The sequence below is a fragment of the Anas platyrhynchos genome, chromosome 1 (genome assembly GCF_047663525.1).
Source record: "Anas platyrhynchos isolate ZD024472 breed Pekin duck chromosome 1, IASCAAS_PekinDuck_T2T, whole genome shotgun sequence".
NCBI classification, from domain to species: domain Eukaryota; kingdom Metazoa; phylum Chordata; class Aves; order Anseriformes; family Anatidae; genus Anas; species Anas platyrhynchos.
Window position 1 is genome coordinate 146511727 of NC_092587.1, and position 115527 is coordinate 146627253.

The following is a 115527-nucleotide window of genomic DNA, read 5'->3' on the forward strand; positions in this document are numbered from 1 at the left end:
AGCAATGAAATACATCCCCGCTTGCTTTTGTGTTGATGGTAAATAGAGTTCCCATCTCCCCGTTTCTCCCTTTCATGTAAAGGATGATTTTAGCAAACTGCATGAGCACATTCACACCAACACAGAATGACATGCATGTACTGTGTGTTGGAAAGAAAGCATTTCACAGAATTAGAAAGCCACCATCTGTACATTTGCATTTTCAGTACTTGCAGACTGTCTTATGGCTTTCTGCTTAAAGCCTCCAGCAAGACAGGTACCATTCTGAATGCTGGTTACAGCCCTGGAAAGGTTTCTCCTAGCTGGATGCTCACTTAACTACAATCACAGACCCAGATGCTCTTTAAATTTCTTTACAGTGAGTGTTTTCCAGTGCTGCTGTTTTAACTCAACTGTCTGTCACACTTACTAGTCACAGGCTTTATCTGTTTCCTCTCAGAGACCTCATAGTTCAGCTGCCATGGAACCAGAGACTCCTCACCCCTACAGAGATTCTTCAGCTGGCCCTTGCCCACAGATCCAAGCTTGTGAAAATTTGGGTGTTTTATTTTCTCACTTCTGCCACCTGTGAGACAAAGAGACACACAGGCTTTGCAGGCACTCCAAAAATCATTTCTTTTTGTTTTAACTGAAGAAATATTTGAAGAACCATGTAAAAGCTAAACACCAAGAGCTGTTCTTCAATCGTTATTTTCAGATGATGTGGCACAGATTCAAGAATGGATAAAGAAAGGATGAGGAGAAGCCCTCCCATGAATAAAGACACAAAATCAGTTCATAAACACAAAAACTGGACCATTTTCAAAAAAGTCAGGTGCACAGTAAGTGGAAGCTGTTCCGAGTCTCTCGCTTATACAGCAGCCAGCAGATGTTGTACATCCATGTCTGAGCAACCAGCTGTCTTCTCATCAGTAATAAGTGTTCAGCTGACATTAAAGGGACAGACAGCATTAAAACTGAGAGCTCAGAAACCTGAGCAGCTTTTCTGAAGTTCACCGTGCCTGTAAATTATTGCACACACTGCTATTTTCCTGGAAAAAAAAAAATAAATAAATATTGGTGAACATTTTAAAAATGAGAAGAATTGTGAGAAGACCAGACACAGACCCATGAACAACTCAGTAGAGACATATAAGTATTCTCAAGAAATAAATGGGGAAAACACATATGAAAACAACATCAGAACATTTTAAGAGGTTATTATAAGATACAGGAACTAGACAGAAGTGGCTGCCAAAGGCCTTTGAACACAATCCTATTACCTTCTTCCCCCTCTTGGATTTTCTGATCTGCTTTGTAAAATAGTTGCAGATTTGCATACCATGTCTGACAGCTCAAAAAATACAACCACCTTTACATAACAAACATAAGAAGAGGGTATTTGGTAGGATATGTCATAGATTAAGTTTTTGGTATAATTTGTCATAGATTAAAGAGCATCTGGATCCAGATACACACTCTTTCTATACCCTGATCATATACTAGGGGGAAGGCCAGGTGGTTGTGCTCTTTTTCCTCCCCAGAGTCTCTTTTCTATCCAAGGAAAATCTAGATACATGAGAATTGAGGGGGCAATGATGTAGGTCAACAGATCCCTCAATGTGCACAATCAGTGTCTAGCAACCCAGGATATACCTTGGAGTACACATGACCCACCATTTTGATATCAAGGTCAAGAAAAATTGAAGTCTTATCTTAAAGGACTTACAATCTGATCTTAGAAAATGTAAATGCCTATCTATTTTCAAGGGATGAAGTGAACCACTCTCTGGATTCAGTCATTCAGAGCTGAATGAGTAGATTGACTTTTAGATGAATATCTTTTAAATTACAAGAGTTAGCTGAAAGGAATTTCACTGTAAGTGATGTTTGTTTCAAAACTTACTTTATTCTATATTGGGGAGAGGGAGAATTTTGCAGTTGGAAAATGGTATCTCCAAAAATGATCCAACTGTTTCCAGTATTTCCTTTAGCAGAAAGATTCCAACCCTCAGGTTTTATTCTATTACAAAACAGGAAAAGTTCCAAGCTTGCAGAAATACCAAGAGCTCAGCAACTCCACTTCTAACCTGTGCTAAGGATAACAGAAATGATTCTCAGATGAGCAGACAAAAGTTATTGAGAAAGGCTGAGGTGAAGTGAGCAGCTTCAAAGGCAGATACCTTCCAGGGATAAAGGGCTATAGTGCAAGAGGTGCTGAGTTTCCTTCACTCTTCTGTCCTGATAGCAAAAATATAGCAACTATACTGATGACCTTGGTCATTAGGTGTACTTAAGGAAAATAATATATAGACAATTACTTTTCAGTGCAGTTTCCAAAATATTTACCTAACTTTACTTGCAAGACCTTTGTCACATTTACCTTATCCCACACTCCTCAAAATCACCTGTGCGGTCCCAGAGATAATCAGTGCACAAGCTAGAGAGCCAGAAATTTAGAGGCTTCCTCTCTTTCTTCCCCCAGTCTGCATCTTAGAGACTTGCTGAGCTAAAGGTTGCATCCTTACAACTTCTGTCCATCATTAGTTTCTTGTTTCCTCTCCATCAGCTTATATTTGAACCCCAATTTATTCTTTGCTCTTTTCTCTCATGAAATATATCCTTGTCTTCATTTTCAAGGACCTTCCTACCATGCTTGGTACTTCCTCCTATTCAGCCATCACATATGGGAGAAGAGTGCCATAAACATGTATACAGTGAACACACCTTGCTTTTCAAAGCTTTCAAGCAAAGATCTTAAAACAATTCTGCTACAGGTATGTTGTAAGTATTGTCACCCCCGTGCTGACCCATAAGGAATTATTGAGTCTCTGCATCTTCCTGTCTGCTTGTTGCCTGGTATACTTGGATTGAACATTTTTCTGGGATCCTGTCCTTTTTACACAGTTCTTAATACAACAGGGTCTTGATCAGTAAGTAGGGCTTCTAGCACACCAGTAATTACAGATAAGAATTCTGACCAAAAAATAAAATAAAAATAAATAAAAATAAAATCCAAAACCAAAAGCAGCAAGTTTTACTGTTTTTCTGGTATTGCAGTATCTGTCTTTAACAAGCTTTTTGCTCGAGTGAGCAGATAGGAAGGCTCACTTCCTCTCAACATTAGGCAAAAATTACCTGCAAGATTTAAGTGTAGTTTAGACAGAAGGAACTCAAAATGAAGTTCAACCTGGAGGTGATGCCCAAGTTATAAATCTGATCAACAGGCAGAAGAATTGCACTGTCAATAATGATTACAAAGGGCACAGGAGAAAGGAAATCTTTTGTTGAGTGAACAGCAGAGCACGGTGATATATGTGGGTTACAGGAGAGGAATCACTTCTCTTTCAGTAGTTCTTGGTTAAAAGAGAGAGCAAAGGAAGGAGAAGATTCATAGCACTGCCACTTCCTGGGCTGCTCAAAGTTTGCATTAACAGCGGGCTGTCTGTATGTGTCCAGGCCCAGAAAATTCATCTCCGGGGGGGGACTTGATGACAACTAATTGAACAGCGTGCTGCTGCGTGTTGAAGGTGATCCTGCAGTCCCTAAAATCCAGAACCGACAGCTACTGCTTTTGTGGAGAAAAGCTTCTGTGGCACGCTGCCAAAGGACAACGAGAGTCTTTCAGAAGCAGATTTTTGCCCAGAGCAGATGGAAGTAACAGCCTTTAGTTGCAAACAGAAGCCTAACAACAGCAAGGAAGGACATGACTGTGTAGAAACAGTGGCACAGACAAAGCTGATAATGTTTTTAAAGCCAATGCGCAGCAGGAACACCTTGGGAAGGGAATGGGCAATGACCAGCGGGGGACCAAAAGCTTCTTCATGAAGTGCAAGTCAGTTGTCTGTGTGTATATCCTCTTCTGCATGAACATACAGTATTTCCAGAAATGCTCTGTACTCCTCTTCTGCTGTGAAAATCCATTAGTAGTTAAATTCTTGTACTCCTTGTGCAATATATCACAGAGATTTGTAATCTGTTAGCAAAGGCAGCAAATGAATAGATAAGAATAAGCTGTGATAATGTCACTGTAGGTTTCTTTGGGCTGTTCGTTTGTTTGTTTGTTTGATTGAATGATTGTTTTTTACCTTTTAGGCTGAGCAGAGAGTAAGATAAAAGAGAAATACATGAGACTGCCCTTTCTCTTGTAAGAAGAGTGAGCTTATACATGTTAGTGCTGGAACTATGAAATTTGTTTCTACTCTCCCCTACCATATGTACTCCATACCTATATGGTGCCAGGGTTGTGTGCCACATCTTTTCAGTTAATATTGTTTACTGCAGATTAAAGTGGCTGCATATCTGGACACCCTTATCAAACAGCCCTGACTCCTACAGCTCCAGCCCAGAGCCACATCAGTCAGCCTGGCTGAGAGACTCTGAACAGAAGAAGCCCTTGAGCTTTCCAGGGGCAGCTGATGCCATGTTTACCCCTTCCTGTGTTTGCCATGTAAACCAAGCAAATAAACGAGCAGCTTTTGGGACATGCCCTTTTGGGACATTCAAGGAGGCCTGCGCTGAAGGATGCATTACACTCAGCTGTCCCAACCATCTGGCGTGCTCCTGTGTGGGCAAAAGGGTACATAATTTCCCCTTGCCAACACAGTTACCAGAGGGCTGCATGTGGCTCCTCTGGCTTCAGGGAGCCCAGAATATCCTCAGGTACCCTAGGTATCTGGGTAAGTGCCAAATAGACTTGACAAAGTTTAAGAAGTACCGTAGCAGCAGCAGGAGCGGATCTTTGACTGACTGGCCTGGAAGATGTCTAATTTAGGATGAGCTCAGTAGCTCTCCAGGCCCCAATAACTCTAAGGACTTGATCTCCATTCCTTGAAATGGAAGTTTAGGTATGTGGCTCACAGGCAGTTACCTACATTTAATAGCTAAATTTAGAGGTCTACAATCTGGAGCTGAATTACACTCCATATTTCCCGTCACAGCTCATGACCTGGCAAAAATACTCAGCCAGAAGCATCTTCTGAAACTATTTGACCTCCTTTATTTCCACTTTTTCCGCAACTCTGAAGCAGTCCTCACACACCTCCACAATTAGGTCATCCTTGTCACTTTGACCTCCAATTCTGAGTCTTTTTACTCACACTGAATAGGCTAAGAGGCTTTGTAACAGACTTTGGAAGCCCAGGAAAAAAAAAAGTCTGTATCTCCAGACTGTGCACACATGAGATGTTCATAGGCTAATGCATCAATAGGCATCCTTTGTATCTTTGAGATCACAGAATCACTGGAGAGTAGTTAACATTATTCTTATGGTGGGTAAAAGAGCCTGAGAGGCCTTCTGCCCTCAAGAAAATTACTGGTGAGTTCTGGCTCAACAGGACAGAAACCAGGAAGGGAGAAGGGCACAGAAACAGGGTACCTCTGAAGAGGGTTAGAGGAAGCACATGCAGAAAGCATGCACTCGGCAGAAGAACTAATAACCTCAAGCATCTGTTAAACCTGATAAACAGTATTTTTTCTCCCATCAAATATTTACCAGAATGATAATACTCTTCAGTGGTTTTTATCTGGAAATAACGTGATGCTTCTGAAAGGTGACTGTGTCACTTGTGTCATCACGATGAATTGCAACGGGTCAGCAGCTTTAATTAGCACAGGAATGGGAGGAAAGACCTGAGGTCTCAAACTTGACCCACAGGTATCAGGAGTGGAGTTAGGCCCAAACCGATGGCTCTCCTTTTTTCCTCAGTGAATTTGATAAAGCTGCTTCTGAACCTGATAACCACCGGGTGGATTAAGACTCTGTGTGCACAGCTGCAAATGAAAGGCATCAGATTTTATCTCAAAAGAATAGCATTCAGTTTGCTGATTTTCCTAACTGCAAACTCCCATCTGCTGTGAAGCATTACAAAAGACCTCTCACAGGAAACAAACAAACAAACAAAAAGCAAAACACAAGAGTGATTAATTTTTCTTTCCAGTGCTTTCCCTCCCCACTCCATAATTTCTTTGTAGAGACAGTTCTGAATGCCTGAGCAGAACGGGCAGCCTGTTAAAGTCCTTTTTAGGTTGTTGCAACCTTATAAAATCAGGCTGTTTCAGTTGCCAGAATAGATGCAGGACCAGTTACCAGAGGCTGCCGGGAGGTGACTTTTTGTCTGTGCAAGGGGAATCTTTCTGCTTCTTCTGACAGATGAACTGATAAGTGGCTGGATGGGGAATGCGAGCAGCAACGGTGGAAGGCATAAGCTTGCCATACCAATATATCTCAGAGACCAGATGGAATTTTTACTGAGAAAAATGTGTTTTTTATTGCTCCCTGGGAGTGGATCAAATAAGTTCAGCAATAATCTGCTTTCCGTATAATGGGAGGAAGCCTTCATGGCCACTTGGAAAGCAGTGCCTTAAAAGACTTTTTTTACAGCAGGTAACTCACCATCTGACAACTGGGACGAAGGCAGCTTGCAGACTATTTCTTTGGCCCTCTTCTGTGGCCTGCAGAAATGGCCCACCTGTGGCACATGCAGTGTATTGTATGAAAATGCACATCAGTCCTGTGAAAGTGTGTGAGCCTTGGCGCCCAGCCGCAGCGCCCGCTGCGCTGCAAGGTGTTCCCTCACATTCAGTGTAGTGCTGGGATCCACTTTCCAAAGGATATATAAATAAATAAATATATATATATATATATATCCAAAAGAAGTACAAATGCAGAGCAGGGAACAAACTGTGCACTGCAGTGAGGCAGCAATACTCAGCAGAAAAGAAGGAGGGTGGGGATGCAAAAGGTAGGGGCTCTAGACAGAGGAAGTGGGATGTGTAATTAAAGAAGGGAGAAGGTAAAAGGTCTTGGGGGCCTTATTTGCAGAGTGGAGGGAATTAAAAAGGGCTTTTAGCCCTCTTCCTTTTTAAGGAGGAGAGAGTGGGTTTGAAGAGATGTATTAAGTATGATAGGAGTTCACCTGACATTGCAGACAAGATGATAAATGATGGTATTGGCAATTATTTGAGCTCTGCATCCCTAGCTGAGATCTAGCTTCAGCATCCCAAGACATTCTGACCATTACCACCTGTTTTTTGCTGCGTGCACCCCATGTTTTCCTGCCATCAGGGTCCTGCCTGGGTGGATTTTGGTTAAGTGTGGGCTGTTTATGCTGTACTCCTTGCAGCTGGAGCCATTTCTTCCATGGGGAGTGTCTGAACAGAAGGTCAAAGTGGACAGCCTCAGTGTGTGGCAGGAGAAGCTGGAGCCAGCTGGCAGTATGGCCATTGAGGGAAAGGGCTGAGTGGGCAGGCACAGGGGGAGAGGAAAGGCTCTGGAGCTGGGCAACACCGTTGGGTGGCCTCAGGCAGCAAGTGTGGGCATGCAGAGACCTCTCTCCTTTACTTACTGAGAGCAAAAATAAAATTAATAATCTTATTTCAACCTGTGATCAAGGCCAATTTTGGTGGAAAGCATTGGAATACAGTGGGAAAGCACAATGCAGGGAGGGTAGTTGGTAAGGAGTGATGACCCTGGAATGGGGCAGGGGCTTTGTGAGCTGCCTGATCGCTTCTAATGTGAACCCAGAGGCAGCAGCAGCAGCTCACGGGCTGAGCAGCTACCCACCTCCCTTCCTCTCCAGCCATACATCAGCTTTCTGGACACCTGACGTTTGTCAGCCCTAGTTCTGGGGAACCATCTTTCAACACTCTCCTTCCCACATTTACACGCAAAATTCCTGCCCCCCCTGGTCTTTGCTGCGCCCTCATTAACTACTCTTTGTGCAAATGTACTAGCAGAAGAGCACTGTTCACTGACACAGTACACTTTCCTAGGAAAGGCGTTAATGATAGTGAAGGGCAGAAAATGGAAATGTGTTTTTGCAAAGTTGATTTTACTTCACAGGAAGGGATGTGCTTCTCCATGGAAAACCATCAGCCAAATGAAGTAATTTAAAATTTCCATGGGTTAATTGGGGCTCATCTGTCAGAAACAGGCACTGTTTTAATTATCATGATAGATCTAAAGTAATAAAATTCCCCTCCTATCCCAACTTCCTAATACAGCTATGGTTATATTTGTATGAAAGTGCTTTATGCTGGGATAGTTATTCCCATATAGCAAGGAAAATCATCGCTCTGATATGTTGTCTTTATAGCCACAGTTACATGCACCCTACAACTTTCGCCCTATTTTGGCTTTTATTTTTAAATGACCTTCCCTTCCCCCAGTAGGATTAATTATACCAATAAAACTCATAGAGCTGGCCTCAGCATTGAGAAAATGATTTTTTGCTAGCCATGCATTTATACAGCTGTGGCAACTAGAGAGTGAAATAATACACATCCATATATGCTAGGATGCTGTAATCAAATTCAGGTACACGTGTTAAATTATAATACTTGTATACTGAAGAGAAGACTTACTGAGGACTGGAGTATATTTTTCATGTATGAGATCTCAGGAATATGTAACCTGAAGAGCTCTTATAGGGAGAAAAGAGAACTGCAGCTTTTCCCTTTGAGCAACAAGATTATGCGGAGCTCTAGAAGCAGCTGGAGGCAAAGACATCAGCCATGGCATGCAGCAATCTGAGATTGACAACAAATGCAAGGTTTAGGGCATTATGCGGAAAGCTACTACAAAGTCTCCAGAAACACCTGGGGACACCACTAAATTTGATATACTGGATGTGTGAGATGACTAGCAATATATTACAGGGAAAAAAAATGGAAAGCGAGGTACGTGAAAGAGGAACCTTTCAGTGTTCAAATCCCTTTGTGGATATAGCTTGTAGTCTTCTTCTAGCAGTTATGTTCACTCTGTGTTTCCCGCGCTGAAGTGAAATGTGTCAGTTAAAGTAAAACCAATTTATACTTTACAAATCTGTCCATCATTTTGAGAATCTGTGTCTCTCTTAAAGGCGCAGAAAACTGTGTTTTGTGCAAGGGGTTTACTTTCATGTATGTACAATATTGAAGCTAAGCTATCAGGCTCAGTCTGAAGAAGAGATGTTAGGAGGAAATTCTTCACTCAGAGGGTGGTGAGGCACTGGCACAGGTTGCCCAAAGAAGCTGTGGATGCCCCATCCTTGGAGGTGTTGTTCAAAAGCAGGTTGGACAGACAAGGCCCTGAGCAATCTGATCTTAGTGGGAGGTGTCCTGGCCCATGGCAGGGGGGTTGGAACTGGGTGAGTTTTAAGGTCTCTTCCAACCCAAACCTACCCTCTTTTACTTTAAAACCATTCCCCCTTGTCCTATTGCTGCACTCCCTGAAAAAGAGTCCCTTCCCAGCTTTCCTGTAGTCCCCTTTAGGAACTGGAAGACCACTGTAAAGTCTTCCCGGAGCCTTCTCTTCTCCAGACTGAACAACCCCAACTCCTTCAGCCTATCTTCATAGGAGAGGTGCTCCAGGCCCTGATCATCTTCATGGCTCTCCTCTGGACTTGTTCTTACACTCCTGCGCTCTCCCTGTGCTGGGGGCCCCAGAGCTGAATGCAGGCGCCCAGGTGGGGTCTCACAAAAGAAAGGCAGGGGGGGGAGAATCACCTTCCTCAACCTGCTTGCTGGTCATGCTGCTTTTGATGCAGCCCAGATACAGTTGGCTTTCAGGGCTGCAGGTGCACATTGACAGCTCCTGCTGAGTCAGTTAACTGATCATAACACCTGCAGAATTGGCCCCTTATTTCTTTATCGTAACACCTACAGCACTGCTGCCTTCTCTATTACTACTGTCAATTCCAACCCCTAATTTAACAAGGTAAACATTCAGATGAAATAAAGACTTTTGACTTTTTCACCTTTTTCATGATGAAAAATGCTTTCACATTCCCATTCCAACAAAAAAAAAAATATCTTAGGTCATATTTTATGGGCAGCTCCAAGCTACTTACTACTTCTGAATTCTTCCATTCCCTCACTCCACACAATTAAACCTTCTGTTGCAATTATTAACATGGATATGCTTTTCTGACCTAAAGCGGTGATTGCAATACAGGTTGACATTTATTTGAATGGAGAATGCAATCAAAGGATGTTGCAAGCTCTGCTGTTGCCACCTGCTGTCCACGTTCACCTTGGATTGGCTTGGGTAGGCAGGATCACAGGATCCAAGTGAATGGCGAGGACTGAGTGGGCACAAAGTGACCTGAAAAAGAAAGCAGTTGTGAATGGAGATTCAGCAGGAGCCTGCAGATGAGAACAATGGTCCAGAGTGATCGCTATCTGGGGGTCTCTACATCTAGCTTACCGCCCATATTTCACCCCATCTCTGTATATACATTCTGTTCCCAGCAACCAACTGCTTTCAGCAACCACGGCCACCTACTACTAAGTAACACTTCCAATTGCTTGTCTGCTTTGGCAGGAGTAGGAAATTCTCAGGTAGGCCAATGATGTCCAGCTTTTCTTTGCAGTAATAATTTGCACTAATGAGAAAGCTATGTTGCGGTGACAGTGCAGCTACAAAAGGGATAAAATGCTGGAAATGAAAGCTGACATCAAGAGCTAGGGGCCAGCAACAGAGAAACCAGCAATGAAGCAAGAAGGATTTTAGTCCAAAGTATGAAAGGGAAGTTTGCACAGTCATTCCCTTCCTTCATGTGAGAGATGAACAAGCAGACAAATGGACAGACCTGTCAGAAAATGGAACTCAGTAAAAAAAAGCACAGTATTTACCCAAAGAAATCAGTGCCTTTTGCAGTTGCATTTTCTCTCTGTTGGGCATGTGAACTCTCACCTCATCTACCTTTTATCTTCTGTAGTTCTATAAATGGCTCTTTTTTCCTGCCTCATCCCCCAGTTAAGTAACAGTCCTGATGCTAGGCTCAGAGATGGCACTAGTAGTTGTGGATTCACACTGTACAATGTATGGAAATAGCAGCCAGTACAATACCAAAATAATGTAACTAGAGTTAGATGCAGAGTAATAGAGTGTTTGAAGAGTGGCAATGTGTTTTGCTCAACGGTTTTACACTCGTGTTTGCTAACATACAGTTAAGTATGGTGAGGCTGGATTAATTGATGTTAAGGGTTGTGTATAACAGCCTGAACAAGTTCGGCATACAGGAAGCACATAGTACAACATTTAGGTTTTCTTTTCCACTTTGAGAATTGGGTCCCAGAAACATCACTGATTCCAAAAAAAACTAGTGAGGGTTCTACAACATCAGAACTTACTCTGCTACAAAGGAAACCAGAGAAGCCAGTGAAGAACAACATTACAATTCTATCTTTCTCCTTTTCTCTTTTTTTTTTTTTTGGGCACAAAACATGTTTTTAGTGGAGCTAGAAATACTTGATGGGATCAAAAAAGACATCTGCATTGTTCGTTTCCCCCTCTTTCCCAGACATTAAATCAGTCCTGGTGTTACAGGAAATCTACTTTGTCTTCATCCTTCCAGTGGGAATCAAAATGTGTGTAAGAAATGTGGTGTTCAACAGTCTGGTAATTCTTTTGGGGGCTAGAATTCATGTGAAAGCTAAACGTGATCTGCCATTGAACCTACCTTTTAGGTCGTGGCACAGTCAAATAACCAAAGGATAAAAAGCATTACTTGTGCTGACTGAATACAAGGCAAGTTTCACTGGCCTGGTATTAGTTTTAAAATCATATCAGATACCAGGACCTATAGAAGAATAACTTTTCAGCAAACAAATTAAAACTTGACAGTGCACTTGTCAGGCATCCAAGTTTCTGCTTCGGTACCTGTGTTACTGTCCAATCTGGATTATTAAAAGCCCAGCTCGTCTGTCTTGCAATTTGCAGGCAGCATGGCTTTTTAAAATGATGCCTCCAAAGCTGAAGGGCACAAATCATTTGTTTGGGTTTGGTCCAGGCAAATATAGCAGATTGTTTGTCCACATCCTGTGTGTAAAGAAAAAAATATGTAAAAGACAATGTTGTCTGTCTTCATCCTAGCAAAATATTGATCGAGACGTTGACATCTTACTTCTAATTAGGCCAGAAGCTCTTCTGAGCTAACAACAGTCTTGCTGGGAATACCCAGAAGTGTAGGGCAGGAATTAGGACTATTTTGAGCTTTAAGGTTTCAGGTATCTTGTGCCTAAAAATTTCGTTTTTTCTTGTATTTTGATGTATTGCGCTGACTATGTAGGTGCTGTAGGACCAGAGATGAACACTAGTGGGTATTTCCACCGGCTTGGGCGCGTTTTAAAGAAAATCTTACAAGAACACTGCTCTAAGATGACGTGTCTGGGATATAGATAGCAACTCCGCCGCGTATCACGCTCCCAAATCGGAGGTTTCCCCGGAAAGCCGGGGGAGATGAGGGTGGCGAGGAGCTTCCCCAGGCTGGCGGCGATGAATAAAAACGGTAATTCCGCTGCGTTTTTCACCGCTGAGGAGACAACCCCGGGCAGCGCCCCGGCCGCCCGCCCTGAGGCAGCCGCCTGCCAGCGGGCCGCGGGCGGCCATTACCGGCGCGGCCACCGCCTCAGCGCGGCCCCGCGCCGCCATTGGCTGCCGCCGGCGGGGGGCAGGATGGCCGCGGGGCGCCGCGGGGAGGCGCGGAGCGGAGCCGGGCAGGGGCGGCCGCGGAGCCCGGCCCTGCCCTGCCCTGCCCGCTGCGGCTCGGCCCCGGCCCCGGCGCGGCGCGGAGGCGGAAGCCGAGCCCATGAGTTGGGTGCGCCGCCTGCCTGCGCGCTCGGCGGTGGGTGGCGGTGGTGGTGGCGGCCCCGCGCTGCGGCGAGGTAAGCGGGGAGCCCCCGGGGGGGGGCGCGGGGCTGCGGTGTCCCCGCAGCGGGTCGGAGCAGGAGGGCACCTGCTGGGATGGGATGGGGGGGGTAAAATGGGGGTGTGCGTGTGCCCGCGGGCAGCCCGGTGTGCAAGGTGTGCGAGGGGATGGCGTGTGCAAGGGTGGCCGTGCCCGTGCGGGCAGCCGCGCTCCGCTGCGGAGGGAGGGGGAGGAACGGGGGGAGGAGGAGGAGGAGGAAGGAGGAGGAGGAGGAGGAGGAGGAGGAGGGAGGCGCTGCCATGAGCCGGGCCTCCGAGTGCGGGCAGCGCCGCCGTCCTGCTGCTACTGCTGCTGCTGCTGCTGCTCCCGGAGGAGCCCGGGGCGGGGGAGCGGCGGCGCTGGGCTGAGCGGGGCGGCGGCGGAGCCTCCTTTCCTTTCTTCCCTCGTTGTTCTCGGCGGAGGGCGAGCGAGCGGCGGGGGAAGGGGGTTTTTATTTTATTTTTTTATTTTTGTACCCCCCCCCCCCCCATTATCCCACCCCCCTGGAACCCTCCCTGTTTGCAGGTGACCGCGGCGGCGGCGCCGGGAAAAGTTTGGCGTGCGGGCGGCGGCCCGGGCTGGGATGCGGGTCCCGGGGCTCGGCTCCCCGCCGCTTGCCGGGCCGGGGCTGGTGCAGGCGCCCCCTGGGCGAGCGGCGAGCGGGCGCTGAGCCCCCTCCCTCCTCCTCCTCCTCCTCCCCTCCGTCCCTCCCTCTCCCTGCCTTCCTCTCCCCGGCGCGCGGCCATTGCGGTGACCCCGGCCGGCCGAGGATGATCACCAACACGCGGGGCTTCCTCTGGTCGGACCTGGAGACGCGGGCGCTGCTGGAGATCTGGGGGGAGGCAGACGTGCAGTCGGCGCTGGACGGCAACTTTCGCAACAGCCATGTGTACCGGGACGTGGCGTGCCGCCTGGCCGAGCTGGGCTTCGAGCGCACCCCGGAGCAGTGCCGCATCCGCATCAAGGGCCTCAAGAGGCAGTACTACCAGGCCCGGGACGGGCTGAAGAAGAACGGGCACGCCCGCAAGATCTGCAAGTACTACGACGAGATGGACCGCATCCTCAGCTGCAGGGGGGGCCCCGACGGAGCCCCCGAGCCCCCCGCCGCCCCGCTGCCCGACGGCCCCCAGCCCCTGGGTCCCCTCGGCGGGCCGCCCACGCCGGGCACCCCGCACAACAGCCGCGAGGTCGACACGGAGCTGGACGAGGACGGCGAGCTGGAGTCCCCCCGCGACAACTTCACCGAGGACTCCGGCGAGTGCTCGTCCTACGCCGACCACCCCATCAAGGTGGAGTGTCCCCCCTTCGCCATCCCGGTGCCGCCGGGCGACGGTGAGTAGCGGGCGGCCTCCCCTCCGGCCGCTTCTGCCTCGCTCCCAAACCTGCCACCTCCTCCAGGCCTCCCAAGGGTGGTGCCCGGGAGGGGAGCAGGTGGGAGACGCCGCTGGGATGGAGGCCCCGAGGAGAGGAGGTTTGGCTGGGGTTGAGCAGGGGGAAGCCGACTGGCAGCGGAGGTGAGGCGAGGCGTCAGGGAGCGCCTCTCGCCGGAGGATTTTCCCCTTCCCTTCGGCTGACGTGCGGTCCCGCTAAGCGGCATTACGATGATGATGAAGATAATGCCCGGAAAAATCTGCTTATTGTGGCAGAAACGGGCCAGAGAGCTAGGGGTAGCTTTTACGTAATTAACGGCTTGGGTTGTTTCGGAAAGCCTGCCTCCAAGTTCAGCAGGGTGCTGGCAGACAGGAGAAGTCTTCAGATAAAGCCTGCCCCTTCCTCTCTCCTTCTTTCCCCCCGGCTCTGTGTGTGTGTTGTGGAGGTGGGGGGGCAGCGTTATTTGTTTGTTTTGAAGCTAGATTAGAGCCGTGTTTTTAATACAAACGTGAACCTGTCCTCAGCAGTTGACATCACTGAGGAATCAGCCAATTGGTTGACGTTTAACCAACCTTCTTTTTACACATAAACCCCATCAAAGGGTTGTTTACACTAATGTCCTTTTGAAATGCAAATCCAGAATGCCAACAGACTGAAACTCAATTTAGATTAATGTAATTACCTGCAATGCACAAATGAGCCTCTACTGTTTAATAGCCTTCACTTAAACCTTTTTACGAGATCAAAAAGACTCCCATTGTTGAAGTTTAGTACTACAACAATTAAAAGATGTCTGCGTGATTTTTGTGCTACCTTTGCGACTTTGTAGAAGCTTGAGGTTTTTTGCTTTGGTACTCTGAAATACAAATATCTGAAATAATTACAGTTCTCACTGGGGAAGAATAACAACTTAGTGACACGTTAGGTCCACATCTCGCAGGGAGGTTTTTTTAGCGCTTTCTTCTTAGTCCTCCAGAAAAATAATTCTTTCTCCTCTTGTTTTAGGCTTTAAAGAAATAAGTGCTCCTACTGTTACTCCACCTCTCAATCAGCCCAAAAGATCAAAAAAACGCCATGCAAATTTAACGTTGGATAAAATGATGGAAAAATTTCTGCAACAGAGCGTGGATACAGAAGAGAAATTTTACAGATATGAAGAGCAGAGGCTCAAAATTGAGGACAAGCGTCGTGAAGCTGAGCATGCTCGAGAGCTCCAGATGTTACAGATGTTGGGACAGATGTTGGCAGGAATTTCTTCTACGGTATCACAAAGGTCACAATCTATACCAGCGAGTCCACCTCAGAGGGCAAACCATCGCTCATATGGGGATAACTTTAATTATAATGCTGTGACAGCAGCACTTTCTCCACCGATAGGTACTTCCTTCTATAGCATAAATAAAAGCTGTGTTTTTTAAAAGGTTCAATGTGAAAGCCCTGTTAGTAAGCAGCTTTTCAAAATAAAAGGTAGTTGGAATTATTGAATACCGTGGTGAAGGTGTCTGTCTGATGTAAAGCGAAATTGTCACTTGCACCATTGTACTGATTATATAACATAGATGCGTTAGTTATAACAAACTCTAATGAGTGAAGTAACACTTCTAAAACCCTGTAAACATCGGGGAGTTCTTTCCACGTTCACGTGTCTGTAAAACAAAGTCAGGAGAAGTTTTATACATGAAAGACAAGTAGTATGTTTGTTGAAGACTATGTGGAAACATTAGGTACGTTGTAGCAGAAATTCTGCTGCTATTGAAATTAGCAGGCCTAACTCAGTGTGTGAAGTTAAGGATATGCATATGCTTTTCCAGGGTTGGGAAGAGACTTGAATTTTGCTTACGCTCAAGTAAGCCAAATGTTAAAGTCCAGCTTTAAAATAAATTTCTTTAAATATGTATTCTGAATCCTATCTTTTAATTAAACACCATATTACTGTAGTAGGCACAGTACAAGATGGAAATACTGGCATGTATTTTTATTCTATACCAGTTCATCTATAAACTCTTTGGGGGCCTGAATTTATTTTAGAGAAGGCAAAGCAAGAACTCTAGACTTGGTGTTTATGCAAAGACCTTTTCTTCTGTAAATTATGTGTGGGCCAGAAGCTGATAATCAGATATTAGCATTCATTAACAGACTTCTGAGCTCTGTGGTTCTGTGTCACTTATCTTTATCATAGTCTCTTTGTATGTGGAGGTAGACTTCATGGGCAGGAGGAAAACGGGTATTCTGGCAGTGCTGAAACCAGAGTCAGCTTGGGACTCAGTGGTTGTAGCCTGCTGTCTTGGAACAAGTCTTGTTCTGTTTTAATTCTGAAGTTCACACTGCTGGAAAGAGAAATTGTGGTTTGAAAAGAAAAAAAACCAACACCCAAATCCACAGTGTAGAATAATAATCCTGCACATCAGAACATAAAGGGCATGCTCTGATTCTTGAGAGGACCTTGAAACCTTTTCAGTTGTATATTAAATATTCTGGCATTTCCCTGTGAAATTGATCAGGAACTGTGTGTTCAGGCCTGTACAGGTTTAGGCTATGTGACTCAGTTGTGTTTCTTCTTGATCGGCTAGTTGATCAGTAGCAATACACTACGTCAAAAGACTTATTGATAAATTACAGCGTGTTTATGGATTTTGTGTTTCAAACACTGCTTTTACTTTTAAAGGAAAGGAAACCTAAAGTGCTTTAGAAAATCTCCAAGGAAGTCATTTGAGGTGTTCAGCTGGGGTGATGGTACCTACAAGGCTTTACCATTGCTTCTAAAATGCTTTTTTCTTGCCAAAAGTTGAAGGAGTTTTATCATTTGTATGGGATCAAACCTGCAGTCTAGTTTCTCCTGCTGGATTTCACCATACAAGTTGTACAGCTGTAATACACTGTGCAAAAATGCTTTGTGTATATTTAACCGTAGTAATGAGGAACTCAGGTTCCTAACCTTTCAAATGGTGAAGGTGAAAGAAAGTGTTTGTAATGTGAAAAATCACGCTTCAGGCAGCACATCTTTGAAGGAGTTAGGATTGCAGTTGTTGATAGCTAAATATGCCTTAGTGTTTATGTAGGTAAGTGGGGCTCCACAACGAATGTCTTTCAGCATGATTTCCTTTTCTTTTTGTTTATTACATAATCACTTTATATTTACAAACGAACAAAAATCAGCAGCAAAGGAACAGAGGAGTTTCTCAAGTCCTCCTAAGGTGTACGATATGTATGTTTAATGTGAAGTTGAAAACCAGTTAATGTACGAGGTGTGATTTAAAGAAATTAATCTGCCCTATTTCCAGAGGAGATGAGTGTTTTATTTTACTAGGGGTTGCTGCAATGCTACATTGGCCGTAATCCAACACGTGGATATATATGTGTATATATATATAAATATTTTTACCTCAGTGGAAGCAGAATGCCTGTATTATAGGAGGATTTTAGAAGCAAAAGATCAGCAAGGAGTATTTATTATTATTGAATACTAAAGCATTTTATTGCTGATGATTAGGTTTAGGTTTAGATTTTGTGAAGGATGGAGAAAAAGATGCTTTCTGCTGATAGCGTGCAGAGAGAGTTTTCTTGCTTATTACTTTTTTTTTCATTATTACGTCCAAATTTTCTGGCACATCTTTTTCTCTTCTTTCGCCTCCAGTTTTTGGGGTTGAGGGGTGGGATTACTAAATTTTGTACAAGTGGAAATCAGGACTATTGTGGGAGCTATTTTTTATGTAATTTTCTATAAATACGCAGCAGTTCCTTGAAATATTTTTGGAGATCTGTAAAAAAAAAAAAAAAAAAAAAAAAGAGGATAAAGTAAAGAAGTAAAATATAATGTTTAAATAAACCACTCTTCTCAACAAACTTGTACAGTAAATGAGTTTTGTTGAAATACAAGAGTTTATTCTTTATTTACTGCAATTTATAGTTAAACCGTCATTGATGTAAGTACTGGTCTTCTGTTTTGTCCCATGATAGGTAAACGTTAATTTGCTTTAGTTGTAATTGCTGATACACTTTTTTCTGCTAAATTTTCATAGTCTTTTGAAACAGTAATTTGAGCATACAGCGTTTGGAGGGTATAGCTGTTTTAATACATAGTGTCAAATGTAACCTTGCATCAGAGATCAGTAGTTGCGTTACAGCTCAAACTTGTTTGTGTTATTTTTGTAATGCTTGCTGCATCTAGTGCAATGGATTATAGTTTTGCAGAAAGACTTTGCATTATGCTTCGTAGCCACCTGCCAAAATGAGAGCAGTGAGTTAGGCCCCGATTCTGCTGAGGTGTGGAAGTCTTTAAGGGGAAGTGAAAATAAGGTAGGGTATAAATATAAAATGTGGTTTGAGCTGTTCTGTGCTTGCTCCGTGTCTGGATGTGCTTAGTCCTTACTGAGTGTACCTATTTCAGTTGAGCTTAATTATGGAAGTGATTTCAGATTGACGATAGTTCTGAGTTGCAAAATGTACATGTAACTATTCTGGGCTGTTGTTTCTCTCTGTACTCGAGCTCTAAGCTAGGACTGTGTGAGCAGTGAGAATGTTCGCCGCCTCAGACGCTAAATTCATTTTAAAAATGATCACCTTCCCTATTTACTTGGTGTTTTAAAGGCTTTGAGGTGCTAATGCTTTTGGTTTTTACAAGTACGTCCATTTGTATATCTTCAAGTGACTTTATTGGTGTTTGAGTACTTGAATGCTCATGTTAGTTTAAAAAAGAACATGTTTTACAGTAAGACTTTCTTTCTTTTTCAGTTATAGAAAGAACTTTTTCACTGCACCGAACACACACTCTGAAGGATATGGAGAATATTTTTCAGCTGGTGCGCAACGTTATCCCTCCTCTAACAGGGAAAAGGCATAAAGGTCAAGATGGACGGATAGGCATTGTTGGAGGATGTCAAGAGTAAGTTAAACAGAAATCTGAGCGTTGTCTTCGAGAGGTTGTGGATATCACTGCTGCTTCTGGAAGCCATTCAAGCTCACCTTAGGAGAGTTTTCTAGAGGGCTTTACTAATCCATCATTGTGACCGTGCATGCTTATGAAAGAGCACGTAGCCCTAAGGTTGTGATGCAAAACTTTGGCAGTGAATGTGGTTGAAACTTGTGTTGAAACTTGAGTGCAGTTGGTGTCTGTGTCTACCCTCTCAGTCTTTTTTGACTACCCTAACAGTCTTTACTTTCAGTATTAATGTTTTTTCCCATTGCATGATGAGGTTGTAGAAGTAAATAGACTAAGACAGTGGCACAGCTGATCTTTGTTGTATTTTGGTATCTTGGGAACTGGATCTCTTAAATGAGGAATAGAATGTTGTGTCACTGTGAGCTTTTTATTTTGATCAACTGTGGTGTTTACTAGATTCTATCAATACCCTGATTTATGATGTTTTGGAATGATAGAAATAGAATGTTTCAAAAAAAAAAAAATACAATGTATACCAGTTAAATGTTGTACTGACCAAGAAATAAAACCTCTGTTCAGTTTCTTGGTCACTTTCAATAATCTGCACAATACTTTGCACAAACCACTATACCTTCCTGTTTTCCATTTTCCCCTTTTGAAATAGAGGTGGCATCTTCTGTAAAAGAGATCTGCCATTAATAAACATTCTATAAAGAGCAAAAATGTGCTGTGTTATAGCTAGGTTGATTAGCCAGGAGTTAGTTTTCCTGTTGGTCTACTGGACTTAGGTTCTTTTCTCTTGGCAGAAGCAGACACCTCTGGAGGATGATTCTGCCCATATCCCTCTTTTCAGTCTTCATAAAGAGAATTCAGGACAACTGTAGTCCCAGTTTAGGTACTTCAGTTCAGCATCTAAAACCAGATGGGATTGATCTAGGTCAAGGATCCCAGACTTGGCTCGCAAACAGTTCTCAACTATTGTTTTGTTTGTCTGTCTCCAAACTTTTAAGATGATTGTCTGAGAGGAGTTTGCTTTTTTATGGCATAATCTTTATAAATATTTCTGTGGAAAGATCAGGTGTCCAAGGTGAAATCCTGGCTACTTTCAAATCAAAGCAAGGTTTGAGATTGGCTTCAGTATAGCAGGATTTTGTCTGTCTTTGACAGCAAACAAAAGAGAAAGCTTTTTTTTTTTTTTTTTTTTTTTTTTTTTAATTTGCCCTTGAATTTGAGATTTCATTATGGCAAAGTGATTTCCAGATTATCTAACCTCATGAATGTGCTTCCTAACCTAAATTGTATTTCATTCTAGATACACGGGAGCACCATATTTTGCTGCAATTACAGCTCTCAAAGCGGTACGTGTTCTACACCAATCCAAAGTGAACTTTTCATCAGTTATGTTGGCTTAGTGCCATTTTTAAAAAGCATTTGCTCTGTGATGTACTTGAAATTGGAGTTCTAAAAGGTCTTCTGTTTAACAAAGAAAATTCTTAGTTCTGGATTTGTAGAAATATTTTGTAAGTGTGTGTCACTTGCTGTTTCTTGCAAGTATTTCCTCTGTATAAGGTAAAGTTAGAGCTAAGTCAAAAAAAAATGAAGATTTTAGGGGAGAACTGTTTTATCAGAGGCTCAGATAGCAAATCTGAAAAGTTGCTGAAATAGTTTATCAAATATCTAAATATCTTTAGATTAGTGTTTAAAGTTACATTTTCAGTGTGGCAGTCAGAATTCTTCAGAATTTCTTTCCATACTTGCTAAGTGTGTTGAATGAAGTAACTTTCTTTCAAAACTTAGAGCTTTAGGCTAATAAAATTATTGGGTGCTGTAAGTCTGACCATAGTTGGTTAAATTTAATGTATTTTTTTAGTAGTACATTTTATTTACATTATAAGCTCTAGCAGAAGTATTTCCCAATGTTTTTTCTTCCTAGAAGTGATTTTAGGGACATATTAACTGGCTAAAAATATATTTACAGTACACTACCGAAATACATTTGTGATTATACAAATATAAACAAATCATGCGTACATAATGTATATCTACTTTTCACATACACGTATTCTATTTGTGTACCAGCACTTTCAGTACTTCCTTTTCGTCGCATATGTTTATTCCTTCTGAAGGCATGTTTCGATCTTTTCTTCCCTCTTTCCCCCCAAAAGATGCAGTCCCTCAAGGATTTAAAAAAATCCTAAAACTGAAATGTTATCATTTAATAATCTTATTATAAAATGCTAAAGCACTCAGCTTTCTGTTCACTAAGTGCAAATACAGTAGTACACCAGGAGGTCCTCAGCTGAAGTTGCGTGGCCGCAGATCATTACATCTGCATAGGAGGAACCATAGGATCAAATTTAAGAATTGCATAGAAACCTGAAATATTAAACGTGTAGAAGTAAAGCAGAGGAGACACTTCCTTAACCTTGTGAAATTGCAGCGTGGAAGACAAATAGCAGACAAGGCTTTCTGGTCACTGCTTACATAATTTTTAAGTGTACTTCGGATTTTTTGAGTTCATGGTGGAAGCTTGAGGCTAAACTTCTCAGCTTTATTTAACTGAAGGGAAGCTGTTGAAACTGTGCCAGCCTTTATCTGCTGTGGATTTGGCCTGTTGAGTAAAAATGGTAGGACTGGAATAGTACTTGTAGATTGTTACAGCTATATTTTGCAAGTATATTACAGTATTACTTTTCCTCTCTAGTGCAGCTTATCTCTTATTCAATTATGTTCTCCTGCCTTTTTTTCCTATTGTACATGTGCTGTTTTAGTCTTTGCTAATCTGAAATGAGAAACGATGCTCAAGTGAGTAAAAGTTCAAGATCTGTGGTTTTGGCCATCCTTTTGTTGAGAAACAGAAAAAAAAAAAAAAAACAAAAAAAACAAAAAAAAACATTTTGGAAGGTAGATGCAAAAAAATGGTATAAATTTTCTCCAAAACATTGCATGGTATGATAAGCCAAAATAGAAAAAATACAAAAAGTTTGCTTCAACCACCAAGAAGTAGGAATTTGATAGTAGGTGAACTGTTTACTGAGTGAGCTTTGGAATGACTAAGTTGTTATTAAGTACAGAATTGATGATTCTATTTGTGTTTTTTTTCTTTTTTAGGGCGCAGATTTATCCCACGTGTTTTGTACCAAAGATGCAGCAACAGTAATCAAATCATATAGTCCAGAGCTGATTGTTCATCCTGTCCTGTAAGTGACTTACCTTTTTTTTAATGAGCATATATATATATATATATATATATATATAAAATATATAATGAACAAGCCTAGATTACTAGTTTGAACATTTCAGTCTGACAGTTGATTAGTTTATGTCATTTCTTTTTCTTAGTTACAGTATGAGTGAGACGGAGAGTACAAAAAAACCCCTGTTTTTGTCCTTTCATTAAAAACAAATAGATATTTGTTGCAGAACAATCAGTTGAATCAGTTGTGAAGTTTTTCATTACTATCAGAGTACTATCAGTACTATAAAGTAGTATCCGATGTTGCTTTCCACTACTTGCTGACATGTGTTTTGTGATTGTAATGCATTTAAATGTGAGCAGTAGCAAAATCCAGAGCTAAGATACACTACAAGTCAGCATTTTAGAATCTGCATTTGAAAGACAAATAGAGCATGTTCTCCTGCTTCTTCTGTCCAAAAAATATTTAACAGTAGTGTATATTTTCTCTCACTATTTTGTCTATAGTCTTTTGCTTGACGTTACTGGGCAAGAGGGGCAGTTGTTTTCATGTTTCTTCGTAAGCAACTTGCATTAGATACACAGCTACTGCTGGGAATAAATGGATGTTCTTACCTAAAATAAAAGGTTTATTAATGCAAAGATGACAGGTTTGATAAGCGGCTGTCCTAATCGGGAAAATCAGTGTGCACTTCCCTGAATTCGTATTCTGAAATGTGCTACCAGTTGGTAAATTTTAACATGCTAGATTGTTTCAATGAGGTGTTGCAATGGTATACAGTGAACACTGTAAATGAGATTTAGGATGTGTGCCTTACCTTTATGGCCCTGAGCTTAGCTTGTGTGTGTTAAAGTCCATTGGTGTACATAGCAAAGCTAGAAAAAACATATTTAAAACCATATTTGCCAGATATTTCTGTCAGGAAAGGTTTATGACAGTAGCAATATTTTGGTGTGTGAGAAGTAGAATATCTCCGTTATGGGGGACACCTACAGTTGGAAGCTGTAGCAGTGAAAGAAGTATATTACAGTCTAAAGGTGGCTTTCTTTCCTGTCTGTAGAACAAGGTGCTTAGAAAGAGGTCAGTCAAACAGATGCCAAGGGTTGATTTTTATTTTTATTAGAAAACCTTTGACTTTGTGGATTTTGCAAGGGGCAGATAGCAGGGTAAGGTTTTTACAAGTCCAGCTGCTTTAGCCTCTAAAATCCAAAAGGCAGATCTTGAGTTGATGTTTTGTCTGATACTGTATCATAACAAATGGGATGGAAAATCTTAATGGCAGTATTAGCTTGTAACTTGGGCTGTCTTGGTGAGTGCCACTTGGGATACAGCGTACAGTTGCCTTCTATGGGAATGGTTGACCTTGCCTCGCAAGAAGCATTTTTAGTTTGAGCTATCTGTGGTAAGGGAAAAGTCTTACAGGAAAAACAGAAGCAGCATAATCAAAAATGGAAGTGACTGTGTAAACAGTAGCATTTCTGCTTGTCGGGACCAAACTGTGCCTGCTAAATATGTGGGTTTTTATATGCAGATTCTCAATCAGTGTCTTCTGTGCAATTCAGATCTCAATGAAAACCCTTATTCTTCTGTTTGCAAAAAGAACTTTTGAGTTTAAACTTAAGCTCTTCTATAAATTCCTGTACAAAGTGTGATGAATCTAAAAATTTTCATAGCCATATAGCATTAAGTCTGAAAATCAATGATAATGTCTAACACTTTTGTTATAACTGATTAATTTCACCCAGACAGCTGGCTAATTGCATGAATCAGTGGTTCTGTAAATATTGCTTATATGACATTCAAAATGAAAAAATGTGAATACCAGAATGTTCAAATTTTGTCAGTTAAATTTCTGTTATTTTTATCTCTTCTGTTTCATCTGAAGAAAGGAGAAAATAGCCTTTTTTAGCTAGAAAGGAAAGAATCCTGACTGACTGTCTTGGGCCCGTATTTAATTCAAATTTACACAAGCCGCCTATTTTTCTGGTGAAATCCTTTTGTCTTCCGTGTCACATTTCTCGTATGATCTTTTATAAGTTGAAGAGGAGTTGGAGTTGTGTCCGCATGGCTGGCTGCTCCTGATTCAGAGCCTGATCTCTTACACAGCCTTTGTACTTTCTCCCGGGCCACGCTTCATGCATGGGAGAAACTCCGGGTAAAAACCTCCCAGCTACGTCATTGTTGTCTTTTGTGTCCCTCCCTAAAACTTTGCTTTGTGATAATTTTTCCGTGACCCTTCAGAGTAACAAGGTAGCTGTTGTAGCACTCTCTTATTATGCTAATCATAATTATGGCCCTGTGGACTTCTCAATTCGCTGTTTGAGCAACTTGGCGCCTTGCCAGGGTTCAACTGCCATTTTGTACAGCCAGGAGTCTGACATTTTATCATCTCCTCGGTGACTTGGCTGCTGCTACCTCTCGGGGGTATCTGCCTTCGCCTCAGGGGGGATCACCCTAAGGAGAGAACACCTCTGAACGCAGGGGCTCCTTCGAGCTGCAGTGGCTGGTGTGTGACAACATGACTAGCAGAGGCGTGTGAGAGCTACAAGTTGTGCGGTTGTGTTTCAGGTCCTTGGCATACGTCTGTCACTTCAAGGATATGAAGAATGTTTTGTGAGGAGGACTGAGTAGGATTGCAGAAGGGTTATGAAAACGGGCATCCGACATTGCAGTGTTACCAGGGCAATTCTGTGTGGCTGCAGCCCCAGATCATTCTGAGATTCATTTGTAGTGTAACGTCCCATGCTAGGAACACCCATAATGCAAGTTTCTGTGTGATTTTTATCTCGTGACTTCATTCTCTGAAGGTAAGAGAGCCAGAACTGCATGTTGCAGCCTGGGATCTGGGAAGAGGAAGCTTTAACACCTGGCTCTGTGTCCTCACTGCCTGAGCTGAAAAATTATAGCTGTATTTCGTGGGACAATGAGTTGTCAATATTATCAATAGCAGCTTTTCCTTCTTAGTCAGGGGTTCTCTCAAAGGCATTGTTGTTCCTTCAGCAATGACGGTATTAATAAAAGCATTAATTAAAAATTAACCAGCTAGCCCGTTCAGTAAGTCTGCTGACTGACTTTTTGCTTTCCAGTGGAGAACTGAAAAGTACGTATTCAGAAGTCAGGGTCTTTCGAATAGTGGAGTATACTAAGGCTTGGTCATGGCTGCCTTGCTCCTGCCACCACCACCTGTGTTTTGTGCTACGTTTCTCCATTTTCTCTGTTAGCATGCTCCTACCATAACTTCTACACAAATACAGACAAGATAAAACTTACTGAAATGCAAAAGCCAAGGTTTTTTGGCAGTCATTTTCTGTGTGGATCTTTGCTGCAGATATGTACAGACTTTAATGCGTTAATTCTTGGAACTTTCTAGAAGACAGTTTTCAGGAGTGTGTTTATATTGCCTTTGTTAATTCCTTGGCTTGGGTCAGGTTGAGTAGCCTGCTTGGATACGTGTCTTGGGTTAGCTTATACTGTCTTGATAGGTCAGTGATCACAGAGTTAAATGAGCTATACGAACTGAGCTGGCTTTTTTTAAAAGGAGGTATGAGTAAATCTGTGCTGCTAGTTCACCTCTTACGAGGACTTTTTTTGTAATCTTACAGAGTTTTTCCTTCACAGGCCTGGAAAGAACAAGATACCTCTGAGTAACCCACTTCTAACCTTCTTGTCAAATTTATTTGTGAAGTCAATAGCTGTATATTCCTTGTTCCACAGAGTTTTATCAGAGAAGTTGTCTGAGGTGTCAGGTCATAAATTTCATGTGGTCCAGAAGAACTCATGCAGTTTTTCCGTTCTCAAAAAAAAAAAAAAAACTTCCTTAAACAAAATACAGATTTAGGACTAATACCTTTCTTCCAGCTGGTCATAGCTATGGGTCTATATGGACTGGGAAAGATTGACAGAATTACTGAAAGTCTTACAGTTAATTACGGAGTTCAACTCTTGCTTTGGATTTTGAAAAAGATTTTTTTTTTCTCACTTTGAAATAAAAATGATTGAGGATAAAACTCATGAGGCCAGTTACCATTAACGAAGAAGCTTAGCTTAGGCCGTGGTTGCTGGGGTGTATTTACTTGTTTTTACCTGATGTTGTCCATGATCTGATAATTGGAAAAAAACATGAAAGCTAATCATGGATAGTGAGCTCCTTATAGACTGAGTTTACTCAAAAAAGCTGCTGTTTCTTTGCTTTATGCTGCCAAGTGAATAAAAGAAAGGAGATGTGTTCGCCTCATGCTATAGCCCCTCTCCTCCCTGTTGTTGGCAGAGCTCCTTATCCCAGATGAAAACTTACAGATGTTTTATCACCTCAAAATGGAAGATGTAGTAAAACATTTTTGACTTCACTGTGGGGGGTCGCTCTGCTGTTGCTGTATCTTGATATGTCAGAAAAAGAAATATACATGTGTAGGTGCATTGTATTCAGGTTAGGTCCTGGTCAAATTCATCCTTCTTGCTAATTCTTCCTACTTGCTATGCTGCTATGATTTGACACTGGGGTTTGATTTCTTTGTTACGTAATTTTTCTTGAGTTTGAGTGAAGAAAGGCATGATGGTGTTTGCTTTTCTGTATTATTTGAAGCTGTTAGGATCTCATTCTTTTTTCCAGCTGACAATCACCAAAACATGTTTGGGCTGAGACTTGTTCTGTCTTTTCAGGTGTAGAGAGCTGACTTGAAGTACTCAAGCCTTCCAGGTACAGATTCAACTATCTGTACCTTAAGAGCAAAATGTAAACTGGAGAGTGATACCAATGTAATATAAACTTGTCACTTTGTTTATCAGCCAACATAGTAAAAGTAACATGCGTTAGTTTTTCTAGGGACATCTTAATTCTGCTTCCTTGAGAGGAAAGTTACATTGTCATCCCAGCTTCATTCTGACACTTAAAATCACAGGTTTGGGTTGATTGCAGTCTGTTTGGAAGGATTTTTGACAGATTCTACTTACCAAGTCAGTTATAGGGAGTATTAATAGGGCAGGACTGCTTCCATTAACTCTGAAATATGAAAACAGCTGAGTCAAGACATTTGGTTATCATGATACTTTTGGGGTGGATCGCTGCAACGCACGTTGGTGATGTGATGTAATGTTACATTGGTAATATGATTGAGATCGAAACGTACTAGAACTGCTTTGAAGGTTTGGATATATCTAAATGAAGGCCGTGAAATAATTGTGTTGGTACTTGTGGTGTCTTTACGAGGCTGGATGAGGTTGCCCTTGAGTGCTGTCGTCATGTCTGTGTGAGAAATCTCAGAAAATAGATTGAAGCGATAGCTGCTTCTCCTTTGGGGCTCTTTCTCACAGGATATGAGGCCCTGCTCTGCGTAAGAGAGGCGACCCCATTTGTGTAATGTATTTAGGTTTGTTATTAATGAAGCTGTGGTTGGCTCTGATGCCTGTAGTGTGTTGACAATGTACCTGCCCAGTGCCTGGTGAGACAGATATTGTGCCTGAAATGAGGGTCTTTGGTGTCTGTGTAGCAGCTGTGGAATATGTTTGGGGTTTTGTCATCATTATTACAATGTGAAAGGTATGCTAGGGTAACCAAGGCATTTTTTCCAAATACATACCTTGATAGGTAATCCACACTCACACTCTCTTGAAGGTGGAATACAGCAAGTGAAGACTGTGGTGTCTGCATATAAAGGGCAGTCTCTGGCCGTGAACCTGGAATACCACTGCTTCTCCTGGCTGCTGGCTTGCTGTTAATATTTGAATGAAGCCTATCACATATGCTTGCTTATTCAGTAGCAGAAAAGGAATAATTGGTTTTAATATTATTCAATCCCTCCCTCATTAGGGCCTTTGCTTTTCGTTTTTTGTCACTTTCCTCCCTGTCACTTTGTTTTAGGCGTTTTAATCTTAATTCTCTAAATACATCTTTTTGGTCTGTAATTGCATCCAACCAACTTTACACCACTCTCATCACTGAGATTGACTCTGCCTGGCGGAGGTGCTTGGATCCCATGAGTTGATTGTGGGATCAATGAGGTTTCCTAGAACAAGCTGTTATTTCCAGTTCTGTTCAAGGGGCTGAGAGATGCCACGTGAAAAGTTTGGGCTTCTGGAAGCTTGGAGTTAATTTACAGGAACAGTGATTTAAACATGGAGAAATACAGCTACTCTGGGAATATATGATTATTTTAATTTTATGCTCATTTTTTGCACTGTTTGGTTTTGCTTGTAATTCCTTCGACCTAACCTTTGGAGAATAATCTCTCTCCCTATCTTATTTGCCCATTTTCCAATAATGACTTCACCCGAGGTTTACCACAATAGTTAATAATTAGCTTTCTGAGATAACCACCTAAATTCTAGAGCTACACATTATGTCCCGTCTTTTGCTCTTTTGATGTACTCTATAATATGACAGGATCTAAATGTCAGCAGGTCTAGCATTTGATTCACGTTAATATAATTACCTGCAGTGCTTGGACAAACAAAACCAAAACTCTTTCATCCTCAGATCAGAGACTTTTTCTCATCTTTGAAGATAAGACTCCAGGTTGGCTTTTGAAACTGCCCACTTAAAATGTCTTTGTCTGCATTTACATAACAGACTTTTGCAACGATACATTTTAATGCATTTGGAGTTGGGCTCAATCATTCCCAGTGCGCACTGATAATAAGCAGAATTTAAAAAAATACCTTCTCCTGTGAGGAGCCGTGTGGTTGATCGGGTGACAGCAGTCGTGTCCCTTGACCTTCTCTAGCAGGAGGTCCCACTGGTTGGCATTTTACCAAGCCCAAACCGAAGATTACTCGGATTACCTAGGTGGTTCCACCTGCCTAAAACAAATGTGAAAAGCTGCTGTCTTGCTTCCTCCTGTACGTGCTGTCGTTTGTGGTTATCTACTATTTCCGTAGCTCCCAGTTATACCCATGCTGACTTTGCTTCAGTTTCTTGTTTCCGTGTAGAATTTGACAAGGCTGCAGCTTTTCATCGTTGTTCCTTTTCCCTCTTCTAGAAAGCAATGACAGTAACTGTCATTCACGGGGAAAGCTGCTGTGTTTAGACCTTTCTGTGATAATTTAAAGCTATTGCCTTGACAGCTTTTGATCACTGGGTGAAAGCCACCCTTTGAATAAGATACAGCATACAGCAAAATTCTTTTTGTTTTGGGGGGCAGGAGAGGGGAATTATGTTTCAGGCCCTAGCTGTCAAGTGTTCTCCAACTCTGGACAGTGACCAGCTCGAGTAGACTTTCAAGCAGATGGCGACTATCAAATATCTGTTACAAACTGCTCTGGAAGATGTTTAGAAACTGTGGGTGATCTTAGGGCAATAGTCACCATCTATTTTCAGGCTCTTTGTTTTTTTTGGAAAGGTTATTACAGCAAACTTTCACCAAGATAAAGATCTACAGAACTGTCTCATCATTTTTTTTTACTGTGTGATAGTGAAATACAGAAGAGTCCTGAAGAGCAAAAAGCTTAAAGTTTTTATTTTCCTTATTACCAGTTCAAAACCAAAAGATATAAAAGGCTGTGAGGCTGTGCATTTAGATAAGAGGCAACAATGAGACTTGGCAGTACTGAATCTAGCAATTACTGTCATAAGCACTGTAACGAAACCGGTGCTGTTCTTGTACGTAAAAACAATTTGAGTGGAAAGCCAAGAGGATGTTTTTTTCAGCATGTGCTGATTTTAGTTTGGTAGAAGTTATCTAAAGTTACCAGTAATTCACAAAAATTGTCCTCACCATTTCAGAGACTAGGTGGTGTTTAAATTTGAAGGGAAGCTATTATCTCTTTAGGACTTTCCATGAAAGTTACATTCTGAAGGCAGAAAAAAGAGCAAAAAGATAAACACACAAGATTCTGAACACCATGCCTTGGTCCTGTCTCCGGAGGGGGTTCAAGGAAGGCAAGTGATAAAGCTGTTGTGTCTCCCTTCCCAAGAGACTGCAGTCCTCTCCTCATGAACTGAGCAAGGCTTTGTCTCCTCAGCCTCTCACTAACAGCCAAGGGAAGATTGATCAGAGAAACACATATGGGATCCCTTTTTCACAGTGTGCCCCACTGTGAGACTGTAGGATTGCTTATTTATTTACCTCTGCTTCAACTAATGGACAATGTGTAAAGTTGATTGTTTGACAGGAGGCTATCTTTCTGATGCTTGACACTAGCTTTAGACTCTTCCTTGCCTACTGGCCTTCACAGGAATTAGATGGCTTATGCAAGCTTCTTCTGTTTGCCTGAAAAACAATAATTCTGTTGTCTTGCAGATGTTATTTTTGTGTTTATGCTGCAGTAAGTAGTCCTTTTCTGTACGCAGTCAGAGCTTTATCAGTTGTTCTCCAGACAAGCTAAGACTTTGCAAAGCCTTTGGGTTTTGGAAGGGTTTTGGTTAGTTGCTTGCTTGAACAACAGTGAGCTGTCATAATCTAGATTTCCTGCGAAATGGTATCTGACAACATTTCACATAATAGTGGTTAGCTGGAAATTAGGTAGCTCTTTAAAGATCTGTTCATTGCCTGCAAATCTGCAACTGTGATCTGTCACCAGAATGTTTTATTGCATGCATCTGCACAATGGTATTGTAGTTCTCTATCCATGTTTACTAGTGTTACGGCTTCAATTCAGCTTCCTAAATTATTCCCATTGTGTTAGATTATTTTGGGAAATAAAAGACAAGAGAAAATTGGGAAATAAACATGACAGGAGTCAATGGGCACAAACTGAAGCCCAAGAGGTTCCATCAAGACACCAGGCAGCACCTCTGTGCTGTGTGAGTAACAGAGCCCTGGCTCAGGCTGCCCAGGGAGGCTATAGGGTCTCCTCCTTGGAGGCCTTCAAAAGCCTTCTAGAGATGGTACTGGGTTCCTTTTGCTTGAGCAGAGGTTGAACCAGATATCCTCCACAGGTCCCATCCAACCTTGGCTAGTCTGTAGTTCTGTAAAAACACTAACTTTTGGTTAATCAGAGTCTTGATCAGGGAAGATAACAGCTTTTTCTCTCACTCTTTTCAGAAGTTCAGATGCTGTTGTCTTGGGGCCTCCCAATAGATCTTCTGACTTACTTTTATATTAGTATTAGCTCTGTTCCTCAGAGTAGGAGTACTGCATTTATGATTCTTATTCTGGAAAAAATCCATGATTCTTTATCTTATGGCTCTGTACCCCTGAAGACAATAATGATTCTTGTTTACTCGATCCCTCTCTATCTAAGCCTGAAGATTACATCTCTTTTGATCAGGGGGACATCATCTTCATACCTCATACCTTTATAGATACTTTAAAAAATGGTGCTAATCTAAGTTGTATGTGCATGTCTTTGGCCGTGGAGGTGATAATTAAATGGAGTGGTTTGAAATCAGGTTAGGAATCAGACAGAGCAATTGGCATGAAGGAACAAAGGAAGTAACAGTTATTTTTGTGAGTACAGCACCCAGCAAACAGCTGAGGATATGATTTGTGTTTTGTGCTGGTACTTCTGAAATATTCTGTGTTTGTTTTTTAATCCCCAGAGAAACAAGAATACATGTTGGCTTTGTCTGCAGTAGTAAACTAAACAGAGCCAAGGCATATTTATTCCCAGTTACCTGAGCATTATTATCCATACTGCCAAATGATCCTGGGCAAGGTTTTGGCCCACACCATGTAGCTTTTCCTAAGTGACTTCTCCCACTGCTGAGGAATTACTACAGTTCAGGGGCTGTGCCTGGTAGGCAGCTTGGTTGTTAACGCTGCTCTGAGGCCTTACAGTGGGCTCCTTCCAGGGGCTGGTTGACTTCTGCATCAGAAAACCAATCTGGGGATGTTTAAATATTGTGTGTAGGCTGTAGCTGTGTTAAGAGCTGAAAGTTTCTCTATGCTACATCCTGTGGTCAGGAAAGTTGGAGATGATACCCATTTATCATCTTCTTGAAGAAAGTTACACGGTGGTCATTCTTACTCTGTCAGCTTTAAAATATTACTGCTTTGATGTCTGTGTGTGGGACTAAGCCATAACCTGATGTGATAAGCCCTTCCACTTCCAGACAAGCAGAGCCAGGAGAGTTTATAAGGTGTCCTTAGGTGCGTAATTGCAGCTGTTGTGAGCATCCGGTACCTTGAAGTGAGGGTGGTGTGGTGCTACGAGGAGGCAGTATTCGTTCTGCTTCCTTTTATAAAGAATAAAATTCCATCAGATATTTTTTCAGCATGTTTTTAATAGCTGATTTTGCAGTGTAATAGTCATTATCACCATTCTGAATCTCTTGGCCCTTCATGTGCCTTGGGTTGCTTCTCGATGCGGAATTGCGAAGGAGTTATGTGAAACGTAATGTTTGTAAAATGCTTTGAAGATGAAAAGCTCTACAGTAGGTTTTTATTATTACCAGGGGCAAAGTGAGCAGGAGTGGCTTCGTGTTGGACTGCTCATTTCCCGAGAGATGGCTTTGTTTTGAAGAGCGTACATTATCAGTTGGGTTGGAGACCAAATTATCTTATTTGAAGTCTGAATATAAATAAAGTAGTAAACTTTCTACCTTGAGATTATTTGCATGAGAAAGTTTATTATTTGCGGAGGAAGTTTTGGTACAATCCTCGCTCTATTTAAAGTAACGTTTATTCTGTGTACTCGTCTTCCGCTATCCAAAGCTGGTTTGAATCCAGCCCTTTCAAACATCCTCATCAGGGAAGCAGGGCTTTGCTGTAGATCAGCTCTCCACGTCTTAAAGCTAAAACCAGTTTCTATGTTACATGTTAATATGTAAATAAAAGTGTGGCGGTTTGTGCAGCGGCCCTTGGTGGTGGCGAGGCCTTTGGGCCGCGGCCAGGCGCGAGCAGGCCGCCTCGCCTGCCGCAGCTGCACGAGCTGCTGGCTCCTGCCTGGCACTTGCAGAAATCGCTGTGGAATTTGCTGATTCTGCCAGAGCCGGGCTAAACACTTGTTCCCGAGTGGTGTGTCCCAGCGGTACAGCTGTCGGTTATGAAAAACATGCAGGGGCTTTTGTCCGCAGTCATAGAGCTCTGTCGAAGTATCGCAAGCTGAAAATATCCTGAGGAGTGCTGTCGTGTAGCAGCACCTCCTGGCTTAGCCTGCAGGGAGCTTTTGCCCCCCGTGTTTGGGTGAAAATGTTCATCTGTTATCAGCCACTTGTGCCGGAGGTGGAGAGGGAGGCTAAACTTCCCCTCCGTATTGACAGTGAGGATTTACTTGGCGTTGTCCAGCTGTGCTTTCAAAATGTTCTGACCTATTTACACAACAAAACCAATCAAAACAACATAAACGGTTCTGGTGAGCTGCTGGATGCTGGATTGCAGCGGTAGCATTTGGCAGTGGGTATTCTTGTCATTTTCCCAACGCAGGCAAAACCTAAACACTACAGAGATCTTACACGCTACGACCCCATGATACCCGTGGTGAACGGCTTGCTGCTTCTCTTGCCTTTTGGGAAAAGGGGACAGTTTGGCTGCAGTTCAGTTGGAACAAATGCTGGTGAAACAACAGACAATAAAAGCACACAAGTAAATTTATCATTTTGCCATATAGAATAATAAGTAATTGCGTAATTCCCAGCAAGCTGCAGTATACACCTATGAGATGGTGGATCTCTCTCCCAGGTGTAATCTCTACAGGGAAACATTAAATAGGGAACTGTGACAGACTGTAATAACTGTTGGTTCCCCGCCCTTTTCTTCTAATGTTTTTTTCTTTTAATATTTTGTAATAGCTTTGGGGGATACTTGTAATTATTTCCTCGTTTTTATGTGGTATCCCGTAAGGAATGAATTGAGAGAAATGTTTCATTTTAGCTATTTGGACAACCACGCCACATTTCCTGGGCTACAAATGTTTGGTAATTTGAAGGATAAAATTGCCTGACACTCAGGATATGAGAGAGCTCTTCATGTCTTGCACCTGGAACTCAGATTTTGAGAATACTAAAATGAAGCCTTTTTGAACATGCCTTTTTTTTTTTCCCCCCTAATTTTGTTTAGTGATAGCCCGAATGCTGTCTATGAGGTGGAGAAGTGGTTGCCACGACTGCACTCAGTTGTCATAGGACCTGGCTTAGGTAGAGATGAAGTTCTACTTGAGAACGCAAAGGTAATATGTTTCCTGCTATTTTATTCTATGTCTTCACGTTGAATTTTATTAACCAATTCCATATCTATGTGATCACACTGATGTTTCTGGTTAACAACTAACAGATTAAGTACAATTGTTGCAATATATTTCCATGATTGAAAGGGGGCTCTGTGATAAGAATGAACTACAGAAAGTATTTTACTTTTTTTAAGAAGACTTTATATTTGTTTTTTATGAGTGGTTAGTATTTATTGTAACAGCTATAATTTAAAGGGAAGAGTTTAATTGGATATTGTTGACAGAAAATTGCAGCTGTTAATTATGGTCTTCATTATTAAAATTAAGAGCGATGCTTTATGTTCAGGCACCCACATAGTTGTTTTGATTTGCTTCTGCTTTGATTGTGAAAGTTGCTCATTAAGAAATAGATGTTGGCACCTCTGAAGGGCTCTGTGTTTTCTTAGGTGCCGAGCACCTGTACTGTAAGAACCTAAATATGAATTTCAGTTTCTAATTTTAGGAGCTGTGTTTGACAGCTTGTGAAAGGAGAGGGACCAAAGAACAGAGACTGTGTCCCCTTGCAATGAGAAATAATAGTCTTAATTATAAAATGTTGCAGATTTCTACTCTGGATAAAGAAGTAATCCTATTTTCTGTCAAGTCTTAGTGGAAAGCTGAAAACAGGAGCTTAGATAGCTCTGTGCTCTAACTAACAGGCACTTACACAGTCTTCCAGATGATGTCTTGTATTACTACCGATAGATCTCTGCACGTTCAGAGTACATATTTCACTTTGCACAAAATTAGAGTGACACTAATGTAAGAAAGAATTCTGAGGACTGTTACTGAATTAATCAATGGTACTAACAAGTGCAATTAATAGAAATTACAGAAATGTTAACAGTTGCACAGTGAAATTACAAGTGAGGAGGCAAGAGACTGGAGACCACATGACATCCAAGACATTCAGAATACTTTGAGGTTGATAAGGGCATTTTTGCTAGGCTTTTGTTAGAGAAAGTTGCTGTTGTAGTTCTTCACTCCTTTAATTCTCCTTCTGCTTTCAAAAAGTGTTTGTTTTATGATGTAGAGATGCAAAACTAAAAAAAAAACACCAAAAACACATGGCTTTGGAGACTGGCAATAAAGAAAATTATTATAGCTGATGAAGAAATAAAATTTGATGATGAATGTAAACTTTCAGCGAAGGCGGTTTTTGAAAACTTTCCTTAGAATTCTTTTTGCAGAAAAAAAAAGATTTGAGTAACGATTTTTCCTTCTCGTTCTATTTTTACTTTTTTTTTTCCCCTAGAGGAAATTAACTTTAAACAAAAGAAAATAAGGCTTTGTTTAGAATATCTACAAGATCTAACATAAGCTTCTTCAGTCCGTCTGGGCTTTCTAAGTATCTGTCATGTACTTACCTGTAAGATAGTATGTGGAAGATTCCTTTATTTTTTTCTTCATTGCTAAAAATAATTTTTGCTTTCTTGGTGAATTACAATCATACTTTTACTTCAGCCTGGGTGTCCTGCGTGAGCTTTCATGAAGTTAAAGAAACAAACCCAGTCAGTGAAGACAAGCTGTTTGGGAGCTCTCCCATACTAGGGCCATGTTTATGCGAGCTGTAGATCTGACCTTGTTAATTTCGAGCCACGTTAAAGCTCAAGTTCTTTGTCTTCGCTATAATTATTTAAGTGTTCATTAGTTATTCAGTTGTGTTGTGTGTGTGTGTGTGTTGTGTTTTTTTTTTTAATCCAACAACCATAATCTTCTAAATTCTTCGTTCAACCAAAAGCTTTAAGAAGTGCATGTAATTGGGAAAAGTGAACTCTGGTTACCTGCTTGAGGAGAGCTGGTGTTTCTCTGTGCTGAAGAAAGTCTGAGCCTCCCTCTTGCTTCGACAGTGAATTTTAAGCTTTGTATCACTCTTCACCTTCCAAAAAACAAGCAAGTGATGATAGCATTGCTATTTTAAACTTTTCTAAGAGGCTGACTGGGTATATAATTTTCTCTCTTCTCTTTAAGCTAACCTCAGCATGCTGTCATTTGAACACAGGGCTGAGATGTAGATTAATGTCTGCTTTTGTTTCAGGGTTTTGTATCAGAGCGGCGGTGACAACGGGAGGAAGCTTCTCCTCTTCCTCATTCTGCCCCATTTAGGTGACGAGGCCTAGCCGTCTGTCACCTCTCTGACGCTGTTCTTGTTTGGGTCTTGTCCGAACTGTGCCAGCACATTGCCAGCAAATGTGCTTGTCCAAACAGTCAGGTGTTCGGGCTGCTTTTCTCCTCTGAGCATTGAGAACCCAAGGCACTAAGGCAGCAACCTGCAGTTCCTGGTATATGGCCAGAGTGATAGATCGTGGAATAGCCCTAGTACTTGCTGACCAGGTGGTGCATCTTCTCACTCAGGACCATTTGTTCTCTGTGTCCTTATGGTATCATCTGCCTCCTTCGTGCTTGATGTGCATGCATTGTGGCCTTTCAGGGCTTTCCAACAGTCTGATGGAAAAGAAGCGCTTTGTGATTGGTTTCCTCCTACTTCTTGAGTGGAGTGGTGCTCTGAATATGTCCTTGTAGGCTTCCTGTGATTGTCTGCTTTTGGCTGTAATTCCATCTGCAAGTCTTGTTGCAAGAAGCTACTCAACAAGTTTTATTCCCCCTCACATACTGTTCCTCAGTTGCCTGGATGAGGTCTGTTGCTCTGTCAGAGCTCCCTTGTTACAGGTTTGCAGGACCAGGAGCTGCAGGTTCAAAAAAATTTACCAAAGAAAGCTTCTGTTGGGTCCTTTTTTGTTTGGATCCCATGCAGGTGTGGCAGCTCTAGACTTGGCATGATTAGACCTTCCAACTCTGGAGCGAAGAAGCATTCCAGGCTATTCTCCAGAAAGAGAAAGCCACAGCCAGCTTCCTTGTAGGCAATACCAGGCCATCTGTTTTTCATTGTCTGTGATTGATCCTGGCTAGCAGTGACACTACCACTGCTTCTTTGTGTTCACCTCAGCTGGTGTGCAAGCTGCTGGTGGTTTAGACCCTGAGACAGTTCAGCTGTCTTGTGCAAACAAGGCCAAGGTTGCTGGGATTGACCTCTGTCAGTACTTAGAGGCAGCATATTTCCAAAGCTACTGTCTACTCGCCTTTTTATTTCACACAGAAGAGGTGTTGTGCCCATTTTATATGTCCCCACTGCAGAGCACTTCCTTCAGCCATTCAGGGATGATGATTGCACTTCTGGTCTTGGTCTGATCTGATTTTCTTGTAGCCTGAGTTCGGAACCAGGGGAATTCTCTCCTGTACCACCAACCAAGTTCCTGTCCTGCAGGATGATGAGTGCAGTTTCTTAGAAGAATTTGGAAAGGAGTACTGTATTCCTTGCAGAGCCTTTTGGGAGGGTAGATGATACTCCCTAATGCTTCAGGCTGTTCCTGTATTCTGCCTGCTGCCTGGCAATCAGGAAGTTATGGGCTTAGCTGTTCCTGTATCGGTTTCCAGCCTCTTGTCGTCTCCTTTCCCCTTCTCCTCCTGGCATGAATGTGATACTCCTGTCAAATTTTCTGGTTCTGAGTTTGGTGAATCTCCATGGGGTACATTACTGGCCCTGTGGTCAGATGGACCAGTACAGAATTGGAATTGTTGCGTAATGGTTAATATTGGAAGCAGGCAGAGAAAAGCATTCAGCCTTGTGAAGAGCCTTATCCTTAATCGAAGCATGACTTTGACGTTGAAATCATCTTTTGCTGTCACTGGGTTCATTGCCTCTCCCCCTGAACTGGTAGCAGTGACTCCTGCATTTGCCCACTCCGGTCTTTTTTTGTGTTTTGTCTTGCAGCAGCAAAGGTAGATGGCTGCTTTCAGCAGAGCGTGCTTGCTTTCCTCCTGCAGGAGAGGTAATGATTAATAGCAAGATCAACTGGGTTCTCAAAGCACATGCTTGTTCCTCTTACTCAATTCTCAATCTTTGTTTTAGCTCCAAGAAAATGTTCTGGATACCAGCCTGGGTTCTTCTTTTGACTGAGGCCCTGCCTAGCTCCCATTTCTGCCCATTGCTGTTGGTAGATAATACTGCTGTTCCAGAGAGTCCATTTTAGATGGATTCTCACCTCAAATGAGGTATCAGCCTTTGTGCCTTTGTTTTTTGTTGGTTTGGATTAATTTTCCCCTCTTCGGGCCTTCATGTCTTCAGGATTTACTCAACACTTCACAGCCTTAATAAATGGTAAGAAAGGGACCAGGTGCTTCAGTATGCTCTACCTGCACTGGTTTTTACAAGCTGAAAAGGACTGCAGAGTATGGAGCCACTTCTTGTCGTCAGAGCAGTCTGTTAAGGTAAATCTGCCTCCACGGGCTTTGAGAAGCGCTCTCCTCTTGCTATCTGAGCAGATACCTAAACGCACTGGGTTCTGCTTGTATTTATTAAAAGGCATCTGAGAAGCACCCCAGGCTAACGCTGTGGCTGTTAGATCAGCATTGTCTGCGATGCCTACCGCTGTGTGTGAGTGTGAGCAGCAGGATGCGTTCCTCTCTGGGAACACCGCTCGTGTGGACTCAAATTAGCAGAAAAATTATTTACTTAGTTTTTTACTTATTTACTTAGTTTTTTGCTACGTGTAACATGAGCATGTGCTTCCCACCCTGTTTATGTCATCTGCAAAATCCTCTGGAGATTCCTGCGGTGGGGATTCAGCAGTTCGTAGGGAACATGAGTAGCGCCGAGGATGTGCAGCTTTCTGTCGTCTGCCCTCAGCTAGGAGGAGGTGAGGTGGATGGAGTCTTATGCCTGTGGTACTGCTGAGACAAAAACCAGAGGGCATGTATGTGCATCCACTGTGAAAATACATCTGTAAATCGTTTTCTCAGCCCCCACACAGCCCCTAAGATGGATGCATATACTGCAGGTAGTACCCAGTGAGAAAATACTCTCTAACTAGCCAGGAGTCATTGCTTTCAGACAGCCTGATGAGAGTCAGAATCCATGGAGATCTTCACCTAAGGTGAGGCAGCTCCTGGGGTCTGACGCAGTTGTTTTTGGTGCAGATCAAGCTTGGGAACACCAGCTCTAAGCAGAAAAACGCTGTTGGTTACGCTACAAATTACAACTGCTTATGCTCAGAACTATTAGTATTCTGTGGCTTCCTCACAAATGTCTTGATTAGAAGAACAGTGTTTGAAAATATGCTAACGGGACCTTAAATACAGGTTTATGCAGCTTGCAAGCAGAATTTATTTTCTAATATATGTAATGGGTCTTGATGAAAGTCATTCACAGTGAAGTGGGATGTTTATTTGCCTTCTGTGTGCAGGCTTATATTGTTGTTTAACTTGATTTTGATTCTTAAAAGCATTTGTAAGCAAAATGCTGGCACTGAATACCTTTTCAACTTTCTGAGCGGTGTTCAGCTAAGAAGGCTAAAAAGAAATTGGCAGTGATAAATTCTGCAGTTTAACTTAAGTTTATTTGTTTCTTTTTAAGACAAAACGCCAACAGCTCACCATGAATATCCCAAGCCAAATTTAACATTAACATAACCAACCATAAATTGGAAACCGTAAAGAGTTTGCTGTGGGAGTGTGAATGTTCAGTGGATGAAACAGCATGTGGAAACAGTGCATTCATTTATTCTGATTTACAATTCTCACTTTGGATTGGAGTAAGCAGGATTATCGCTTAAACTGGGTTTGGATGGGTTTAGGGGTGGGAATACATAAATACAGCTTCCCAAGTGGTATCTAGTTGTGCATGAATTCGTAAAGGATAACTAAAAAGGAGCGCTCTGTCTTTGCGTAACTGGGATAGCACTTCAGAGGCTTTTGCTTTGTTTTCTTGTGTTTCTTCTTGTGTTCAGACGTGATGTTCAATTATGTCACTTCTTTTAAAATTTAACATATGATTGAGGCAGACATTAAGCTGCAGTTTTCTTCCAAGTCAGCAACTGATCTGCTTTGAATTCAAACAGAGAATCCAGAAGTGGATCACTCTTACCTTTTTTTTTTTTTTATGTGGAACAGAACCATTTTGATTAACCAACATCTTACAGCATTTTCAGCTTTGTTAGTTGCAACAACAGCTTTTAACATTTCCCGAGGTACTGGGGTACTCTACAGAGTTGGTTTCACCGTTGATTTCACCGGCTTAAAAGAAATACTTCCCTGCGCACCTCAAAATTGATTTTGGAAAAGGGGGCCTAGCCATATGATAGTACAGGTAAAAGGCAAAAGACACAGCTAAATTGAATTTAGCTTAAATGATGAGATAAAGATGCTATTTGTGTTGATGAAGGGATATTTGTCTCTGCTAAATGAGTCATTCAGGTGGTCTGAGTTGTGGTTAGTAGTTAATCGTTTTGTATGTGAGGTTTGAGAGCTTGGAATGATTAATGAGCCAGTGATAGTTACACATACGGAAACCTATTAAGTAAAACTGAAGCAATTAAGCTAACTAAAGATAATTTATATAGATCTTGGCTACAAAGTAAGATTCTGATTGATGCTGAATTTTGAAAGGAGGAGCAATTCCTGTTTAACTTTGTGGGTGACACAAAGGTAACAAAGGCAAAAGCAAGACCATTCAAAGTTACTGAAAAGGTGTCTCCAGTGCAAAGAGCCTCAAGCAGAGAAACTCCAGTTTTAACAATTTTCAAAACCTTCTGTATCAAATCTACTCTATTTAGGGAAGCTTCTTTCCCTGCCTCCCCCCCAGCAACCGTGGCTGTAGCCGGGAGCACAGCTTGGACCTGGAATCGGTGCCTACCCCTAGCTGTGCAAGATTACACGCTTGTGCTTGCCAAGCCCACTTTGCAAGCCTCTCTGCCACAGAGCTGCATCCTGACCTCTGTGCAGCCGAGGCCATGCTACCTCTGCATTATGCCAGGTTTGAAGCCAGGAACACAGAAATGTTTCCTCGGGTTTTTCGTGCCTCTCTGTAGGAGTTGGTGTGCAGTGTGCTGGGGCGGGACTTGTTTTTAACTCCCGGGCACCTTGGTGAGAGGTGGGGGCTGCGGAAACATTTCCAGCTGCAGTATTTAGAGGGAAATTTCTGCCTATTTCTTCCTTTGTACCTCTTTCTCCTGGAAGAAACTATGGATTTAGGCTTGGTGGATGAGAGTTGGGTCCATGTGGAAAACACAAGCAAACAGAGAAGGCACTTCAGCAGCACCTTCCGACCCTTGGAAGACGGTAGCAACTTTCAGTAGTGTTTTATATGTAAAGGGGGCTGCTATGCCTTTTTGATCATTTGTGGTTGTACAATACATACCCAGGGCAAGATTATGCCCTTTTGCATGTCCCTGCCACTCCAGAAGCTAGGAGTTGTTGCTGCCTCAAGTCCGACTGCTCCAGCTTAGTCAGACAGCCCGGTGTCAGGTCAGCAGCACGTACTGCTGGACTGCAGAACCAGTCACCTCAGTGTAACCAGTATTTCAGAAGTGGTATTTGAGCTTTTAGGGAATGGGCCTGCCATCTCTTAGAAATCTGGTTATTGACAAGTTGTGGGCCTGCAAGCTGTTGCTTAAAGGACCTCACCTGCTCAACAGCCCTCCTAATGCATTTTGTTTTGGTGAGCTGAGAGCAAGACTGTGCTGCTTACTGAAGTGTTTGGATGTCGTTGTGGTCAGTGCTATCCAGCATGCTGAGGCTTGAGCTGCTTTTTGAACGCGTGGGTAAGGAATTTTGCCAAGAGTGAGCTAAGATGTGACTCTTTAGCAGGGACCTAGGAAACGCAGTGTTCATTGCTGGTGTCGGTAAAGGAAGCCTTGCCCACAATCTCTCTCCTGTGCAAGGTAGAAAGATGGCTGTGATGTATCCTTAGCGAAAATTAATTACCGCTGTGGGACAGCTGTTGAGTCATATGTTGCTCTTGTGGTTTGCTGCTTATTTCATTAAAATTCAATCTTCTGTTAAAACCATTGGCTCCAATTTCCTGATTCTTCCCTTTGCAGATACCGAATGCCAAGGTTATTGTGTGGCTAAACCAGTTCATCAGGAAAGCCACAAGTTGCGATATGGCTAATAATACATCCAAAATCATTGCAGGCATTCTGCTGCCAATCCATGTCTAATTAAAAAGGCTGAAAAACATATTTATGTCAGGTGTAGGCAAAACAATGCATAATTGTCTTCTCCGAGGAGCCGTGGAGGGCCAGGTTGTATACTGCTGAACGCAGGCAGAGTAAACAGGATATGTATGTTGCTGCTGGTTTGGGGGCTTGCAGGGAGGTGTCCAAACTGCAGAGTTCTGCAGGAGGTTGTGGAGGCTCACTTGGACTGTGCTGCCTGCTGTCTGTTCCACGTGCAGCAGGACTTGAGCCTTGTGTTCTGTGACTTCCTTGGCTGATGTTTTTTTTATTGTACCCGGGAGCTCCAGAGCAATTTATTCCCCCCCCAAAAAATGTTCCCTCCACTCTCCTCTTAAGTTCGTGTTTCTTCAGGAAATAATAGTAACTAATAATCCATAATAATAAAAAATCCATAATAATAAAAGTAGTAAAACACTGAATTTTTTTGCCCTTACTCTGCAAATTTTCGTGATCGCAGTAGAGAGTTACCTTTACAGACAGAGCAGTGACTCCTACTATGGCACAACTTCTTTCTCAGTCCTTACTGCGTTTGCATCCAAGTCCCAGATGCCCAGTCACAGAACGAAGATTTCTCAGGGAACTACATATTTCAGCAGTGCAGTGGGAGTAGATTCAGGTAAAAAAAAAAAAAAAAAAAAAAAAGCTGAACCACTGCTGTTGCAGAATAATAGCTTCTGTGTAAGGAAGTGTAGTCCACTGGAACATCTTGGAGCTCGAATCTCCGAAATCTTAATGCTCAAAATGCCATTTGAGGGGAAGGGGCAATGTCTTGGTTTTGTCCTTGATACCTGTACGCGGTGCTGTTTACTTATGTGACTGGCGTTTGGAAACCTGCCTTAACTTGATACCAGGTGCATTCTTAGTAACATTTCTTAGTAGTTTTAATTAGCAATGTTCTCTTCCATATCCTTCTGCATATAAGTAATTGTTACACAGGATAAAAGTGAACAGATGGCTCCTGCTCATACAAAGAGTCCCATTAGAAACCATTAAATAGATTTTGGTGTGAAAGTAGCTAGTCTGAGCTGTATTAATTATACAATTAGCAGAGAAGATTTTTCTGTATGCCACAAGTATTAACACAGGAAAGTCCGTGCCAGATATGAAGAGACAGATTTGGCTGAAAATTCATTGTGCTTCCATAAATAAAATAGAAGAGGATGTAGCCATTATTGCTCTGTACCCCTCTTACTCAAATAATTACTGTATGCAGTATTTGCAGTAATAGAGTGTTTAAAAGCGGGGTTTGTCTCACCTAATTCTTGATGTCTAGAAACAGAGCAGTAAGTTTTCTCTCCTCTCTGCGATAACTGAGGAGGGACAGGTACGTCTGCTGGTGATGCATCCCACCCTAAATGCAGTGCCTAAGCCAATGGCATTCGTATGGTGAGACTTTTCACCCCTAAATGGCAGGAGGTGAGTCCTGTCCCCAGTCAATATGAAGCAGAGGTTCCCCAGTGATTGTGGTGCCCTTCAAAAGGTGGTTGTCTTATGGGGGCTTTCTCATCTCTGTTTTTATGGTTACCACGTTACTCCCTCTCTCCCTAAGGCTTTGTCTCTGAGGTTCCTTGTCTGTCTCCAAGCAGCTTCTGTCTGGGTTTAAGGAACAGGAGGAAAGGAGAACAATTACTTTCGGATTTGTGTTTTTGGAATAAAAAATGAGCTTTCTAAACAAGGCAAAGGACTTTGTATCCCCTGATTATTTGGAGAGAAAGAAAAAGCAAAGATCGCTTCAGTAAGTTAGATTAGAAATTGATACCTCAGAGACTCGGTACACAACAAAAGTTGCTTGGCCAGTAGATTTTACTTAACAAGATGAAATTTTTCTTCAGAGTAGAGGTCAGATGTCTCTCACAGACCGTGGAGGGCATGTTAGAGAAGTGAGAGCACAAAACATCATTAGGAAGAAATGCCTTATTTCTCCAGAAGGTACCAGTGACCTCACCTTCCAGAAGCTATTTACTTGTACATATACTTCTGTGCTTTGTGGCTTCCATTTTTTTTTTTTTTTTTTTTTAATCATGCATACAATCTTCAGGTAGAGAGTGGATCTTCAGAAGTCATTGATTTAGCCTATTGTTAGATATGTAGAGAAATTGCAACCACTAGGCAAAATGACAATTGTGAGAAAACATGAAAAGGGGCCAGACGATAACAGCAGCAGCCAAACCTTAATTGTTTCAGAAACAGAAAACATTTGGCCAAATTAATTCACTGGATTGATCATAATGAAGTTAGGAGAATCGTTTGGATGGGTATTGACTTCTGAGATCTGTGTCTTGCATCAGGCTTCATTAGGGGAAATCTTTTTTGGTTTTAAAGAACCCAACTGTCGTGGAAGATTGGCGTACTGAAACCGACACAGTGGAATAAACTGAGGATTCGTATTAATTGGAAATGGGACAGCAATCATTTAAGTGTACTGAAAGGGTTTGGGGAAGCTGCCAATGAGCAAAAATATTCCGTCTAATTAAAACTGGTTATAAAATAAGGTTGCAGTGAATGGCATTTGTGTCGCCAAAAATTCTGGGGGCTGATCTGGAAGCTTTCTTACAGAGTGTCTTGCTAACCTCTGGGGTTCGGTGCAGTGTGATATCTAATCAGAAGAGCCTAGGACAGTTCAAAAGTAATTGGGCTTCTGGATGTATAACATTCATTTATGCAGGAAAAAAAACAGGGTGCCATATCCACAGCCTTATTTTATATAACCAAATGAGTCAAATTAAGTGTAATTGTTAATGAACACAGTAGGGGCAAAGCGGTACAGGTTCTGTGAAGTAAAACTGAGCTGTGCACATCTGTGCTGATTAATATTAAAGAATAAAGAAATGACTCCATCTCATAAATTTCTTAGAATCTTTGAAAGGAAGGCTGCCTAGTTTTCAATATGCCACAACTAATTCTTAGGTATGTTCTAAGATTTCCTCCTTGCACAGCTGTTAAATATGCTTATTTGTAAATTTGAATAATTTAGTAGTAGTTTGATAGTATGAGTCGTGTAAAACTTGCTATTGCTTCAAAATTCTTTAAGTAGCTGAATATAAATGAAGACTTGTGGTGATCCCCTGGAGACCCAAGAAGGATGGACACCTGGTGGGCTGTGAAACATTGCCGAAGCTGAGACCTGTGCACGTGTGTGCATGTAATGGAAAGGATTATATTCTGTAGTGGCTTCCAGTTTAGCTGCAGCTGTGTTTTGAGAGATGTCCTCAGGCTTGTTGCGGTGGGTAGTGTTTCACTCTCACACTTAGGACATGAAAGCAAACAAAAGTAATGTTGGGTTAAAGCCTGCTGCTAGATTCTGGTCATCCATTTAAAAACAGAAGGTAAACGTTTCTACTGAAACTGAAGAGAAAAAAACAGTCAGGTAGGAGTGAGGATATGTAGATTCCATCATTAATAATGTACAGGAAGCAACATGGGCTGTGTTTTTGACCACAATACAAGAACAAAGGTACATTCAATACCTGGGAAGTTAATTAAATGCTTCTTCCTTCTTCCTTACCTAATTTCTTGATAACCCGTGGAGCTTGGTGCCATATGATAGCTGATCTGAAAAGCCTAATAATGTACAAAAACTGTCAGACTTCTGGATGGATACCACTCTCTGTTATCTTATACAAGGAAGAGATAAACTCTCCCGCTTTAACAACAGAAGTTGGTAATGACCACCATTCAAAAAAGCTCGATTATCACTCATTGCTCATTAAAAATCTTGAGTGTCAGTTGTTGCCACTGCTCTGTTAGGAGAGAAAACAAGGGCAAGCAGTCTGCTGGTACATATTGCTTGCTGAAAAACAGTTTTGCAAACAGTCTTTTCTCTTGACCTTTTCTGTTTTGTTTTGAAGGCATAAGACCTCTGGGGTCATGAGTGGAATGACATGTATGATGTACTGCTTGTCTCGGGGTGTTTGTTGTATGTGAACTTGAGTACTGCAACGAGGGCATCATCAGAAAGACAGCTAAGATTAGTACTAGAGTTATGGGTAGAATTTTATCATGACACTACTTATTTGGATTATTATTTTTTGTAATTTGGAAAGATATGTTTGCTATGTACGACTCCAGTTAGCATATAGCCTTCTAGATCAGGGAGAGTGAGTTGGATTGTTTTTTGTTTGTTTGTTTGCATGTCAACACCAGGGTGTCAGTTGTAGAAACCCTGTTGTCACTGCTTCAGACTGGGAGAGAGCAAAGCAGCTGTAAAATTACTAGTTGATATGAAAATGTCTTCTCTAACTTTGATGACCATAACTGAATATTTTATTTCACTCTGAAAAAGCAACTTATATGACCAGATTTATTGTACAGCACCTACCTTCTAGACAGGAAGAAAATGCAGAATTTATTTTGGATGTTACAAGCTTTAAATTAGCAAGCTTCTTAAAGTTATCTCCATTTTTTCTTGCAGGGTATTATAGAAAAATCGAAACTCAAAGGAATTCCTATCATTATTGATGCTGTAAGTATATTTTTGATTCATTCAGTGGCTTGACATTTAAGAATCTATTCAGAAAGTGTACTTCTTACTGTTTTTTGCAGGATGGACTGTGGCTTATTTCCCAGCAGCCTTCTATTATTCAAGGCTACCAGCGAGCTATTCTTACTCCAAACTATATGGAGTTTAGTAGACTGTATGAAGCTATGGTGAGTTATTTTCCTTTTTTCAATTAAAGTATGTGCAAGTTTAGTCTTGTAGTCTTTATATAAATGAACACATTATTACTGGACTAAACATTATGTGCTGTTCCTCGTATGCAAGATGAGCATTGTCTGGGTTTTTATTCCAGGGGATAATTGCCACGACAATGAATATTCTTAAACAGAACTCTTTTTTTTTTTTACAGAAGAAAAATACCTTTTTAAGGTATTTTTGGCACTGCAATGGGTATAGAATAAAAATACCTGGGAAGGCTGATGGTGATGCTTTTTCTTTTCCCTACACACGCTGAAGTGACGTGTTAGAATATTTTGTTCTAGTAATAAAATACGTACTGTGTATGGAATTCTTGTGTTGTAGCTTAGAGACCCCGTAGACAGTAGTGATCATCATGGATGTGTATTAAGACTCAGCCAAGCCATGGGGAATTTGACAGTTGTTCAAAAGGGAGAACGAGATCTTATTTCAGATGGAGATAAAGGTAAGTGAAACCTTTTGCTTTTAGCAATGTGATTTTTTTGTTTGCTTTCAGACATAGTCCAGTGGTTGGATTGTATAGTAACTGGTTGACTGTTCCCCTGATGATCGAAGGGGAGGGAAGGCTGTCTAAAAACCATAAAATATCAACCTTTCGATGCTTTATGTAAGTTGATATTTTAAAAGAGTGCAACTTACTTGCTGAAAAAGTTAATGATTTTATTTCTCATTTAAATGACTGTAATAATGTTTTACACTAAACACATACTGAGAATCTCACTTTTTATAAGCTGTTTAAAAATCCTTAGCTGAGCTGGTCTAAGTGCAGATGTCACTGCTAAACTAATGAAGAATAATAGTGGTGTTTCACCATATATTGGCAAGTCTGAAAAATGAAGATTTCTTGAGATTCATGGAGTGCTTATTGTCCACCGTGGGGTTGTAGATTAGTGTGTGTGTATATATGACTCATATGTTAGCCCTGACAATATTTTTTTTAATTTAGCTCTAGATTGCCATTACAACTTTTTAAAACAGTCACTTACTAATATGGTTAAAGTATACTTAATTAAATTTGCTGCCTATCTGATGCTAAGATCGTTTGCTGTGATAAGTATGAAATTAATTCATGAGTGCCTTCATCCCATTTTGACTACATGACATTACTTCACGTACATAACAAGCAGCAGCTCTGCCCCTAATTACTTGAAATGCTAATCTCTGATGAATGTTTATGCGTTTTCAGAATCTTTTTGTATTTGCAGTCAATTTTTCATTACTTGGAGCCATGGGAGTCTTTTATAAGAGAAAAAAATGCATGTAACATGACAGTTGGTTTGAGCAGAGCCACTTCCAGGTACCACTCCATTAGTACAGACACTGTAGCAGACTGTGAAGCACGCTGGGACTGGAAATGATGTAGTTATGCCTATGTGATGAAGGGCTTCGATAGGTCATGCAGTTCCCAAGTAGCTCTGCATAAAGTCTGCTGTCGTGTGTGCACCAATGGCAGGCTTGGTTTGTAACCTTGGACATCAGTCCGTGCTGAAGGGAGAATGAACTCTGCCAGAGGAGAAAATATCCTAGCTCCAGTTTACGTCAGCTAGAGAGCTTTAGAGCACTGTGGCATCTCTTCTTGCTGTGTTTTTGTGTCAACCGGGTTATTTTTATGCAGGTTTGTTGCTTTTGTAATGAATGTCAGGAAAATTGGTGACACCTTAGACCGAGCACATTTCCTAGTATCTCTCTGTTCTTTGGAGTTGCTATTCTTGAGATAAGTGTACCCCCACTGCTCGCAGGAGAAAGGCGACAGTATCCATTGTCTCTTGTCACGCAGGATTCAAAAAGGGGAAGCATCTGAAAGTCTTTGCAATTCCAATTTTGAACGGTCAGGCATGGCACAAATTTGGTGTATGCTTGGTGTGCTTTGGGGGCTTTTCATTGTTCCCCCTTCCCTCCTCCTCTTTGTCTTGTGTACTGATTTTTTTTCTCTCTTAGTTAAGTGGCTTTTTATTTGAAATAAAAAACAATTTTGTGGCTTTATAGCAATTGTTTGATATAGCTATAGGCTGTTTTTGTGTTCTTACACTGGCTCTGTGATTGATGCTTTCTCTCTCCTGGATTACAGACATTACAGGTAGTATTACTGAGCACTAAGAAAGCAGTTGTCAGGTTTAATGCATGTTACAGTGTCGACTACAAACACTGTTTTTAGCGTTTGTGTTGCTTGTAAGAAAGTTCCTGAGAATTCTGCAGAAATTAAAGACGTCAGCTTCCTTTTAAGAAGAATATTCTTTGGGTCTGGGAGTTACTGTTGGTCAATTTTTGAAAGGTTCGAATGAAAAATAACATGGAGAAAGGAGATCCTACTGTCTGCTCTGGGCTACAACGCAGAACATGTTGTCGTGCCACTGACCTTGAATTCTCTACCAGATTTTCCGCTCTTAACTTCTGCTTTTTCATCTGTCTGTTCTTTTGATCTGATGTCATTTTTTTTCAGCTGAGACAACACACATGATGATTCCAGTGTGAGGGAAATCCAGATCTTTGGATCAGGCCAATATCCTCTGAGCACAATGAAATATTATGAAAAGATCTATGTACTCCTCTTGCCTTTTATTTTTCATATCGTCACCTATCTATCGTGCTGAAGCCTTACCTATTTTCAGGCATTTTGTGTTTGAGCTCATGTGCTTAGCACGCTGATACTCCAGTTTCCAGATGTCACTTCTAAACTGTCTCCTTCGGGCGTATAATGCATGCATACTTCCTGAAAAATGAAGTCTGAATGCTCTCCAGAAAAAGCAAAACTTGCAAACCCAGCTATGTATCTTTGGTGTGCAGTGCTTGGCTGTTGTGGAAAGAAAACTTTCTGAGGATGCAGGGTTTGCAGCACGGAAAACCGTGTCTTGGTGAATACTTCTTGGCTTCGAGTGATTGTAGTGGCTATTGCCATAATACTTTTGTACATGTGTCTGTAGGAAATTGAGTGAGTAGAAGGTTTACTTCTGTTAGTTTAAGACCAGAAAGGTTATCAAGTGATTTGACAGTGGGCTGGAAGTAAAGGTGTTGGTGAAGGATTACTGTTAGCAAACAACTCTTTGGACTTGATGGACTTTTGGACTTGATGATCCTTAAGGGTCCCTTCCAACTCAGGATATTCTATGATTCTATGAACTCTAATCTGAGCAAACCGGCACAATAAACTCTGCCTGGAAGCTGAGGTATCAACAATTCAGATGACAAGTAAGGCATATTTTATTAAGAGTCAAAGAAATTAGCCTTAGAATAGCATAACTAGAACCTTGATAAATTCCCAAACTTTAAAAAAAAAAAAAAAAAAAAAAAAAAGGACACTTCTGAGATTGTTTTTTACAGATCACATTTTTTACAGGCTACATCCAAGTGGTTCTTTGTGGCCCTAAAATCAGAACCGAATCACATACATAGCCTCTGTGAAATCAGTAACAGCCCTCCACTACAAACGAGGCTTTTCTAAAATGTCTCACTTTCAGTAACGAGCTGCCAACTGCCCTGTAAACGTAATCAGCAAGATTTTAAATTAAGTTTTATATACTCTTTTTCTCTTTCCTTTTGCAATTTCACGTTATAGCTTGGTCTACACTTGTTGATTCCCTGCTCTACAAAGATGAGCTTCACCATGCTCTTGGTAGGTGATATCAGTGCCATCACTGACCAGGGTAGGAATGAGTACTCAGCCTGTGGGTAGAAGGTAAGTCAGCTTTTATTCACTACGGCACAGCGCTCTAAGGTTTTCTTTTTATTATTCATTGGAGAACTGGTCAATAATAAAGTGTGGTTATACCAGTCATAGTTCCTAGCATGTTTAAAATTTGGTTAGGTCCTTGAATTAGATCATTTGTTTTATTGGTTGTTTTCTCTTTCTCTTTTTTTATTTATTTTTTAACATTACAATAAGTTTTTTCCTCTACTTCCTGTGTTTGTCCTCACCTCCCGTCCAAAAGGCAGACCTCATGGGTAACCAACCAGTTGCTGCCTCTGACTACTTTTACCTGGAGCCAGTAGTCAGTGTTTCCCTCCTGTTGCCCAGCTGCAGCTATGGTCAAGAGAAGCAAAGAAACATGTGAGAGGGAGTATCGAGTACTGAGTATGGGGTAAAAAGCCATCTCTTGCACTAAATCCCCAAGCAGTACTTAAAATTTCTGCTGTTAATCTGCCATACAGCTGGAAATAAGGCTATTCAGTGCGTCAGTCCCTGGTTCCCTTAGCTAAAAGCTCTTACAGTGTCCAGCTGCCCTGCAGATTCTGCCTAGATTTTAGTACCTTGAGCTCCACTCCTGCTTCTGCAGACTGAACAAAACAGGGAGGTCTTGGTTCCTGTCCACTATCCCACCCTGTTTGTCACTGCATGTGTGGCCCAGCCTGTTGCCTCCCTGGCAGTACTCGTCTGTTATCACATCCATCCCCTGGCTCCTGCACCTATCCAAGGAGAGGAATATAAAATTCAGATTTTCTTTCAACCTAATTTGCCTGGTGTTTTGCACTCAAGGACCTAGCTAAGTTTTAAAAGTGTGATTAGGGAATACAAAAGTATAAGCACCCTTTATATAAAAGCCAACTTACATTTTCCACATCAGTTGAGTGAGGTTTCTCCAGTCCAGGTCATTAATATTGGTTGCCCTGTCTTTATGCAGTCTGGAACGTGTTTCTGGGAGTCTCCAGTCTCCAGCTCCGTAGCTTTGTGAACTAACTTGCAAAAGGAAAAAGATAAATTTCTTATTATTATGGTTTTCTTGGTAAAAGGTTTTACTAAAGATCTGGTAATGGTCTAAACCTGAATCTTGCATTTGGTGGAACAAAGTGGTTCTTGATAGCTGGCTACATTATGTTGCATATGTGGTGGCTTTACTTGGGCAGGCAGCCGAGCTCCACCACAGCCACTCTCACTCCCCCTCCTCAAAGGGAAAGGGGGATAAAATGTGATGGAAAGGCTCAAGGGGTGAGGTAAGGACAGGGAGATCACTCAACAATTATCATCATGGGCAAAACAGACTCAGCATAGGGAGATTAGAGAAATGTATTACCTATTGCTAACTAGCTAGAGCACGGAGAAATAACAAACTACAAACACCTCCCCCATCCACCCTCTTCTACCTCCTTCCCCTGAGCAGCACAGGGGAACAGGGAATGGGGGCTGCGGCTGGTCCCTAACGCTTCGTCTCTGCCACTCCTTCATGGTCACTCTGCCCCTGCTCCACGTGGAGTCCCTCCCACAGGCAGCAGCTCCTCAAGCACTGCTCCCACACGGCTCCGTCCCACGGGGTCCATCCATCCCCCAGGAGCAAACTGCTCCAGCACGGGTCCCCCACTGGTGGGTGGCAGCTCCCCCCAGACCCCCTGCTCCTGCGTGGGCTCCTCTCCACGGGCTGCAGCTCCGGCCCGGGGCCTGCTCCTGCGGGGGCTTTCCATGGGCCGCAGCCTCCTCCAGGCCACATCCACCTGCTCCACCGGGGGCTCCTCCACCCATGGGGGGGCTGCAGCGTGGAGATCTGCTCCATGTGGGACCCATGGGCTGCAGGGGGACAGCCTGCTCCACCAGGGGCCTCTCCACAGGCCGCAGGGGAACTGCTGCTGCGTGCCTGGAGCACCTCCTGCCCTCCTGCTGCACTCACCTGGGGGGCTGCAGGGCTGCTTCTCACTCCTCTCTCCCAGCTGCTGTTGTATAGTAAGGTTTCTTAAATCTGCTCTCACAGAGGTACAAACAACATTTGTTTGTTTGGCTCTGGCCAGTGGCAGGTCCCATTGGAGCCAGCTGAAACTGGCCCTTATCTGACAGGGGCAGCTTCTGGATTCTCACAGAGGCCACCCCTTCAGCCCCCCACTATCAAAACTTTGCCACCCAATACAGCATAGAAAGTAGAAACATAAAACATTCCAATTAAATGAGATTATTTGTTTTGTGAGGTAGCTGATGAGTCATAGAGGAGTCAGAATGGTTGTACCTTTCATTTGCACATCCTTAATTCGTTTAGGGTAAGTGCAATTCTCTTGCTTTGCAAGAGGAAAACAAATGCAGAGAACTTGTTCAGGATGTCCGAAAATCATGAATAAAATTTTAATCTCCAGGCTGTCTTTTGGTCTGCAGACTCAGTAAATGTGGTGCTTCACAGAGACTCTTTAGCCTTCGTTATCATCAGCAGCAATAAGTGTTGAGCCTTAACTAGCATTCCCATATTTCACAGTGTGTCCTAAACAAAAACATCAAAAATTATGTGCCTGTGTTTTTTTCTACTACCATGAATATTGTGAATCAAGAATATTGCAGACATAGGTTACTTTTTACACTGTACATGAGCCTTCAGTTTTCTAATTGCGACACATTTAGTAGCTAGTATAAATAGGGCTGCCTGTACAGAGCTGTGTCAAAATTCATGCTTTCCATTTAATTCACAGCCTTTGATCTCAGCTATTACATTCATTTATTTATTTTTTAACTCACAAGACAGCTATTTTCAGTTACATCACAGGCTGTTTTATTAATTAAATGTATAATAACCATAAATTTGTCATGCTTCTGGGGCTTGCTTTGCCAGTGCAGTTTGGGCTGTTAGCGCCTTTGGCTTAAAACTTGCTGGCAGCGGTGTAGGTAAGCAAGAGGCCATGATCTGAATGCTTGCCCAAATGCTAGTTTTTATCTTATCTTCAAGGTATGTTGAAAAGGGAGTGATGATAACTTATTCTATGTCCTGAAGTACGTTAGGTATATATAGAAGCTACTTAATAACTTGCCCATTGTTACCCCCAAAGTTTGGGGCTGAATTTTAATTTTTTTAGTATGTAAAACTCATAAATTTCTACTTTCCAGTATTCTGTCAGCATGACAGCCTTCATTTTTATTTTTTTTTTTGTTTCTGTGGCACTCATATTTCAGTACAAATTGTTTTAATGGACTTAGGCAAAGCAAGAAATCTGGGTGACTGTATGACCAGCATGTTGGGTTTGCTGCACACAGCTCTGGCAAGATTTATGTGCTGTTTAATCGCTGAGACTATGTTGAAACCGTTGAAATAGGGCTGTGGTTGTTCTGAGTTCAGCAGACCTCTCTTACCATATTTCATTCAGCGATTTCATCAAGTGATAACAATTTTATTTCAGATAGCCTTTTCGTACTACAGTCTGGATGCTCCATGGATAGGTGGTAGGGAGTTGTTGCTTTGTTGGTTGTGTTGTTTTTTTTTTTCAGGAAGTCGCTTGTCATAAATTGGTTTTCATTAAAATTCTACCTATTAGTTATATTGAGTTAGTTTTTCAATTTTTCACCCTTTGAAATAAAGCCTTCAGATTTGATTGCCAGGACCTATTAAGAAACAAAAGCAGACTCCCTGCCCCAGCAGCCGGTTTGGCTGGTGTTAGCTGCTTGTTCCTACTCTAAAGGCCTGTCAGTAGGACTATAGGTGAACCTCCCCGGTACTTTGATTGGGACTGATGTCAGACTACTTGACTTTAAGTAGCCCCGATTGCTGTCTTTCAGCATTGACAAGTAGTGGTGATTTCACTCTTCCCAGTGTCCCTGCTGTTCAACATTTGGTTGTCTTGGTCTCCTCAGCTCTTCCAGAATTAGATGAACCTTGCTTTCTAGGCCTTCTCATTTAGTGTTCATCACTAGCCTTACTGAGCAGTGGGCAGAAAAATGCTTCATCCTCATGCAAACACATCATTCTTCATCTCTCCAGGGAAGAGCTATCTGCCTTCCCTACATCACCACTGAACATCCCATCGTGTCCATCTAACAGATGTCTTGGAAGGCTGCCACTGGTGGTTGCTGCTCGGTGCAACACGTCAGGAGGTCACCCACGTGGTCGCTGAAGAAATGCTCAATCCAGTGGGCAATGGACATTTATTTGGTCAGGGATGTTGGATTGGTGCTGAGAGTGAGGAAGATAACAGTTAATTTTTATTGCTCGAGGAGAAAGTTGAGAAAAGCATCTCGAAGACTTTGTCCTTTGTGGGCTTGGCAGCACGCCACTCTGTCGTGACGGTAGTGCGGGATTCCTTCTTTTATTCTAAAAGCTCTCAGCAGTGACGATTGTTCAAAGGACTTTTTCATTCCTTTCCACACTGCCTGTCGTTCATCATGCTTTTATTTTGAGGTATTTTTTTGAGGAACTGAGCCTCTGTGCAAGAACTTGCCAGGCATTATACCTTTCCCCCTCATTCAAGTGAATTTCCTGTAATTCTGCTGCTTTGAAGCTATTGCGTGGATTTGTTTTCCAGCATCTCTGCGCGGAGTACAAAGGTCTGCCTTTGTTGCTGCCTGTGAGGTACTCTGCACATATTTGAGACTTACTTACATAAAAAAAAAAAAAGGGACACAAACAAAAGACCACTTTTTGTAGCAGGGTATTATAATTGGCCTAGTTTGAGGAGATTTTACTTTCCTACACAGCTCAAAACTGGCTGGAAGGTTGCGGGGCTACAGAATAGTGGCAGATGGTGACATACAGCTAATAAGCAGGGGCTTGTGCTCGGCTGTCAGTCAGAAGGCCTCAAAGCTTTTGAACAGAGGATTTCCATCCTGCCTCCTGCCAGGAGTTCAAGACCTCAAAGTGAAAATCCTGTGAGATACCATCTTCAAAGTAGCAGAATTAGAGGTAATTTCTCCAAAGCGCTGTATTAAAAAAAAAAAAAAAATCCACCTAAAAGGGCATACCTTTTTTTCAGATACCTCACTCCGAAGTGTATTACACTTGTGAAATTTGACATTAACTACTGCTCACCGAGGAACACAGCCAGCATCTTAATTTGGGACAGGGGGAGGGGAGAGGAGAGGAGTGATTGGGAAAATTAGCTGCGGGGAACGCTGCCGCGGTGTCTGCGGTGTGCGGGGTGACTGATGGCTTTTTGCCCTCCCAGTGGCAGCAGAAATGCACAGCTGCCTGGCGTTGTGAGCCCAGCAATTCCCGCTGGAAGAACGGGTAGGAAATGGAAGCAAAGCACAATTCTCCATGGCACTGTGTAACAGCAAGCAGAAATGAGCTATGCAGATCAACTGGAAAGGGCTTGCTTGTGCTGAGCAGTTTTCTAATGTCTCTCTATTTAAGAAGGCTTTACCTGCAAGGGCTTCAGGTTTGTCCCATTATCTCAGAGAAATGTTCCCTCTACAAATATGAATAGCATTCCCTCTAAGACGCTTGTGCTGCTCTCTTCATACGTCTTGGAGAAACCCAGCCCAGGTGACTGCAGGAAACTGGGGTAAAGGCTGTTGTCCCAGCACTGTCTTGCTTGAAGTACTTGCTTGTGTACATAGCTTGCCCAGGAATGCACAATCCATGATGTGCAGAGCCCATAGCTCCTTAGTACCTGCCTGGAGATCCTAAACATTGCTACATGGCCACCAGTGATATTATCAGCTCTTCTGTCCTCTTAGGAGAGGAAAATGAAGTTCTCTTTTTTCCTTTTTTTTTCTTCCAGAGCCTAGCAAGGAGAGCTAAGGGCAGGCACATACCCACAAGAGAGATTGGAGAAGGGTAGCAGAGTTGGTGGTGGTCTCTTTTTCCATGCCTTACGGATCCTCCAGGCTTCTTCCTTGGGCTTGCTAGGAGTGGAGAGCACATTCAGTGACAATAGTTGCATGTTCTTTGTAGTTAAAGCTCCGCAGAGATCAGTTTGACAAAGGACCTTTGTATATTTAACACAGAAACGGAACATCTGATACTCTGACAGAGCCTGTCCGCGGTGACACTGCTGACAGAAATGCATGGGCTCTCAGGGTGCTGTTGGTTGGCAGAAAAAGAGATCCCTTTTTGGCTGTATTCTTACAAAGCCTCAGGAAAAGACTGCTTTGAGTGGTGTCTTTCTGATGGACATGGAAGGAGGCTTCAGAATGTAGCTCTGTTGAGTTCAGAGAGCGTTTGCTCTTTGTGAAACACCTTGCCTTAACATTTGGAAACACTGGAGGTCAGAGGCTCTGGAGAGCTGCGTCTGTGCAGTGGCTGGTGGAGGGATGTGGTCCAGCTCGGGTTGTGTGCATATTGTGGCAGCATCAGTAGTGTACATCAACAGGAATCAGTGACTGAATGTCTAAGATGGAAAACATATGGTGTATGCGTTGTGTTGTTACTTAGAAAGGACTGAAATGCAATTGGAAAAGTATTTTTTAAATGTTAACATTTTTTTTTTTTTTGATGAGTGGTGTATTTCAGCGTGTACTGCTGCCTGTGAATTTCTTCCGAGATGAGCCCTCGCAGCTCCAGCGTTGTTATTGTGAACGGACGAAAAAACGCAGGACTGTTTTTGGTTTGTTTGTTCACAGTGCTGGTGTGCAGCCATGAAGGAAGCAGCCGGAGGTGCGGAGGACAGGGAGACCTCCTTTCTGGTTCTCTGGGAGTCTTAGCGCACTGGGCATTCATGGCTGGAGCTGAGAAAACAAATGGGTATGAATATTAATTAATCACTTGTTAATTCTCAATTAACAATTTCAAAGACGGTGACTGTCTTAAGGCCAAGGGGCAGGCTGGTGTGCTCGTACATAAAGCCAACACCCACCTGCAGCTGGCTGCTGGCTCTTGTGTTAAATGGTGTCAGTTCCTCTCTGACTAGTTGGTCCCTATAGCTGTGTAGGCTTCCTGTGAAAGTAGCTTCTTTAAATAACACTAAAAGGAACCTTAAGACAAGTAGTGAGGGAACAGCAGTCCCTTCCCAGTAAGTAATGAGCTGTAAACTGTAGACTGCAGTCTGAAGTAACGAAGCTTCAGACTTTTTCTTAGTCTAAATAGTCACTTAAAAAAAACACCCTTAGTTCGATCTTACTTTCAATAATTCATTATCCCTGTTAATGTGGAAATTGTTCACTAAGTAACGAGATTTCCCCATACACCTTTCAGATATGTTGTCTCTTGGTGTGACTGCGTGCCCCTCTGGTCCAGTAGCAGTAGTAGCAGTACGCCCTTTGCTACTGTATGAGATCACAGATTATACGAGAAGTCAATGTGGAGAGCTCCACTTCTTCTGCTGAAAAAATTCGGATATTACTGTCTCATTGTTTGTCTCTGCCAAAGCTTTTCTTTTCAGTGTTTCCTCCTATAGGAGTCTGTTGTTTTCTAGGTATCTCTTCAATCCTTTTTGACCTCGTTCAGTCTCAGGGGCGTGTTTGGAGACAAGATGTCCAGGGCTAAACACAGTGCTGAGCAAAAGCACGTAGCTCACTTCCCTGGTTTTTCTTTGGGCTCTTGGTTTTTGCAGCTTCTGACCATGAGTTTTGCCTTCTTGGGCTGCCCCACTGAGCGTGGCTGTCTGCAGTAATCACCAGAGCCTTGCTCCAGGTCCCAGCTTTCTCTAGTTGGTGTGTTAAATTCCAGATGTAGCATTCCTTGTCCCCTAGGGCTGGCTGCTGAATTATTCTGCTGTTTTCCTCTTCTCCGGGACTGCAAAAGCAGCAGAAGTGGCTCCCATGGCCTGTAAAAGGTGCTTTGGAGGTGCCAGGTCCGTGCTTCTCCATTCAGTGCCTGAGCGATGGGGACCGAGATGCTCTGTCAGGCAGCTTGTAAACGTAGAAAGCATTAAGAGAGTGTGCCTTAATTTCTGGTGTGGCCCACAGTTGTCACCATACTCTCTGTAAGCTGATTTAATGAAACGTGATGGCTCCCAGTGCAGTCGGTGAGGTGTTTACACATCATCTGAGTCCGTGAGGGGCCACCTGGTTGTCCGTGGCCATGGAACACCTTCTGACCCGCTTCCTGAGCACGTGTTTTCCTTTTGCATCCTTCAGCACTGTTGTTGTTTCTTAGTCATGTGCTGAGCCATGGGAAGAGAAGCATGAGTTAAAAAATCCCCAGCCAAGGATGCTCTGCAACACAAGAGTTTAAGAAATGCAGGATTTTTTCTCAAGAGTCTTTCCCAGCAGGGCTGACAAACGTTTATGGGTACAAAGATTACGCCTGCCACCTTACGAATTACACAAAGCTGCTTTAGAAAAGCAGTGTTCAGATATTGTTTGTAACTGTGTTTGTTTCCTTTTAGTCAAAATCCCTTCCTGGTGGCTGCGTTTGGAGCTTGCTCTCTTACGAGGCAGTGTAACAACCAAGCCTTCCAAAAATTCGGACGTTCAATGACTGCCTCTGACATGGTTTCAGAAGTTGGAACAGCTTTTAACAAACTTTTCGAAACCTGAAGCCAAAGCAGCGCAGAAGAAGAGGAAGAACAATGACTGCAAGAGTAATTGCATTTACAGTAGAATTGAAATAAGTAATGCACCCTTTCAAGTGCTGTAGCAGCATTGGTATGCTAGGTAGATTTTTTTTTTTATTTTTAAGAATAGAAAAATATGATTAATGTAGATATTTTCTAAGAGTTTGGAATACGAAAATGTTTTGGCTGAAATAAGCTGTAGTTGCAGATCTGTTATAATATAATAAAACTAAACTGAAAGTATTCCTCTGTTCTTTTTGATAGTTATTGAGCAATAACTAAAGTTTGAACAGCAAAAAAAAAAAAAAAATAAATGCACTTAATACTTAGATAAGAATAAAATTCTTCCACCAGCTCAACTGAATTTCTTGGATTGCACCAAGCTTGTCATGATTTCATCCTTAGGCCGTCTGTCTAGAGTTAACTGTTGCACTTCATTTTTTGCCACGCTAGTGTATTTACTTTAAGAAGCAAAACTAAGCCTCGTTGGAAAGGGAACGCATGAAGTTGCTTTAGATTCTGAATGTAACTAGTTGCCTTTTTCCATTCCCAGTCCCAGAGGCAGCATTCCTCCCAGCAGCACACCCCTGCCTGCCACGTCTGGCTTTCTGGGAGAAGATCCCCCCGTTGCAGAATAAGGACGCGCTGTAGGTATATTAGCAGTGCACAGTGATTGTGTTTGCCTGAAGAAGAATTATTTTGAATTCCTTTAGCTGGTCTCAGCTCACCTGGAGCTCAGCGTGATGAACTGTGTGAAATTATCCTTGGGAGAGGCGCTAGGTGGGTGAGGAGTGTAGTGCCACCTAACTGAGCTGGTCAGGCCGCGGGGCTAGCGGCAGAGCGAGGTGCTTTTAAGTCAGATTGCCTGCTGGACTGGAGCTCTGAGAGCACGAGCGTAGGTGTACAGAGGTGGCTATTTATTAACCAGCAGGAACTGAAGGAAAAGGCAGACAACAGCACGCATCTGTCTGCTCTTAGTGATACACAGGCAGTCGCAAGTCAAAGACAGGGACAGAAAAATGGTGGCAGGTGCTCGAGCTCTGGGTTTAGAGGCGTTTTGCTCTGCCATTATTGCCAATCTATTACCTCTATCTACTGTTGTGAACATATCTGCCTGGCGGGCAGAACAGATGAGTGCTGGATACAAAGGGGAAGTTGGATTTTGCACAGTATCGCTTCTGAAGTTTTTGGAAATTCAGTCAAAGCTTGTAAGGATTGAAGCAGTGTGGAGAGAGGGGCGAGCTCATTCAAAGGGCTGTCACAAAACTTTCAGTGAGGTCTGGCAGCAGGTGCCACCATTGGACCTACGGCCTAGCTCCGAGTGTATATACTCCTTAAAGCGCAGGAACAAGCACCCGAAGATGTGTCTAGTTCTTACAGCAGGTGTTATATATTCATTGCAAACACTCTTTTTTTCCCAGTGGTCTGACTGTAGGCTGGAACACAGCATCGCTCATAGGTTCTTGTTCTCGTTCCTTGCAATAGCTCCCCACAAGAAGCACCTGAAGTCAGGCTGCTCTCAGTCCTTCCCCTCCCGCCCTTACGGTCAATACTTCTGTATGCACTGTGACTACTACCTCACCCCGATGCATTTTTGGTTTTTCTTTTTAAACCAGTTGCCTATTTTTAAAATAGGTTTTTAAATGTTTGCTCATTTTGGTCTATGAGGGTTCACGGACTTCTTTTTAGATTAGAGCAACTGTCTGTCTGCTCCTAAGAGATGGATTATTGGGGTTTATTTTAAGCAATTTTGTAAACTGTCTACATCCCTGGGGAAACCAAGCTACTATTACTTTTCCCCCTGAACCTATTGGGGAAGCCCAACTCCTTTTAAATAAAGTCAGTGCTGGATTTTCTTCACAATACCGAGCGTTTCTGTATGTAGACCATCATGGTATGCTAGCCCACCGGCGTTTGTAGGCAAAGGCAATCAAGCCCCAGGTATCCGTACAGATTTCAACCTGCCATGTCGGTTTTAAACCTACACAAAAGTTGTAACTTTGTTATTCACTAATGTATGCAAATTGTTACAATTTTTAAGCATTCTGGAAATGTAGCGGTTTCTTTCAGTAGGAAATAAAAAACATAGCAAACGAACCTGCTGGAGTTTGGTGTGTTCTGATTACGCTGCCCCCAGAAGCCGAGCTGGGGGACGTGTCTGCCCTTCCTTCTCCTTTGCCACTGGTGGAAGCAATGCAGCCACTAACAGATGTAAAATCCCAGCAGAGGCACTTGAGCCTAAGTGCTAAGGAAGGCTGGTGACTAAAAATGGGTTTAGCTTAATAAATGCCACTTGGTGTAAAAGAAAGCCTTTATCCTTTTGAATAGATTATTCGTGTAATTTCAGATGAAACTCCTCCTGTATGAGCCCACGTTCTTATTTAGCATCTCACAAAGTGATTTGAACATACAGAAACACACCAGTAGGCAGTACATGCCACGTAAAATGCAGCCCATAAACTACAGGGATTGCAACAGGGGTGCAAGCGGCTGGCTTGCCCTTGGGCCTGACCCTTTGTGCAGTCTTGGGCAAGTACGGTACAGCCCATTTCGTTCTCCTCCAAAATACTCGCATGTTACTTACTGACCACCCAGGTACCACACTGCATGTGCTAATTGCATTTTTCCACTTCTGAGAGCTGGATCCTGAGCCTGCCCTAGTCCCAGCACTAGGGAAAGCTCAGGGCAATCTGTGCAAAAACAAACTGGAAGGAGCCCCAGCCTTACAGGTAGGTGCTTGCGTGGTAATTTGGGTGAAGATTTCACAAACCAAGCCAGCACCGCTGCAGTAGGAATTACTTCAAGGCTTAACATCATCACCTCCTTCCGTGCCTAAGAAAAAAGTACCTCTGCTAGGGGTGGTTTGGATGCCTGCACGCCCTGCATCTCATGTGCCCCTTCTGCAAGGCCAGTACTTATTTACCTAGTAGTAGTTCCAATGTTTTTGCTCAGATTACGTCACTGTTAGACATTTTGTTCCAAAGATTTTATTTGGATACTACAGGTATTTACAACACCAAGCAGCTGCAACCAAAACCAAGTCCGGTGATGATGGTTCAGCTTTTTTTCTCAGTCTGCTGCTCTACTCGTCCGCCTTCCACAATTTCCCAGGTTGAAACCGCACTTCTGTCCTGCAGGAACAAGGAAACGTGTTATTCTCATCAGCCTGCATCACGCAGGGATCGCTGGAGCTGGCTGCAGCCCATTCAGCACACCCTGTAATGTACCAGATGGAGCTCAATGAGCATGAAGATATTATTTTTTTCTGTCTACTCCAACACAAACGTCACACAGCAAAGCTATTAATCAAGTTAGGAAAAGAGGTGGTGATACCACCTCACAGAAATGCCCTCACTACCACTGCTCAGTAGTTGTAAAATAAGCCCAGACAATTCGTCACAGTTAAGAAAAAATAATTTAAAAAATCACTACAAGAAAACAATATATATTTTTCAGTGTTAGGCACTCATAATCATATTCTCATGTTCAAGTGGCTGGCCTACATGGAAAACATCTCTTCTGTGGTCAGTACACAAGAAAATATTGCCTAACACATTCCCCTCTGTGAATTTTTAGAAGGATAGAAGCCCGCTGCTGTAAGAATCTGTAGTGCGATGTTATATTTTTGGAAGAGTATCATAACCAAACCGATAATTTCGGTTTTGATACAGTCACTTGACCACAGCTGTTGAAAATGACAAAAGTTTATCTGAATATTAAATGTTCAACAAGCTAAAATGTTAAAGGAGCTAACGTAAGAAAGGCTGGAATACAATGTAGGATTTTCTTTGTATTGAAGTGAAAACTGTGATGCTTAAATAATTATGTCATTTCACTTCCTAGTACAAGATACCTTGCATTTAGTGCACATTTACTGTGACAAAGTTCTGGGAACAAAGAGCCATGAGGCCATGCCATGAAAGGCCAGGTGAGGCTGGCAATAGAACTGCTCCAGTGGTAATAAAGAGGAATTATGTAAAATATTTCCCTTTATAAAATAAGCACTTTGCTGTATCTCATACGAGCATGCTACAGCAACGCAACTCTGGGGTTCTGCTCGAGTTGTGAGCCGGCCAGAGGAGGTAAAAGGCTGCAAGCTGGATGCTGCAAATCACAGCCTCCAGGTGGGAGCTCTCAGTACCAAAACAGGGAGCTGGCTCCTTCCTGCAGCACGCAGGAAGGATCAGGGGTCAAAACACCGCCAAGAGCCAGCCCAAGGCTGCAGCCAGCCTACACCTGGGGAGTTCCTCCAAAGGGGCACGGCCACGGTGATTGCAGCAGGGAATAAGCAGCATTGCCTGGGACTGGGGAGACTCATATAAAAACCAAAATAAATTGGGCTGGATCTCAGCTAAGGCCAATTTCTAGGAGGTTATTAAATATCCGTAAATCCCTTTAAGAACAAAACAAAACAAATCTTCAAAGGGGCTGGGGGGGCGGGCACAGCTGTTTGGCCAGATGGATCAAACGGGGCCGCTCCTCTCCAAGACTTTGTCTCAGCGCAGCGGCTTGGATTTGCCTTCCTGACAGAGCAGCGAGGCTGAGGATTTAGCGACGTACAAACAAGGAAGCCGATGCTCCAGCTTCCCACGGGCTCCCTTTGCTTTCACAGCTGCAGCTCGCCACGGCCGGGCTCCGGCCCCCAACCCCGCTTGGATCCCTTCCACATGAAATCTTGAGCGCTGCCCACAGTTCGCGCTTGATTTTATTCAGTGCATCGACGAGTGACAGCCCTCACGCTCGGCAATTAAAGGGGATGTGTGCTGCTCTCCCCTAATGTCATCGTGCTTCATGGCCTCCCGTGGGTAAAATGACGCAAGGAGGCTGCGCGAGGCTCAAAACACAAGCGAGGAGCAGCACGAACTGCAGGGAGGGAGAAGGATGCTGAGCAGAAAGCAGAGCGTGATCCTGCACGTGAGGAACAAGATCAAACTAACGCCATGGAGCTGAGATGAAAAGGGCAGTGGAGCAGGAGAAGTGGAAGAAGCAGCGCACACTGAGGAAGTCACGCAGCATCTTGAGACCAGGAGGAAGCTGTGAGCCAACGAGGGGATTTCTCTTCGGTGGGAGACACAGTCGGGGGAATGAAAAAGAGGAACAGTGGCGTTAGGAACGGGCTGAGAGCAGAAAGCAGCATGGAAAAAGGAGTGCAACAGGAACCAGGCAAAGCACTTGTGGCTCAGGGACATTTAGGATTGCACCTGCCAAAAACAGAAGAGGCTTTCTTGTGCGGACTTATCTTTTTGGTGGGGAAATGTGAGGAGGTAGAGGAAGGTATTATTTTCCTAAGTCATCTCAGTTTATTTTCCAGTTCCTCTGCAGCCTTCTTAAAATAGCACACGTCACTCCTAGCCTCTCTTGTGTGTTAAACTCGGACAATTTAGGGATTTCTGAGCATGAGGGGATTATCAGTGGCAAAATAATACTTCCTTAGTAACTGCAGTAGCTACAGCGTGCACAGAGACACGAGGCTGAGGTGAGCAGAAGATAAGGCCAGCAGTACCATCAGGAAGAGCTCAGCTTCAGCTCAGCTCCTGCCTCCTGCCACTGTAGCTGTATTGGATGCAGGGTGTAAGAAGGAAAGTTGCTGAGGGGGCAGGAAGGGCATAAATAACGCTGCCTTAGAGACCCTAGCAGCCTCACAAGGCAAGTAGCTATCATCTACCTTGATGTGGATTCCAAAAGCAGCAAGGTTCCCGCGCAGACCATCACAAGCTTCCAGGAGAGGTTTTCTCTCCTGCATTAACTTCTGTCTCTTCTCCTTCTGCTCTTGTTTTGGTCCTTTTGATCCCGCGGCACCTTCTTCTGTTTGCACGGTGTCCGCTGCTTCTGGCACAGCGAGCGCGTAATTACGGACCCTTGTGCGGAAGCCCACGAGCTCGTCCATCACGTTGGAGAGCAGAGCCGAGTTTCCTCCTCCCGCCGCAACCTGTAAATCAAACGCAGGGTTTTAAAAACACCTGAGAACGATTTCAAAATCCATCACAATTCATCTGCGTGCACGAAGGCCTTCCTCATCACCTCGCGCGGCCGTGCACCTTCCACTACAGCGGTGTGATTAACACATCCCACTCGTGCTGGGCAGAAGTGAGAGCCCAGCCGTGCTTTGGAGTAGCTGGGGGTGTTCCTACACAGGACAGTGTCCACAGGACGGGGAGCAGACGCTGCAGCCAAATGCAGAGCACAGCAGCACCGCGGGGTGAGGCAGCTGCCAGGGGCACTGGGAGCAGAAGAGGGGCTGAGTAATTAAAGGCAGAGGGGACCGACTGCGTTTAGTCACAGAACAACGGGGGGGGGGATGAAAGGGAGCCTTTTCAGAGGTCACTGGCTGAAGAAAACTAAAGAGGAGGAGGAGGAGGCGAAGAGGAAGCTATTTAGGGGCCAGAGCTTGAGACGCTCAGTGCTCTCCAGGATTGTAAGAGGCAGCAAATTCCCCAAACTTTCAAAAGATGTAAACATGCTGAAGAAGCGGCTTAGGAGAATGAAGGAGGAAATAAACCTAAACGCCAGGAATGTCCCCTTGTAACCTGGGACAGGAAAAGAGCAGAGTAAATGCTTAAATGCAGAAGGGAGAGAAAAGTCAAATGATGAGAGGGGATAAGAGCATGCCTCTACAGACACCAGCAAAGCTGCAATGAGGCACTTATTTCATGGCACAAAGGCAAGATCCTCCAAAAGAAGGGACAGCCTGGGAAATGGGATCAGTTCACCTCCTAAGCAAAACACTGCATAAAGTCTCCTGATCTCCATTTTCTTCTTCTGTAGTACCATCCAATCCAAAAGGCTTATAACAATTTTATGCAGAAACGTGTCCTTGCCTCTCCCACAGCAGATCAGCTGTCACACCTGGACGACAGCACTTGCAGGCGAGCTAAAGGCCTTACCTGTGCCCCCCAGCTTTAAAGAGGCACGATGGTTTCCACTTGCCAGCTAGAAGCCCCCAGCAGTAGCCAGTAAGACCAAGAGAAAAATGTTTACAGGACTTCAACCTGGCTAGGGATGTCTTTATCTACTCTCATAGCCCCCAGACCTTTGTGGTGTCTTGAGTAAGAAATCAAGATTTTCATTGATTCGGTTATTTGAGGGCAAAAGGAAAAAGGAAAGAGGCAGGGAAGGAGCTGCAGTGCTGTTCCTTCCTTCCTGCCTACCTCTCACCAGCATCTGCTGCTGACCCCGATACCCCAGAGAAAGTAGCACAGCACACAAAAAGAAAAGCTTTAAGGCACTTATTGCACTACAAATAAATATTCACTTGCATACAGGCAGCTCAGAATAAGGAGGAATGGCTTCAACATTCAGACAGACACACAAATGTAAGTGTTGAGTATTTAGTGGGATGCTAAACATGGCAAACGCATGCGTTATGAGGAGCAGCGAACAGCTGAACTGCATCCAGCAGCTGTTTCAGGAGAAATTTTGTGGGAAAATCCACAAAGAAGCAAAGTAACTGAATGCACTGATTGCTGTACTGGATGAACAAGGTTATTTGTATTTCCTTATTCTCTTCTTCCCCTACCTCAAAAGAAATTTCTGTAGAAGGGTTTCTCTGAAGAAAGTTTTTAACTTCTTCCTCTTCAGCCCCACACTCCTCATGAAGCTGCAGGAGGTGAGCACAAAAGAGCTCACTCATCTCCAAACCTTCAAATTGCTCCCCTTCCATATACCAGGATATCACCTGCCTGTTTATTGTCCTCTTCTATCTGCAGCACTTTGCATTGGGCTTTTCCTCTCTTTTTTCCCTCCCTGTTCCTGCCCTTTTTCAAGCACTGGAAGATAGGTAAGGTATGTCCAGTGAAGGCCCCTCCTGAGGGCAGAGCAGCCCCTTCCTCCTCACCTTGGCTTTCTGCAGAGGAGCCAAGCCCTGGCTCCTGCTGGGCAGAGAAGTATTTGTATGGCTACCAAAGTCAGCCTGGATGCAACCATCAAAAAACGAGGAAGAGCCAGGGAAAAGACAGAGAACAGTACCAACGTAAAGGCCTCCAGCACTGACTTTTTCTCGTTTTGTTCATCCAACTTTCGTTCCTACGATGTGATCTCTGCAGAAGTCAAGCAGGAATACCCAGGGGAAGGAGAAAAGCACCCGTTGTGCTTTACCCTTTTCTGCCTGCTCAGACGTTCTCCTACAACATCTCAGCAGAAACCACAAGCAATGAAGGAAGGTTTACTAGAGCCATAGATAGCTCTGTTACACTTCATGCTTTCAGGAAGCGTTGCACAGCACCCAACGCTAGCACCGCTACCGTGTACTGGTGCGCACAGAAGAGGTGTTTCATACCTGTCGTTCTTCAAAGGACATCCCAAGGGCCTTAAAAACGCCTTCTACGTAGGAAATAATGCTTCCATACACAACAGAGCTTCTGGGAGAGCCGCCATCCTGTTTAAAAAACACTCAAAAGAGATTGTCCAGTCAATACATATCACAGAGCTCCGCATCTCTCCACAGCCGCGGCCGCGAGGGAGAGCTACCGCAAATTCGATAGCTCCACCTCTGCCAGTAAAACCTGCCCCAAACGGGAACTTTTACGCGGCTATAAAAGCACCTCCAGCAATCCCCTTTGTGCCGTGAGGGGGAAAAGATGCAAGTAAATGGGGGAGGGGACGAGCTTATTACCAGGCGAGGAGGGGAGATGCATGCAAGCACAGCGCGTTGCACGTAAATTGGACCTAAAAATAGCAGTGCTGCGCACAGAAACCAAACAGAAGAACAAAATCGCAGCTTCAAGGGCATCCTTAAAATAAAGGTCAAAAAAAAAAAAACACCCTTTTTTGTGTCTTATTGATTTAAACAACATGAAGTCTGCTTTGAGATTGCTTATGGCGTTTTGTCGTGCCCTAGGAGCAGCAGCAGCAATGGACTAGTGTTTAAGGACATGGGTATTTCTTTCTTTCCTCCACATTTATTGCATTAAAAAAATAAATTCAAGATTAAATGACAGACTGAAAAGTGATTTAAGGGACTAACAGTTGCCTAAAAAAGAATAATGATATACACAACCAAATTAGCAGCTGGTGCTGGATTTTATCTGGTAGCTCCACCAGGGTCTGAGATAAGCCATAACCTACAACTTCCAAACTGGAAGGAGCTGAAGTGAGCTATGGAGGAAAGAAACAGGCACGTGCCAACTGAGATAAAAATTTTGAGAAGATAAACATAACTCATTCCTCTTTTTGATGTGAATTCAGTCAGTTCTTAAGAAAAAGCACCCACATGTTGACTAGGAGGTAAAACAAAAAGCTGGACTGCACCCAGAGGAGCATCAAGACACCAAGACTCAGCTGACTCAGCTGACAAAATGAATTCAGAGAAAACAAGCAGCAACCAGCAATACGTGTATTTACGGAGCAGTAATGCTACTGCAGATCCCTACTGCAAACTGGCTTAAGCCAGGGATCTGTTTGGCGAGTGATTTTGTAACAAAAAGGGGCAGATGGGGCTGAAGAGGGAGTTTAAAATCGGCACCAAAACAAGACCAGGAGGAGGCAGGATGTTTAAAGCAATGAGCAAATTCTCTCTTAAAATTGGCTGTTGCTATATGCTCGGCATCTCCTTCACAGCCCAACAAGGTGGCCGTCGTGAAAACAGCAATTAAGGAGCACAGCAGCAAGGCTGAGCTGTTCGCCTCGAGCGAGAAAGGGAGCTGTGGGTAAAGAGAACAAGTTTTCAGACCCCCCAGAAGTGACCACAGCCCCTTTCCTTACTAAGGCCAACTTCAAGGCATGGATATGAAGCAAAGAAGCAAGATGAGGCCGTAAAACCAGCATTAAAAATTAGCTGCGTGTCACAGAGGCTTCAGGCCTTTCGAAAAGCCGAGGTATAAATAATATCGGGCAGCAGCAAAGAGAGATACTTTGGACACAGCGAGGCATAATACAATAGTCGTATATAATTCCTGCGCTACAGCCAGGACAAATGGGGACCATTAAGGTCAACAATTTATGGAGCTTTGTTTCTGCTGGTTTCTCGTGTGAACAATAAACTAATCTGTCTGCATTAAACAGTAGGACAGTGGACAGCTGTCATTTTCTGATCTCTGTATCCTAATGGGTTACCTTAGTAACAGCCTTAAGCTGTCTGTTGCCATGGTGAACGAGGTCCATAATTGCTGCAACAGCCCTGGAGGTGTCAAAGTCATCTGCAAGCGCAGCCTTCACGTTTACTTTTGTGCTGGCTAGCCTTCAAGAAGAAAAAAGGTAACGTTTAAGATAAGACAAACAAGATGCCAGCAGTAGGCTGAAGCCGTCAGCTAGCCGGGAGGAGTCACGGGAAGGACACCCGTTTCCTCCTGAGCTGCTCCGGGAGGGGAGATGCTGCGTCGATCAGGAGGGAACACATTTTTCGGGAAAAAACTCGACGCCTGTCAGACCCCAAAGCGCTACATCCGTTCAATAAACACATCATTAATCACAGCAACCAGCCGCAGAGCGATGCTCGCCTTCGTCGTTTAAAAACAGATGGAAAGCTGCCTTGAAATGAAGCACGTTAGCAGTTTTGCTACGTCCTTTTATTCTGGCAGCCTGCTCTTCACGCTGAGGGCACCCTTCTCTCCCAAAGTCACGCCACACGCGTTGCTCCAGTGCTTAGCAGAAGAGCTGGGCCGGGTCAGGAGGGAGTCCTGTGGGCAGGATCCGGCTCTGCGGCAGGCTCTGCTTCCCTGTTTCCTACGGTAGCCAAATTCCAGCTCTATAGGGTGAGATAAAGGTCTATCTATAGGGTGAGATATAGGGTGAGAGAAAGATCTGGTGGAAAAGCCAAGCCCGCCTCACGCAGCCCGTGGGCGGCCTGCACTCGTCGGGCAGGGCCGCTTGGCAGGGCAGGGTGAGCTGAGCAGGGGGAACAAACAGCAAGCTGCCAACAATTGCTGGGGACTTTCTCTTGTACAAAGCTAGATGAACTGGATATTTATTGCCACTGATACGGGGATGCTGCTCCACAGTAAAGCCGGAGGAGCAGAGTTACCCGGGGAGCCTCAAGCTACCGTAGTACCTCTGGGGATGGCCTCAACCCCGTTTTGCCTGTTTCTGAGTGGTTTCTCCTGGAGTACCTGCCTCTCTCGGGGATCAAATGGCTGCTGCCCTAAATCCATTCACCCAAAACTATTCCCTGTGAGTTTCCCCTTGTCCATGCAATATCTATCACTTTCCCAAAATAAGCACTTTAGAGATACCCAAGTTTTGCCCTCTCATACGTCCTCCACTGACACTCTATTTTGGCTTCCTTACATGCCTCACACCTCTCAGCCTTATCCCTCACCAGCAAGTCCCCTGGAGCCTCCAGCTGAAGGACAGCTTCAGCTGCCCAATATCACAAGTAGCTAATTTACCCCCCCCTCCTTGTGACATGCTCCGGTGCTCCCTATGAGACACAGTGAGACGCAGTCGGTACAGCCACGAGCTCTTCAATACGACCGTGTACAAACTTGTCTCTCACTTCATCTTCCCCTCTGATCACACGCCTCAGAGCTGCCTGTATGTGTGGCACTTCACTGCCTCTCCCACCCTAAATCCAGAGCACCAGGCTCCTCAGGTTTACTCCCAACACCATCCACATCTCTGCATTTGAGCAAGCTGCTCTAGTGGAAGGCATCTGTGCCCATGGCAGGAGGATGGAACTAGGTGATCCCTAAGGATCCCTTCGAGCCCAAATCACTCTGTGATCCTGTAAGATGACCCAATTTTTGTAAGGGACTCCAAAAAAGATTCTCCTCATCACTGCCAGGGTCCCAGCAAACAGAACAGCTTCTTTCCCTATGAAATCTCTCCTGGCCAGTTTGAGTAACCCTTCCCTCCTTCACACCAGCCTGTCAGCCAGTTTGACTACAAGCTCCTGTACCCAAGGCTTATTGCTTTCCAGTTGTCTTCTTTCTTCTTCAGTCATTAGCACGGTTCTTCTTATGTCCTGGGTAGCTTTGCAACTTCAGACGGAGCTTTTCCTTCTACATCAGTCAGGAGGTGCAAATGTGCTTGTATGAGGTCAGGCACACCAGATAAACAACGTGATTGTACAAATACAATGCACCAAGTGTAGCAGACTGTGAGGAAAAACAGCTGGCTACAAAATTAAAAAAAAATCCACCCTACCCGCGGTGAGGGTAGCAGGGAAGGCTGCTTCCCAGTTCTTCAACAGAACTCAGTATGTTGCAAAGTTCAGCCCTCGGAGCCTGCCAGCAATTTGCAAATTACTGCTCCCATAATGACAATCTCTATCTAGAGGAAGCACACTTACCTTTCCCACAGTATGTCTTCTCTAACAGGGTCACATACCAGCTGTCCTTTTATATAAGCATTTGCATCTCTAATAAACGAGGAGATTGCCTGGAGAAGGTGCTTTGCATCATTCATGGTCTCGTCACTGAATTCTACTGCTAAGGAAAAAAAAAAAACAAGCACTGTGTTATGGAGGACGTTGCTGTCACACATAGGCACAATACTCTGAGCCACAGTAGTTCCAGGAACAAAAGTTTGTAGTCACTTGTCAGAGCAAACTCTTCTTAATTGCACATTTAATTAGCAACTCTGCTTTTCAAGTGCACTAGGTGAATTAGATCAACATAAGAGACGATCATTTTATGTGACAACAAGGAACCTACTGGAAAGGCTTCAGACTGGTCTGAAGATTAGAAGCTCTCTGAGGCAACACCTGCTTGAATTAAAGTATTTTTTCAGTATTGAATCTTTCTGCCTGGTTATTAATCTCACGCACTTGGATGGGATGTACTTCTAATTGTCCCCCCAGATTAAAGCTGGGAGAACCCACCTTTGATCTCCCCCCTGAATTTTGTTCCAGTTTTAATTTAGGTAGACACAGTCAGCCTCTGGAGACCTCGGAAGACCCCTAACCCTCACCACTGACTGAGGAATACAGGCACTTACCTCTAAGGGTCTGTGTCACCAGCACCTAAACGCCTAGAGGCACCCAGCATGTTAGCAGAAGCCAGATGCGAGCCCTGATCTCGGTGCCATTAGCACAAATCCCGAAGAAGCCGAGCTGTCCAAACAGGCTTTCTGCAGGATTTGCCACCGTGTAACTGAGGCGTTAGTCTGGACTGTATTTGTCAGGTTTTCCACTTGTGTGTAATTAAAAATCTGCATTCCTGGCTCGTTAACATTGGTTTTAGAATTAAGCTGTACTAAGCTTTTAAAAAGACCGATGTAGTGACTTTTAGGAAACCGTGAGATATCGAAGGAGATCATTTATATCCACTAAGATTACCCAGCTGATTACGCTGGTTACAGGGGCTCCGAGAGGAATACTTGATGAAAGTTTATTCTGATGAAGCTTTGATTAAAGCCATTCTTCTCCACTGATTCAGGGCATTCTTCTAACCCGCCACGTGCTGCAAACGCACCACGGGGCACACAGGCTGCTCGAGCAGCTCTCCATCTACCCCTTCCCTCCCTGCCACGGAAACCATCGCTGCTAAGTGCCGAATAACCGAGTGTTTGCTGCTAGCACCGACAATTCAAGACCTGAACGAGGGAAGTGTTTCAGTTTGTTCAAGTACAGAGTATCTCTGAGCCTGTTCCAGAGGCAAGCAGAGTTTTTAGGGTAAATGTAACACAGACCACAAAAAGGCACAAGATGAGCACCAGATCTACACAAACTACAGCACCAAAGGGACCATCTCTGAAATATCCAGGGAAATTGCAGAGTACTGACCATGTGCTTGATATCCTCAGAGCGAAAAACTCAGTAAGGAGAGCAGAGAGGCCACAAATCAGCGATTACAGCATCGGCAGTGGCAGCAGCAGACCACGCTGCTCTTCTGTTGCCCGTCTTATTTTCCCCTAACATCCCGCTCAGCACTCGGTGTGCACAGCAGCAGACACGCGGGGGTAAGCTGGAGGCAGAAAGCCACACGTGGCAATGCCACCCAGCATTTGCTACCTGGCTTCTTTAAGCAGAGGAGCAAACTGCAGGCTGTCACTGCCGCAGTACCCGAGCACAGAGGGAGACGACCAGCATCTGTCAGGCCTCATTTCTCAGGCTTTATTTCCAAAGCCATTTCGCTGGTCGTGTCTCCTGGGCTCTTGTGTGCTCCTACTGCTAAGTAGCACCGATGTCTGCAGCCCGTGGTGACCTGCCCCCAGCCCCAGGCAACGCAGCCCCTTCTTCACAGAAGAGCTTTATCCTAGTGGACAGCACCTCCACGCTTCCAGAGGAAGACACCAGCCTCATCTGAGCGCTCCTGAAGGCCTTTTACGGGCTCAATGAACGCTGCCCACCTCTCCAAGCTGATATTCCAGCAGGGTAACGTGTTCTCCTTCCAAGGCTGGGACGGCAGGAATCGCCACCAACAGGCTCAGGCTGCAGGAAGCTTTTGAGGAACAAACAGAAGGTGCTCGGGATCTCACCTCTAATAAAAACACTTTGGAAGCAGGCAGCAAGGAGAAATGCAGCAGTCATCTCTGAACTGAGCTGATGGCATGGGCACGCTCTGGCTCACTGCGCAGTAAGTGCCTGGCTCTGCCCATTTATCTGACAAGGGGCCTGCCTCATCATGTGCACACCTTCCAGCAACCCATATCTGCCTGCACAGCGGCTTACTGGCATTATATTGACACAACACCACCGCTTCCTTTCAGCAAAGCCACCCAGATTTGCACAGGCAGCCCTGTTCTTTATTGTAGGAAGATATTTACCCGAGAAGGACGTGGCGATTCTTTGCTTTACTTCTCAGGTCGGTTCAAAGGCAGCCAGGAGCTCAGGAGCAGTGCAGAGGGGTGTGCAGGCATCCTCAGCTGCAGGGCTGCCCGTGCCATCCCTCACCCCTGAGGCAACTGAAGCAACCCAGCCCCTCAGCTTTTGTTTCTAGAACAAACACGTGTGTGACAACGCTGTGGGTGCCAGCCTTTTTTCTTCATCCTTTGTTTTATTCACTCCAGACTCCCACCACTCACTCTCCTACTACTCCAAACTTCCAAGTATTCAGGAATACGCAGCCTTCCCGGTGCCTTTGGCTGCCTTAGGAAAAGCAAGGCTCCGCCAGGCAGGTAGCTCCTGCAAGCAGCCAGGGGTATTAATGAGCAAAGATCTCCCAGCCCAGTAACTGCCTGTCTGTGGGGATGCACAGTGTGTTAGGCATTAGCAAAGCCACAGAGCCTTCACCACGTCAGTTCTCCCAGTCCTACTGCTAGGTGTGCTTTATTTGAGGCATCTGGAGGCTGGATTAATAACACGGCAGGCGTTTCAGTGTGCTCCAGCATCTCAGCGCAGTACCAGGAGCGCTGACAAATCACATTATCCACCAGCAGCCATGGTGCTACCATCCACTTTTGGTAGATATCAATAAACTGGTTAAAAAAAAACAAACTGGTGCTATCCACACAAAAACCTCCTCTGGTTAAAAGCAGTGCCTGCCTGATGGAAACACTCTGGTGGAGAGCGAGGGAAGCCAGCAAAATTCCCCCACAGTTTTCCCTGCCAGCAGCTTCTGCCAGCTTGCCATGATCATCAGCTCATCAAGTGCTCGCCCAACTGAGCTGCACCGCCCTGAATGCCGAGCAACTCCACAGGACAAAAATAAAATAAAAATAAAAAATTATTAGTAAACCCTTGCCGTACCATAGAGGAACAGAAGGTAAAGCTCTACCTACATGTCTCTAAAAGCAGTTGGTTGTGACTGAAATGTAACTGGCTGCAACAGATGCAAATCAGAGGTGCAGGTAATTCATTAATCGAAAGCGTAATTAATTCCGAGTTGTAATTAACCTCAGTTTCAGGAAGGTATTTAGACAAACAGTTAAGTGCTGCCCTCGGTAAAGATGCCTTCCTAAATGTCAGCCTAAGAGCAACCCCACAGAGCACAGCAAACCTGCCCGCTTAGGGTGGGAGCTGTGGGGCACAGCAGGAGGAGCCCCCTCCTCTGCACCACCAGAGCTCCGCTCGGGGAGCTGTGTGTGAAAAGCCAGGCATAGCTTTTCCTTACCTGAGCTGTACCTGCTGCGCAGACAAAACATCCGGAATTGATCCGATGAAGACTTCTCCAGAAAATCCTAAACTCCACCCAGAAAAAGAGAGCTTTAGTATCGCGTCAGATCATTTCTTAATCTGTTGTTAATTCTCTTACGCGGGTTTTACAGCATATTTCAGACAAATTGGCATTACAAGGAAACTCTGTCCTTTAAATTGGGTTTAAAACTTTAAATGAGAAAACTTTTTTAGAGTCTGAACTAAATAAAATCTAATTCCATCAACATATAACGTGATATATACATATACATAGAATATATAAGTATACATGTAATGTCCATCACAAATATAAAACACTGAAAAATACTTTGTTAGGATGATCAAATGTTTATTCATTGATAAAGACCTGTGCACAAAACCAAACTAAAATTACTAGACTAAGAGGTGGATACAAACCTACAGGAAAGGACAACTCCTAAGTTTTTGCAAAGTTTCTGACAAAGAAAAACTTCCTGAAGAAGAAAATGAGTGTACCTCTTCTGGAGGAGTAGCTTATGAAGGAAAACAGGGGAGTGAACAAAAAGCTTTTTTAAAAAAAAATAATCACAGGAATTTATCTACGCTAGTTGTGAAGCCTCATTAATTTCACCCTGCTACTTATCTAGCTTTAAAAATAATTTACTATCCCGACAAAGAACTATTTCAGTGCTTGGGAGGGACGCGGATAAAACATTCAATCCCTTGACAGCTCTGCTCTCAGCAAGCCGGTTGAACAAGGTGGCAGATTAACTGAACATCGCATTCCTGCCTCTTTTTTTTTTTTTACCCCCAATTTGCAAATTGGTGCTAGTAAGTTTGTAACACTGAAGCACCACTGAAATAGAAAATCGTAAGGTGAAGTCAGTACAAGAAGAAAACACGGGAAGTGTCATTTGCTTAAAGATGCACATTTCGGAATTTAGCTTCTGCTGCCAGACTAAACCAGCCTGAACACTGAAGGTAGCAAAATGTCAGCAATGTGCAGTCTCTCAAGTGAAAATAGAAATAATTGAGGCAATCAGTGCAAGCTAAATCAAGAAACAGATTGTGAAACTAAATGGTCTTTTTTCTTTTTTTTTTTTTTGGGGAAATAAACTTAACCCATAACTTTATGTACTCAGTGTTCCCAGAAGCTTTATGCGAATACGCAGAAGGAAAACAAAGTCAGTAAAGTAAGGAAATAAATTCCACTGAGGAAAACTTTGAATTTGGGAAGGGGTCATCCAAATTGCAGAAATCAGTTCTGCATTTCATTAAAAACAGAGCACGGAGGAAGAAAGTACTCGTAAATCTTTCCAAGGGGGTTGCTTGGCCGTGCATTATCGGCACGCACTTGATTTTGGAGGTCAGAATTAATAGCCTTTATATATAAAAAAAAAAAAAAAAACCACGAACAAGGGGGAAGAAAAATAGCGCAGCTGGACTGAGAGCATCCAGCACGGCTGCAGGAAAGGAGAGCCATGCCTCAGTGGCTGCCAGGAATGCGCTCTGCGCTCCTCTGCCACCCGAGACAAAGGAAAAGCCGCCGGCACCATCCGAGGCCGTGAATTTTTCAGAGCACAGGCACGGAGCTCCTCACAGGGCTTAGCGCCCAGGCTGCAGAAAGACTGTATGGGAAGAAATCTGGCTCACTGGACTGAAAGTTACTTGCCGGAGAGGATTAATACTTGCTCACCATGTCTAATCGCAGAAATTAAAAGAAGAAACCCACAAGGAAAGGGAGAAGGCCCTGAATGTTTTGTTGCTGAGCACATCGCTGCTGGCTACAAAGAAATTTCTGCGTGCCTCCTGCACAACACTTTGCTCCATACAAAGAAGTGCCACTGCACAGATGCAGGGGAGCATTTCTATACATTTTTTTTCGTTGTGTGTATTGCATTCACAGCCATTCCTCCACCCTGCATCTGCTTGGACTCTGGAAAGTGCTGTGAAAATGGTGAGGGATGGATAATTTTCCTCGGGGAGGAGAGGCTTAGCTGTACACACACGAGACGAGATGGGAGAATTCAGAATAAAGCAGAACTCCCTTTAAAAGGACTGTAATTAGTCTTCCGAGAGGGCAGAGGGGAACGTGTGTGCTGAAACGGCCTCTCAAGCTTTGTCTAAAGGAAGAAAATTACCCGCTTCGAACAATAGGTGTCAGCCATCGCTGGAGCTGAGATGGTGTTAAGTACAACGTATCACCAACACGCTGACACAAACCCTGCTCTGCGCTGTGCCACAAACTTTGGCTCAACCCCTTTGTGGGCCTTCGGGGAGGAAAGGAGAGGATCCACAAGTGACTGACTCACTGAACTGCTTCTGGTGAATGGCTCCTTCTCTCTGACACAGTAAAACAGGATGTATTTGTGCAGCTTGGAGGTATGAAAAGACAAAGGTTTCTGTACATCATCAAAAAGGTGACAGTAAAAAAAAAAAAGAAATAAAATAAAGGAGAGGACAAGAGACCATTATGATAGTATAGTTGCAGAATACCTGATAAATTACTAAGAAAATGCTGAGACTATGTCACTTCTCACCTAAAGCAGGACAAGGAAAAATATCCACCCTTGCCTAAATCCCAAACTCATACATGATAGATAAGTGTACAGAAAACGCATTATTGCAACACAAATTTCTGGTACTAGGCACAAATGCTGCTCCTACAAACCCTCTCAGCTCAGTGAGACCCAAGTTATGAACAATCCCTGAGTCACAGCAGGTTTCCTGCGTCCCAACAGAATAACAGGTACATCTGCATTAGAAAAACACCCTGCCTCACTTCTTCCACTGCAGTATAAGCAAATGCTCATGTGTTTTCTCAAAAGAAAGCTGTGATTAATACTTACGTGTTACATACATACATCTCTTCAGCTCACAAAAATAGATTACCTTAATTGTTATGTAGTTTTTTAATGACTTGGACATTTTTTCTTGACTTCCTTTAACGTGCAAATGCCCTAGGGGGAAAAAAAAAATTGGGATAAGTTAGTATTCTTCTCAATGGGCAGCGAATGAGGAAAAAAATCTGGAGTCTCAGGAGGCATACGCTGAGATGGACGTGTGCCAACCATCTCAATGCAACATGTAAATTATTGTTCAAAAGCTCGGCCACGCCACCCTCGACATGGGCTGGGTGAATTTTAAAACAGAAGAAAACATTATTCAAAAAAGAACTACCCTAGGAGACATAAGGGAAAAACAAAAGAAAAAAAGTCTTTCTTAACCAAATTGATAATGAATTGATAAAAAACAAGCAAGCAAGTATTTTTCAGTCTTCACAGAAAAGTACTTTACCTGTTACCTTTGACTTTCCATAAATATTTTAAGACTTTTAAAGATCATCCAATTATCCTGCAATACGATGTTCTTGAAACCCAACTTTCTGTATGTACTACTCACTACTATTTTTTTAATCCAAAAGTTTATTGTTTTAATCCAAAATACCTCAAGTGTAAAGTTTTCTGTGCATCCCCTATTCTGAAACTCAATCTACAAAAATTTGGAAGGAGTTGGTTGCCAGAAAGGATTAGATGGGATAAGGAAGACACTCAGATCTGAGGATCTGTTTTCTGAAGTTCAATTTTAAGAGATACCATAAAGCAAGTCAAAGCTTTTGAAAGGCAACTGGTAGATTTTGCTGCTCAGAAGTAACTTACTGAAAAAGCCGTCTGTGTTTCTTCTGGATACTTATGCCAAAAAATCTGACAGGAGCTTATAGTCACAGAAAAGAGCTAGTGAGGAGTACTGTACTTGGGGAATGAAGTCATTGGCACTGTCTGGGAGCATGTTTCCTCAAAGTGGGGCTAGTGAAGGCAGTGGGGAGCATCCAAGGTGGCCATCCAGACCTTCTCCCCACGTGCTGAGTCCCCCTGCACAGCTCTCAGCTGTGCCACACCAAGCACACGTGCCTGTTAACCACAGCCCCAGTGGTGTGGCAGCCCTGGAGCACTCCATGCACAAGGAGTGTGTCTGCGTGGCACCAGGAGCTGCATGCTAACGCTGCTCACAGCGCAGCTCCTTCACACAGGCTTGGCATGTGCAGGGTCCCTGCAGGTCCTCCACCAGGACTCATTGCCTTCTTGCTGCCTTGGGGAGCTGGTGAGGTAGAAGGAAAATAACAGGGGGATTTAGCTGGTAAGGAAACTCGTCAGGCTGCTCAGGTGAACCCTGCTCCTAGCAGGGCTAACTTCAAAGCCAGATCATGCTCAAAATTGCCCAAGTTCTGCTTGAAGAAAGGGGTTCATTTGTCTGCTCACTGCTGGGATGCAGTGTAAAGAAAGAGGGGAAAAGTTATAGCTGCGATGCCTAATTGGAATTAATTTTAAAATGTAATCTCTAAGAACTAATGCAGCTTTCAATAGCTGCACAGACCCTCCATTTGCAGGGCTGTGATGCAAGAAAAAGGAAGTAATGATCTGCATCACACTTAGAGTAAGCAGAGCTTGACTTCAGGGTAAAATTCTGTCAAAGCAATGCGGGAGATGAGGCTGTATGCTCCTGGACCCTGTCTGCACTAGCCACACCACCACCACTGATAGAAGACATCAATTATTTACAGAGCCGGAGGGATGCTGAACACAGAGCCAATAAAATGCTACTCAGCACCATTTCAGAAATGTAGTTAAAAGCTTTAATTGGCTTCTCTTATTAATAGAGTAATCCTGGAAGTTACCAAGCTCCCACAACTAACAGTTTTCAGACACTGTTAACTGCAGAACCCAGCACTTAGCCCTACTCAGATGCAGATTTTTAAGCGTGAACTTTCCTTACTCTTTAACAGCACACCAGCAACCTTGCATTCCTTCAGACACCTGCTGCCTCCGGGTGCTCCTCAGGGTGGACACACTACACACAATTACGGCTCCGTTTTCACAGATGGTGGAAGAAGTTTCACATCTTGTGAAGCAGCCCGGTCTGATGCTTGAATTTTGCATCACTCTGCACAGCGCTGCTCTGCCGCCCTGACTGGAGCCCTCTCCCTTCTCCAAGGGGACAAAATTCCCAGCAACTCTTCCAAAGAGAAAAGCAACCTTCTTGGGCCTGGTGAACGGGCATGAGAAGCGTCTGGATTCATCTCCTAGCTCCTTTGACAGTGGTTCAAGTCCGTGGGGATTCTCCTGGAGAAAGCCACCTCCAGTCCTACCTCCACCACCTGCACAGCTAAGTTTGCACAGCACCCTTTCAAGGATAGCAAAGAATCAAGAGTTGTATGGATCCAGAACCAGCTACAACAAAAACCTACAATTCAATAAAAACCTCATTTTCATGATGTTTAGTCCTGACCGCCATCAGGTGAGGCCATTCCCTCTGCCTTGTAGCTAAATTCCTGAATAAAAACATGCAGACTGCCAGAAACACTGGACACTTGTAGCTCTAACAACTAAAATAAACCCCTCAAACACAAACTTTCACCAGTGGAAAATGAATAGCCTGGGTATGATTACTTATTTATTTATTTAGCTTCTGTGAAGCTGCCTAAATATTGACTGACTTAACTGTAGGCAGCCCAATTTTGAGCAATTTGGCCATGTTGTCTTAATAAGGCACAGGTAACACCTGAATTTGAAGTAATACTCCTCTTCAAGAGCCTCAGCGCTTGGAATGGTTTCATTAAAGAATCACAGAATATAAGGATTTTCATAACTTTGGCTTGGCGCTCTTCCCGGAGCACAAGTAGTCTAAAAATAAAGTCCTTATAAGAAGATTTATCCCCAGTGCAGGGATTTTCTTCCTCTAATGGGGATTGCTTCTCCAATTCTGAGCCTGCTAAAATTCTGAAGTCTGTTACCAGAATAAATTGTTTCTGAAGCTGATTCATTTGCCCTAAATAATTCACGTTATCGTCCTCCAGCAACATTTTTTGAATTAATGAATGTAATCTGTCAGCTCCTGGAGAAGCTCAGCACTCAAACTGCCCTTGGAATCAAGCTTTTTTTTTTTTTCTTCATTTTCTTGAGAAAAGAAATCTTGAATCCTCTTTATTTGCTTAGTTTCAAAGGATATTTCCCCTATAGTTTTGACTCCAAGCTAGAGAACTCAGAGTATTTTTTTTTTTTGGCAGAGGGCTCCAGCTGGCAGTAGCCAGTGTATTGTCTATCTCATTGGAAGCACAGACAATTTCCCAGCACTTCAGGAGTGAAGCGTACCCTGGAGGATGCACCAGCCTCTGGACAGTTTCTGTTGACTTCTAACAGCCTCCACATTGAGAAATGAAACTAGAATTCGGTATTAACCCCAAACAGCACAAATATATAAAGGCCTCAGTAATTCCCAGAGCGTACCAAAGCTCCACAGCTCTTGCTCAAACAAGCAGCAAGAGATTTTACACAAAGTGTTGTTCAGCAAGAAGAAAGGCAGGTTCAATCTGCAGTCTGTTGCTTTTGGTCCTTTGGAGACCACCCAGAACCACTACAACTGCAATAGGAAGAAGAAACTTCACAGTTTCTCCCAGAAGGACGCTGCCAATCCCATCACGTAACAGCGTTGTTCAGAGCATTGCGCAGCACAATCTTCACTGAAGCATTACTGTATAAGGCAGCAGCTCTACGTAACAACAATATAATAATGCTGAAGACCAAGTGAATAAGACACTTTGCTATCATTTAGTCAGGCACAGGCAGCAAGGTCACTTCTAGGAGAAAGAGATGCAGAGGTCTGTGGCATCGATGGGCTACCCCAAGACCAAGTCGCTCACCCAGCAGCAACCTCTTTGGTCACGCCTGAGCAGACTAGACCAAAGTGTCTGACTCAGTCTTTGGCATTAACCTTGCACCTCTTACTCATCACTCATCACACTGCTACCGGAGGATTTAAAAAAACAAAACAAACAACAAAAACCCACAAGCTTCTCAGAAGAATTTAAATAGTTACAGGTGCATGAATCATGCATCAGAGCTTCCAGTTCATTGCAGCAGAGCATCTGCTTGGTAGGTTTCTCCCACATTTCAAAACATCCCAGCTCAGATGTTTCTCTACAGAGTCACAACTGTGAGCTTTGTTGGCTCATCGGTTCAGGCATCTCAGCCTTCTCTCCATTCTTACCCTTCAGGAGTTCGGAGTCTTTGTAAGAGGAGAGCCTTTTCGCTGTATCCATAATTACAGGCTATTTTACTCAGCACTCCACTGAAAACTGTCTTTTAAGCTCACAGGCAACTGGTGCTGAGAGATGATGGAGAGCTAGACTGGTTTATTCCAGTTTCAAAGCTTCTAAAACACTATGATCAGCTACCTGTCACCTTCCCTCACCTGCCTCCAGATACCGAGGGTTCCATCTCAAAGACAGCAGGAATTTCTATTTTTAGGAGGCCATATAGAAAAGATCAATTATTTTCACCCTCTTCCAGCAGGACTGTCACAGCCAAAGTAAAACTGGAACAGAAACTGTTATCATAACCAGTGCCCTCAAATTTTGCAGAAATCAGGTGAAAGGAGATGAGATTCTGCTGGCAGAACTTTTCTTTCCACATTTTTAATTAGGAATAAACACTGTACAGATGCTACTTAGTATTTCAGTGTAACCACTTAAAAAAGGCATTCGTTCTACAGTTTCAAGATTCACTCATTTATGTTTCTTCTTTTAGTGAGGACAGAACTTGGTCACTGCAGTACAGCATCTGTTTGTAAGGTTTTCTTCCCATTTCATGCCATACAATGTCAAACCTTAAAAAAAAATATAAAAAAAAACACCCTTATACTTGTACAGGCCTCCCAGGTGATTGATATTTCACTTACCAGAATGCAGGAAATAATTCCCCCACTGCTCGCACTGATGATACACCTCGCACTGCGCGATCTCATTTTCATGATGAGGAAACGCGAGATCTATTCCCCCAGAATGGATGTCCAGCTGCTTTCCGAACACTGCGCTGTAACAATAATTTCCTGGTCAGCAAGGGGAACGCTACAAAAGGTTTTTGTAAAAGAAATGCAGAAAATGATAAGGTGAAACATCATAAACATAAACACATTATTGACTGATTACAGTTTCAGATGAGGATTTTACACAGATCTTAACACCAAAATTGCAGCAGAACCTGTGTGGACAGGACCACAACTGCCTGCTATTAATCTTCCTTAGCATGAGCAATTATTTTTCTAATTTAGATCAAAGAACAGCAAGCAGGACATCTCCCTTCCTTGTTCTGCTACGGTATCAGCATCAGACAGCTTCCTTCATCTACAGACTAAACAACTTCAGAGATGAACGTTTCTTGAAATTTAGTGTCCTTCTTGGGACAAAACACCCTGGCTCACGATGGCACTGCAGTCCTAGTTCACAGAGCCACAGCGTGGTTGAGGCTGGAAAGGCCCCCTGGAGGCCACCTGCTCCAGCAGGGCCACCCAGGCCCATCTCCAGGCGGCTTTTGAAGATCGCCAAGGAGGAGACCCCACAGCCTCTCTGGGCAGCCTGTGCCAGTGCCCCGTCACTTGCACAGTGAGAATGTGTTTCCTGATGTTCACAGGGAGCCTCCTGTGTTCTAGTTTGCGCCCACTGCCTCTTGTCCTGGCACCGGGCACCTCTGAAAAGAGCCTGGCTCCATTTTTTTTGCACCCTCCCTTCAGGTATTTGTAGGCATATATCTTTATAAGTTTTTACATTTATAGACCCTCTCAGTTTGGGGCAGAGAAATAGGAAAAAACTGAAAGAGAGGATGGAAGACAGACTGCCTGTGGCTATGTCTAAAGCTCATATCCCACTGCTTCTTCCTGCCTGCTTCAAAACCGGATTAAGTGTGGACCTTCAGAGAGAGACCCCAGCTTGTCCCTTCCCTCTTGCCACCTGGAGGCAAACACTGTCCATGGGCAGTTTCCTTCGACAACACAAATAAGAGCTGAGGAGAGGGAAAAAGATCTACAAAATGCTCAGGGACAGGAGCTGCAGCCCATCTCTGACTGTAAGTGAAGCTCCAGATCAGACCTGAGTCACACCAGATGGTTCCCTCCTTCTCCAGGACTAAACTAGAGACCGATGCCCTTCACCTTCTCTCTCTCTCACACACACACACTTCAAAGATATTTCAAAATTAATTCACCTAACTTAAAGAGCTTTGAGATCTTTGGCAAAACAGACAAGTAGTTATTACTTAAAATGGGTACTTGAGAGCTGACTGTGACAGTACAACACCTCAGGTAACTTACAAAAATAAGCTCCCTGTTCCTCACAGTCCCAAATTACCACACTTCTGCTCTCCACAGGTAAACTCCTATTTACATGGCAGGAGTCTCATCGCAGTGAAGTGTACAGAAAACACATACATCCTCTAAATAGCATCACATTAGCACATAGGCCACTTTGTAACCAGTTGTCATTTCTTACCTAGAGTGCACTTCTGTCTTAGGTTGCACTTCAAATGCAACGTGCTTTTGTGCACTTGGGTTGCTTTAAGAACTGTTCCACAGCACTGAAACTATTTAGTGATATAAAATCACCTTTATAAATGCTTTTTGCTAGCAGGTAGTAATGACTAACGTCCCTACATGCACCAGCATGGCCTATGAAAGAGAAACCTGAAGCAGTTGTTCCACCTACTTTCAGCTTGGGTTCAAAACTCTCAAGTTACACAAGGTCAGATCTCAGTAATTTCTTACTAGCTTTGAAAAAAAGATATGAAACTAATGCAAAACTAAGTACCACTACCAATGTTTCACAAAGGAAGAGTTAAAGCCTCTCTTTTCCAAACACAAATTAATAGGTCATAAATTGACACTTCACAGGATGAAGTATTCCTGTCCTGTAGAAAAAATGAAACAAAACTCTAAATTCTGAGCAAATTCTAGACATCTCTAAGCAAACTGCTACTGCACACAATTCACGTCATGCCCACAGATTATACTGCCACGTAGAAATCTGAATATTTAGTAGTGTGGCTGGCTTTTAAAGAAATCTGAATAATGATAGATGATTAGCAGACACATCCACAAGTGCCATTAAGATAATGTCAGCAAAACTTCCTGTGTCCTGATACAGCACTACAGGCTTGACTAGGTCCACTGGAGATTACATGACGTGGAAGGGAGGAAGATGAAAGAGGTCTTTCTTAACTTTCACAAAAACTTTGGTTACTCAATTCAAGTTAAAAGACTCCCTAATCAGCTACGTGATCTTGCATGGCTTATTTTAAATGCACGCTTTTCTCTCTAAGGAGAGAAAGTGCCAAAATATAACAAGACAGCTACGGAAAGTATTCAGATTAGAACTGGTGCTTTCCACTGATCATAAAAAAAAAAAAAAAGAGCAGTACTGCTTCTACTACTGTAGTGTGACTGATGACAAAAACCAGCGATGGGTTTAAAATACCAGAAATCTGACCTTGATATCGTGGAGCACTCGATGTGCCATCCAGGTCTTCCTTTTCCCCAGGGAGAAGTCCAGAATAACTCTTGAGGTTTGGCAGCTTTCCACAGCGCAAAATCTTTACCATAGCGTTTATCAGTATCAACTACCATGGAAAAGGGATTTATTAATGGGACATGTCTCAGAAAAATAAATAATGAACAAATGAAAGAAAGCAGAAATGTGCGCTTAGTGAACCATTCAGTTTTTATTTTCTGCCCAACTCCTTTTCCTGTGTCCTTCCTCCTTTCCTGCTTACCTTGGGCTTCCAGTTCCTTGATCAAGCTTTTGAAAAAAATAGTATGTGGAATTTGACTTCTGCAGGCTAAAAAGATGGATTCAAGATTCTTTAATACATCTCATCCTTTCTGTTCTTTTGGCTTTCTCTGGTTTTATCTCATTTGCTTAGTTACTTATCATCTAGTTTCCTAGGATATACAGGTTGCACTGCAGCAGCAGAAGAAAAAAATCCTTAATTATTTAACATTGCTCATCTGTTTTTATCAGCAGTGACGTTAGATTTACTTCTTTCCTCTACTTATTCCAGATCATTAACAAAAACACCATGTATGACTGGGTCTAAACCTACCCCTGCAGCATTCCACTACCAACACGTTCTAATGATGATTCACAGCTATTTTCAGGGCTCTATCAGGTGGTCATTTTTCTTGATCCACTCCACTTGTCCTTTATTGATATTATATAGAGGCTGTTTTTATTCAGAGCGTCATGCAATATTAAGCGGAGCACATTACAGAAATCCATTACACCTGCTTCATCATTCAAAATTGATAAGAAATAAAGGGACAGAAATATAACCTGAGCTCTACCAACTGAATCTTCATCTCAGCTTTCACTGTCTTGCCAAGCTCTGTTTGACCTGCATCTGTTGATTCTATCCCTCTCCTGCCTTTTTGGAGTATATTACTGCGAAAACAGCACTCTTCATCTTCTCGGTTATAAACTAAGGAACGGTCACTGAATCTTTAGAGATCAGAGTAAGTTCAGTAGCAAGTGAATTTGAATTGAGGGGAAGCAGGGTAAAATATGAATGATTGCAGCCAGGAGATGCCTCTGGAAACATCTTTTCCAAACCCTAACCAGAGCTGGCTCACCTACAGCAGGCTCCCCAGGGCCTCTGTTAACCCTAGGGTAGCCCACAGAGTTAACAGAGCTCTACAACCAAGTGCTCATTCGTGTCGGAGAGCAGCAAGAGGGATCTCTTCAGGAGATGCTGGTTATGACACTGTGCCCTGCAGCCACCACAGTTTGCTTTGGCAATGAGCGTGCTGTCTGGGACATTTAGGAATGGAAATGTTCTGGATTTGCAGAGAATGAGAGTGACCTACAATTCACTGGTTTTTAATTTCAGAAGAGAGGAGACGGCAGGCAAAGCCCTGCTTTGGCACCTGTCTGTTTCCAATTGTCACTAAAAACACCCCAAAGCCCCAAGAAACTGGGGACCTGGTAAAGCAGAGCACACACCACAGGACACCAGTTCTGAGTGCAGTTCTCCAGCAGCAAACAGGAGGGCACAGCTCCTCAAAACGCCTCCTGTGCAAACTCAAGAAAGGTAACACAGCACAATACAATGCAGGACATCCTCGCCTATATTCAGCTGGGGACCCCTATGCTACTATGTGCCTAGGATTAATCAGGAGGATGGTTTCAGCCTGACAGTTACTGCCCCTACAGAACATTCCCTTTGTGGGCTGTAATGAAACAACTCCAGAGCGGAGCTGTGAGAAGCTTCTGGCTGCAATTCACCTGAGTATCACCTCCTAGACATTTCCAGTAATTGCAAACACAATTTTTTTTCAATGAAGAGGTAGTGAACTTCAGCATGAAAAGCACACGGGAGACCTGCATCGAACTCTCCTATGCAGAGACCTGATCAGAGCCAACTTACGGAAACTACAGCGAGGATCAGCAGCCCTGCTCAGCAAAACAGCAGCAAAAACAGAAGAACACAGCCAAGTGCACATTACCACAGCCCATCAAAAGAGCTCACACAACCACTCTGCTTAGCAGTAGTCTGGTGGTAAATAATGAAAGAAGTAAATGCATCTGGTTAGCACACACCAGAAGGGTGCAACTGCCCAACAATAATGTGGCAGGTGATGTTTCCTAGCATTTCCCCTCGCCCACCTCAGTGCTGGCTAGTGCAAGGGCTGAGAGCACCACCTCATCACTCATCACTCAGCTTGTATACAACGCTCCCAAGGATTTAAATAAAATTGATTAAGAATTGTGATTGTTCTAAAGCACCAGAACAAAGGTACAGAGAAAACCAAGCATGAAAAAAGACAGTTTCCGCTTGCACTGCCTCAATAAGTAATCACTAAAACACAATGTCTTAATTAACTAAAAATGCTGGCTATGTACAACGAGTTACAAAACTGTTTTGAACTGCTGAATGAAGGTTTATGTGTAGATACATCATGAGTTCAGACAAAGCATTAACACAAACAAGTTGCTGCCATGAGCTTACCTGCTTCATCTTGTGTGTCAGGACTAATAGCAGTTAGCACTCCGTATCTTTCTCCCCAGGATTTAACATCAAAATAAACATTGCCTAATAGAAAAGAAATATTTAGTTTTAGAGCAAGGATGGGGCACATTCACTCTGCTGATATGATGGAGAGATAGTATTTCCCTGAAAGCAAAACAAAACAAAGTACCTTTGAACTTCCATTTGAAATTCTGATTTAGAAAACCAGAAATTCTGCAGAAGTAGCAGCCCATGTTACTAGCTTTACAGTAACCCCATGGCATTTTCTCGATTTACACCTAAGACAACACTGTTTTCTGGACAGCTGCCTGGGTTTTTCCCCTGCTAACTAGCAATCCCCTCCCATGACTGAATTATTACCTACTAGTGTTCCAGTTAAAACACACTCGCATCCTTCTACAGCCACTAGTGCTACTAAAAAATTTTCCACACATTGTGTTTTGCAGGCATGTCTTTCACAGTACATAGCAGATATCCAGCTCCTGCTACAGCTATAAGCTTCCCCCAGCTCCCTTGCAGAACCCAGGCCAGGACTTCCCCACAGGAGCTGAGACAGCAGCTCATTACAGCAAACAATTATGTTAAATAATGAACTACTTTTAACTTAAAAATAGGACAAGAGTTGTTTGGCACACTCGTATCATCACAAACGAGTTGCTCAAGCAGTAGTAATCAACAAAACCTGGTACAGCATATCTCACCTGATCCCTAAGCAGGATCACTAAGAGGAGGTGCCTTACTGCAAATCTTACCTCGCGAGGTTGCATAAGCCTGTCCATTAGCAATTATCGTTTTTATAAAGGAAATTATCTGAGGAATGTTTTCAGTCACTCTCATGTACACTGTAGGAGGAAGGACCTTAAACAAAGAAATGGTGACAGTTCATTACACTGTATGAAATACACTACTGACAAGCCACTCCAATGTAAGAAACAAATTTTAATGACCACTCTTCTTAATTTTATCTTAGCAAAAAAAAAATGTTGCAAATATCATAGAAAGATTGCAAGCACTATTTAAGATGCAGATAATATTAAAAAAATAAAAATGAGAGACAGAAAAAGAAATCGACTAGCATTCCCCAGTGGCTTCCTGCCTGCTTCTGACAGTACTCTGCAAAAGAAGCAAAGTCACCCGAACTCAGTGAAAGAATATTTGATGTTTTATATGCTTTAGATCAGGATATTTCTGCATGACAGTAACTAAGTATCATCTGTGAACCAAGGCTTTACTGCATGGGGCAGGAAGTCCGTGTTCTTAAATAAATTTGACTTCTTCATTCCTCTTTGGACTGTGCGCTTAGTCACATGGTCTGAACTTTTGGGTAGACCTGTGCGGTGTCAAGAGTTAGACTTGATGATCCTTAAGGGTCCCTTCCAACTCAGGATATTCTATGATTCTATGATTCTTTCAGAATAGCCATGCTTCCTCTCCCCCTCCTTCAGATGGTGTGCAACATAAAGCCTGTTTCTCCCCAGAAGAATGAGAAAGTAAATCACTACTCAGTTTCTGAACAACACTTCATCAGACAAGCAAACAATTGTGTTTTGTTGTGTCCTTCCCCATCAAACTGTCAAAAAAAGAGTCCTTACTAGAAAAATTGCATTAAAATACTCTAAAATTTAGAAGCTCAATTATCTATACCTTTAAGGCAGCCATATCTTGCTTAAAGTCTTCTTCATAAATGCGAGCAAGAGCTACTGGCGATATATTCATCTGGAAAAAAAAAGATCAGTAAATCAAAGCGATAACATAAAATACTGCAATCTTTTATCAGGCAGTTAGTAGCTAATTGGAAGACTTACAGAGCCCCCAAGGTACAGAGTCAGAAAGGCTTATTAATCTAGCATTCACGGGAAGGGGATGCAAGTTATTTATAACTTAAAAGTAGTATTTCATTTAGGCTCCTGAACTACCAAAATATTAATAGATAACTTTTAAGAGAAAGCAACAGAAGATTAAAATAATGAACTCCTTCCCTCCCCCATTATTTTCCTCTTGAGAGGGTCGTCTTCCATTTGTATCTACAAGATACACTACAGTGCACAGATGTAAAATTCATTCAACTTATTGGCAGGGGACGCCAATACCACCTCCTTGTCAGAGACTTGCAGGATGAGACAGGATATTAATTTGCAGTGATTAAGAAAAATGCGATATTTCAGCTGATTGTACTGAAATATGAGTAACAGTCAGGGAAAATTAACTGAAAGTCAGTTCCGTGTTTTGCCAAGTGCAGGAGTTCTCAAACATCTTCTCCGCATTTCTCATTCACAAGCTGACTGACAGGAACTGGGATCCTCGCAGAAGTGCACTCCAAAAGGAAAGAGGCAATTTAATCATGTTAAGAAGGCAAAACCTGCCCTGGCAGGCAAAAGCATGATATCAGTGTTTCTCAAATTCAAGTTTTACATCTTCTCTGAGGAAAACCTACTGGGGAAGAGCCAGCAGACTGCCACCCTCTCCAGCTTGCAGACTACTGAATTGTTAACAAAAATCAATCCAGTTTCATTGCTTTGAGTTCGTTACTGGAGTACCTTCAAGGGGTGGGTACCTCTATTCAGACAAGTTAGGGGACTAGGCAGGAGTTCTGGTGAAGACCAGATGCTCATCTGGCAACGGAAGGAGGAAGATGCTCAGCGCAAAGGCATGTTTCTGCCTGCAGACCAGAGGGAGAGCTCTTCCAGCAATGGGATGCACTTCAGCACACAGCTCAGCTGCTTCTTTGATCAACAGAAAGACAAAAGCACCTAAAGGAAGATGGGAAAGTTTCCAAGCACAGAGAGACTCATCTCTTTTCCAAAGGACCACTCAGGGAATGTAGCATGCTACTCACAGACCAGATACCCAACTTTCAGAATCCCTCTATATGAGTCCCACCAGAGGATGAAAAACAATGTCAGGCACGTTGATCCTAACACTAATACTTCAGCTACAAATGTTGGCAACAACAGAAGCCAAAAGCAAAAACAGAAATCTTAGAAGCAGAGACTTTGATTGTACAACCAAAGCATGCAGGAGGGCATTCAAAAATACACAAAAATGCTACAGAAAATAGATCTTCTTAGAACCAAAGAATGGAGTAAATAAGCACACATTCTTTTAAAACACCTTCCCCACACAAAATAAAATCTCCTTGATGTTCCGATGATAAAGAAAAAACGTAAAACGCAGCCTTCTTTTTTTGGTTAAAGAGTACTGGCCTTAAAAAAAATGCAAATAAGAGGACTAAGGGAACAAACTTATTTCTACAAGAAAGCAGTGGTAGCATTTTTTGGATGCAGTGCATTTAACTGCAATAGTAACTGTTTACTTAAAGATTCAAACAAAAGTGACACCTGCCAAATTCTTTGGTTCCAAGAAATTAGCTTAAAGCTTGAAACTGTAATTGCAGTTCAGTTCATTTATGATCCAGAAAACGTTTTACAGATTTAAAAAAAAAAAGTTAATTTGAAAGAAGTTCAAAATTCACCAAGCACAGTTGTTTAAAAAGGTCTGATAAAAATCCATCTGAGAACTACTTACAGCCATAAAACATTTAATCATGCCAACAACCCTGAGAATTCAGTGAAAAGTTTGGTTGTGTTGATTTATTTTTTTTCCCTTCTGTATTGTTGTACTGATCCAGCCACCAGGCCCCTGTCTTACCAAGCCTTACCCAAAAGTGTCAACTTTCAAGGAGGCCATGAACTCAGACAAGACTGAGGACACATCTCAAGGTGCTGACTGTGCAGCTAGAGAGTGCTTGGCACCTTTCATGAACTGCCCTCAACCCTGTATATCATCATTTACTGTCTTTAGAGATCAACAACACAAAACATTTCTTCAGAAAAAAGCCAGAAGCTACTGGCTTCGGTTTGCTTTTGGGAAAAGATATGCTTCAACTCTGCTGATGGGTTGCCATGGCTTTTTCTTTTCCATTGGCCTTCCAGACAAGGCATAAAGCTATAAGGACACCTGCCCCAGGAGCAGCTCAAGAGATAAAAATCTTTATATTACCTATTGAAAAATAAATAAATTATTAAAAAAAAAAAACCTTAGGTTATTTCCCTACATAACTATATCTAGGAAATACCAAAAGCTTGGATCAAAGACTGTAGCAAATACCTACCTCATTGGCTCTTTTTATGATCTTGTCATCTATGTCTGTAATCCCCATCACCATGATAACTTCAGTTTCAAAAAAATGAGTCAGTATCCTTCGGATTATATCAAACCTAACATAGGAGCTGGAAGAGAGAAAAAAAAAAAGAGTTTTTAAACATGCAGCAATAGGAATAAACTTTGATAAAAATGTCAAAGAGCACTGACAGCCACAGAGATACTCTCAATACCCTAATACTTGGGGGGAAAAAAAAAAAAGGGTGGTCTTGAGTACATAAAATGCTTTTACAAAATTAGTTCCAATCTGCACAAAAGTCAAGCAAATTTCAGTTGAACTGCTCTACCCTCTTCTGGCATTAGTGACACATTACAGCAAATTTTCTCCGCTTTCTTTTCTTGCATCTCTTTATGATAACACTGAGCTGTGTTTCAAGCTGCCTCTCACCCAGAAGACTTTTCCCAAGCAAACAGTACAGAAGAGAGACACAGATCAGTTATTTCTAAAATAAAAAGCCCTCAGCCTGTATATGCCAGCAGGCTTTCAAAGTCCACCACTCAGCATGATAGAGCTCGTGTTAACTTTGCTTGGGGTCGAGTAACAGGTAGAGCTACAAGCAAGCTATTTCATTAACACACCACAGATCTTTTCTGACAGAAAAGAAGAGCTGCTCTGGGGGGGGTTACTTTATTTTATTTACAGCTGAGAATAAATCTTCAATATCATCCAGGCTGTACGTGACAAAGCTGAACATTCGGTGCGGCCAGACGGATCCACCTGCACACACTGCAGGCCTGTGGCAGCCTGCTGCCCCTCACAGGCCCCCCACTCTTCCTTCTCAGAACATGCTTTGACTCGGTAAAGCCCAATTACTGTGTGAAATAACAAAAGGTGACTCCAGGCTCGCACTCTGTCCTGCAAGATGAGGAGAAACCTCAGCCTCCACTGGCTGTGAAGAAACCCGAGCGCACTGCGTCTGCACAACAGAGTGAAGAAAAGCCCCGGGACCTGCAGCTTTCCATGGCATCCACACCACTGGATGGGCTGCACCCACCTTGTCTGTCAGAGAAAATGAGTGTAAGCAAACACTGCCAAGGGGTTTGCATCCTTCCCCTCAGCTGTGGGGACCAGGCAACGCTAAGATTCAGATTCTGCGTAACAAGGACATGGGCCTGGAGCCCTGCATTCAGCTCTGGGGCCACCAGCACAAGGAGGACATGCAAGTGTTAGCACGAGTCCAGAGGAGGGACACAAAGGTGATCAGGGGCTGGAGCACCTCTCCTGTAAAGACAGGCTGAGGGAGCTGGGGTTGTTCAGCCCGGAGAAGAGAAGGCTCCAGGGAGACCTTACAGTGGCCTTCCAGTACCTAAAGGGGGCTACAGGAAAGCTGGGGAGGGAGGGACTCCTTGTTAGGGAGTGCAGTGATAGGACAAGGAGGAATGGCTTAAACAAAAAAGGGCAGACTTAAATTAGATATAAGAAAGAAGTTATTTACTGTGAGGCACTGGAGCAAGATGCCCAGAGAAGCTGTGGCTGCCCCATCCCTGGAGGTGCTCAAGGCCAGGCTGGATGGGGCTGTGGGCAACCTGGGCTGGTGGGAGGTGTCCCTGCCCATGGCAGGGGGGGGATTAAATAATCTTTAAGGTCCCTTCCAATCCAAACCATTTTGTGATTCTGTGATGATTTTAGTATCTTGACGAAGGAAAATACTTTACTTTTGTTGTTTGCACTGTGTCCGTATTAAAAAGGCCTTTTGGAAGGTAGCACATGCTGCCAAGAAAAGAGATATTAATGAACAGCAGCTCACTGGGAGCAATGTGCATCTCATGTTGTGACACAATTCCAGTAGATTAAATTCTTCTTTGGACCTCTTTCAAAGGGACAATGCCAGCATCAAAAGCTTAAAACTGTATTTAACGGTTCTGCAGCTTTAGTTCCCAAATGATATACAAATTTTCTGTTGTTCCCAGGCACAATGGCATGAAGGAACTCCCCCCTATTTGGGCTTATTCTTACCATGGCCCCAACCAGGCTGCAGCCCACATCAGTAAAATCCAAGCCAGTCTCAGCACTGAGGGAAAAGGTGGCATTTTCTGCATCTTTTTTTTTTTTTTTTTTTAATATATAGAATAAATTATGGATGCTGTCTGAAAACACAGAGGGTGCCTGTTTTGAAGTCTGGAAGCACAACATGCTAGAGAAAGTTGGATTATCTAGAGAAGTAGGAAGTCTTAGTGGAGAAAAGAAAAATAGTAATGCAAAAATAGTAATGCAATGCTTTCCAAATTCTTCTTGAGGATCTCAAGCTCATTTCCATTATTCATGATCTGCTGTTCTTGTTACGCTCACTGCAAATTAAATGGAAAAAGGATGGAAAAAAGGAATTCCAGTGATAAGATTGGATGCTGCAACAGTACAACACCATGAGGGTATTTTATTGGAGTGACGCTGTAGCAACATGCATCATTCCATGTGACTTTGTGCTATTTTCCAGAGCATTTCCTGATCTGTAACCTCCCATTCATTTTATCTGTGCCAACAAAAGCAATGTTCTTGTAGCTCTGCAAGTAGGCCTAGATACTGGGAGAAAATAAAAATTAAAACATTCTGAACAGAGCAGCTGAGATGTCACTACTGAGATCTGCAAGACCACAGACACTGGGAGGGAACAGTTAATTCCTCGCCCCCTGGAGGGTTCACCTGATCAGAAGAGAGAGGAAGATCTTTAGCACAGGCATCCTGCTGTACTACAGGAAACACATGAAGGCACTGAAGAGGCGGCAGAAGGATGATAACACAGCTCCTTATCTGCGGGACACACCATCGTGAATGTGATATGCAGCCCTAACTGTTTTTTCTTATACTATAAGTGAAAAGGTCAGGAATAGGTGGCACAGAAATATGGCAAACTTTCAGACCAGGGAAGCTTGAAATTGTTAGTTTGGACATAGGCTAAAAATGAATGGAAAAAATAGCAGATCTCTTTTAATCAGGAGAACGTGGAGAACCACTAACTGAGACACTCAAAAGACACATAATGATCCCAGTTGAAGGTGAAGTCCTCTGGCTTTATAAATGCTGTACTCCAGACCTGCTATACCATTTTGTATCTGCTCTAGCAGAGAAACATGGGCAGGGAATACAGAAGTGGTAGAAGCTGTTCTACTCCACAGGCCAGCTGTGCAAGGCAATGCCTGCACCTCTCCTTCCTTGGTACAGTTTGATTACTGAAACTTTATGTTTATATATATATATATATATATATATATATATATATATATATATATATATATATATATATATATATATGTATATATATGCCCTGCTGGCGTGCCAGCAGCCAGCAGAGCTCACTCCCCTCCCTCCCCACGACCCCCAGGCACCCTCTGCCTGCAGGGTTAGGAGCCGGGGGCTCGGAGGCAGCCCGGATCTCCTTGAGCAGCACAAGCAGCCGCAGCAAAGCCCCCGTCCCTCCTCTCCCCGCTCACTCACCAGGCGTGCCCGAGGTGCGCCCGGTCGTACACGGTGGGCCCGCAGCTGTACCTGCGGAGACACAGGGAGGCAAACGGCGCCCGTCAGCCCCCTGCGGGCGGCGACCGAGCCCCGGGGCTCCCCGCCCCCGCCGCTACCAGGTGGCCACTCGCTCCCGGGCCAGCACCAGCGGCTCCTTGCTGCGGCTGCGGCTGTTGTACGCCACCACCCCGCTGGGGCTGCCCGCCGGGGACACCCAGCGCTGCTGCCTCCGCCGCCCCGCCTGCCCGCAGCAGCAGCGGCACCGCCGCCATGTCGCCGGCGCGGCCCCGCGCCAGCCCCGCCGGGCGGCCGCCGCCATTCCGCGCAGCATGGCCGCGGCACCCGGCACCCCCCCCTCCGCCGCTCCCTGCTCCGCTCCTCGCCCGAGGCGGGGAGCAGGAGGGAAGAGGAGGGGTCGGGGCTGCTGTCACCGCCCCCGCCGTGCCGCCCCGGCTGCCCGAAGGTGGCCGGGATGTGCTGCTGCTGCTGCTGCAGCTGCGAGGTTTGGGTTTGGATTTGGTGACTCAGAGCACGGGGAGGAAGCGGGGCTGAACCGGCTGGAGTGCCCGGACCTGCTCTGGGAGCTCCGAGCTGCTCACCTGGGGTGATTAAAGCTGCACGGAGCAGGCGCACGGTGTTTGTAAGCTGCTGTTTGCTTCCCTAAGTAGCTATTGCTCTCTGCAGGTACCTGAGAGGAAGGTGTGGGGAGCTGGGGTCAGCCTCTTCTCACAGGTAACCAGTGATAGGACTACAGAAAACGGCCTCCAGTTGCACCAGGGGAGGTTCAGGCTGGCAATGAGGAGCCATTTCTGCTCAGAAAGAGCAGTCAGGCACTGGGACGGGTTGCCCAGGGAGGTGGTGGAGTCACCGTCCCTGGGGGTGCTCAAGGAAAGGATGGATGTGCTGCCTGGGGACACGGTTTGGTGGTGACATTGGTGGTAGGGGGGTGGTTGGACCAGGTGATCTTGGAGCTTTCTTTCAACCCTAATGGTTCTGAGAGCAGCTACCAAGAAAACAAGTGAGAACTGAACAAGCATATATAATATTTTCCCCCCTAGTTTCCCAGCTTCTGACTGGGTGACTTCCTGAGCCGGACACTACTTTTTTTTTCCCTGTATATATTTTTTTAACCTATTCTCAGTGAGTCACTCTTCTGTTAACTTCCCCAGCCACCAGGGAAAACCCACATCAGCTCCAGCCTCTGGCAAGGAGCACCACAGGCCCGCTGTCAGTTTTAGAAGCAGTCCTCGTGGTGTATTTTGAAGTTGCCCTCCACCTGCCTCAGCCCTTAGCCCTGCGTGGTAGGAGGCAACCACCAGCTCCAGCACGCTCTGGCTGTGCCTCTCCCTGCTGCCTCTCTCCCTACAAACCTCTGGTTTGGGGCAGAGCCTTTTCTCCTTTCCCACAGCACTGCAGTGCCCACCAGCTAAAGCATCTTGCTGGCGCCTGTGTGGAAGGTAATAGTGCGTGACTGCAGCCTTTCTTGACCGCACTCTGGCTGTGGTGAACTGCCTTGCAGAAATCCTGATACTGTGTTCTCCTGAATCTGCCAGGGATAGGCTTCTTAGAATTTTTTTTTCTCATCTTGAATATGAGCATTTAAATCACCGCTTTTACATAATAACAGAAATCTCTCTTCATCCGAGCAGGCTGTCTGTATCTGGCTTAGCTGTAGAGAGTATCAGATATACAGCCCTACTACTGACAGATGTTTTCTGCTCTTCGTAATATACAGTTGTGTTCCACAATGTTTTTCATTTATCAATGAACTTTTGATTAGATAAGAAACCTATTTTATGGGCTTGCTATTTCGAGACCAGCTAGAATAAAACTAAAGATACCATCCAGTAACCTTGTAAGTGTTTGCTTTAGATGTTTCTCAGGAAGCTAATTATTTCAGTTTCCATAGTCGGCTCGTTTTGATGTCTTCACTATTCAACACACATCCTGTTAAGAGTTGTCTTTAACTCTGTTGTCTTCTTTGTTCTGTACAGTGCCAAGCACTTTGAGAGAGGCCGAATCAATACTAAGTAACAATGGATGTTTTTTAGCTGTAATTCCAGGTTTAGCTGTCATGGATGAAACTGCCAACAGATCAGAAGAACCGAGAAACTTTTTCTTTCCCTGATGGTTTCAGAAGGCTTAGTGCCGCTGGTATTCCGACTAGCTTTAATTTAGCACTTAGTCTAGAAATGTCTATGTCCTGAAAAAAAAAAAAAAATCTGAGGGTAGTAAAGGCTATACAGTTATTATTAATAATAATAATAATTTAATGCCTGAAATAAATAGTTAACATTGTTAACACTTTAGATTTGGTTTAATGCAGCAGAATAAATTCATTGGAACTGTGGAAAGTGTCCTGCAACCAATATATTATAACCATAGCTGATATATTATAATCATAAATTATGTACCTTAGAAAAAAGTAAAAGACATTCTCAGAAACAGCCTGTGGCTGTAAGCACAGCTCGACTTACGACACCTATAACCACCTCCGTTCCTGATACCCTTATTCCTATCTTGGAGCACATAGAATGAGGTCCTCATCTACCAGAGGAGCGGAATAATATCAGGAAAGGATTTTCTGCCTCCATTGGGAGACTTGTCTTCTTTGCCATCTGGAGTGGAAGAAGATGCCTTCAGACATTGCCAGCAGCTGGAGCCAGGGGACCAGATCGATACCTGTTACTTCTGTATTTTCTGCTGACTAGTTAGTAGGAGATGCAGTATGCAGGGGGGTAAATCCCTTCATCAAAATCCCAATGAGGTGTGTCTATCAGAGCTTCAGGTAGGCTGTTGTTTCAAGGGGGCACAAACATATTTAATATTGTCAGCTCATGTTTTCACCTTTCTCATAGGAGCCATCAAGGTTAAAACTTCCTTCTCTTAAATACAAGCTGAAACTCAAAGGTAAGGCTGTGACTCCAGAATCCCTTAGAATGAGTTGATATATTTTCTGTACCTGCACATGCAGGAAGGCAATGTTTCCTTTCTGGGCTTGAGTGAAAGGGAAAAAATGGTAGAAACACACACGTGTTTCAGGTCTGCAACGTTTCTGTGGTGGGCAGGGATGATCTCTGAGTGTTCTGGCTCACCTGGCTCCTCGTGTGATTTCCAGTTTCCAGTCTCGGGTATTCAGACCAGGATCACATGTAAGACTGGTCCCCAAGAGGTGTGTAGTATCAGCAGGCAAATCCCAGAGCATGCTTTGTATCACAAATAAAGAGCAAATAAAGCTTATGCTACAAATTTGTTCTTTTCTGTTTATTACTGGGGGATACATGATTTGTAACATTTACAGTTTCCCAACGTATTGCTTGGGGTGCTACATTTATCTTAAGAATTAAACCAGGCTGTCTTAGAATTGCCGACAGAGGAGAAAAGCAGCGTGTGTTGGGTTAACAAGAGCATGTTTCTAGTATCAGTGGCCCATCTAGTCTGATTCTAGTTCAGGAATTTGCAACGGGATCTGGCCCTGAGAAGGTAAGGGGGGAAGAAATGCTGTGAAGAAACACTACAAACCGAAAGGAAAGACGAGCTAAATCCCCTGCAGTGGACTGAATTTATTCTTAGAACTCTGGAGGATTCTGTAATAGACACACTCCAACTTACATTTTATAGTGCTTTTTTTATTTTTACAAAATGTACAAATTCTTTTTGTCTAAGAATCCAATTTAGTTTTTAAAATGAGAATAAAAGTTGTCTCATGCTTATTACAAATGCTTGACTCAGAAATGTTGTAAATGCTGAGCAGCCATTCCCCCAAAGTTCAAGAAGAGTATGTTTTATAAAGGTAATAAATCATCTTGAGATACCTATTCTAGAAGAGTAAGTCTGGGGAAATGAAATAAAACTGCAAAAGAAATTTCAGGATTGGTGGACATAAAGAACAGTTAATGTAAGAAACTTTCTTGCTCTTACTACGAGCCATTAGGCCCGGACCCTGAGTTTTCAGCACCACTGCTGTTCAGTCGACCTATCCATCAGCTGCTCTAGCAGATGCTACTAGTTTAACATCAGACATATTTGGTTCCTGTGCTGCAGTTTACAGAAATAAGCCCGGGATTTTGCATGAATTTGGTCGGAGGTTGGTCGGAGGTTTGGTTTGTTGGTTGTTTCCAGCTGTTGAGATGCATCTCCTCTGAACTCTTCCTAGATTGTGGAGCCCATGGAATAAGCTCCCCTTGCTCTGTGTCATCTCCAGCTGTACTTCTGCCTTGGCCTTGTACTGCAATGCACAATTACCGGTTCCAATCAGCATTTTTAGGGCACTTGTAGTGCTAGTGCTTATTAGGCTCATGAAGTGCAACAGGTGCAAATGGCAGCAGCCAGAAAACACGTGTGAAAGAAGTAGTGAAGTTAGCAGTCTCAAGGCAAGCAGGCAAAGAGACAGGGAGCTGTAGCCAGTGAAATGCCTGCTTTCCTAAGTAGGATTTTTATTTTTATTTTATTTTTATTTTATTTTATTTTATTTTATTTTAATGGTGTGGAAGGCTTAGGTTCAGTGTTTGAGAAGTTATTGAGCTTTTCCTAGGAAGCAGCAGAAGGACAAACTCAGCTAGATTTTTTTTTCTCCAGATTTTAGAATGATTAATCCTGTATAATTTATGATACAAGCAGGTATTTCTGGCCCAAATACCTGTAAATGGTATACGCTGTCTAGTGATACCTGTTGCATGAAAGTACAAACTATGACTTGTCTCCTGGCCTTAATACTTGCAAAATTCAACTCTGCTCATCTTTTCTGCTAAACTTCTGCAGTTTTGTTTCAAAACTTTCAACCATAAGCAAGATTAATAGACTTGTAAAATACTACTATCGTCTCCCATGTAAGTACGAATGTAGCCTCGTAAAGAACAAACAGACAAGAAAAACAAATGTGACTGTAGAAGAAAGGGATTAAGCTATTAAACGGTGAAGAAACAGTACTTTATTAGAAGGAATAACTCATCCGAGTTGTCTGTACCTATAAAGTATAATGACTAGTGATGAGAAGATGCTATCTTTTCTAATAAAGGGGGACACCGCTGTAGTAATTACAGAGTATTTCATACAGCAACATTCAGCTAAGCTAGAGAAAGAGAATGGGGGCAGTGTTTCTTACATGTATATATATGTAAGTTGTTATATCCTCAGTATCTGCATTTATGGAATGTGTCTGAAGGTTTTGAAATGGATGCTGCTCGTATTAAGAATTCTGAACGTTATGCTGATAAAAACATAGCTACCAGAGTATTTATGTTACATAAATGATGTGCTAGATCTACAAAATAAGTTACAGAGCAGTTGCACGGTTTGTCGCTCTGGTTGCAGGTTCCCTTGGTTCTCACTGCTGTAAATTTAGATCTTCACTATCTACTTTTAGATCTACTTTTGGGCAAATTACTGAAGCCTGGCAAGCCACTACTATACTTAGAAGATGCACCTTCCTATTTTTTTTCCTGTGATGATGGACAAAAGTTCTCGCTCAGCAAATCAGTGGGGATAATTTGAACCGGTTTATGAAGTGTTATCTCATTTGTACGTGTAATTACTGCCCCGTGTGTGGCACGGTGGTTAACTTTTTTGCAGGAACGGCTCTTCCTGGGTCTCGCTTGAACTCCCTCTGGATGCCTTTCCTCTGCTGAGCCGCGATTACGGGCTCACAGCCCCGTTAGCTGCCTTTAATCGCCGACAGCGCCTCAGCGCCTGCCAGGCGTGAGGGAGCCGGGCTGCCCCCGAGCCGGGGGATCGCCGCTGACGCTCCGAGAACACACGAGGCAGAGAGCGGCCTTTCTCGGGGCGGAGGCAGCAGAGTTTTATTTTTATTTTTTAATTATTTATTTATTTTTTAACAAAACCACGCCCCCACCACCACCACCACGCCGCTGCATTTCCAAGGGCGGGAGCCGAGCAGCGCCGCCCCCCTCATGCCGGAGCCGCCCCTCTCGGACCGGAGCCGCCCCTTTCGGGTCGGAGCCGCCCCCCTCGGGCCGGGGCCGCCTCCGGGGAGCGGGGCTGGGGGCGGTCGCCCCGCGCCGGCCCCTCAGCCCCGAGCAGGCCGCCCGTTGCTAAGGGCCGCGCCGCCCCGGGGGCTGCCGGGAAATGTAGTTCGGGGCCGCCCCCCGCGCACGCCTCCATTTTCTCCCCGCGCCGCTGGCAGCGCGCATGCGCACCCCCCCTCCCTCCTCGGTGTCCCCGCCCCCCCCTGCCCAGGCCGGTATCCCGGGCAGCGCTGTCGCCGCTGAACCCTCCCCCCCCCCCCCCACGGCTGCCTGTGATTGGCTGAGCGCGCAGCGGGGCGGGCTGCGAGCCGCGCGGCGATTGGCTGGCGGGGCTGCCAGGCGCCGCGGGGCTGATGGCTGCGGCTGCCCGCTGAGGACAGAAGGAGGGAGGGCGGGGACGAGGCAGGAGGGGGCCGCGCTGCTCCTCAGCGCCCGGCCCCACGGGGGGGGGGGGGGCACGCTGGTCCCGTGAAAGCAAAGCGCCCAACTCGTGGCAGGAGGAGGAGGAGGAGGAGGAGAGGAGGGGAGCGGAGCGGAGCGTGTGTGTGCGCTGCCGTGTCCGTGTGTCCGTCCGTCCGTGTGTACACACGGCGGCGGGCGGGGTGCGCATGCGCCATGCGCGGCGGGGCCCGAATGTTTCCCAAGTGTTTGAAACTGGGCTGCGGGCAGCGCGCCTCCGGCACGGCGGCACCGGCAGGGGAGGGGAGGGCAGGGCAGGAGGAGGAGGAGGAGGAGGAGGAGGAGGAGCAGCCGCGGCGGGGCTGCCCCTGACAGGCACTTCGCAGGGCGCGTTTTGTTTGCGGAGTGTTTCGGAGGGGCTGGCTCGAGCCCCCCGCCTCCCTCCTCCTCCTCCTCCTCCTCCTCCTCCTCCCCCCCCTCCACGCACACTCACACACACACACACACACTCACACACGGAGCCCTCCGATTGTTCCCGTGCCGCCTCCTCCGTGAATTACCCACGACGACAGCCATTCAATCAGCTGCTGCTGGCTGGAGGGGGACTGGCGGAGGGTGTGTGTGTGTCTGTGTGTGTGTGTGTGGTGTGTGTGTGTGTGTGTGCGTGCGGCTCCCTCTGCCTCACACGCGAGCACTCCGATGTAGCAGCTCTCGGCTCCTGGGGGGCGAGCCCATCTCCCCCTCCTGCCTCCTTCAAGGGGGGGAGCAGCACCCGCTGGGCCAGGGGGACGGAGACAGAGAGAGAGAAGCGCGTGGAGAAGGATCTATTTTTTTTTTATTATTATTTTTTTATTTTTTTTTTTACCCCCCCCCCCTCCTCCTCCTTCCTTCTCGCCGGATGAAAATGTTGAGTCCTGCGAACGGCGAGCAGCTGCACCTCGTGAACTATGTGGAGGATTACCTGGACTCCATCGAGTCGATGCCCTTCGATCTGCAGCGAAATGTCTCCTTGATGAGGGAAATTGACGCCAAATATCAAGGTAAGTGCTCGCCCGGTGCGTGTGTGCCGTGTGGGGCCGGGGGGAGGGCGGCTTCGCTCCTCGCCCCGGCTCCCCTCGCCCCCCTGCCCCCCGCGGGGTCGGTACTTGGGTTTTGGGGAGCCGGGAGCAGGGGGAGAGCCGGGCGAGGAGAGCCGGGGAGGGAGAGGGGCTGATCTGCAGCGTTAGCTCTTGTCATGGGGCGGAACAAAAGGTCTCCGGCTCCTCTCATGAAGCAAGGACTCTGCTTTTTCTGTGTAAATCGCCGGCCGAGAAGGCGGGGGGCAGGGAAGCGGGGTGCGCGCTGCACAAAGCAGAGGAGGGGGGGGGGGACCGCGATGGAAGAGGGGCTGCGGGAGTGGGGGGGGGGGGTACGGCACAAAGTGCCGTGCGGACGGGGAGATCACAGCACAACATTTAGGAATGTACAGTATTCATTATGGCTGTAGTAGGGGAGAGAGGCAGCGAGCGAGGGAGGGAGGGAGAGAGGGAGGGGAGGAGAGGAGAGGGGAGGGGAGGGGGGCAGGGAGCGCTCTCCCCGCTCCCTCCCCGGTGGGTTTCGCTTCACCCCCTGAAGCAGAGGGCGGGGGGGGGAGCTGTGTGTGTGTGTGTGTGTGTGTGGTGTGTGTGTGTGTGTGTGTGTAAGGGGGGGGCACACGGCCGGCCCCACGGATGTGCCCAGCGCCCAGCTCTGCCTCCCTGACGGGCCGAGGGAAGGAGAAGGGGCAGGGGCAGGGCCGGCCGGCGCGGGGCAGCCCTGTGGCAGCTTTGTCACTCGCTGTCCGCTGGGGAAGGGGAAGGGGGAGGGGAGGGCTCTCCCCGGCGCCGCTGACAGCCGGGCGGGGAGGAGGCGCCCGGAGCCCCCTGCCCTCTCTCGCTGTCCGCGGCCGCTCATGAGAAGAGGGGAAAAAAGGGGCCGGGGAAAAACTTCCTTGGGCGGGGAGGCGGCGATGGCGGGGCAGGGCGGGCTGAGGCACGCCGCCGCCGCTCCCGCGTCCTAGCACCGCGCGGCCAGCGGGCGCCTCCGCGCTGTGCGGGGCGCTCGGCGTCGGCGCGGCTTTTATAACCGCCCCTCGTTAGCATAGCGCCGCTCGCCCCGCCCCCCGGCGGCGCTGATAGGGCGGCGCGCTCCTCGGGGGGCGGGGCCTGCCCGCCTCCGCTCGCTGATTGGCTCGCAGGGCGGGCCGTCCCGCCCGGCGCCCCGCCCCCTCGCCCCGTGACGTTTCGAGAAGCAACTTTTCGGTGGCGTTGATTTGAATATCTCGGCCTGCCCCGGCCGCCGGCCGCTGATTGGCTGCGGCGCCGGCAGTGGGCGGGCCAACCTCGGCCTCCCCTTTTTCACTCTCCGGGCTCTGATTGGACGGCGCGAGGGGGCGGGCTCTGCCCGCCGCGCCCTCTGATAGGCTCGGCGCCTCCCTTGGCCCCGCCCCCTCCCCGCGCCCCTCCTCCCCCGCCTCGGCCGTTGCGCTGCCAACCGGGGGCCCGCCGCCGGCTTCCGGCCGGAGAACAATAGCCGCTGCGTCACTTCCGGGGCGCGGCCGGTTGCTAGGCAGGGGCCGGGCCTGGCGGCGCGGCGCTTCCGGGGCGCGGGGCGGGCCGTTGGGGCCGTTGGGGCCGTTGGGAGCGCGGTTATAACGCTCGCTCCCGGTTAATAAACAATTAACGAACCGACTAACGCGGCTCCTGTCGTTACTGGGCACGGGCGGGGGGCTGCAGGCGGCATCCCCCAAAGCAACACTCGGGAAGTGGTGCTGCCAATGGGCTCATAAGCGGCTCCCTGGAGCTCTGAGCACCTGAGGAATGTTTCACTTTAAACTCTTTAAGCTCTCCTCAGGTGTCACTCACGGCCCAGCAGGGTTTCACTGTTAGCGTCTTAAATCATCAAGGAGCTTTATCCATTCCCCTCGCCATAAATCATCTTTAACGCTGCTCCTTAATTTTAACTCCTTCCTTGCAGCAAATATGTGGTGAAAAATTACACAAAAAGTAAGCCACAGGTGTTGTACAGAGCCCACAGGGAGAAAACAGCCCCCTCGCCTTCCATACAGCAGCGGCAATTCTGTACCCGCAGGGAGTTCATCGCCCGCGGCAGTGCCGGGTGAATCTCCCCAAAACTTAGCTCTGGCCCTGTGTGTTTGGGGTCGTGCCTCAGCTGCCAGGCACAATAACAATTGCTAAGTAATTTGTTGTCTGATTCCTGCACCAATTTGTGCTTCCTTTCTCTTCTCCCACTCCCCGTCATTCACCACAAGCATCAGCCTTATCGGACAGAAAATGCCCTAGAAAACAATCCATTAACTCCCCTTTCAATTCCACAGCTGATGCTGGAACTTGTGGCGATCCGTGTATTTTCTGTTCTCTTTAATTACTGACAAAGGGAAGAGCTGTCACCGTGTGTGAGATTATATTTAGTCTCGTTTTTTTCTAAATCAGCACTTGCGTTCTGTTCCTGAGGGACCTCCTGGGACAAAAATATTCCGCTGGAGTCATGAGCCACTTGTCAGATTTCAGCTTTGGGGAGCCTGTCTTTGATCAGCCTCGTGCATTACAAAAAGGTGTTGCTGTGTGGAAGGAAAAATGCGGGAAGGCTTTCCTTCACCGTCCTCTCGATCTGAAATACTCACGGTTTTTACTTCTTCCTTGCAGAGATTCTGAAGGACCTGGATGATTACTATGAAAAATTCAAACGAGAGACAGATGCTGTGCAGAAAAGAAGAATGTTGCACTGCATACAGAGAGCGCTGATTCGGAGTCAGGAGCTGGGCGACGAGAAGATCCAAATCGTCAGTCAGATGGTAGAGCTTGTCGAGAACAGAACCAGGCAAGTGGACAGCCACGTGGAACTGTTTGAGACGTGCCAAGAGACTAACGACACCACTGGGAACAGCGGCAAAGCCAGCCAAGATAAGTCAAAGAACGAGACAATTGCCCAGGCTGAGAAGCCCAACAATAAGAGGTCAAGGCGGCAAAGGAATAACGAGAATCGAGAAAATGCTTCAAATAATCATGATCACGATGACATCACCTCAGGAACTCCAAAGGAGAAGAAAGCAAAAACATCCAAGAAGAAGAAGCGATCCAAGGCTAAGGCGGAGAGGGAAGCTTCTCCTCCAGACCTTCCTATTGATCCCAATGAGCCAACATACTGCTTATGCAACCAAGTCTCCTATGGAGAAATGATAGGATGCGATAATGACGAGTGCCCCATCGAGTGGTTTCACTTTTCCTGCGTGGGACTCAACCATAAACCAAAGGGCAAATGGTACTGCCCCAAATGTCGAGGAGAAAATGAGAAAACTATGGACAAGGCATTGGAGAAGTCTAAAAAAGAAAGGGCCTACAACAGGTAGTTTGTAGACTTTTCACGGCAAAGAAAAATAAAACCACCAAAACAGTGTATTTATTGTCAGTGTCACCTTTGTTGAGGTGAAAGGATTGTAAAATGTATATTTTTAAAGGAGGTTTAAAACTGAACCATTCCTGTTATAGGGACGGCAATAAGAGCAATTTTTGTTTTTCATTTGGTAAGCTGTAACAAGAATATGGTCTGTGGACCAATGTATTCCAAAAGTAAAGTTATAAGAGTTTAAACCGAATATTCAGGTGGGTCTTAAAAGATAAATTAATGCTTTTTTTTTTTTTTTTTCTTCTCCTCCCAGTGCTGGTAGCACTCTACCCATTAAAATTTTGATGACAAATATTTCCGCAATGTAATTTCTTTTTCTTTAATGAAGAATGTTATTTACATTTGAACGGAATTGTTAAATAGCTTAGCCATCTGGTTGTATCTGAATAAAGCTGCAGTACATTACAAATGTAACTTCTTTCGGGGATGAGCAGTGCGAGATCAAACAAGGAGGGCAAAAATTTGGTTCCTGCTACAAAGTGTCAGTATAACAGTTCAATAGCAAATGTTTAAATAGGCTTAGAGGATTATTTTTAAAAGAAAAGAAAAAGTTAATGGTTAAATTTTACACAACAAATATTTTATATGCTGGCCAAGTACCACGAGGGCCGTTTTAAAATAATTGAATATGTTTTATATTTAACCAGGAAGTGGTTTAGTAACGAGAACTTAACATAAATGAAGCTTTATACTGTCACAGATAGTAGTGTAGCGATCCTTAATTTGTTTAAGTTGTATAAATGTACATTCTTAAGTGGAGTTGCACTTACTGTATTATACTTGGAAATGCAGCCAAATGCCATTGTGTAACCAATGCGCATTTCCTGCTGTATGTATGAAAATTGTACAGCTGTGATATTAAGAAATAAATGAAACAACTTTGACAGTTTGCTCCTTTAGCAATCATGTTTAATGACCACTCAAAGAGTTTAAAAAGGAAATTTGCCTTGAACCTTAGCAGCTCCAGCAAGCTGCTGCTAGGAAGCCTGAAACTGTTGTAGTGGTAACCAAATTGCAGTTCTGATAACGAATCTCCACAGGCCGTGTGACAAACAAGCGTGTAGAAGAGCCAAAGTAGCGTTTAACTTTCCGTCCAGCTACACTTCGCGTGTTTGCAGTCGCTTCCAGACTTGGCCGTTTGTCTAAAAATCAATAGCGCAGAGCTGGTCTCGTTCAGTTCTTTTCATGCCTTTACACGGTGGATATAAATTATTTCATGCTTGTTATCAGCAGAAAGTGCTTTTGCGTGACAGCGTTTTCAGACTATTGCTGCAGCCGCTCCGGGGCGGGCGTTTTCATGCTTTTTGGTCACCTCATGCCAAAATCCTGTAGCTGCAATGAAGGTGGTGCGGTGCTGGAGGTTACCTGTCCAGATCCTGCGCCACAGCTTCGTGGTGAAGCTTGGTCAGCCGGGCTGGTGGCTGGAGGGGTGCCGTGCTGCTGGCTGAGCTGATCCCGGCTCCTCGTCCCCCTGCGGGCCTCAGCTGTAAGTGCAGAAGGGGTTGGGGCCGCGAACACTGAGGGAGAGGTCACAAAATCCACCGGGTCGGGCAGGGGACTCGTAAGAGTATGGGAGGCTGGGGCTGGGAATTGTTGGAGCTCAAAGCTTTCCTAAAATCTGTAATTGCCTTGTTTTGCTTCCTGGGCACTCAGACAATGCTGTTCTGTTCCGATGTACTCCAGCAGGTCTCCCTGTTGGAGGGAGGAGAGACAAAGCTCTGGATCCAGTCGAAGGGACTAAGTGTTTTCTAAAGGGGTACTGGAAAGCCACAAGGTAACACCACTTCACCATGCACGGACGCTCCCTGCCAGGCAGGTACACCCACAGTGACAAGCAGAAGCAAGGTTTTACTTCTAAATAGGCACACTGTGTGCATGTGTGTCGTTATAAGCTGCCAGGTTAAACCAGGTCGCCTCTGCCCTCACCAAACGACCACTCGATCATGTCTCCTGGCATGGTTCAGGGTTGGTCTTATCTGCTGAGAACCTTCTCCAGTTCTTCATACACGCTTACCAGTCTTACCTGCTCCTCTACTCGCAGCTGTTACCTCTAGTCCCCAGGTTTGTGGTCTATTCTGCCCCTACCGTTCTGTTGCCCTCCCAGCAGCTTCTGGGAGGCTGAGAAGGTGGAGACCTCGTACTGGTGGAGCCCCAGTGAGACGTTATCTAGGAGCTGGTGCAGACAGTTTCAGACCTTAGCCTTTTCCATGAAATGTCTGCATTGGCTCTGTGGGGCATTTTGAGTGTGAATAGCTAGAAGAAATTATTTTCATAACTCACTGTATTCGAGGTTGCAACTTTGTTTGGCTGCTTGGCCCCGACAGCTGGCTGGACCCACGCTGTACCCTTTGACAGGTCTAGTTTCAGCCTGTGAGCACAGTTGCTTACTTCAGTTAAATTCAATGTACTCTGCCGTGGAGTTAAACACTCTGTTGGTGGAAGTAAAGCCATCTCGTGTTGTACCGACACACTGCCAAATGCTTCATACCATGCAGGCTTTGTCCTGGCTTTGGTACCTAGTCTAAAATGCTGTCCTTACAGAAGTAGTAATTCTATTTTTTTTGTAGCTATTTGGAGTTTATTTAATGGTCATGAGAAAATGCCATCCTTCGAGCCAATCTGCGCTGCCTCTATGGGATAGGTGCAGCTAATTTGCAAGCTTCCTCATACAGCCATCAGGCTGACACAGTGCTGTGATTTGGGGACATCACCTGCAGCTTTGAGATCAGATCCGAATCTCTCGATGACCACTTCCCACTGCGAGTGCCAGCAACAGGATTGACTAAGAAGGGAGGCTCTCTTCTAGGAGCTGAGCTGAGGCTTCTGACTCACTTCCCACAGGCTAATAAGCATGTATCCAGTATTACAGGATTAATTTAATATATAAAATTCAGCAGATGTTTGTTGAGGAAGTCATAGCGGTAGGAATCACAAACTTTTCATTGAAAGCATTCAGGCGACTGTAACTGTCACTGTTCTGTGACACATGTCACAGGAAGTCCTTATTGTGTTACTGAGCACTTGAACTGGCGATAAAATCCTTCCAACTAATGAAAAACAGAATTTCAGCACCCAAGTCAAGGGAGCTGGTAGCAGTCCTTACACTTGAATTGTCCCCGTCCCCAGGCAGCAGATTTGTTCTGCAGTAGGGCAGCTACGAGTTGGTGCTGAGGACACAAGTCAGAAGGTAAGAGCAGGCAGGGAGGGAGCCCTCGAAGCGCAATGTCAGCTGCAACTGCAAAATGTTCCTAGTGGGACAGCTAGAGAGAGCCACCACCAGACTGAAACAGCAGAGCAAAGCATCGCTTCCAACCATTATGTCACCTGAAAGCATCCCAATTAAGCAGAACTACTGTCTCCATTAAGCAGCAGCAACCCTGGCCATGTGTATCATTAGGTTTAAATAGGTTTCTTACTAATTAAGCACAGCTGCTGATTAACTGTGTCCTAATTTCGTGGAACATGCAAAATAAATACAATTGAATTGGACTGCTCCACTGGTCTTACCTTTCATAGGGTATTTTTAGTTAATCTTTTAAATTTGTAATGAGATGCAAGAGCTAGGTGAATTATTGTAAATAGTGTTTTAATAGAATATAATAAAAAAAAAATCTCAGTAGCAGGAGTGCTTCAAAGCAAATTAGAGTATTGCTGGGATTCATTCTGTTGCTTTAGTTAAACTTAGCATCATCTTTGAAGCCAATTTGATCCTTAGACATAAACCTCCTTGTGCTAGCTCCCAAAGATGTAAAGATTTCCTGCTTCCAAATGTCAAATGTAGTGCGAGCGTTCAACGTGGTGTCAAAACCAGGTGAGCTAGGAATGCTACACACAGCTTCTTATTTTCCCAGGTATCACCGAATTCCCAGGTCTGATGAGTTAAAGGAACGACGCAGTGAGGAAGAGCACAGGAGTAAAGGAAGTATCTCTCTGAAGTGCTGAGAGGCAGCACTGAGATTTTCTCATGAGTTCGGGATGGCTAGATTACTTTTCCCAGTAAGCATTTACTGGTGGTAGTAGCCAAAAACAAGGTACTGTACCTCTGCTTCCCCCTCGGAACCAGGAGCTGGGTTAGTGGCCAGGTTAGCAAGGTGGAGGCTCTTGCAGTCTTGGTCTTCTACTTGTCATGGTGAGGTCTGAACTTGTTCCTGCAGCCCATGGCCATGGTCACCACCCCTGGTGGGTGCCACCAGCCCCTCTGCAGGACTTACTGCTCTTGCAGCAGAGCTGCAATGATATTTTGCATTTGGCTGGCTGGTAAGTCTCTCAGAGTTCAACACACCTAGGGCTGCTAACTCAGCGTATGTAAAAACTTACGTACTTAAAATAAACTTGGATGTTTCAAGTGTATCTCGTAAAAGCTTGGTGAAGACAGATGGAGTCACCTTTCGTACTCTCACTTTGTGGAAGAATTAATGCAATTTAAATGACTGCTGTCCCCTCAGCACTACCCATCCTGAACTCCCTCGTCTCCGTCATCATACAATTCACTTCACGAGTTTGATTTTTTTTTTCCAAAATAAATCAGACTTGCAAAGAAATGTTTTTTAGAGATAAGGATGAGAAACTCAAGTGAATTGTGCATAAATGATTTACCTGCATACAGGAAGGGCTGTTCTGCTGTGTTAATTATAAGATACATATCAGGGGACTTTTCATTTTGCCAGCCTCCTCTCTCCTTGAGATTTGCATGGTCTCATCTGAAATAAAATGCTCCTTTCTCATAATAACTTCTTCAGTCTTATAAGTTTGGGAACAGACAATTTATTGAAAGCCGTATCAGTAAGAGATGAATTGTTAGATGCATGTTCCACACAGTGATTTTATTCAACAACTAAAAGATTAAGGGCAACTCTTTCAGAAAAGTCCCCCGAGCTTTAATGCTTCAGTTTGTAGGTGCCCCCTGAGGATGTTAAAAGTAGAAGGAAATGAATGTAACGTGCCTTGAACTTTAATCAATTCTAATCTATGGTCACGATTACTTAAAAACTTTGATCTAATCGTATCATTTTGGCATATTGTTACTGCAGGACAGAACCAGGATTGTTTGGATGCACTGATTTCCATGCTTTATCGGGGTTTGATCCATTTTGTAATTTGTCTCAGTTCCTTATCTGCTGAGCCTATCCTGCTTGGGTTGGAGACAGCTTCAAGAAGACAAAAGCAGTATTAAAATTAAAGTTGCTGATACTACTCTCGATCTTTGTTGTCCACACACACACACACACACACATATAGATACTTCTGGGAACATAGATGATGTCAGGAGAGCTCTGTTGTGCCTGAGCTCTTCAAATCAGCACAAAGAAACCTTCACAAAAGGAAGAGAGGGACTTATGAAGAGTAGAAGTAAGAGTACAATAGCGAGGCGAACAGCTGGACTTCTGTATCAGAAGCAATCCTTCCTGGTCCATAAAAGATTTAAAGGAGTTATATCTAATCAGGTTCAAGGGAAATCGAACATCAAATTTCCTGAAAAGATAAATACAAACTATGTGACACTTGTGCATTTCTGCTAGTTTTGATAAAAGGACTGGAGGCTATTATGTGCAGAGGCGGTAGTAAAATCTTGCAAAGCCAGAACTGTGTCATGCCATGCAGGAGAATATTGAAGAGCTGTTTCAAGTGGATTACCAAGGTGTCATAGCATCCACAGATTTCATTTTACAGGAGGCTCTGCTGACCAGGAGATATCACCTGTGTCTGCAGAGGTGTCAAGGGAAGCCTTAGAGCCTTGTTTGTGCAAGTCAAAGGCTGAGGATTCACCTACCGTGTCAGAGCAGAAGCAGACAAAATTATGTTTGCCTTCAACTCGATGTCAGGCCATAGCTAAGCAAGTTTGTCAAAAAAAGGTGGGCCACCATCCAGAGGGACAGGCCGGAGTGGGGCACCAACACGACCATGTGCAGTTCAGCAAGGACAAGTAGAGAGCGCTGCAGCACGGAAGGATGAGCCTCGTGCAAGAGCAGAGGCTGGGCTGGTGGGGCTCATTTCAAAAGAGCAAATTTTATAATTCAAAATATATCAAATATATATTGCTGTGAGTTAGTGGGACTGCTGGCACTTGGGTTGGACCAGATCCCATCCAATGGTCCCTTCCATGCCAGGTTATTCTGTGATCTTGTTATCAGGGAATATTCTCAATAGTGATGGCAAGCAAGTGCTAAGATCAGAGTGAGATTTCAGCATGCAAAATCTGCATTTTATGAGTGTTAGAAGAATGCTCTGCTGCCACAGAACGAGACCAGGGCTGAGACTGAATTTGTCAAAGTATTACATAGAGCTGGTGTACCTTTAGAGGACAGGGTATGCAAGAAAACCTCTGCAAGTAACCTGAAAAACTTCTTCGTCCTCTGCCTCTTACACAGCTTTCCTGAAGTTCCCAGGGAAACACCCACCAAATCCTGGTTTGGGTGTAAGGACTCCTTGAGGCACCGGAGAGGAGCCTGGTGCTTCACTCCTCACAATCAGTGCTATAAAGTAGAGGCAAATAAGCAGAGGAGCCCTATTAACCCACCCTTCACTGATCCTGACACCAGCTTACAGCCCTAAGGTCTAGCAGGATGACTTTTTTTTTCCCTAAAAAAAAAAAAAAAAAAAAGGTATTCCGTGGTGATTTCTTTTCTGTCAGATACAAACGGATGAGAATATATCACTGGTTTTCCTAGCCCTTTTTCTAACAGAGTATAGGAGAAGGGAGTCCCTGGGTTGTATAATTTATCTGAAGATTTATGTTTTATGTTTGCTGTGCCTCAGCAAAATTCCCAGCTCCCCACATCTCATTTCTGGTTGAGTTTAGACAAATCCAAAACCTGACATCTATTTTTGGCTGCTGTCTTATGTTACTACTTGTATATGATCAGAGCTGTTTGAAATGCTTGCAGTGGTAGGAAAAGTTTGATGCCGAAACACTCTACAACACTCAGTTTCCTAAATAAGCTTTGATAGCAGTGGGATTTTTTGATCTTAGCTGTGCTTGTGACCGGAACAACACAGAGCTTGTCTTCTTTGTGATGTGTTCTCATAACCTCAGTTTTCTTTCTGTAAATCCTGAACCTTGGGGAGAGCGAGATTTGCAACGAAGATGCAAAGAACATTTAGTGGACTGGAAGATGAATTTTTTTATGAAAAGGATGAGAGAAAACAGCATGAAACTGTCCATAGGCATGGACCTGAGTGTCAGGAGCAGGTGCCTCTGGCACCTTGCCCTCTGTGCAAGATGCGAGCTCCCAAGCCTGTAGGAGCTTGGAGGTGGGGGAAGTCTCTTGCTGAGCCAGAGGGTGAGTTGCCTGTGCTCAGCTGCTGGTGTTACAGGCTCTGAGGAGCAATGAAGCTTTTCCTATGGGGTTGAACCTGGTCCAAGAGACATACATGGGCTCTTCCTCGGTGTTCTCTGTTGGGACTGCTGCTGTGTAACAGCTTCATCATTGACATGGACAGTGAAATTGAGTGCACCCTCAGCAAATTTGCTGACAACACCACACTGTGTGGTGCTGTTGACATGCTGGAGGGAAGGGATGCCATCCAGAGGGACCTGGGCAAGCTTCACGGCCTGTACGAACCTCGTGAAGTTCAACAAGTCCTAGTGTCAGGTCCTGAACCAGGGCCGGGGCAATCCCAAGCACACATACAGGCTGGATGGAGAATGGGTTGAGAGCAGCCCTGAGGAGAAGGGCCTGGGGGTGTTGGTTGATGAGAAGCTCAACATGAGCTGGCAACGTGTGCCTGCAGCCCAGAGAGCCAACCGCATCCTGGGCAGCATCCAAAGCAGCATGGCCAGCAGGGCAAGGGAAGTGATTCTCCCCCTCTGCTCTGCTCTCATGAGACCCCACCTGGAGCCCTGCGTTCAGCTCTGGGACCCCCAGGACAAGGACATGGGTGTATTAGAGTGACTCCAGAGGAGGGCCGTGAAGATGATCAGGGGCTGGAGCACCTCTTCTATGAGGACAGGCTGAAGGAGTTGGGGTTGTTCAGCCTGGAGAAGAGAAGGCTCCGGGGAGACCTTACAGCGGCCTTCCAGTACCTAACACTGGCCTACAGGAAAGCTGGGGAGGGACTTCTTGTCAGGGAGTGCAGTGATAGCACAAGGGGGAATGGCTTTAAACTAAAAGAGGGTAGGTTTAGATTAGATCTCTGGAAGACATTCTTTTACTAGGAGGGTGGTGAGGCCCTGGCACAGGTTTCCCAGAGAAGCTGTGGCTGCCCCATCCCTGGAGGTGCTCAAGGCCAGGCTGGATGGGGCTTTGGGCAACCTGGGCTGGTGGGAGGTGTCCCTGCCCATGGCAGGGGGTGGAACTGGGTGGGCTTTAAGGTCCTTTCCAACGCAAACCTTTCTATGATTCTGTGACTCTATGTCATTAGCCTCAGTGCACAGGCTTCATATACTGGGTTTTGTCACTGAAGACTGTATCACTGACCATGCAGTGTGCCCAAACATATACAAGAAGCAGAGTCACCCCACACAACTGTGTGGGACTGTTTTGGGAGAAGGTCCTCTGTATCAAGCTGCTGCTGGACATGATGTGTCTTTCTTCTTCCAGGACACCAGAGGGGAGGTACAAGTGGATGGCAAAGCAGTACAGCAGGAGAGGGGGTTGTTCTGACCAGAAACACTGCAGAAATAGGAGCTGTGAGCCTGGTGGCAGGGTGGCGTGAGCCAAGGATCGAGTGAGCAAGTCCCTCTTTCTCTGCATGCCCCGAGAGGTCTTGTTCCTCCCCAGGGGCGCACAGACTGGCAGCTGGCATTTGTCTTGATTGTGGTAGCGTGCCTGTGAAACCGCAATTTGTTGATTTCCTGAAATTTATCTGTTTTGTTGATGCTGTTGTTGTTAATAGAGAGCTGTTTCTGCAACTTTTGAATGTATTTAGCCCAAAGCAAGACCAACCTTGCATTTACTGGAAGCAAGAAGGAAGATGAACACAAATGAGCCCAAGGAACAGGTGCTGCTGTAGGAGACTGGGAATTGGGACGAACCAGCTGTTTATGTGCATAAGCACAATTTCTACTGATTTCACATCTCTGACTATCAACATGCATCTTATCACCCAGTCCATACCATCCTTCCCATCCTTTTGTGCCCATTTCATGTCAGAGAAACTCCTATAGCTAAACTCCTAAAGCCAACTGGAATTTAAAATATGTTTTACAATATATTTTAAGCCAGAAGTCTCATTTTCATGAGATCCAGTGCAACTGCAGATTCATTTTTTTTTGCGATAGTGGGTCTTGATTTTTCCTAAGCTTCCCATGATGCGAATGTAACCAGGTTTTTATGGGATTGGATGCATTAAATGACTCTGTATGATTCCCTCT

At 44.3% G+C, this 115527-nt stretch overlaps 3 protein-coding genes and 1 long non-coding RNA gene across 11 annotated transcripts; 2 read left to right on the forward strand and 2 right to left on the reverse strand.

Annotated features, from left to right (window-relative positions):
- Window positions 1-9777: 9777 nt before the first annotated feature.
- On the reverse strand, window positions 9778-12046 carry LOC106014423 (uncharacterized). The gene is made up of 3 exons (XR_005262878.2): window positions 11868-12046; window positions 11624-11782; window positions 9778-10063 (listed from the first exon to the last, which is right to left on the reverse strand). It is a non-coding gene; the product is annotated as an uncharacterized lncRNA (long non-coding RNA).
- Window positions 12047-12111: 65 nt separating this feature from the next.
- Window positions 12112-61094, forward strand: NAXD (NAD(P)HX dehydratase). 4 transcript variants are annotated; one of them, XM_038173364.2, is made up of 12 exons: window positions 12116-12251; window positions 13176-13982; window positions 15027-15398; window positions 18753-18903; window positions 20213-20258; window positions 22012-22100; window positions 34031-34139; window positions 46605-46655; window positions 46736-46840; window positions 47214-47334; window positions 57124-57244; window positions 58830-61094. In XM_038173364.2, exons 1-12 carry the CDS (start codon window positions 12203-12205, stop codon window positions 58978-58980), a joined length of 2172 nt encoding a protein of 723 aa, XP_038029292.1. In that variant the 5' UTR covers window positions 12116-12202; the 3' UTR covers window positions 58981-61094. The 4 variants fall into 4 exon arrangements, with proteins under 4 accessions (XP_027300088.1, XP_038029292.1, XP_027300067.1 ...); XM_027444266.3 differs by lacking the exon at window positions 12116-12251 and adding an exon at window positions 12411-12627; XM_027444287.3 differs by lacking the exons at window positions 13176-13982; window positions 15027-15398 and having other exon boundaries at window positions 12112-12251.
- An 874-nt stretch (window positions 61095-61968) lies between these two features.
- Window positions 61969-96099, reverse strand: CARS2 (cysteinyl-tRNA synthetase 2, mitochondrial). Of its 4 annotated transcripts, none has more exons than XM_027444250.3 (15): window positions 95505-95894; window positions 95368-95418; window positions 91885-92002; window positions 89418-89489; window positions 88526-88631; window positions 87753-87836; window positions 85238-85367; window positions 82660-82793; window positions 77818-77885; window positions 74924-74990; window positions 71221-71359; window positions 69048-69171; window positions 67273-67371; window positions 64663-64926; window positions 61969-62128 (listed from the first exon to the last, which is right to left on the reverse strand). In XM_027444250.3, exons 1-15 carry the CDS (start codon window positions 95717-95719, stop codon window positions 62054-62056), a joined length of 1746 nt encoding a protein of 581 aa, XP_027300051.2. In that variant the 5' UTR covers window positions 95720-95894; the 3' UTR covers window positions 61969-62053. The 4 variants fall into 4 exon arrangements, with proteins under 4 accessions (XP_027300051.2, XP_071888040.1, XP_038029294.2 ...); XM_072031939.1 differs by lacking the exons at window positions 61969-62128; window positions 95505-95894 and adding exons at window positions 62313-64055; window positions 95988-96099; XM_038173366.2 differs by lacking the exon at window positions 61969-62128 and adding an exon at window positions 62313-64055 and having other exon boundaries at window positions 71221-71356; window positions 95505-95903.
- A 5787-nt stretch (window positions 96100-101886) lies between these two features.
- On the forward strand, window positions 101887-107098 carry ING1 (inhibitor of growth family member 1). 2 transcript variants are annotated; one of them, XM_005031019.5, is made up of 2 exons: window positions 101887-102811; window positions 105455-107098. In XM_005031019.5, the coding sequence occupies exons 1-2, from the start codon at window positions 102670-102672 to the stop codon at window positions 106156-106158; spliced, it is 846 nt and encodes a 281-aa protein (XP_005031076.3). In that variant the 5' UTR covers window positions 101887-102669; the 3' UTR covers window positions 106159-107098. The 2 variants fall into 2 exon arrangements, with proteins under 2 accessions (XP_005031076.3, XP_071888050.1); XM_072031949.1 differs by lacking the exon at window positions 101887-102811 and adding an exon at window positions 104777-105363.
- The last annotated feature ends 8429 nt before the right edge of the window (window positions 107099-115527 follow it).

What these genes read in the sequence shown, in the direction of transcription:
- NAXD (XM_027444266.3), top strand. Translation starts at nt 12,552, where the DNA reads ATGAGTTGGGTGCGCCGCCTGCCTGCGCGCTCGGCGGTGGGTGGCGGT. An exon ending in CCCGGTGCCGCCGGGCGACG is followed by an intron (nt 13,983 to 15,026) that starts GTGAGTAGCGGG and finishes CTCTTGTTTTAG; the next exon opens with GCTTTAAAGAAATAAGTGCT. An exon ending in ATTGTTGGAGGATGTCAAGA is followed by an intron (nt 18,904 to 20,212) that starts GTAAGTTAAACA and finishes ATTTCATTCTAG; the next exon opens with ATACACGGGAGCACCATATT.
- CARS2 (XM_038173365.2), bottom strand. Translation starts at nt 95,719, where the DNA reads ATGCTGCGCGGAATGGCGGCGGCCGCCCGGCGGGGCTGGCGCGGGGCC. An exon ending in GGCTTATGCAACCTCGCGAG is followed by an intron (nt 87,837 to 88,525) that starts GTAAGATTTGCA and finishes CTTTTCTATTAG; the next exon opens with GCAATGTTTATTTTGATGTT. An exon ending in AAAACTACATAACAATTAAG is followed by an intron (nt 74,991 to 77,817) that starts GTAATCTATTTT and finishes GGTGGAGTTTAG; the next exon opens with GATTTTCTGGAGAAGTCTTC.
- ING1 (XM_005031019.5), top strand. Translation starts at nt 102,670, where the DNA reads ATGAAAATGTTGAGTCCTGCGAACGGCGAGCAGCTGCACCTCGTGAAC. An exon ending in AATTGACGCCAAATATCAAG is followed by an intron (nt 102,812 to 105,454) that starts GTAAGTGCTCGC and finishes TCTTCCTTGCAG; the next exon opens with AGATTCTGAAGGACCTGGAT.